General features: G+C 39.9%; 1 protein-coding gene and 1 pseudogene across 11 annotated transcripts; one reads left to right on the forward strand and one right to left on the reverse strand.

Moving 5' to 3' along the window:
* Positions 1-65,012: 65,012 nt before the first annotated feature.
* Positions 65,013-108,807, reverse strand: LOC129628082 (calcitonin receptor-stimulating peptide 1). 11 transcript variants are annotated; one of them, XM_055547504.1, is made up of 10 exons: positions 108,687-108,778; positions 93,795-93,830; positions 69,042-69,168; positions 68,601-68,660; positions 68,048-68,148; positions 67,571-67,693; positions 67,086-67,180; positions 66,195-66,332; positions 65,725-65,934; positions 65,013-65,163 (listed from the first exon to the last, which is right to left on the reverse strand). In XM_055547504.1, the coding sequence occupies exons 7-10, from the start codon at positions 67,169-67,171 to the stop codon at positions 65,148-65,150; spliced, it is 450 nt and encodes a 149-aa protein (XP_055403479.1). In that variant the 5' UTR covers positions 67,172-67,180; positions 67,571-67,693; positions 68,048-68,148; positions 68,601-68,660; positions 69,042-69,168; positions 93,795-93,830; positions 108,687-108,778; the 3' UTR covers positions 65,013-65,147. The 11 variants fall into 11 exon arrangements, with proteins under 11 accessions (XP_055403479.1, XP_055403482.1, XP_055403480.1 ...); XM_055547507.1 differs by lacking the exons at positions 69,042-69,168; positions 93,795-93,830 and having other exon boundaries at positions 108,687-108,733; XM_055547505.1 differs by lacking the exons at positions 93,795-93,830; positions 108,687-108,778 and having other exon boundaries at positions 67,571-67,627; positions 69,042-69,234.
* A 6,009-nt stretch (positions 108,808-114,816) lies between these two features.
* On the forward strand, positions 114,817-116,491 carry LOC129628083 (heterogeneous nuclear ribonucleoprotein A1-like; annotated as a pseudogene).
* Positions 116,492-130,143: the final 13,652 nt, after the last annotated feature.

Below are 130,143 nucleotides of genomic sequence, written 5' to 3' on the forward strand. Positions count from 1 at the left end.
GGCAACTTTAGAAGCTGAATATGTAACCATGTCACTTTGTGGACTCAGAACTCTACTCCTGACTGCATGTGTGCCTTGAGCCATTAAACTGTATATTCATTCCTCACTTTGAAACCTATTCAAGCTACAGAGGACTGGTGATGTGAGGTAGGAATCATCAGTGTCTGTACCCAGAGGGTTCTAACTTAGCCTCCAGCAATTTCAAACTTTATTTTAAAAGTCAGTATCTCCAGATATGGAGGGACTCAAATTAACTATCCCTCAAGTACTCTGATTTTCTAAAAAGTCCCTGATGCTAATCTGGGGCAAGTTTAGAAAAAACAAAAACAAAAAACTTTTCTTTGGCACTTAGCACCATGTCTTGCACACCAGGTGGCACTCACCAAGTGTTTGATGATTGAATGGAAATTAATTTCCTCTGACAGATTTACCAGCCAATCTCACCACTATTATATGGCTCTAATCCCAATCTGCAGAGAATTCTGACTTAGTTAGGTACAGCAGCATTTGCTTGCTCTTTATGAAGTCTAGGGTCTCCTAATATGAGATATAAAACCATTTTCCTCTGAGCCCATCTCTGATTTACAAAGTGAACAGAAATTTAGACCTTACTACATGCAGATGGCTTATATTACATCCACCCAACACTGAAGCACTAAACACGAGTGTGATGTAACCAAAGTCACCAAGGAAAGTACTAATTTTAAAATAGTTGCTTATTATTTGTCATTTGGTTGTACAATCTTATTTCATAACTTTTAAACCTGGGTATCAGCACAAGGTAAAAACAATCCAGCTCAGAAAAAAAATCTTTACAGTATTCTAATAAACTCTGCTATGACATTTCCATTCTCTTAAATTAGATTCCTGTGCTTTTTAATTTAAAATGTTTTAGAAAGATGATTTCTCAGGGTGTGCCAGCCACCTATATTTGTTTGAAAAGTGCCTAATCATAGCAATTTGTATTGAAAATTAGTAAAATGCAGTGCATACACCTTTACTTTCTTAGAAAGATTAAACTGAATACAAATTAAATTATTTCTTGAAGGACACTGACACTGTCATAAAATTATTACTTAATCAGCTGGCATGAGGGGTTTCCCTGGTGGCTCAGATGGTAAAAAACCTGCCTGCAATGTGGGAGACCCAGGTTCGATCCCTGGGTCAGGAAGATCCCCTGAAGAAGGAAATGGCTACCCACTCCAGTATTCTTGCCTGGAGAATTCTATGGACAGAGGAGCCTGGTGGGCTACAGTCCATGGGGTCACAAACATTTGGACATGACTGAGCGACTGATACCATCTGATATGGTGCTGGCATTAAGACAGTGCTGCTCTGAGGGTTATAAGATGTGTAGGGTCTCTAGGTAATATCTCTAGCCCTAAACTAGACAGTATCATGCAGTCAGTTCTTTTTGATGTCTAATATCCATATAATTTTGTGGTTATTCTCTTTCATTTCTTCTTTTTATCAGGTTGTCAACTGTCCCTTCTTGCTGGTAGCATTATAACTGTATTTCAGTTCAGTTCAGTTCAGTTGCTCAGTCGTGTCCGACTCTTTGCGACCCCATGGACTTCAGCACACCAGGACTCCCTGTCCATCACCAACTCCCGGAGTTCACTCAAACTCATGTCCATTGAGTCCATGCTGCCATCCAACCATCTCATCTTCTGTCATTCCCTTCTCCCACCTTCAATCTTTCCCAGCATCAGGATCTTTTCCAATAAGTCAGTTCTTTGCATCAGGTGGCCAAAGTATTGGAGCTTCAGCTTCAGTATCAGTCCTTTCAATGAATACTCAGGACTGATTTTCTTTGAGATTGACTGGTTGGATCTCCTTGCAGTCCAAGGGACTCTCAAGAGTCTTCTCCAACACCATAGTTCAAAAGCATCAATTCTTCGGCATTCAGTTTTGTTTATGGTCCAACTCTCACATCCATACATGACTGGAATACCATACTGGAAAAACCATAGCTTTGACTAGACAGACCTTTGTTAGCAAAGTATTGTCTCTGCTTTTTAATATGCTGTCTAGGTTGGTCATAACTTTTCTTCCAAGGAGCAAGCATGTTTGTTTTAATTTCATGGCTGCAGTCACCATCTGCAGGGATTTTGGAGCCCCAAAACATAAAGTCTGTCACTGTTTCCATTGTTTCCCCTTCTATTTGCCATGAAGTGATGGGACCAGATGCCATGATCTTAGTTTTCTGAATGTTGAGTTTTAAGCCAGCTTTTTCACCCTCCTCTTTCAATTTCATCAAGAGGCTCTTTAGTTCTTCTTCGCTTTCTGCCATAGGGTGGTGTCATCTGCATATCTGAGGTTATTGATATTTCTCCCGGCAATCTTGATTCCAGCTTGTGCTTCATCCAGCCCAGTGTTTCTCATGATGTATCCTGCATATAAGTTTAGCAACAGTCTGCTGCTGCTGCTGCTAAGTCGCTTCAGTCGTGTCTGACTCTGTGCGACCCCATAGACAGCAGCCCACCAGGCTCCCTCGTCCCTGGGATTCTCCAGGCAAGAATACTGGAGTGGGCTGCCATTTCCTTCTCCAGTGCACAAAAGTGAAAAGTGAAAGTGAATTTGCTCAGTCGTGTCCGACTCCCAGCGATCCCATGGACTGCAGGCCACCAGGCTCCTCCATCCATGGGATTTTCCAGGCAAGAGTACTGAAGTGGTCTGCCATTGCCTTCTCCAGCAACAGTCTACCCACTTGAATTTTCATGTGGTGTGCAATAAAACTAACAACAAAGCAAAACCAACAAAATCCAAACAGTCTAGGAACAGAGATCCTGTAGTTATTAAGTGAGAGCCTACAAACACTGGTCAAGCAATATTAGAAGGATCTCTGTGGTCATCTGCTCAGTTAACCTGTATATAGGAAAATATAAATAAAGTTTTGTGTAAACACATAGCAAACAGTTCCTGAGTCAGTATTTAGGAGTATTTTTCATCCTGTATAGCTCTTTTCATCTTGTGTAACTGTAACACTATACCCATTAAACTACAACTCCCCATTCCTGGCAACTACCATTCTACTTTCTGTCCCTATGACTTTGAGTACTTTAAGTACCTCAAATAAGTAGAATGATACACTACTTGTATTATTTTATTGATTTCTTTGACTTAACATGAGGTCCTCAAGGTTCATCCCTATTTGTAGCATATGTCAGGATTTTTTAAGGCTGAATAATATTCCAGAATCTTCTTTTAAGGATGAATAATATTCCAGTGTATGGATATATATTTTGCTTATCTATTCATTGATGGACTCTTGGGTAGCTTCCATGTTTTAGCTATTGTGAATACTACTACTATATACACGAGTGTACAAATATCTCTTTGATATCTTGTTTTCGGTCTTTTTGGCATATACCCAGAAGTAGAAATGTTGGGTCATATAGTAATTCTATTTTTAATTTCTCTAAGAAGCTATCCTACTGTTTTCCACAGTGGCTGTAACTTTTTACACAAAGGCTATACATGTATAGCTGCTGCACATTCATTTACATTTATGTTATGTACTAAAAGTGTACCAGGACTCTAATTTTTTCATTTTTGCCAACATTTGTTTTATTCTGAGTTTCTAAATAGCATCCACACTAATAGATGTTAGGTGGTATCTCCTTGTACTTTTGATTAGCATTTACCTCATGATTAGTGACGTTGTGCATTTTTTATGTGCTTACTTGCCATTTCCATATCTTATTTTGAAATGTCTATTCAAGTCCTTTGGCCATTTATTGATGTTTGACTTTTTGTGGTTGAGTTTTAGAAATTTTCCATATGCTCTGGATATTATTTTCCTTATCAGATATATGATTTACAAATATTTTCTTCCATTCCATGGATTGCTATTTCACTTTGTTGATAGATTCCATGAATAAAAAATTTTCCTAAATTTTCATGAAGTCAGAGTTGTTCATTTTTTCTTATATTATCTATGCCTTTTGTGTCATATCCAAGGAATAATTGTCAAATCCATTGTTGTAAATTTTTTCTCTTATGTTTACTTCTAAGAGATATGTTTCTTTAGGTCTTACATTTAGGCCTTTGATCCAATTTGAATTAATTTTTGTACATGGTGCTAATTAAAAGTATAACTTCATTCTTTTGTATGTGGACATCCAGTTTTCCTGGCACCATCTGTTGGGAAAACTGTCCTTTTCCCATTAAATGGTCTTTACCTTCTTGTCAACAGTCATTTGATTATACATTATTACAAGGGTTTATTTCTGGGGTCTATTATTCTAAATCATTAATGAATGTCCTTTTCCTAGTACCACACTGTTTCTGATTGCTGTAGCTGTGTAAGAGGGTTTTTTAATTGATATGTTAAAGCTTTTTTACGGATGTTTAATTGACAGGTAACATTAGTTTCTGATATATAAGATAATGATTTTGATATTTGCATATATTGGAAAAGGATAACTGCAAGTCTAGTTAAAATTCATCACACTATATTATTACAATTTTTTTTCTTGTGATGGGAACTATTAGGGTCTGCTCTCTTAGGTCTTTCACATATATAATGTGGTTATTAACTATAGTCACCATCTATGTTGCATCTTCATAACTTTTTAATTTCATATATGAAAGCTTGTACCATTGAACCCCTTTATCCACTTTGCCTATTCTCTAATCCCCACCTGTGGCAACCACCAGTATGTTCTCTGTGTCTGTGAGCTATCTGACTTATTTTTCACTCAGTACAGTGCCCTCAAGTTTCATCCATGTGGTCACAAATGGCAGGATTTCATTTCTTTTACGGCTGAGTAATATTTCATTTTCTATATATACATATATATATATATATATATATATATATATATATATATATAATGAACAACAGGTTGCACATATTTTTTCACATTAGTGTTTTGGTATTCTCTGGATAAGTACCCAGAATTAGAACTGCTGTATCATATGGTAGTTCTATATTCAATTTTTTGAGGAACCTCCAGACTGTTTTCCATACTGGTTGCACCAATTTAAATTCCCACCAATAGTGCACAAGGGTTCCCTTTCCTTCACATTCTTAGCAACACTTGTCATCTCTTGTCTTTCTGATAATAGGCATTCTAATAGGTGTGAGGTGATATCCTATTGTGGTTTTAATTTGTATTTCACTGATTACAGGTATTGAGTACCTATTTGTTGTCTCTTTGGAAAAATGTCTGTTAGGTTCTTATACCCATTTCTTTATCAAATTTAGTGTCTTGGTTTGGCTTGGTTTTTTGGAGGCTCTACACGGCTTGTGATATCTTAATTCCTCAACCAAGGATTGAAACCTGGCTTTGGCCGTGAAAGTGCAGAATCCTAGCCACTGGACTGGCAGAGAATTCCCCCACTCATCATTTTCTTGACTTTCTGCACACCACATCTTCCTCAGTGTTTGCTGGAGTTTGTATTTGGTTTCTTTCTTTCTTTTTTTTTTTTTTTTTTTTTTGGTCATTGTTGTTGTTAGTATAAGCTGAATCTGTGCTGAGGATCAATCTGAGGTGTAAACAAGATCTTCTCAGGTCTGTCTTCTGAATTTTTCCCTGTTCATGCATGGTCACTTTCTAATTTCCCTGTATATGTAGTTGTTTTTAATATCCTTGTCTTTAATTTGTTTTCCCATGGGAAAAACAGAATACTGAAGGATGCAGAAAAAGTGGTAGCCTTTTAAATCTCTTGGCAGTCATTCTGTCAGAGAAAAAGGGCTGGCAACAAGGGGAGGTGAAACAACAATGGCCCTCAGGCCCACTTCCTTAAATCAACAGAAACTCTCCTTGAAAAGACCTGATGGTAGGTATACAAAATATATGTATGTATGTATGTATGTATATATATATATATATGTGTGTATATATATATATATATGTGCTTTGTGTATGCTTTGTATATATATATATATATATAAAATGCTTGATTTTATATATATATATATTTAAAACAACTATCTTAGAAATGCACAGGACTTCCCTGACAGTCCAGTGGTTAAAATTTCACACTTCCAGTGCAGGGGACACAGGTTCAATAACTGTGATGAAACCAGTTATCCCTAATCAGAGCACAGATCCCTGATACTTATAGAACAGGGTCTTTTTGGTCCTCTCTGTTTGCAACCTACTCCAGGAACACTCACAGCTAACTGCCACATAGCTTGGGGATGGGAGATTGGTAGCTATGATCATGATAAAAAATGGTATTGGCTAACATAAACTTCAGTTTTCAGTCCCAGTCTTCCCTTTGAAGTTGCAAGCCTTCAACAGACTCCAGAGTTCCAAAGTAATTACATTAGACACGTTTACCAGTACAATTGTTGGCACTGTGGGGAGACAGAGACCTGGTACTTCCTACTCTGCCACCTTCCCAGAATCCTCCTCCAGGTCTTTTGCAACAACAGACAAGCAAGTTAGAGCTGGGTGTGAATGAAGAGCCTACAGACACTGAGTGAGAACTTAGTAATGGTTAGGATAGCAGTAATGAATTGTTGTGATGCCTGTTTCAATTTTCCAGAGGCTATTTTCTTGGTCTCTTCTTCTCAGTCTTACCTGGTTTAATGGAGGTCATCAGGCAGGGGACACCTGACAAGTGGGTGTTTTGTAGTTTCTCTCAGGAGCCACAGTCAAGGTAAAGATGAAGTATGTGGTATGAGAAGGGCTCGATGATCTGGGCTACAATCTTATAAGGATAATAGGGCCCTGAGGACATGAGTAGCAATTGTGTTCCTATTACTAGACAGATGTCCTTGTAGCTGGTATGATATCAGCTAACTTCCAGGTGTCAGATTTTGTATTGATTTATATAATTCAAAGTCACTTTTTGGCATCAAAAACCAAAAGGATCTTATAGGTCTTTTGGAAACCCCTCATCCCTGGGTCAGTTGTCCTCTGAACACCATAAGCAGTGAGCAGTAGTCACACACACTTAAGCAATCAATGCCTACCTTCTCTTCAGCACCAGTAAGTGCCATCCACAGCAAACCTCCAGTTAAAACAATAACGTGAAGAATGGACTCCTGGAGGATACCAAGGGCTAAGCAGAAATCACAGTTTTAGAGAAGGGTTGGTTTCTTCTTTTCTAATTTGTCTTATGGTCAGTCTGGGACAACTTTTTCCTTTTACCTCTCTCTCAGGAGTTCAAGAATTTTCATTGCCCAAAATACTACTAAGAAACCCTTTATGCTTTCTCTTTGGGAAGATAGAGAGGGGAGGTTGTTGAGAAAGTTTATTTCTACTTCTGTTTGATACAACTACAATCCAGGTTGCATAATTATCCATTTCTTTTACATCAGACTATAAGCACCATTAAAGCAGGAATGGTACTGCCTATTTCACCCCTGTATCTAGTGCATAGAGTATCAGTTCTGTTAAGTTCAGTCGCTCAGTCATGTCCGACTCTTTGCAACCCCATGAATTGCAGCACGCCAGGCCTCCCTGTCCATCACCAACTCCAGGAGTCTACTCAAACTCATGTCCATCAAGTCGGTGATGCCATCCAACCATCTCATCCTCTGTCGTCCCCTTCTCCTCCTGCCCCCAATCCCTCCCAGCATCAGGATCTTTTCCGAGTCAACTCTTTGCATGATGTGGCCAAAGTATTGGAGTTTCAGCTTCAGCATCAGTCCTCCCAATGAACAACCAGGACTGATCTCCTTTAGAATGGACTGATTGGATCTCCTTGAAGTCCAAGGGACTCTTAAGAGTCTTCTCCAACACCACGGTTCTAAAGCATCAGTTCTTTGGTGCTCAGCTTTCTTCACAATCCAACTCTCACATCCATACATGACCATTGGAAAAACCATAGCCTTGACTAGATGGACCTTTATTGGCAAAGTAATGTCTTTGCTTTTTAATATGCTATTTAGGTTGGTCATAACTTTCCTTCCAGGGAGTAAGCATCTTTTAATTTCATGGCTGCAATCACCATCTGCAGTGATTTTGGAGCCCCCAAAACTAAAGTCTGACACTGTTTCCACTGTTTCCCCATCTATTTCCCATGAAGTGATGGGACCAGATGCCATGATCTTGGTTTTCTGAATGTTGAGCTTTAAGCCAACTTTTTCACTCTCCTCTTTCACTTTCATCAAGAGGCTTTTGAGTTCCTCTTCACTTTCTGCCATGAGGGTGGTGACATCTGCATATCTGAGGTGATTGATATTTCTCCTGGAAATCTTGATTCCAGCTTACGCTTCTTCCAGCCCAGCATTTCTCATGATGTACTCTGCATATAAGTTAAATAAGCAGGGTGACAATATACAGCCTTGGCGTACTCCCTTTCCTATTTGGAACCAGTCTGTTGTTCCATGTCCAGTTCTAACTGTTTCTTCCTGACCTGCATATAGGTTTCTCAAGAGGCAGGTCAGGTGGTCTGGTATTCCCATCTCTTTCAGAATTTTCCACAGTTTATTGTGATCCACAGAGTCAAAGGCTTTGGCATAGTCAATAAAGCAGAAATAGATGTTTTTCTGGAACTCTCTTGCTTTTTCGATGATCCAGCAGATGTTGGCAAGTTGATCTCTGGTTCCTCTGCCTTTTCTAAAACCAGCTTGAACATCTGGAAGTTCACGGTTCACGTATTGCTGAAGCCTGGCTTGGAGAATTTTGAGCATTACTTTACTAGCGTGTGAGATGAGTGCAATTGTGCGGTCGTTTGAGCATAGAGTATACTATGCTCAAAAACACTTTTGAATGAATGAATGAATTTCTACTAGGGATAAAGAATATAAAAAGGCCAGTACGAAAATCCTCAACACAATTTTGGGGAGCTCTGCTTAGTGCACTATAGGAGTGAGGAAGAGATGGCTTAAAAGCCTTCTAGATATTTCTAGGAGGTTCTGAAAAATGCCAAAGAGTAAGGAATCTGTCTTAGGAGAAATCATCCTTCTGGTAAGTCATAATAGTATTTATCCAGTTGTCAAAGTTGTAGCAAACACTGAAAGAAAATTGATCTAAAATCTGTCATTTCTGTACTAAAAAGGAACGATCAACTAAATACTGCTAGTCCTGTTCATTGGCAATTCATGTTGACATTTAAAGGAAATACAAATATTAAAAATTTTAAAGTGCCTCCTAAGCATATACTCTAGGAGTTTTGTTCTGTTTTTGTAAGTTCTAATGAAAACATGGAAATGGAAAACTCCATCTGATTTAACTCAAAGGATATTACAATAACCTATCATGATCATTGCAAAAGAATGTATCAGACTCTTGGCTTCTACAAAAGAGCAGACATCACCTAGTATGTATCCCACCACACACAAAAAAAGAAAGCCAAGGGAAAAATCTGATGAGAAAAGGGACCTCAAAATGTTTTTCAAAAATTGAAAGTTAAAAGTTTAAGTTTAAAAAAAATCTTTACATTTTGCCCTAAAAATTTCCAAGCAGTCTAGAGAATGATTATATCAGCATCATCTGGGTATTGATAAAGACACGTATTCCTATTCAGAGGTCCCAATCTGTGTCACATGAATCTGAATCTCCAGGAGTCAGATGTGAGCAATGAATAGTTTCTACAGTTCCCAGGTGATTCTGATGCACAGCCAGTTTGGGGAACTAACTCTAAAATGTCCGAGTCTTCACAATATATCTTTTTTACCCTTCTTTCCACTGGTTGGGGTCATCTTCCCGCAGCTTCCTGTGATTTCGTTTACCTACTAGCAAAATTTCTGTTTCCTTTTATCTACTAATTCCTTACCTTAATATGACATTTAATCAGAGTGTGTTATCTTACAGAACCATGAAATTGAGTTGGGAGAAGCATGGAGAAGAAACAATAAGTGAAGTGAAGTCGCTCACTCGTGTCCAACTCTTTGGGACCCCATGGACTGTAGCCCACCAGGCTCCTCCATCCATGGAATTTTCTAGGCAAGAGTACTGGAGTGAGTTGCCATTTCCTTCTCCAGGGGATTTTCCCGACCCCAGGATCGAACCCAGTCTCCCGCATTGCGGGCAGACGCTTTACCGTCTGAGCCACAAGCAGAGGCGTATAAAAAGACTAGATATTGCAAAGTAATGAACCTTGTCCACTATAAACATAGATACTTTACAAAAATGCACATATAGACCTATGGTTATAACCTAAAACTATATTCCAGTTAATGGAAATATTACTAACAGCCCCTCCCCCTCCTTTCCTCTTACTTCTCCTCTAGCATTTCAGTGATTAAGTACCAGACTACCTCAGCTCCAAGAGGTGGACTAACATAGACACTCCCAAAAAACACAGCCCTTCCTAAAAACCAACAAAAGGGCATTAAAGGGGTTATTTTACTACCTCTGCTTTTAATATACTTTGGGCATTATGCTATGCTATACTGTGCTGTGCTATGCTTAGTCGTGTCGGATTCTTTGCAACCCCGTGGACTGTAACCCACCAGGCTTCTCTGCCCATGGGAGTCTCTAGGCAAGAATACGGAGTGGGTTGCCATGCCCTTTTCCAAGGGACCTTCCCAACCCAAGGATCGAACCCAGGTCTCCTACATAACAGGTGGTTTCTTTACCATCTGAGCCATCAGGGAAGCCCAAGAATACTGGAGTGAATAACCTATCCCTTTTCCAGGGGAACTTCTGGACCCAGGAATTGAACCAGAGTCTCCTACACTGCAGGTGGATTCTTTACCAGCTGGGCTACCAGGGAAGCCCACTTTGGGCATTAGGATTTGCTTATTCTTTAATACACAGCAGTATTAACTAAAATGCACAAACAGAACAATGGCTAGACAATCTGAACTTGTCTAAAGACTGATGGACAGGGAGCTCTTCTCTTTGTACTTCCTTCCCTGCCCCCTCCCCCAGTCCCCACCACCCAGTCAGCTTACTCTCCAAGACAATTCCATGCCCCAAATACAACCATTTCTATGAATTAACAGAAAAAAAAAATACTTAAAAGGTGTTTAACTCTCTACTTTCAAAATAAGTTGTATACTTTTACACATCTAGAAAAGCTAGATGTTTCAAATAAGGATTTAAGTTTGTCCACTATACACACATGTAGTAGCACTGAATACAATGCACACAGAGGCTATAGTCTCAAAGTGTCATCTAAATAGGACTACTCTAGCCAAGAACCCTTCCCATTTTTTCATCTCTATCAACCCAGTGGACAAGTCTAATAAGCTTCTGTAATGCTTAGGGATTTTAACAATTTCACTTCTACCAGTCATTTTCAGAAGTCTTTCCTATGAATTTTAACATCAAATGTACACAGTGTATTTATTGACTACCTGTGTCAGACACTGGCAGCCTCTCACATCTGTACATGACCACTGAAAAGAACATAGCTTTGACTGTACGAACCTTTGTTGGCAAAGTGATATCTCTGCTTTTTAATACACTGTCCAGGTTTGTCATATGTTAAAATGCATAACCTCACATAAAATGTTCAAGACTAGGCATCTGTAGACCGAAGTGTGAACCCTAAAAGGAATTGATCTGAAAGAAGACTGTGACATCATTAATTAACACACTAATGACAAAATCACACAGAGATGGCAGGCAACCAAGTCCAGAAAAGGGAGAGCCAAACTGAATTACTCAGAATGTTTGCAGCAAGCACCAGGGGGATGTAGGTGCAAGCTATGTCTCATAAACCAAGATAATAGGATCTTCTCTTTGGTAAAGATCAATGACTCAGACTGTTATGGCTCCTTTGCCCTGATTCTGTTCTCTCTAAACAAGTTATTAAAGCATGAAGAAAGAAAACTGATTACCTTTGTACCCTGCTAGATAATGCTTTTTAATTCCCTCAAAACAATATTAAGTAGACATTATTGTCCCCATCTTCCAAGTGGGAATCAGAGAACTTCAAGAGGTTAAGCAGCAGTAACAGAGCTGGGATTCAAACCCAAGTGTATCTGATGCTCTGACCCAGTCCCTTTCCAAGACCAGAGGGTGGGTATAGAGAAAATGACCCTCAGCCCACTGTCCTCTCTATTCAACCTACCTTATGGGGACTCCTGGCAACGACTGGATCACTACTCTCTGGGTTGTACTTTGGTGCATTAATTGTTTAAAGGCCAAAACCTCACTTATCTTTTGAAGACAACAATCTCTTTTGTGAAAGGACAAGAGAGTGACTCCCTGACATCCGTTTCCCTTTCTTTTGGTTACCTTGATTATTGTTGGGTATTTGTGCCAACTTTGCCCATCCCAACCACTTTGGCTGAAGTTGATTTTATTCTTGGCCCTTGGAAGACATCTGATTCAGACCAGTGAGACTACTCTCTGGCCACAGATTTTTGGTGACAAGGTGTGAATGCTGGCAAATTAGACAAGCATAGGATTCCTTTGCTGGGAGCCTCTGAGACATCTGCCTCTTTGCTATTGTTTGTTGGGGGACAGGTAGTTAAGATATCCTTTTTTCTTTTTTTTTTTTTTTTTTTTTTTGCCTGGGATTGGAATGAGAAATCATCTAGCACAGTCATATGTATGAGGAAGCAGGTTGGTGCTATATTCTTTGCCCCATTGAAGTGAAGTCAACTTTTGGAGAAAATGCCATGTGCATCAGACAGATCAAAGTAAACCAAGCTTTTGGTGTAAATCTTTCATTATTTAATCCAGTTTGAATTTGTTTTCACTTACTTACAACTGAAATCATCTTCACTGAAAACTTCCAAAGTAACTTTTTTGAAAGTCAGTGAGTACGGTGACCGTATAATTTATTGTTTAAATCAGGACCACTCACAGAATAAGGGAGAGCTGTTAATCATTACATGCTGGTTACAGGTGGCAAGAGCAACATACTGAACAAATGGGACTGTCTGGCCTTTCTGCCACTGAGGTATATGCAACTTGCAGTTCTGTCAGTCAGTAAGCTGTGAACCTTTGGACAGGTACTCTGCTCTATAGATATCAGCTTTTTATGTAAAAATAAAATATAATATGTGAATCTAGGTAGTTTCTCCATAGTCTATAATACTCAGAGCTCCTTCTTGCCTTGGAAGTCAGAAGATAGGAGGAGGTAAAGAAGGATTCCCCTTACAGGTTTCAGAGGGAGCAGGACACTGCTGACACATTGATGTCTGAGTTCAAGCCTCCAGATCTAGGGCGCAATAAACTCCTGTCGCTGTAAGTCACCTAGTTGGTGGTACTTGCATACAGCAATCCTAGGGAGTGAATATAGGAGTTAAGATGTTGGTCTCAGGATTCTTGGCTGCTCATGACTACTTTAAACGTTTTTCTTTCATTTTATGTTTCAGCTTAAGGTTTTGTTTGGAAAGCAGGATTTCATTGGTGAAATGAACATGAAACCACAGATATAGCACTTTGAGGGTATACTGAAATTTGGACACTTTCAGTTACAAATAACCCAATCTGAGGTCAGATGTCCTGAATAACCAAAGAATTTATGGCTCCTATAAATTAAGCCATATAAATTTAATATAGATATTTATTATATATACTATAAATTTAAGGTCTAGAGAAGATGTGAAGTTCCAGTGCCATTTGACAGAGATTTTCACCAAGCCTCTGACTCCATTTTTCTGCACCTCCTGGCAGGTTGTCATGCAAGGGTTCCATTCTCAAGCTGCTCCTGTTTATGGTGGCAAATGACTGCATAGTTCCAGCTTCACCTTATGACACAATATGCAGAGTTGTTGTTGTTGTTAAGTTGCTAAGTTGTGTTCAATTTTTTGTGACCCGATGAACTGCAGCACACCAGGCTCCTCTGTCCTCCACAATCTCCTGGATTGCTCAAATTCAGGTCCGTTGAGTTGGTGGTGCTATCTAACCATCTCATCCTCTGCCACTCCCTTCTCCTTTTGCTTTCAATCTTTTCCACACTTAGGGTCTTTTCCAATGAGTCAGTTCTTCACATCAGATGGCCAAAGTATTGGAGCTTCAGCTTCAACAACGGTCCTTCTAATGAATATTCAGGGTTGATTTCCTTTAGGAGTGACTGGTTTGATTTCCGTGGACTCAAAGGACTCTCAGGAGTCTTCTAGGAGAAACAATTTTGATCAGGAATCCTCAATCAAGGCCTTGAGGTTCTCACCAATTGGACCACACCTGAGCCTGCACTGATCACTTGTGTTCTGACAGGCCAGAAGGATTCACCCTGATTAGCTTAACCTACTCTTTCCATTAGTCTTTGCTACTACATAACAAAATACTCCAAAATTTAGTGTCTCCAAACCACCACAATTTCTTAGTTCATGAGCCTGTGGGTCAGGTATTTGGGCAGGACTCAGGTGGGATGGCTCACTCTCTTCCATGTGGTATTGGCCAGGCTCACTCAAGCATTTAGGGTCATTTGGCAAGCTGGCTCAGGGCCAGACAGTCCTGCAGGGTTTTGGCCCCATATCTGCCAGTTGTCTGGGCTGCCTCAGTTCTCTTCTGTGTGTCCTCTCTACCCAGCCAGCTTGGACAGGTTCTCATGCAAAGAGCACCTCCCGAAGATGAGAATAGCGGCTCAAGGACCCTTGACATCCAAACTTGAGACCTGTGCAATGTAACTTCTGTCATATTATATTGGTCAAAGCAAGTCCCCACCTCTTGATGGGTAAATCTGTAAGAATTTGTGATAATTTAAAATCATCACACCCATCCTTACAGTGGGGGAGGGGGAATCGTTTTCACCCAAACCACAGAGCTCCTAAAAAGAATGGAAATTAGGGAGAAAATTGGTCAGAGACTACAGAAAAGGCTAAAAGGTAGGTTGAAATTAATTGTGAGGGGCTCTGGATGCCTTGCTAAGTGGACTTTCTCTTTTAATTTGTGGTTCTCGCTCTGTTTCTGTGACAACATAATTAATGATTCTGATGCATTCTCATTAGGAAACATGACTTGAAAGTGAGTCACCATGGCTGTTTTTCTCAACCTGAAGACTGGACAGGAATAATGTTTCCTGCGGTGGGGGGGGGGGGGGGGGTGGGGGGGGGGCTTCATGCTCCTTCCTCTTGGGAAGTAGGGCTGCCTTGGTTATACCTCACAGTTCCAGGCCCTGGGGAGCTACTGATGTCTTGTTCCCAAGTGCAAGGGAGAGTTCTGCTCTGAAATTCAGTCTTAAGGTGCTCCTGTAACAGCTCTGAGTTATACTTGCCACTTTTCTTCATTTCTCCTACTATGCACCTATGCTACTAGTTTGGGATTTTCCCGCTTCCAACAGTACACAATTCCCAGAAGAAACATTTCTTCCTGTTGGCCAAGTCCTTGGGGCCCATTGTACTTTTTCCTGCTTTCTGGCCTCAACTGGCAGGGCCCCACTGAACATAATGTGTTTGGATATCAACCAGGAGGATGGACACCATCCAATTCTCTTTCCTCCCAGAAATCTCCTTCTTGCAATGACGTGGTCTTCAGTAACCAAGCAACATGAACCTGAGCACAGTGACAAGGGGATCTTGTCAGGGCGGTCTCTCTGAGCTGCAGCTCCAGTGAGTGTCCTGCCATCTGCATGTATTTATCTCTGCTGCTGGGCTGAAAACAATTTGTAGAAGAAACATGGGATTCACCTTGTTTGTGTTGAAAATAAATATTTATTGAATGAGGAATTATAATGTATCAATAAAAAAGATAATCCTAAGTAGCATCCCTCATGATGGAAAGATTATGGACATGAAACATGTTTCCTGATCTGTGACTCCTCAGAGTCCTGGTTCCCAGGAAGCAGACATCTTAATCACGGCTCCTCCCACACACTAGTGGAGGACACTGGAGCCCAGAGCAAGAGTTTGGAACAGAAATTGCCTCTTAAACTGAGGAGGAACAAGGCTCTAAGGAATCTTTTCAGACACTAGGGAAGAGCAAGGGTGAGTATGCGGAGGAGGAGTGGGAAAGGGGGGAGAGGAGAAGGATGTAGAAAATGAGCAGTGAGAGGAACTCCCATCACCTCCCCTGGGGCCCTAACAGGAAATGGATGGAGCCTGAAGCCAGGGTTCTGCGGGGCTCTTTGCTGCACATCCTCACCTGGAGTGTCTAGTTAACAAGAAGGACTTCACGCTTTCAGTGTTTCTCACTTAATACAGCAGCTGCTTTGACACCCACTCCATTTGGACTGCTCATTTCTATTCCTTTATCCCATTAGAGGCAGCCCTTGCTCATCTTCATTTGGCTAAGGAGCCTGGGCTCTTGCTAAAAAGGGAGGTATTGACAGAAAATCTTTCAGTTTTAGAACCAGGAACAAGGGCAGCTTTTGCCATTGTGTGACAGGCTAACCTCAGAACAGTTGAAAATGACTGGGATTGTTTAATCTGCAGGCTACATTAGGGCTATCAAAAAAACATGGACAGTAAATATTGCAGAAAGCAGTTAAGGAGTGTGGCCTGACCTTCGGCAGCAGCCCTAGGACAGGGAAGAGGCACTTGAGAACAGGTGATGGAAGATGGGGGTTGAGTGTAACTGGCAGAATAAGACAGATTGGGTGTTCTTCCTTCATGCATGTCCCTCATGGACTTCTAATATGTTGATTCTCAACTTTGGGTGCTCATTGAATGAATCTCATGGGACTTTTGCAAACTGCTGATACCGAAGTTCCACTGTTTTCTCCACATTTTGATTAAATTGATCTGGTTTGTGTCCTGGGCATCAGGTTTAGGAAGCTCCCCAGGTGAGAAGGCTGTGAAAGGAAATGGAGAGATCATAGCATTTCATCATGGAGTACCCAAAGGACCCAGAACAAGGTTTTTCAGGTGAAGCAGCAGGCCAAGAGGGAAAGGTCACCTACCTGCATTAGTGACGAAGAAAAAGCTTTTTCTCTCTTTTATCTGTTGAATTCCCAGGCCAGTTAATTTTTCCAGTTCCTTTTTATTTTTTTACTTACTTGTCACCTGGTCTTGGTGAAGTACCTGCTTTCTTACCCATCAAATGAGTACTGTCACCTACTCTACTCATTTTCTATTATTGCCACTAATATCAGGGTTCATGAAGATACTGTGCAAACAGTATAGAGGGGAGAAAAGAAACAGCAGAGATATTTCTACACTCCATGGCTTCCCATGGCATCTCATCTGCATTCAAAGGGCAAACTCTACTCAGATCCCATTCCCATCTCAGGACTCTTCCCATCTCCAGCTTCAACTCCTGTCATTCCCCACTGTGTTCACCATGCTCTAGAATCAATGGCTTGCTTTCTGGGCCAGGACACACTGAGTCCATACTTCCCTGTGCAGTTTCTATCTCCTCCACCTGATTGCATGAGCCCTACATTTTCCTGTGTAATCTATCTTTTCTTATGGTTTTGTCACAACTGTTAATGGCCATGGGCAAAGAAGTGACTAGTCATTATGGAATTAGAAACAAGAGGTATTGAGTTGTGAATAAAAAGGAAGGAGAGTTATAGAACAGATGGTAAGAAAGGAGTGTGGAGTCAAAACTTAATTTTTGTCATGGAAGAGAAATTTGAACACATGTATGTCTCTCAGGGAGGAGACTAAAAAGGGAAATATGTTATGTGGAGGAAAGTGGGATAGCTGAAGCAAATTCCCTAAGCCCCCTTTAAATATAAAGTTTTGAGATAAAATATTTCAATCCTAAGGATTCTGGTTCTCACTTAGTTTCCTTTTTTCATGACCACTTTGTGCCTCCTGTAGTGCAGTGCAAATATCTCTTTACCCACCCGAGTGTCAACTGTGAGCTCACTGGCAGAGAGGAGTGGTCTTAATTATGATTGTATACCAATGCTAAATACAAAAAAAAAGCCCCCATAATGAATGCATAAATTTATCTGTTGCCTTTTTTTCTAAGTGACATGGGTATCCTGAAACAGCATGGAATCCTTAGTAAATGGGTAAGGAGGAGCTGTGAAAAAGAGGTGGCAATGAAGTTAGAGGGATGTGTAGATGCTAAAAAGAAACTTTACCAACTTCACTTTTTGAAGAGAAGCAGAAAAAGCAAATGCAATCTATTTTTTCTCTTCTCTTATAGTCCATGACTATATTCTGCTGTATTCTACATAGCTAAAATCAAAGCATCGACATAATTGGATATTTTGTTTTATGAAACATTGTTTTGAAATACTCCTTGCTGTATCTCACATTCTTCATAATTATTATTGTGAGAGATGCAGAATATTCCAACATTTAAGTGTTCTCAATTTCTGCTATTTTTAAATGCTGTGATGAAGAGCTTCATACATAGGAATTTGCCCTTTTTAAAAAAGTTATCCCCTCAGTTTAAGTTACAATGAATCAAATCACTGAGTTAAAGAGTGTCAATATTTTTATGACTCCAATACATACTGCCACATTCCTGCTTTATATTCACTGTCAAAGATATTCATCAATTCACTATAAACAATGGTACTAATATTATTACCTCTTCCTTGCCATATTAACTGATACAAAAACATAGTCATTTAATTTGAATTTTATTGAAGCCTGAGCATTTTCCCATTTGCTTACTATCAGTATTTTGTTCTGTTTATGTCATTTGCCATTAACCAGGCACTTGTGACATTTATATACATTAGTGTAAGGTTTTTTGTTTTATACATAATAATTCATTTATCTACTGTTTGAGACAAATACTTTCCTGCTGCTTTCATTTTCACCATGATTAGTTGGTTTTTGTACAGAAGTTTTCTATTTATTGATCTTTTCCTTTTGAATTATTTCAAAAATTTAAAATTATAACTCTATCATTTAAATAAACACATGAAACTCTCAATTCTATTTCTGCAGTTTATGACAATTAAGTTGCTTAATAAATGTGTAATACTTAAATATACATTTTGTATATAACTTGATGTTTTCCTAAACTGGTAATCCAGTGACAGTTACATTCCATACGTGAGGGATTTAGGGAGCAATTCTCTTGAAGCTGCATTTCTATGACAAGCACAATTTCTTTTTTACTGATCCTGCATGTTATTTGGTAGCTTTATCATGGTGATGACCTTGATGGAGATTATGAACAGAAAAAGGCTAATGCTCTCCTAGCCAAGACTACATTGTGCTTTTCATGTACCCCAGGCACTTTCACTTTGGGGCTCCTTCTGTCATAAAAAAATTAAAACTTGGAGTTACAACTGCCTCTTATAAAGATAGATATACTCCATACTGAATTCATTACTGTATGTTCATTATTATTTACAATTTATTCTTATTTAAATTTTTTTTCTCATTTTAAAATTAAAATATTTTCATGGTCCAAAAATTAAAAGACACTTTTTCCTTGGAAGAAAATCTATGACCAACCTAAACAGCATATTAAAAAGCAGAGATATTACTTTGCCAACAAAGGTCCATCTAGTCAAAGCTATGGTTTTTCCAGTAGTCATGTATGGATGTGAGAGTTGAACCGTAAAGAAAGCTAAGCACCAAAGAATTGACTCTTTTGAACTGTGGTTTTGGAGAAGACTCTTGAGAGTCCTTTGGACTGCAAGAGATCAAACCAGTCAATCCTAAAGGAAATCAGTCCTGAATATTCATTGGAAGGACTGCTGCTGAAGCTGAAACTCCAATACTTTGGCCACCTGATGAGAAGAACTGACTCATTGGAAAAGAGTGCCGAGTCAGATGCTGGGCAAGATTAAAGGCAGGAGAAGGGGACAACAGAGGATAAGATGGTCGGATGGCATCACCAACTCAATGGATATGAGTTTGAGCAAGCTCTGAGAGTTGGTGATGGACAGGGAAGCCTGGCGTGCTGCAGCCCATGGGGTTACAAAGAGTCAGACATGACTGAGTGACTGAACTGACTGAACTGACTGACTGAATAGGTGCCTGTTGTGTTGAATGTACATCAAGCTTGTTCCAAAGCAACCTCTTGGTGCTAATTAACTCTACTTGTCACCTATCTATGTATCTATCTGTCTATATATCTATTTTTCTGTCTATCTATCTAAACAATTGTGTCTACTTCTTGCTTTTTCACTCAGTTCTTCAGATATACAATTTTACTCCAGTTGTGTCCGACTCACTGCGACCCTATAGACTATAGCCCACCAAGCTCCTCTGTCCAAGGGATTCTCCAGACAAGGATACCCACGGTGTTTAAGCAATTATTGACTTTTAATATGATCAGTTGCTAGAGGTGACCTATATCCCAGAGTTCTTTTCAGTTCTCTACCACTTCTAAGTGAACTTTAGATTCTCTCTGTGTGTATAATTAAAAAATCCTCTTGAAGTTGCATTGTTTTATAAGTTATCTCAAAAAGACATGGCGTCTTTGTAAAGATACAACAGTTTGATATCCCATTCTAGCACTGGGATACAATGACCATGCTGCAGAAAGAGTTCAAGAGGAGTGGACACAGAGGCAGGAAACAGGGTCCAGAAAGACCTAGTATTCTGCTAGGGTGACCTGGCAACTAGGGGTGCTCAGTGAAGCTAGAACACAAGCTGCCATGAGTCAACACAGTCCCAGAAGTGGGTCATAATCCAACACCGTAGGATACCTGCTAGTTTATTCTTCACTTTAGGGAAAGGGAATGCCTTTGGGAAGAAATTTGGAGATCATGTTTTAGCCAAACCTACCTTCTTCTAGGCCTTCCCTGATAGCTCTATGGTAAAGAATCCCCCTGCCAATGCAGGAGACACAAGTTCAATCCCTGGATCAGAAAGATCCCCTAGAGAAAGGAATGACAACCCACCCCGGTATTTATGCCTAGGAAATCCCATGGACAGAGGAGACTAGCAGGCTCCAGTCCATGGGGTCACAAAACAGTCAGACACAACTTAACAACTAAACAACAACAACCTTCTTCTAATCTGCTGTTCTAAAGTGGCTACAGTTTGGTAGCTCTCAGTATCAGGATTATGAATAAGTTTAAGCAAGAAATTTTCTTTCTTTCCTCAATTTTTTATTATGGCAAAATACATCAATATATGATCTTAACCATTTTTTAAATCTTAACCATTTTAAGTGCACAGTTCAATGGTATTAAATACATCCGTATTGTACAGCCATCACTACCATCCACCTCCAGAACTCTCTTCATCTTGCAAAACTAAGTCTGTACCAACGAAATAATGACTCCCCATGACTCCTCCAGCCAGCTCCTGGCACCACCATACTACTTTCTTTGTTTTTTGTTTGTTTGTTTGTTTTAAATATTAGCTTTCCCTTACACTCATGTCCCATTCTCCCAAAACCGTTCTCTCTCTGTTACTACCATTCCATTCCAGCCTTTTTTAAGTTTCCTCATATAGGTGAAATCAGGTAATATTTGTTGTTCTGTCTTGCTTATTTAACTCAGGTTTATAGTGTCCTCAAGATTCACTCATGTTTTTGAAGTGACAAAATTTCCTTATGTTTTAAGACTAAACAATATTCCATTGTGTAAGTGTGTGCATCCTATTTTCTTTATTCGTTCATCCACTTGACAGATGTTTAGGTTGTTTCCATATCTTGACTATTATGAATAATTCTGCAGTGAACATAGCCATGCAGATATTTCTCTAAGATAACAATTTTATTTCCTTTGAATATATTCCCAGAAGTGACATTGCTGATGAATATGGTAGTTCTACTTTTAATTTTTTGAGGAATCTCTATAATGTTTTCCATATTGGCTGTATCAATTTACATTTCCATCAATACTGTACAAGAGTTCTTTTTGCACCTCATCCTTATCAACATTCATTATCTTTTTTTGATATTAGTTGTCCTAACAGGTGTAAAGTATATCTCATTATGGTCTTCATTTGCATTTTCCTAATAATTAGTGACATTGTGTATCTTTTCATGTACCTGTTGGCCATTTGTATACCTTCTTTGGCAAAATGTTTATTCAGGTCCCTCGCCCATGTTTTTAAATTGGGTTATTTGTTTTTTTGCTATTGAGGTGTAGGTGTCCTGCACATGCTTTGGATATTAACTGCTTATTAGAGGTATGGTTTACAAACATTTTTTCCCATTCTATAGATAGCAATTTCATTTTGTTGATAGTTCCTTTTATTGTGCAAAAACTTTTTAGTTTGATTTCTTGTGAAATTGTTAGTTGCTCAGTCATGTCCAACTCTTTGTTACCCCATGGACTGTAGCCTACCAGGCTCCTTTAGTCCAGGAATTATCTAGGCAAAAATATTGGAGTGATTTGCCATTTCCTTCTCCAGGGGATCTTCCTGACCCAGATATCAAACTCAGGTTTCCCGCATTTCCGGCGAATTCTTTACTAATCTGTACCACCAGAAGCCTAGTTTGATGTAGTCCCACTTGTTTATTTTTGCTCTTGTTGATCATGCTCTTGGTATCTTATCCATGAAATCATTGCCAAGACCAATGTCAAGGAACTTTCCCCCCATATATTCTTGTAGGGGTTTTATGGTTTCAGGTTCTGAGTTTAAGTTTTTAATCTATTTTGAGTTGATTTTCATATATTGTGTATGATAAAGGCCCAATTTCATACTTTCACAAGTGTGTATCCAGTTTTTGCACCATTATTATTGAAGAGACTCTTCTTTCCCTATTGTGTATTCTTGGCACTTTTGTCAAAAATTAGTTGATTGTGTACACATAGGTTTATTTCTGGATTCTCTACTCAGCTCCATTGATTATATGTCTCTTTTTATACCAGTATCATACTATTTTGATTACTCCAGCTTTGTAATATAGTTCAAATTCAGGAAGTGTGTTGCCTCCAGCTTTGCACTTCTTGCTAAAGATTGCTTTAGCTATTTGGGGTGTTTTTTTGTGTCCATATAGTTTCAGGATTGTTTTTCTATTTCTGTGAAAGGTAACATTAGAATTTTGATAGGGATTGCATTGAATTGGTAGTTCACTTTGGGTATATGAACATTTTAACAATATTAATTCTTCCAATCCATGAACATAAGGTATCTGTCCACTTATTTGCTTCTTCTTCAATTTCATTCAACAATGTTTTATAGTTTTATTGTACATATCTTTCACTGACTTGGCTAAGTTTATTCCTATGTACTTTAATCTTTTTGATGCAATTGTAAATGGGACTGTTTTCTTAACTTTTGGCATAGTCCATTTTTAATATATAGAAACACAACTGATTTTTTTGGCATTTCCTTTTTTAATTTTTTATTTTATATAATTTTTAAAGGTTTCTTTCCATTTGCAGTTATTATTAGAAACACAACTGATATTGATTTTATGTTCTTCAAGTTTACTAAATTTGTTGTTCAGTTCTGACAGGTTTTTTTTGTGTTTGTTTGTTTTTTTTGTAGAATCTAGGGTTTTCTACATACAGGATCATGTATTCTACAAACAGAGACAGTTTTACTTCTTCCTTTCTGATTTGTATGCTTTTTATTATTTTCCTTTAATTGCTCTAGCTAAAACTTCTGGTTCTGTGTTGACTAGAAGTGGTAAGAAAGGGCACCCTGCCTTGCTCCTAATCTTAGAGAAACAACTCTCAGCACTTCATCATTGAGTATAATTTTAGTTAGAGGGCTGTCATATATAATCTTTATTATATTGAGATCTATTCTTTATATACCTAATTTGTTGAAAATTTTTATCCTGAAAGGGTGTTGAGTTTTGTCAGATGATTTTTATGCAGCTTTTGGGATGATCATATGATTTTATCTTTTACTTTGTCAATGTGGTATATCACATTTATTGATTTGTATATGTTGAACTATCCTTACATCCCAGGGATAAATTCCATTTGATTATATGACCTTTTTTATGTGTTATTGAGGTCTTTTTTGCTAAACTTCTATTGAGGATTTTTACAACTATGTTTATCAGTGTTATTGGCCTGTAATTTTCTTTTATTGTCATATCCTTGTATGCCTTGGTATACAAGGTCTTAAATCTGGTCTTATAAAATAAATTTGGAAGTATTCCCTTCTCTTCAGTTTTTGGAAGAGCTTGTAAAGGATTGGTATCACTATTTCTTGAAATGTTTGGAAGGATGACCATTGAAGCCATCTACTTCTAGACATTTCTTTAATACGAGATTTGTGGTTACTAATTTACTATTTTACTTATTGTTCTTTTAAGATTTCTGTTTCTTTCTGATACAGTTTTTGTAGGTTGTATATTTCTAGGAATTTATCCACTTCTCTTAGGTGTTGATAATGTAATTATTGGTGCGTAACTCTTCATAGTAATTTCTTATGATCCTTTGTATTTCTGTGGTATGTCATAATGTTTCTTCTTCTATGTATGATTTTATTTATTTGGATCTTCTCTCTTTTTTCCTTAGTTATTCAAGCTAAAGGTTTGTCAATTTTGTTTTTCTTTTCAAGAAACCAACTCTTACTTTCATTGATCTTTTCTATTATCTTTCTAGTCTCTATTTTATTTCTGCCCTGATCTTTATTATCACCTTCCTTCCAATAACTGTGGACTAGTTTGTTCTTCTAACATAATAAACAACCTAACCCAAGAAACTAGGGAAAGAAATTTTGTTTCTTATGCAGGTATTCTTGAGACCAGGGAATAGTGGCAAGCATAGTTAAGAGATCAGTTGGTGGAGGCTGATCAGTATGGTACCATGTTGGATCATTACTTATGACCACTTCACTCTCTTCCTTTTTTTCTTTCAATTGAAACATTTGATATATTTTTATAACTTTCTAACTTTGTAATTTTCTAATATGAGGGACAGCTTTTCAGCATAGACTGGTTGAATTCAGAGGCCTTCCTCCCTAAGTCCAAGTCTTTAATGGTGAAAAATTAGCAAACATTATACTTTAAGCTGAGACACACGAAACACACTTTAAGCTAATGTCTTACAGCTGTTGTCTAAAGTACATAGACATGACTCTAATACAAGTGCCATTAGAGTAAATTGAATTTAAATATTGGGAGGACTTGGATTTATATTATGTTTTATAAATCACACACAGAGTTTATACTTGGCAAGCTATTTCCCTTTGTGAATCATGAATAGGATCAAACTGAGAAAATTTCTGTGCCTCCAAGTAAAAGATGAAAGATGTATGGCCTGAAACTTTAAACTTTCAAAATTTCAAGAACAATCTTTTACTTCAATTATAATGTTATAGGGTATTTGGGGCCAGTTAACAGTGTGATAGTTTCAGGTAGACAGCAAAGGGACTCAGCCATACATATACATGTATGTATGTAAACTATACATATACATGTACTCATGTATATGGACACATACATATATCCATGTATATGTATCCATCAGAGCCCAATCTCCCCTTTCTTTTTTTTTTTTACAAACTTAAAAGTTTACATCACAAAATACACATGAAAGAAGTCATTAAAAATAAGAAGCTGACATGTGAGACCCAGAAAGAATGCAGAAACAGAAATTCTGGGTTTCAAAACAATTTTGTCCAATATTTTTCAATAAATAAAAAATGATTTTACAAATTGTATTAGTGAGCTCCAGGGCTACCATAACAGAGTACTACAGAGTGGGTAACTTGAGGAGCAGAAATGTATTTTCTTACAGATATTGATATTTTCTTGGAGGCTGTGAAATCCAAGATCAAAGTATCAACCAGACTAGTTCCTGATGAGATCTCTCTCTTTGAACTGCAGATATCCACCTTCTTGCTGAATCTTAACAAGGCCTTTCCTTGGTGCTTGTGCTTATACAGAGAGGTCTCTCTCTTTCCCTTATAATTCCATCATGAAGCTCCACCCTCATGACCTAATCTAACCCTAATTACCTCCCAAAGGCCCCATCACAAAATATCATGAGATTTGGGGTTAGGGCTTCAGCATGTGAATTTGAGGCAACATGATCATTTGGTCCGTAACACTGTTCAATGAAAAGACACACCAATGCATAATTTAAAACAAGATGTAGTAACTTATCTTACAAGAATTCAAAAAAATACTTCATCTGGCTATGTATAATCTTTGACAAGTAATGTGTCTTTTTCTCTTTTTTATTTTTTAAATTATGAAAGTATGATAGCACATTTACAGGAGACTTGGAAAATACAGAACAAAGTTGCATATAGTTCCACTATACATTAGTTATTTTTTAAGTAAATTAAGATTTTTAGTTGGGTTACAATATCAACCTCTAAAAAATTAATAGAATGAATATACAGAAAAGTAGAAGGATGCAGTAGACCTGAAAAACACCATGAACCAATTCAACATAATTAAGATTTATACAATTTTCACAAAACAGTAAGACAAAAATTCTATTCAAGTTCCCATAGACTGTAAACTAGAAGACATTGGAACATATCCAGGAATGTAAAACAACGTGGAAAAATTTCATGGTCTGAAGGTACTGAAATCATAGAGAGTCTGTTCTCTTATCACTACGGAATTATGTTAGAAATCAATATCAGAAGATATTTGAAACTAATGTATATTTTCAAGTGCAATGTGACATTTACCAAGAGAGATCTTTGACTTAACCATTGAAAGTCTCAATAAAGTTAGAAGACTAAAAAACACAGAGGATGATTACAGAGAAGAAAGCATTTAAATGAGAAATTAATATCCAAATAAGAAATTAATAGCAAAGATACTTTTAAAATCCTATGTATTTGGAAATTAAATGTCTACTTTTAAATGATTGATGTATCTAAGAAGCCATAACAAGGAAAATTAGAAAATATTTGTAACAGAATAAAAATGAAAAGAGAATTTACCAGAATTTGTTGCATGCAGCTGAAGCTGCTCAGTGCAACTAAATACAATTTGGAATCTTGAATAGGTATGAAAATGAATAATGGACACTAGCATAAAATTTTGTGAAATTTGAACAAAATTCACTTAAGTTAATAATACTATATCACATGTTAATTCCCTGTTGTTTTATTTTACAATGTAGTATTTCTTCATATTTTCAAAATTAGATTAGAAGTTTCAGGCCTCATTATTTTTTTAATCTCTAATAAGCTTTCTAGGCTTTTAGCAGTAATAGAAAGAAAGAAAGAAAGAAAAGTGGAGTCACTCAGTTGTGTATGACTCTTTGCGACCCCATGGACTGTAGCCTACCAGGCTCCTCTGTCCATGGGATTTTCCAGGCAATAGTACTGCAATGGGTAAAATACATGGAAATATATCAAAGTTTTGAATGAATATAAGTTAGAAATCTAGCATTCTATCCATACTAAGTCACATAAGTGGAACCAAAATATCAAAATTTTTATCTAGGCAAAAACTCATACGTTTTCTAAAATACATATTTTATATTATATTATACATACTATTTTTATATATGTATACAAAAGCTTTTCTACTACTCTTGATAAAGGCTATAGAAAGAACAACAACAACAACAAGAGATGGAGAAATTAGAAAACATAAACTAAATGAGTTGGGAGCACTGAATATGAAATAGAAGAAGTGAAACAAACTAGATAAAAGTAAAAGATCATCTTATAGTCCAGTTGCTTTTAAACATGGCTGCTCATTAGGAACATATCTGGAGCTTTGGAGGAAAAAAAAGCAATACATGGGCATTTGTGCATCTGGATTTTAAAAAGTGATTATAAGTTTTTCTATTAAATGGTAGTTTTAGTCATATAGAATACTATTCTTTTCTGTTGACTAATCACGATACCATGCTATTAAGTGAATAATAGTTACATAATCACAATAGTAAAAGATTTTTACAATAGTACAAGTTTATCAGTTTTCACAATCAACAGCCAAAAAGTAAGATAATTATAATTGCAAGCCATAATGGAAACATGATTGATCTAATAATATAAAATAATTACATACAACTTGGGAGGTTAAGTAGAGTTATGTGGTATGTGGAAGTGCATGCATGAATGTATTTTCATCCACTCAGCCAGTCTATATCTTTTGGTTGGTGCATTTAATCCATTTACATTTAAGGTAATTATCGATATCCATTTTCTTAATTGTTTTGGATTTATTTTGCGTAGGTCTTTTCCTTCTCTTGTGTTTCCTGCCTAGAGAAGTTCTTTTAGCATTTGTTGTAAAGCTGGTTTGGTGGTGCTGAATTCTCTTAACGTCTCTTTGTCTGGAAAGGTTTTGATTTCTCCATCAAATCTGAAGGAGAGTTTTGCTGGGTAGAGTATTCTTGGTTGTAGGTTCTTCCCTGTCATCACTGTAAATATATCATGCCATTCTCTTCTGGCTTGTAGAGTTTCTGTTGAGAAGTCAGTTGATAACCTTATGGGAATTCCCTTGTATGTTATTTGTTGTTTTTCCCTTGCTGCTTTTAGTATTTTATCTTTGTCTTTAATTTTCATCAGTTTGATTACTATATGTCTTGGTGTCTCCCTCCTTGGGTTTATCCTGCCTGGGACTCTATATGCTTCCTGGATGATTATTTCCTTTCCTATGTTAAGAAAGTTTTCAGCTATTATCTCTTCAAATATTTTCTCAGGCCCATTCTCTCTCTCTTCTCCTTCTGGGACCCCTATAATGCGAATATTGGTGCATTTAACGTTGTCCCACAGGTCTCTTAGGCTGTCTTCATTCTTTTTCATTCTTTTTTCTATATTCTGTTTTGCAGCAGTGATTTCCACCATTCTGTATTCCAGGTCACTTATCCGTTCTTTTGCCTCAGTTATTCTGCTATTGATTCCTTCAAGTGTATTGTTCATCTCTGTTTGTTTGTACTTTAGTTCTTCTAGGTCTTTGGTAAACATTTCTTGCATCTTCTCCATTCTTTTTCCGAGATCCTGGATCATCTTCACTATCATTATTCTGAATTCCTTTTCTGGAAGGTTGCCTATCTCCACTTCATTTAGTTGTTTTTCTGGGGTTTTATCTTCTCCCTTCATCTGGAACGTAACCCTATGCTTTTTCATTCTGATTAACTTCCTGTGATGTGGTTTTTGTTCTAACTCTTGTGGGATTGTAGTTCTTCTTGCTTCTTCTGTGGCCCTCTGGTAGATGAGGCTAAGAGGCTTATGTAAGTTTTCTGATGGTAGAGACTGGCTATTGGAAAAACTGGGAACTTTTTCTTGTGAGCAGGTGCTCAGTAAAACTTTAATCCAGTTATCTGCTGATGGGTAGGATTGTGCTCCCTCCTCTTAGTTATTTGGCTTGAGGTGATCCAGTCCTGCCTGAGGTCTACTGGGGCTCTATGGTAGAAATAATGGTGACCTCTGAGAGAGCTTATGCCAAGGGCACTTTACCGGACTTTGCTGCTCCCAGGGCCTCCGTCCCTGTAGTGAGCCCCTCTACAGGAAATACCTGCCCCAACACTAGCAGGTAGGTCTAGTTCAATCTCTTATGTGGTCTCTGCTCCTTTCCCCTGGGTCTTAGTGCATGAAAAGCTTTGTTTGTGCCCTCCAAGAATAGAGTCTCTGCTTCCCCCAGTCCTGTGAAAGTCTGTAATCAAATCCCACTGGCCTTCAAAGTCAGACTCCTTGGGGATTCCCAGTCCCTTTCCCAGCCTGGGAAGGTTGATGTGGGGCTCAGAACCTTCACAATAGTGGGAGAATTTCTTTGGTATTATTGTTCTCCAATTTTTGGGTTGCTCACCTGGTGGGTATGGGATTTTTATTTGTGACTTCTTCTTTGTCACAAGATGGAGATATCTTTATCTTTCTTTGGTGGGTTCCAGCATCCTCCTGTAAATGGTTGCTCAACAGCTAGTTGCAATTTTAGTGTTCTCACCAGAGGAGCTGAATGCACATTCTTCTACTCCACGATCTTGAATCAATCTCCAACAAGTAATGTGTCTTATCTGGATTTCCAATTTTCCAAGAGTTCCAAGGGTGCTTCTCCAGTGCAATGCTGACAAATATTCAAATACCGGCTCTCTGAAAAATAAATTATGTCTATAAGTTTAAGTTGTATTAATACAAGGGATGTATAGCACAAAACTTACAAATAATAAATATTCTGTAATCTTTCTTGAATTCCATACCCAATTTATCTTCAAGGATGCTTTTATTGATTATTGTTGAACTCTTGTATTGATAGTCAAAATATGCTTTAAACTGATGAAGGGGTATAGCATAATTTTGACATGAGTGTGTGGTATTTCTTTATATAATAAGATAAAAGTGAAACAGAAAAGACACATCTTAGAAATCACTCATTTATCAATGACATGAGTAACTTCTTTGCAGAATTAGATAACATATTGTTAAAATATTGTTAAATATTGAAAGACTGTTGTTAAATTGTTAAAATATTGAAAGACTATTACCTCAACTTTTCATGCTATTTACAATGTACCAGCTACCAATCTGACACACTTTTAAGTTTAATCATCATTTTTTAATATAAATTTATTTATTTTAATTGGAGGCTAATTACTTTACAATATTGTATTTGTTTTGCCATACATCAACAATGAGTCCACCACAGGTGTACACGTGATCTCCATCCTGAACCCCCCTCCCACCTCCCTCCCCATACCATCCCTCTGGGTCATCCCAGTGCACCAGCCCCAAGCATCCTGTATCATGCATCAAACCTGGACTGGTGATTCATTTCACATATGATAATATACATGTTTCAATGCCATTCTACCAAATCATCTCACCCTTGCCCTCTCCCACAAAGTCCAAAAGACTGTTCTATACGTCTGTGTCTCTTTTGCTGTCTTGCATACAGGGTTATCATTACCATCTTTCTAAATTCCATATATATGCATTAGTATACTATATTAGTGTTTTTCTTTCTGGCTTATTTCAGTCTGTATAATAGGCTCCAGTTTCATCCACCTCATTAGAACTGATTCAAATGTATTCTTTTTAATAGCTGAGTAATACTCCATTGTGTATATGTACCACAGCTTTCTTATCCATTTGTCTGCTGATAGACATCTAGGTTGATTCCATGTCCTGACTATTATAAACAGTGCTGTGATGAACATTGGGGTACACGTGTCTCTTTCAATTCTGGTTTCCTCAGTGTGTATGCCCAGCAGTGGGATTGCTGGGTTGTGTGGCAGTTCTATTTCTAGTTTTTCAAGGAATCTCCACACTGTTCTCCATAGTGGCTGTACTAGTTTGCATTCCCACCAACAGTGTAAGAGGGTTCCCTTTTCTCCACACCATCTCCAGCATTTATTGCTTGTAGACTTTTGGATAACAGCCAAACATAAACTTTTAAGTTTAATCATCATTTTTAACATTTTCTCCATTCTTTCTTAAGTCTAGGTAATCAATAAAACAATAAACAAGGTCCTGACTAGTAATTTATCTGTTAATATCTGTGATGTAAATTCTCTTACCATGGTCATGTCTGTGCTACCATTGTAACATCAATGAATGAACATTGAGAAAAGATGTTAACCACACACTATTACAGAAACAATGGACATAAACAATCTTAAACCATAAATAATAGCAAAGTGTAGTAAAGTACTTAGGAATCAATGAGTTTTGAGTATTTATTACCTTTTTAAAAATATAACTTAATTTTTAGTTTATATAAGTTAATTTTAATATTAGCTCAATGATGTTTAATAAATGGCTCAACATTTCTGGAAAGAACTTTCAATACTGTCAGGAGCCATATGACTCCATTTCAGAACACCACTACCTACTGGTTTAATATAATAGTCTATCAGTCCAAAAATCTCAGAACCTTCTGGAAGAACATTACATAGCCAGATAATATCACTACCTGCACCCAAATTCTTCTCTTTGTCTTTCCCTGCCCTGGGGACAACAATTTATAAATGACAATCTGTAGAACTAGAACTAGATTTAGTTTGTTACTTAACCCTAAATCCCACACACTTGAATCCTGCTCTCTAGTTTACCATTTAGCATTACTATAAATTTGTGGGGAAGTCTTGAAGGAAAACAAAATTAAAACATCAACTTAGAAAGTGATAGTTCCTCCCTTTATGTATTTACATTTATACAGAAACACCAATATTTCTTTTATATCTCATGATGTTCACCTATGGTCCAAATTAATAATCAGCCCATAGTTGAATCCACACCTTCTTTTTTAAGACAGTGAGGCAAGAGAGCAAAAAAACATGCAGAGGAAGTCTCCTAATAGACCCATACCGATGAACCAAAGACAACTAAAAGACCTCAGATTTTATGTTCCATGCTCTATATTACTTTGCATGCATGCATACACACACACACATGCATAGCCACACACATTTATGTTCAGTCCCACATAGTCACAACTAGCATCTAGGCCAAAGCTACATCAGCTTGATTCCTGTCTGCCCTCAGGCTTCCAGAAGCTTCATTTCTCCACCCAGGTTGAGCTGTGGGTCTGACCAACAGCACTGAGTATGAGGTCTCCTGCAGTTTCAAGTGTGGCTCCACGAGTGCCTGCAAGGCTTGTGAGTGGGGGATCCTGCCTCAGACTAAAGCCTCAGTCATAAAAAAAAAAAACTTAAATAAAGCCTCAGTCATAAATCTCCCCAACTTGAGGCCCCGATACTTCCATTACTGAGATTCTTGCTCTCCCCTCACTTCTGGTTCCCTTGGGGAGGGTCCTAGTGACAGGGAGAAGAGTATGCAGGAAATCTGGGTAGACTTCCACCTTACCCAGAAAATGAGGGACTAACTCAAGACCAAACCCTGAAAAATCAGATAAAGTCAAAAGTTATCCCCATGCATAATTAAATTTCCAATATAATTCCAAGTTTCAAATGGCTTTCTCCTGAAAACTCTCTAAAGAAAGAAACTTTGTAATTCCTTTAAGCAGCCTATCTTTTCATTATCTAACCTCTTTCCTTTCCAGCTTGTGAGAAAGTTCTGCTGTCTCTTGGAGGGCCTTTTGGAAGGCCCTGTGATGGCTCCCTCTGCTTTGGTACCTCTCCAAGTTTAGGACAGCATCATCTTTTCTGTCAGCATCTATACACAGAAAGTTATGAAGATGAGAGACCAGCACAAAAAGTACTGATAACCAGGCAGGCTGCATCCTATGATGGAGATAACATATCAGCATGATAGTGACTGATGTGTCCAAAGATATAAGAGATGTAAAAGATCCAAAAACTACCAGTTTTATTATTCCATATCCTGTGGCCATCCCCACATAATATAAGCTAGAAGGAATCTAAAAGATCATGTGGTTCCCATTTTTGTATTGAATAGAAGGTAAATCTAAGACAGTGAATAGTGTCTTGGCAAAGACCACACAGGAGGCCAAAACAGAACTATAATAAAAGGTCAGGATCCTAGACCTACCCCTCCACACCACAGGTCATTTCTGCTCTCCATATATGAAACTGCACGTATTCTGTGGTGTCATCTGCTAGAGAATGAATGGCTTCTTGGCTTATAGACAAAAGGCCATCAGTGCTTAGGCATGAGCTATGGCTGATCATGCCTGCATGTTCAGCCTTCTTAGGTCCACTCTCCTGGGGACTTCAGAAATCTAAGAAAATCTGACTGTGCTGAGCAAAGATGGAGACCTCAGCAGACACGCAAGAATAGACAGTGTGTCTCTGTTCTTCGTGCCTTATAAGTAAGTCACTTAGCAACTAGTGCCAGGCTCTTTGCTTGGCTAGGGATTGGGGACCTAGTGATGCCCAAATTCTAGCTAAAGGGATCCTCAAGAATTTGCTCTGACAGGTAAGACAAGTATCTCCTCAAAGGAACTTGCTCATTCTGGCTCCAAAAGTGACAGAGAATTCAGGAACCTCATATCCCCTCATTTAGTTGTCAAAGATGATTCTTGAATTTATGGCAAAATAAGGAGCACTAGGAATCTGTCTATCTAGCCAAAAACTCTACTGGTGGAGTCTATCTGATGTAACCATTTTGGAACTCTGAAGGCTACCAAAGCCTTGCAAATTCCTGGGGGAATTTTAGATGGTAAATTGTAGTTAATTTCGGTCAATTCAGATCTTGGTAAGGGATAGTAGCTACTCATCCCCTATACTCATCCTCATAGCAGACAACTTTACACATGTTCCTAGAGCAGTTTGCATGGGTTTGTGGGTGTCACAGTGGATGCCATCAGCAATCAGATTGCTGCTTCTGACAAGGTTACACACTAAAAGGCCAATAGCCATTGTTGTAGCACATTGTTGTAAGTTTCTCTCGCTCTGGCGAAATGACTTTCATGAAATTTAAACAACGAGAGCCCTTTTTATCTCTCCCTCTCTCCTGTTTTCCCCCTTTTGGAAGCCAGATATTAAAATCTAGGACATTTAAAAATAGATACATATATGGAAAAATTAGAAAGTCACTGTATGCCCAGAAAGAGACACAGGTTCATAAAAGATCTGAAAGATGTTAAGTTTACATCTCAGCTGATCTTTGCCACAGAGAAAGCCTATTACACCAAGATAAATAAATAAACAGGAGCAAAAAAAAAAAAAAAAAACCACATTATTTTTCCTGGAGAAAGGAAAGAATTTTATTTCCAGAATTATCACATTATTATATATAAATATCCAGTGTTCAACAAAAAGTCACATGGCATGCAAAGAGATTGTAAAGATGGTCCATTCAAAGGAAAAAAGTGAATCATCAGAAACTGTCCATGAAAAAGAACTAATGACAGATATACTTGACAGAAGTTTTGAAACAATCTTAAAGATACTCAAAGACCTTGAAGAAGATGCAGAGAAAGTCAATAAAAGGACATATGAACATAATGGAAATATCAATAAAGAGATAGAAAAACTTAAAAGGAAAGGGAAAAGAAATTCTGGAGTTAAAAGGTAAAATAATTGATATGAAAAATTCATTAGAGGAATTTAAAAGTAGATTTGAGCAAACAGAAGAATCAGTGAGCATACCCACCTAATGACAGATCATCAACAATATTAAGTAAAAACTGACAGAATTAAAGAGTGAAATAGATACTTCTACATTAATTGAATACCATGCTCTCAATACAGATAGGACAACCAAACAGAAGTTAAATAAGGAAATTGAGGACTTAAATAACACAATAAACCAGCTAGATCTAACAGACAACTACAGAACACTCAACCAAAAAACAATAGCATTTGCATGTGGGATGTTTTTCAGTACAAACTACATGTTAGGCCGCCAATTCAATCTCAGTAAACTTTAAAAGATAGATATCATACAAAGTATCTCCTCCAATCACAACAAAATCAAATGAGAAATCAAAATTAAACAACATAATTTTAATCAAGCAATGGATCAAAATAGAAATCACAAGGGAAATTAAAAGATAATTATAGATCAATGAAAATGAAACACACTAAACCAAAACTTATTGGATACAGTGAAAGCAGTGCTAGCAGAGAAATGTATAGCTGCAAATGCATACATTAAAAAATAATAGGCTGTACACCTGAAAATAACATGATGTTGTAAATCAACTATACTTCAATTTTTAAAAAAAGAACAGAAAAAAGATACAGAATGATATTAGCATTAGGGCAGCATGAGACATTCCTCTTTTCTCTCCCCATTTTAAAACAACCTATTAGACATCCATCCACCAATGAAAGTGCTTCCACAGGAGGTATGGGACACAGCACCAGATGCTAACTTGCCCACAGGTGCATTAGAAACTAGGCATTGGATCTCAGAAGGTAAAGATTTCAAACTCGGTAAAGTTGCCCCACCCTCTCTTGCTGTGGCCAGGGTAAAAACCTGGAAAGTACTAACCTGGGCAGATAATCACAACAAAGAAAGAACCTGTGGAAGTCTAGCCTGCCTGCGAGGAAATTCCAGAACACCATTGGAGTGGGACATCTTTTTTTTGGGGGGGGGGGGGTAGTTAGTTCTAAAAGGTCTTGTAGGTCTTCATAGAACCGTTCAATTTCAGCTTCTTCAGTGTTACTGGTTGGGGCATAGACTTGGATTACTGTGATATTGAATGGTTTGCCTTGGAAATGAACAGAGATCATTCTGTCATTTTTGAGATTGTATCCAAGTACTGCATTCAGACTCTTTTGTTGACCATGATGGCCATTCCATGTCTTCTGAGGGATTCCTGCCCACAGTAGTAGATATAATGGTCATCTGAGTTAAATTCACCCATTCCAGTCTATTTCAGTTTGCTGATTCCTAGAATATAGACATTCACTCTTGCCATATCTTGTCTGACCACTTCCAATTTGCCTTGATTCATGGACCTGACATTCCAGGTTCCTATGCAATATTGCTCTTTACAGCATCGGACCTTGCTTCTATCACCAGTCACATCCACAGCTGGGTATTGTTTTTGCTTTGGCTCCATCCCTTCATTCTTTCTGGAGTTATTCCAAATTCTGAAATATGATGCTGTGAAAGTGCTGCACTCAATATGCCAGCAAATTTGGAAAACTCAGCAGTGGCCACAGGACTGGAAAAGGTCAGTTTTCATTCCAATCCCAAAGAAAGGCAATGCCAAAGAAGGTTCAAACTACCACACAATTGCACTCATCTCACACACTAGTAAAGTAATGCTCAAAATTCTCCAAGCCATGCTTCAGCAATATGTGAACCGTGAACTTCCTGATATTCAAGCTGGTTTTAGAAAAGGCAGAGGAACCAGAGATCAACTTGCCAACATCCGCTGGATCATAGAGAAAGCAAGAGAGTTCCAGAAAAGCATCTATTTCTGCTTTATTGACTATGCCAAAGCCTTTGACTCTGTGGATCACAATAAACTGTGGAAAATTCTGAAAGAGATGGGAATACCAGACCACCTGACCTGCCTCTTAAGAAACCTATATGCAGGTCAGGAAGCAACAGTTAGAACTGGACATGGAACAACAGACTGGTTCCAAATAGGAAAAGGAGTTCGTCAAGGCTGTATATTGTCACCCTGTTTATTTAACTTATATGCAGAGTACATCATGAGAAACGCTGGACTGGAAGAAACACAAGCTGGAATCAAAATTGCCGGGAGAAATATCAATAACCTCAGATATGCAGATGACACCACCCTCATGGCAGAAAGTGAAGAGGAACTAAAAAGCCTCTTGATGAAAGTGAAAGTGGAGAGTGAAAAAGTTGGCTTAAAGCTCAACATTCAGAAAACAAAGATCATGGCATCCGGTCCCAACACTTCATGGGAAATAGATGGGGAAACAGTGGAAACAGTGTCAGACTTTATTTTTCTGGGCTCCAAAATCACTACAGATGGTGACTGCAGCCATGAAATTAAAAGACGCTTACTCCTTGGAAGGAAAGTTATGACCAACCTAGATAGCATATTCAAAAGCAGAGACATTACTTTGCCAACAAAGGTTCATCTAGTCAAGGCTATGGTTTTTCCTGTGGTCATGTATGGATGTGAGAGTTGGACTGTGAAGAAGGCTGAGTGCCGAAGAATTGATGCTTTTGAACTGTGGTGTTGGAGAAGACTCTTGAGAGTCCCTTGGACTGCAAGGAGATCCAACCAGTCCATTCTGAAGGAGATCAGCCCTGGGATTTCTTTGGAAGGAATGATGCTAAAGCTGAAACTCCAGTACTTTGGCCACCTCATGCAAAGAGTTGACTCATTGGAAAAGACTCTGATGCTGGGAGGGATTGGGGGCAGGAGGAGAAGGGGACGACAGAGGATGAGATGGCTGGATGGCATCACTGACTCAATGGACGTGAGTCTGAGTGAACTCCGGAAGTTGGTGATGGACAGGGAGGCCTGGCGTGCTGCGATTCATGGGGTCGCAAAGAGTCGGACACAACTGAGAGACTGATCTGATCTGATCTGATTGGAGTGGGAAGGATACCAGTTTGGTTGCACTGGAAATGGAAAAAGCCCGCTAGACCCCCACCCCCCACAACCCAGGGTGACACTGCACAAGGCTATGCTATCCACAGGCAGCAACTTCTCCCGCGGAGGAAGTGGAAGTTGGTATATTCCTGGCTACCTCAGTTGTGTGGGTCACTGCTGGAGAAATCCATTTATTTCCAGCAGCATCCAGACTTTTGAGGTGAGACCTCCATGACTGAAGGGAAGGAGGACAAAGATTAAGAAGTAGGTAAGAACATCAAAGAGACACAGGTCCTGCTGACTGCTTCAAGACTTCAGTAGGAAGTGTTCTCACAAGCTTCTGGGAATACTGTCACCCAAAGGTATCTCCACTTGGGAAAATCAAGGAAATATATCATCCTCCAAAGATATCAATAATTCTCCAACAACTGAGCTCAAAAGTGTGGAATAGCATGATCTAGCTAATAAGGAATTCAAAATAGCTGTTTTGAAGTAATTCAACAAGCTAGAATAAAACTCAGTAAGATAATTCAATGAAATCTTGAAAAATATATATATGATCAAGTTGATTTTTTTCAAAGAGATAGAAATCCATAAAAAAAAGAAGCAAATAGAAATTCTGGAGCTGAATAATTCAAGAATTGAGATGAAGAATGCAATAGAGAGCATCTGTAGTAAAATAGAGCAGATGGAAGACAGAAAAATTAGCTTACAGTTTGAAATAACACAGAAGAAAACAAAGGTAAAAAGAAAGACTACAAAATCAATGAAAATCCATCCAAAGGACAAATATAAAAATAATCAGGGTCCCGGAAGAAAAAAGACAAAGGGAAGAAAGTTTATTTAAAGAAGTAATAGCTGAGAAATTCCCAAACCTGGAGAAAGACTTGGACATACAAGTTCATGAAGCTAATAGACCACCCTATATTGTCAGTGCCAAAAGATACATTATAATGAAACTGAAAAATCAAAGATAAAGAAAGAACCCTCAATGTAGCTGGGGGAAAAAAGAATGTAACGTACAAAGGAACCCTTATTAGGTATCAGCAGATTTCTTGGCAGAAACTCTATAGGCCGAGAGAGAGTGGAATGACATATTCAAAGAGCTTAAAGATAAAAATTGCCAACCAAAATACTCTGTTCCCAAAGTTATCCTTCAGGTATGAAGACTTTCCCAGACAAACAAAAGCTAAGGAAGTTCATCATCTCTAGACTTGCCTTGCAAGAAATGCTAAAAGGAGTTCTCAAAGCTGAAATGAAAAGACAAAAATCAGTGACATGAAAATATGAAAGTATACAGCACACTGGTATAAATGAAAAAAATATGCAGTCAGATTTAGAAAATATGAATTCTATAACAGGATAGTGTGTTAACCACTTAATATAGCATGAAGGATAAAGATTATTAAAATAACTGTAGCAACTATAATTTGTTAATGAATGTACAATGTAAAGGAGGTAAATCGTAACATCAAAAATCTAAAAGGGCGAAGTAAAATGGTAGAGTCTTTGAAGGAAAATGAAGATAAGTTGCTATCAGCATACAATGGACCGTTTTATCTGTGAGATGTTTCATGTTAGCCTCATGGTAACAACAAGCAAAAAACCTAGAGTGGATTCACGAAAGAAAAAAGAGGGGAAACAGAGCACCCCAAAATGAAAAATCACCAATTTACAAAGGCAGGCAGAAACAGAGGGAAAAAAGAACAGTGCAAATATAAAACAACCAGAAAGCAATCAATAATATGGCATTACTAAGTCCCTTCATAGCAATAATTGCCTAAATATAAAATGACTGAATTCTGCAATCAAAAGGTAAAGAGTGGCTAAAGGGGTAAAAAAGAAGATCCAACAATATGCCATCTACAAGAGATCACTTAAGCACTAAAGACACAGCCTCAACGTAAAGAGATGGAAAAAGATCCTCCGTGAGAGTGAAAACCAAAAGAACCAGGCTTATATCAGACAAAACAGACTAAGTGAAAATGCAGCAAGAGACAAAGAAGGTCATTATATAACAATAAGAGCATCAATTCATCAGGAAGATAAAACAACTGTAAATATATACAAACCCAATATCAGAGCATTTAAATATATTAAGCAAATACTAACAGGTCTGATGTGCTTGACATGATTAGTCGCTCAGCCATGTCCAACAATTTGCAACCCCGTGGACTATAGCCCACAAGGTTCCTGTGTCTGTGAGATTCTGCAGGCAAGAATACTGGAGTGGGTAGCCCTTTCCTTCTCTAGGGTACCTTCCCAACCCAGGGATTGAACCCAGGTCTCCTGCATTGCAGGCAGTTCTTTACCATCTGAGCCACCAGGGAAGCCCAACAAATCTGAAGCCAGAAATAAACAATACAAAAATAGTAAGGGACTTCAATAGCCCACTTTCAGCAATAGATAGACAATCTAGACAAAAATCAACAAGGTAACTATGGATTTTTTTTAATTGAAGGATAATTTCTTTATAGCGTTGCCATACATCAATGAGAATTAGTCATATATATATATACATATCTGTGTGTGTGTATATATATATATATATATATATCTCCCCTCCCTCTTGAGCCCCCCACTTCCCTCCATTCCACCCCTCTAGGTTGTCACAGAGTGCCAGGCTGGGCTCCCTGTGTTATACAGCAGCTTCCTGCAAGTTATCTATCTTACACTTGATAGTGTATATATGTCAATGCTACTTCCTTGATTTGTCCTACCCTCTCCCTCCCCTGCTGTGTCCACCAGATCTGCATCTCTATTTCTTCTCTGTAAATAGGTTCACCAGGACTATTTTTCTAGATTCCATATATATGTATTAATATAAGGTATTTGTTTTTCTCTTTCTGACTTACTTCACGCATATAACAGGCTCTAGTTTCATCCATCTCACTACCACTGACTCAAATTCATGTAACATTTCACTGTATATCCATACCACAACCTTTTTATCCATTCATCTGTCGATGGACATCTAGGTTGCTCCCATGTCCTGGTTATTGTTAATAGTCCTGCAGTGAACCCTGGAATGCAAGTGTCTTTTTGAATTGTGGTGTTCTTGGGGTATATGCCCAGCAGTGAGATTGATGGGTCATCCATACATCAGACCAAATGTACCTAACATATATCTATAGAACATTCCATTCAACAACAGCAGAATATACATTTTTTTCAAATGCACACAGAACTTTCTCCAGGATATATCATATTATAGGACAGAAAACAAGTCTCAGCAAATTTAAGAACATGACAATCATACTAAGAATCTTTTCTAACCACCATAGTAAAAAATTAGGAATCAACAACGGGTAGCTGGAAAATTTACAAATGTGTAGTTACAAAAGAATACTCTCCTAAACAAACAGTGAGTCAAAGAAGACACCAAAAGCGAAATAAAAAATATCTCGAGGGACTTCCCTGGCAGTCCAGTGGTTAAGACTCCACACTCCCACTGCAGGGTTTGACCCCTGGTCCAGGAACTAAGATCCCATATGCCACGTGGCACAGCCAAAAAAAATCTTGAAACAAATGAAAATGGAAACACGATATACCAAAACCTATGAGATGCAGTAAAAGAAGTTCTGAAAGGGAGGTTTATAATAATAAATACATATATTAAAAAATTAGATCTCTATTAACAACCTAACTTTACATCTCAAGGCACTAGAAAAAGAACATGTCAAGCCCAAAGCTATAGCACAGATCAGAGTGGAAATAAATGAAATAGACACCAGAAAAACAATTTAAAAAAATGAAAGAAACTAAGAGTTAATTTTTCCAAAAGATAAAACTGACGTACTTTTAGTGAGCCAAAGAAAAAAGAAAGAAGACTCAAAATCAGAAATGAAGAGGAGACATTACAACTAATACTACAGAAATATATAGGATCACAGAAGACTGTGACAAATAATTATATATCCCAAAGTTATATAACCTAGAAGAAATGAATAAATTCCTAGAAACATATGGCCTACCAAGAATTAATCATGAAGAAATAGAAAATTTGAACAAATGAGTAGAGATTGAATCAAGTAATCAAAAACCTTCCCAACACAGAAAACACCAGAACATCTAGGAACACTGGCAAATTCTACCAAACATTTGAAGAATTAATGCCAGTCCTTTTCAAACTCTTCCAGTAAATTTGAAGAGGAAGAAACACTCCCAAAACATTCTACAAAACCAGCACTACCCTAATATCATAGCCAGATAAGGACACTGCAAGAGAAAAAACTATAGATCAATATCCCTGATGAATATAGAGGCAAAAATTCTCAACAAAATATTAGCAACCCAAATTGAAGTACACATTAAAAGGATTACACACCAAGTGGGATTTATCACTGGGCTGCAAGGATGTCTTAACATATACAAATCAATAAATGTGATATAATGCAGTAACAGAATAAAAGATAAAAATTACAAAATTATCTCAAAAGATACAGAAAATCATTTAACAAAATACAGCACCCTTTCATGATAAAAATTTACAACAGTTGGGCATAGAAGGAAAAAGCCTCAACAAAATAAGGGCCATATATGACAAATCCACAGTTAATATTATACTCAGTGGTAAAAAAAACTGTAAAGTTTTCCTCTAAGCCAAGAATAAGACAAGGGTGCCTACTTTTATCATTCAAATTCAATGTAGTACTGGAATTCCTAGCCAGCACAATTAGGCAATACAAAGAAATACAAAGAAAAAAAAATTAGGCAATACAAAGAAACAAAAAATAAAAATGCTTTTTATTTTCCATTCAGAAAAAAGGATTATCTTATCTGCAAACAATATGAGCGCATGAATAGAAAATTCCAAAGACTCAACCAATAAACCTTTGTCACTAATCAATGAATTCGGTAAAGTTGCAGGATATAAAAAAAAATCAACATACAGAAATCATTTGCAATGACACATCTGAAATGTTACAAAACATGTCCCATTCATAGGGATTCCCTGGTGGCTCAGACAGTAAAGAGTCTGCCAGCAATGTGGGAGACCCAAGTTCGTTTCCTAGGTCAGGAAGTTACCCTGGAGAAGGAAATACAATGCACTCCAGTATTCTTGCCTGGACAATCCCATGGATGGAGAAGCCTGGGGGACTACAGTTCATGGAGTCACAAGAGTAGGACATGACTGAGCAACTTCACTTTTCACTTTTTTCATCCCATTCATAATAGCATCAAAAACAATAAAATACCTAGGAATAAATTTAACCAAGGAGGGGAAAGATCTATATAACAAAAACTACAAGACTTTGTTGAATGAAATCAAAGGCAACACAATAGAAAGACATCCTATGCTCATGGATCAGAAGAATTAATATTATTAAAATGTCCATACTACCCAAAACCACCTATAGATTCAATACAATCCTTATCAAAGTTCCAATGGCATTTTTCACAGAAATGTTTTTTTTTTAAACTTAAAATTTTTATGGCATCACAAGACTCCAAATAGCCAAAGCAGTCATGAGAAAGAACAAAGCCAGAGACATCATACTTCCTGATATCAAACTACATTACAAAGCTCTAGTAATACTGGCATTAAAAATAGACACATACATGAGTGGAATGGAATAGAGACCAGAATGCAGTCTTCACATAAACAGAGAACCAATATTTGACAAGAGTGCCAAGGACATCCAATGTGAAAATTCTCTTTAACAAATGGCATTGGGAAAACTGAGTAACCACAGGCAGAAAAATGAAACAGGACCCCTACCTTACACCAATCACAAAAATTAACTTGAAAAGGGTAAAAGACTTAGGCTGGGCCTTGAAGGCAAGGACATTATGTTAAGTGAGATGTCATTAAAAGAAACACAAATACTATTGATATCACTTATATGCAGAAATCTGAAAAAGCCATACCCTTAAAAACAGAGTAAAATGTTGATTACCAGGGGCTGGATTATGGAGGAACATAAGATGTTTCAGTGTACAAAATTGCAACTAGGAGCTAAAATGCTCGAGAGCTAATGTACAGTGTAGTGATTATAGACAACAATACTGTACTATAGACATCAGCCTAGCTTAAAAAAGAAATGACAATTATGTGGTAGAGGTGTTAGCTAACACTACAATGGCAGTCATATTGCAGTATATAAATGTATCAAATCAACATGTAGTATGCCTCAAACTTACACAATGGTGCATATCAGGAATATCTAAATTTAAAAAAGAGAAATTTCTCAAATAATAAACTAACTCTACAACTCAAATAACTAAAAATAAGAACAAACTAGGGAGTTCCCTGGTAGCCCAGTGGTTGGGATTCTGGGCTTTCATTGCTGTGACCTGGAAACAGTCCCTGGTTGGGGAACTGAGATATCCCACAAGCCGCACAGCACAGCCAAAAAAAAACCCCAAACAAACTAAATGCAAAGCTAGCATAGAAGAAATAAGATTAAAGAAGAGAAAGCTGAAATTACACAAAATGATAGAGAATAGAGCAAACTAATAAAACCAAAAGATGATTCTTTGAAAAGAGCAACATAATTGACCAACCCCTGGCCAAACAAGCTAAGAAAAAAAAGAGAGAGAGAAGACTCAAATTACTAAATCAGACATGAAAGTGAAGACCCTACTACCAATTTTACAGAAGTGAAAAAGATTGTAACAGGGTATTATGAATAATTGTATGCCAACAGATTGGATAACAGATGAAATGAACAAATTCCTGGAAACATAAAATCTATAAAGACTAAACCGCAAAGAAATAGGAAATCTTAATATTCCTATAACTACTAAGGTGACTGAATGTTTTTTTAAATTTCAAAGTGATATTTGTACACCCATGTTTGCAGCAGTATTACTCACAATACTGTGAGTAAATAACTCAAGTATCCTTTGATAGATGGATGGATAAACAAAATACACTCAACACATGCAATGAAATATTATTCAATCTTAAAAAAGAAGGAAGTTCTAATATATGCTACCATGGATGAATCTTGAGAACATTATGCTAAGTGTATAAGCCAGTCACAAAAAGATGAATACTATATTGTATGATTCCACATATATGAGGTAATTAGAATAGTCAAATTCATAAAGACAAAGAACAGAATGATGTATTATCAGGGGCTAGGCATAAGGAGAAAGGGGGAATTTAGTGTTTAATGGGTACAGAATTTGAGCTTTGCAAGATGTAAACAGTTATGGAGATGGATGGAGGTTAGGGTAGCACAAAATTATGAATGCATATAATACTACTGAATGGTATAACTAAATACAGTTGATAGTAAATTTTATGTGTATTTTACCACAATTTTTTTAAATGCTTTTTAAAATGGAAGAGTCACCAGTGTTAGGTATTAAAGATAAGTTTAGCACTGATCTGAGACTTCTTTCTTAGAAAAAGAATCAAAATCTTTAGAAGGCAAAACAAACACACACAAAGAGGTAATTCTTGATCCCAGCTCTTTTCTGGATCTTCATCTAAGAGATTGGCTTAAGGCCCCCTTAAAAGCTTCTCTCTGCTCAATCTCAGTGTACAGTTTCCCTGATTCTTCTCACTGTGAAATTCAAACAGGCACACTTACCTCTAACAGCTTGTATAAGGGATCTGTGCACCATTCTCTACCTTTTTTTTTTTTTGTAAAATACAAAATCCTCTAAGTACTGAGGGGGCCTGGGTTCGATCCCCGGTCAGAGAACTAAATCCCACATGCCACAACTAAGAGTTCCACTGCTGCAACTAAAGATGTCAGATGCCACAACAAAAATCAAAGATCCTGCGTGCCACAACTAAGACCCAGCACAGCCAAAACTAAGACCCAGCACAGCCAAATAAATAAATAAAATTTTTTAATTAAAAAAAAAAGCTTTCCGCATTGATGTCATTGATAAGAGTGACATCACCAGAATGGCGACATAAATCATTTCTGACTTTGTTACCCCCTCACAAGAATAACAACTAGCAACTATTCATAAACAACGATAGCACTGAGAGAATCCTGGCACTTGAGGTGAGGCTGATACACCCTCACTGTGCCACAGAGGCAAGGACAGATAGCATCAGAAGGGTAAGAGGAATGGCTGCATGCCAACTGCCTTGCCCCTCCCCCAGGCTGAGAGGTCTCCCCTGAGCCTACAGTTCCGCCAGTGGCAAAAGAGAGCCCACAATGGCCATCCAGATCTCCTGGCATTAAGAGACCCCTCCCGGGAGCCTCTACTCTGGTCTTGCCCACAGGGATTGGGGGGAATCTGTGGGGCTTGACCACCGGGAATCTGATTGGGATGAAGAAGGGGGAAGTCCAACTATGGGACTTCATAATAAAATATGATTTCTTTAAAACCACAATGACTAATACCTAGTCTTGGATGAAGACATGTTTCACTCAGCCAGTTCTCCCTGGAGAATCAACACAAGTATGGATCTCTTGATTTCTGTCTCTTCACCAAGTGAATCAGAAGAGAATATGAATTCTACTCACACTTGGAAAAATTTTCTAAGAGTCAAAGTGATGCAAAGATAGAATGAGCTACCTCAGGAGATGGTGACATCCAATTTTTGAAACTAAGTTAGATCAGCTGGGGATGTGACAGAGTAATTCAAGCATGAGGGCTGGTCTACATGATCTTAATGATTTTTTTCCCACCATGAGAAACAGGCAGAAAGAATGATGTGCGAGTAGCTGTGGGATGGAGAGCACTAACTCGGAGAAAGAGGTTGCTGGTAAAATGCACTCAATATATATCAACTCCAATGTCCCAGTTCATCACACCATCACTACTATGTATAAAACAGATAACTAATGAGAACCTACTGCATAGCACAGGGAACTCTACTCGGTGCTCTGTGGTGACCTAAATGGGAAGGAAGTCCAAAAAAGAGGGGCTATATGTATACATAGAGCTGTTTCACTTTGCTGTACAGCAGAAAATAATACAACTTTGTAAAGCCACTGAACTCCAATAAAAACGTTTTTTAAAAAGAGCATTCAATAATGAGGAAGAACAGAAGGAGCTGCTTATGCCATTGCACCTAATATGATCTGCCCTTGGGAACCAGGGGAAAGAAATCTGACAATGTGTCCTTTCTGGGAGCTGTGACTTCCAGCTTGAACTCAGGTCTGCCCATCTAGTGAACTACCCTTCAAAGTGCTTTTCAAGTAGCATAGACATGTATACAGAGAAGGCAATGGCACCCCACTCCAGTACTCTCGCCTGGAAAATCCCATGGACAGAGGAGCCTGGTAGGCTGCAGTCCATGGGGTCGCTAAGAGTTGGACACAACTGAACAACTTCACTTTCACTTTTCTTTTCATGCATTGGAGAAGGAAATGGCAACCCACTCCAGCATTCTTGCCTGGAGAATCCCAGGGACGGGGGAGCCTGGTGGGCTGCCGTCTATGTGGTCGCACAGAGTCGGACACGACTGAAGCGACTTAGCAACAGCAGCAGCAGACATATATACACTATAATGTGTGAAATAGTTAGCGGGAAGCTGCTGTGTAACATAGGGAGCCCCACCTGTGATGACTTAGAGGAGTGGGATGGGGGAAGGGAGGGAGGCCCTAGAGAGAGGGGATATATGTATAGTTAGGACTGATTCTTGTTGTACAGCAGAAACCAACACACAATTGTAAAGCAATTCTCCATCAATTAAAAATAAATAAAAAAAATTTTAAAGTACTTTCCAGATTTTGCAAATGAACTAAAATTATCATGTTTTGGATGGATATTGGTTATTTATTGTTGTATAGCAAACCACCTAAAAACTTAGCATCTCAGAAGAACAAATACCTATTATGTCACAGTTTCTGAGGATAGCTTATCTGGAAGAAGCTCAGCTGGATGTTTCTGACTCACAGTCTCTCTTGAGGTTGCTGTCCAGCTCTTAGCTAGGTCTGTGGTCATCTCTAGGCTCAAATGGAGCTAGAGAATTCACTTAATTTATTTTTTAGTTTTTATTTTATATTGGAGTATAGTTTATTTACAGTGTTGTGTTAGTTTCAGGGGTACAACAAAGCGATTCAGTAATACATATACATATATCTATTATTTTTCTAATTATTTTCCCATATAGGCTATTATAGACTCTTGAGTCTATAATACTGTACTATACTGTACTATAAATACTGTACTATACTGTACTGTACTATACTATAAATACTGTACTGTACTATAAAACTGTACTATACAGTAGGTCTTTGTTGATTATCTATTTTATATATAGCATTGTATATATATTAATCCCAAACTCCTAATTTATCCCTCACTCTAACTTTTCCCCTCTGGTAACCATAAGTTTGCTTTCTATGTCTGTGGATCTATTCTGTTAGTATGGTCCTTTGTAACCTTTTTTTTAAGATTCCACATGTAAGCAATATCACATGGTATTTGTCTTTATCTGAATTCACTTAGTATTAATATGATAATCTCTAGATCCATCCATGTTTCTGCTAATGTAGAATTTCATTCTCTTTATGACTGTAATATTCTGTTGTATATACCATCTAGAATATGAAAGATTTCCTACAACTCAAGAATAAGAAAAAAAAGCTGCCCAATAAAATATGGACAAAGTATTTGAACAAAAATTATACCAAAGAAGATAAACAAATAACCAATAAGCACATGAGAAGATATTTAATTTTCACTAGTCATTAGGGACACAAAAATTAAAATCTACAGTGAGATACTATTTCAGAGTCATAAGAATGGCTAAAATTAAAAGACTAAAAATACCAAGCATTGTCAAGGATGTGCAGAGCAAGCTGGATGATCATACATCATGATCATGGAATCTATACCTCATGTAACTTGAATTTTAAAATAAGAAAAAAGTTCAAAATATGTAAACTTAACAGTTTCTAGAATTGCAAGGGATATTTCACAGAGATTGAATAATACTTGGAAACTCTATTGCCCTGTACTCAGACAAAAAGAATATGTATGAGTAACATAATCACTTGAATTACATGTAAACAAAGATATATATGCAGATAGATATAGCTACCAAATTTTATAACTGAGGGAAAATACTTCATTTTCAGATATTTTTAGTCATTTATGGGTAAGGATCATACAATAAACCTCATAGAAAAATCTCAGTTTCACAAGTCAAAAATTAATGGATACTGCTTTCTCATTTCTCAGTCTTTTAACTAAGATCAACTGTAGTATGGGGACTTCCAGATGGCACAATGAGAAGAATCTGCCTGCCAATGCAAGAGACTCAAAAGACTTAGATTCAATCCCTGGGTTGGGAAGATACCCTGGAGTAGGAAATGGCAACTCCCTCCAGTATTCTTGCCTGAAAAGTTCCATGGACAGAGGAACCTGTTGGGCTACAGTTCATGGGGTCACAAAGAGTCAACATGACTAAGCACAGCACACACACTTTCTCAAATCTCAGTGCAAAACCTAGAGCTGAATAAGTGAAGTATAGTTTTAAAAGCTAATTTAAATTTTAAAATACACTTCTATACAACTTATTTAAAATATTTGCCTTTATTTTTTTATTTGGCTGTGCCAGGTTTTAATTGCAGCATGCAAAATCTTTGATCTTTGTTGTAGCATGCGGGATATTTAGTTGTGGTAGGGGGATCTTTTAGTGATCTTTCAGTTTTGACACCTGTACCTCACTCACTCTCACATACAACCTGTTGCCCCGGACGCCTGGAGGACAGACTGAGAGTACCTGTCACCACAGCTTTTCCCCTTGGGTAACCCAGAGCTGTTCTCCTAGTGCTGGACTTTCCTTCATACCTGATTGGGAAAAGGGGTTAGAGAGGACTTAACACTACAGTTGGAATCCCTGAGAAACTAAAGAACTAAATTCTACTGGTCAGCTGATGCACACTTTGGCAAAGAGAACTCTGTAAGAAGCAAGCTGGGAGAGTCCTGAATTGAGAACCAGGACTTAAACTGGGAAAAACACTTCCCGATCTCAAAACAGGGGCTTGCATTCAATGGCTGCCTGCCCCTCAGGCACTGCACCTGTTTTTCACCTGCCTGTACTGTCCTGGGTTCCAAACCCATTTCCCCCAGTCAATTAGGAGTGACATGTGACCAACAACACTGGTTACACAAAGCTATTCCTGCATCCAGATCAGCCTGCAGTGCCTGGGGAGCTCCAGCATACCAGATTAACTAAGCATTAGAGCCACAAGAAAGAGACTGGAGCCCACCTGGGCATGGGGAGAGTGAAGAAGGGAGTTTACAAACTGGGACCATCCAATGTTACCTGTGGAAGGAGCCCTGCAGAGTAATGCAGCTTGTGTGAAGAGACCTGGACGGGAGTGGACAGAGACATTGAGACAGGAAGAGATCCACTAAGAAAAAGTACTGGAGAAAGAGGGGGGGAAGCAAGGGGAGAAAGAGAAACAGAATCCTAGCTAAGCAGGAATCTCCTGACTTACCTGACAGCGGGCAGCAGGAGACTGGTAGCAGAGGAAACAGCAGCAGCAGCAGTAGCTTTGGCGGCAGACGATGGCACTCTGGCAGAACTGGCAGAGACACTTGAGAGCCTCCGAATCCTTCCAGCACCAGCAGCTGCTTTTATTCCCGCTGCTTTGGGTCTAGGGGAGTTCCAGGAGCTCTGGGCAACCAATGAAGGGAAGGATGTGAGCCCCAGAAAGACTGTGTCATCACTTGCGTCCAGAACATGGAGCATCCAGAAGTACCACCCCACTTGTATTTGCATTGAGGTCATTGATGGCGGGGGTGGGAGGGGGGCACAGAGGGGGGTTGATGAGGACAAATGAAAAACACAGGAAAAGTGAGTCGAAATTTGAGGACAGTCATGGTTAACTTTACCTGTTCGGTTTCAAGGGTTTTGAACAGGCACGCGTCCCACTCCAAGCCCAGCCATGCTATTTTATAGAGAAGAATTCAGCATTACAGGGAACCCTGACTCCCCTTGACCATAGACCCCCGTCCAAGAGCACTTCAGGGTTAATGCGCAGCAGAGTTGATGATTCTGTGCCCAAGCGGGGAGTCGGATTCAAACGGCAGGAAGCCCGCACAGGAGACAGGGCGTGTGGAGATAAAGGGATAGAAGTCCAGGAACTTTGTCAGATTTCAACTCTGTTCCAGCTATAAGTTAGCCAGGTGGTAGGACTGTGGGCTAGAAACTAGTAAAGTCTCAACATACTTATCTCTGAAATGGGAATCATATTCCAGTCTTGAAGGAATGCTATCATTACTAACCATGTACCTGTTCTCCACCCAGTTAGGGATCTAGAAGAGCTTACCAGGGAAGTTCATAGGAGATTCCGTGGGATCACGATACACTTTCCCAATCAACACCCTCCGCAGCTACCTGGAGCCATGCTGGGTGGTCCTTCATTGGGTAAGGAGGGGCTGGATGCCCCGCTGGGCCTGAGCAGCGAAGTGCAAGGCTTAGATGCCTCCCAGCTTCCAAGCGGACCTCTAGCCCCACGCCTCCTCCCCCACCATTCATCACCTAATGCTCACCTTCCTTCCCCAACCATTTGCCCAGCTGCCCCTTGCTTCCGGCTGCTGTTTGCCAAGATGTTCCAGTGACCCTGCACCCTCATCTACTGCAATTCAGTCCTCTGCTAGAAAGCCCGCCAAGCTTGATGGTGCTGAAGAGTCCTGCGGATGTGTGATCCCGTGCTGGCTTCTGTCTACTCTTACACACTCACAAACTCAGTACTGACTCCAAACAGGTGCGCTCCCTAACCACAGGCACTCACAAAATGACACTGGTGCACCGGGGCATCCAGGTGATGCTCACAGTCCGGCAGCAAGCGTGCAGCACACAGGAGCAGGATTACGTCCTGCGTCCATGGCTCTCTGGAATAAACATGCTCTGTAAAACCCGATTGCCCAGCACCTCGACCCTCCTACACCCTGCTCAACAGGTTTCTGGATCTCTCTGTTGGAGTGACTGCTCTAAGCCTTCCAGGAAGGTCTGAGGTCCTGAGTTGTAATCAGCAGGTAAAACGCAGAGAAAGACGCTTCTCACTGTACACAGGATCGCTGGGTCTGAGCGCACAGCACATGATCCACGCAGCCTGTAGAGACCCTCCAGTACCGCAAGCACTGCAGCGTCATATTGGTGGGTAGGGGCGGAGGGTGAGGGTTTTGAAAGAAAACATGGATCCCTGGTAACGCGTTTCACAGGGAGAACCGATGCTAGTTGAGCTATGACTGACCAAGCCACAGGTTCAGACCCAGACCTCAGAGTCAAGAAGCCTCAGTGTTCCATTCGACACGCCTGCCTCGCGGCACATCTCTTCCCCTTGCAGGTTCGTGGTCTCGGGGTGCAGGATATCTAACTTCAGAGATGCCCTTATTCTAATTTTCTGCTTCTTAATGCCAGGGGTGTCATGAGTATAAAATCTTGGGGCAGGGGACCTGGGTATCTGAAATTGGCTCTCCTCTGGCAGGGCGGCAGCGGGAGTGGGGACGAGATTAACCCGTCGGAAGCGCGCGAGTGCGATTGGGCACAGAGCCGGGAAAGGGAAGATGTGCAAGGGAAGGATTCACGATGGCCGACCGCGGGCTCCTTCTATCCTGGTGTCTAGAAGCAGAAATCGTGGGCTGAGACCCAGACAGGGGTTTGGGGGCTCGGCCGCAAGACCAAATTGGCAACTGCGGCAATGCAGATATTTTGCGGCATTTAAGTGGGCTCGCCACTTAAGACTGTTGTAGGAAAGGCTTTAAAACTCAGGTGGACAGTTTTGCCAAAATGACTTCCAAGACCCGAGGTTTCTGATCTGAAGTCATTTCTAAGTATGGGTGTCTTTGGATTGCCTTTTCCTATGGAGAGAACCATTGTCTTCACCAATGCAATGGTGATGCAAAATGGTTAAAAAAGGAGGACTTCAAAAGTCAAATTTTTAACGCTGTGACTATGTGGGCTCAGAACTCTACTCCTGTCTTCCACGTGTACTGTCAGTCTTCCAAGCTCACATTCATTCTCCACTCTTGAAATCTTCAGGGTCTGCTCCCAGAGGGTGCTACACAGCCTCCAGCAATTCCAGCTTTTCTTGAAAAGTCAGTCTGTCCAGATAGAGAGGGATTAAGATAACTCATCCATCAAGTACTCTGAATTTCTAAGGTGTGCTGATGCTGAGCTGGGGCAAGGTTCAAAAACAAACGGAGAAACAAAACCCCCAAGTCCTTTCTTTGAAACATAGCAGAGTGTGTTGCACACCAGGTGGCACTCACCCAATGTTTGTTAAATAATGGAAATTAATTTACTGTGGCAGATTTATCAGCCAGTCTCCATGCTATTATAGGACTCTAGTCCCAGTCAGCAGAGAAACCAGACCTACTTAGGTAGCACAGCTTTCAACCGATTTCAAAATTGTGAGCTCACACATTTGAGGAACATCCTCTCATTTTATTTGACATGCAGAATTGGTTTCCCCATCAAAATTTTCAGGAATGAGAAAAGGAAAGGAAGGTTAACCCTAGAGGTTTTTTTTGAAAGTCTGTAGTCTCCTACTGAGACACAAAACCATCTTCCAGCTTTACTGAGTGAACTAAAAGTTTAGAGCTTACCATGCAAATTGCTTAGACTGCATCTCCTTGAGACTTCTTTTTAACTGAAGCTCTGAATAGAACATGATCAAGAGAGTTGTCAAGGAAAATACTGATTTAAAAGTAGTTACTTGGGACCTCACTGGTGGCTCAGCGGTGGAGAATCCACCTGCCAGTGCAGTAGACACAAGGTCAATCTCTGGGTTGGGAAAATCCCCTGGAGAAGGGAATGGCAATCCATTCCAGTGTCCTTGCCTGGGAAATCCCATGAACAGAGGAGCCTGGTGGCTACAGTCCATGGGGTCGCAAAAGAGTCAGACATGACTTAGTGACTAAACGACAACAACAAACTGAGTCTGATGAGGAAGGGAAATTCCCAGTTAACTTCAGTTCTAGACTTCCAAGTGGGAGAAGCGCAACACTTAGCTTCATGACCCTCTCATCACCTCACTCATCTAAGGGGGAAGGAAAAAAACTGAGAAACACCTCTGAAGTTCACTCTCTGGAGGAATAGGCTCCCTATAATACCAAGATCTAATTACAGAGCTATGGAAAATTTCCTCTGCACCCCCACCACCTCACCACAACTATGTTGTTGTTTAGTCGCTTAGTCGTGTCTGACTCTTTGTGACCCCATGGACTGCAGCAAGCCAGGCTTCCCTGTCCTTCACCATGTCCTAGAGTTTACTCAAACTCATGTCCATTGAGTAGGTGTTGCCACCCGACCACCCCATCCTCTCTCATCCCCTTCTCCTCCTGCCTTCCATCTTTCCCAGCATTGGGGTCTTTTCCAGTGAGTCAGCGCTTCACATCAGGTGTCAAAGTATTGGAGCTTCAACCTCAGCATCAGTCCTTCCAGTGAATATTCAGGGTTGACTTCATTTAGGATTGACGGATATGATCTCCTTGCTATCTAAGGGACTCTCATGAGTCTTTCCAGTCCCACAGTTCAAAAGCATCAATTCTTGGTGCTCAGTCTTTTTCATTGTCCAACTCTCACATCCATACATCACCAATGAAAAAACCATAGCTTTGACTAGATGAACCTTTGTCAGCAAAGTAATGTCTCTGCTTTTTAATATGCTGTCTATGTATTTGTCATAGCTTTTCTTCCAAGGAGCAATCATCTTTTAATTTCATGGCTGCAGTCACCATCTGCAGTGATTTTGGAGCCCCCAAAAATAAAGTCTTTCACTGTTTCCATTGTCTCCCATTTGCCATGAAGTGATGGGACCCAATGCCATGATCTTCATTTTTTGAATGTTGAGTTTTAAAAAGCCACTTTTTTCAGCTTCCTTTTTCACCTTCATCAAGAGGCCCTTTAATTCCTTTTCTCTTTCTGACATAAATGAAGTGAAGTGAAAGTCACTCACTCATGTCCAACTCTTTGCGACCCCATGGACTATACAGTCCATGGAATTCTCCAGGTCAGAATACTGGAGTGGGTAGCCATTCCCTTCTCCAGGGGATCTTCCCAACTCAGGGATTGAACCCAGGTCTCCCACATTGCAGGCAGATTCTTTTCCAGCTGAGCCACCAGCGAAGGCATTCTGCCATAAGGGTAGTGTCATCTGCATATCTGAGGTTATTGAAATTTCTCCCCGCAATCTTGATTCCAGCTTATACTTCATTCAGCCAGCATTTCTCGTGATGTATTCTGCATACTAGTTAAGTAAGCAGGATGACAATATACAGGCTTGATGTACTCCTTTCCCAATTTGGAACCACTCTGTTGTTCCATGTCCGGTTCTAACAGTTGCCTTTTTGACCATATCACAGCAATCCAAGCGTATGCCCCAACCATTAATACTGAAGAATCTGAAGTTGAACCGTTCTATGAAGACCTACAAAACCGTCTTGAACTAATACCGAAAAAGGATGTCCTTTTCACCATAGGAGACTGGAATGTAAAAGTAGAAAGTCAAGAGACATCTGGAATAACAAGCAAGTTTGGCCTTGTAGTACAAAAATGAATCAGGGCAAAGGCTAACAGAGTTTTGCCAAGAGAATGCACTGGTCATAGCAAATACATTCTTCCAACAACACAAAAGACAGCTCTTCACATGGACATCACCAGATAGTCAATACTGAAATCAGATTGACTGTATTTTTATAGCCAAGGATGGAGAAACTCTATACCGTCAGCAAAAACAAAACCGGGAGCTGACTGTGACTCAGATCATGAACTCCTTATTGCAAAATTCAGATTTAAAGAAAGTAGGGAAAGCCCCTAGGCCATGCATGTATAACCTAAATCAAGCGCATTACGATTGTATAGTGGAAGTGACAAATAGATTCAAGGGATTAGGTCTGATAGACAGAGTGCCTGAAGAACTATGGACAGAGGTTTGTAACATTGTACAGGAGGCAATGATCAAAATCATCCCCAAGAAAAAGAAACGCAAAAAGCCAAAATGGTTGTCTGAGGAGGCCTTATAAATAGCTGAGAAAAGAAGAGAAGCAAAAGGCAAAGAAGAAAAGGAAAGATATATCCATCTGAATGCAGAGTTCCAAAGAATAGCAAGGAGAGATAAGAAAGCCTTTTTAAGTGAACAGTGCAAAGAAATAGAGGAAAACAATAGAATGAGAAAGACCAGAGATCTCTTCAAGAAAATTAGAGATACCAAGGAAACATTTCATGCAAAGATAGGCACTTTAAAGGACAGAAATGGTATAGACCTAATACAAGCAGAAGATATTAAGAAGAGGCAGCAAGAATACACAGAAAAACTATACAAAAAAGATCTTAATGGCCCAGATAACCACAATGGTATGCTCACTCACCTAGAGCCAGACATCCTGGAATGCAAAGTCAAGTGGGCCTTAGGAAGCATCACTATGAACAAAGCTAGTGGAAGTGATAGAATTCCAGCAAACTATTGAAAATCCTAAAAGATGATGCTGTGAAAGTACTGCATTCAATATACCAGCAAATTTGGAAGACTCAGCAGTGGCCACGGGACTGGAAAAGGTCAGTTTCATTCCAATCCCAAAGAAAGGCAATGCCAAAGAATGCTCAAACTACCACACAATTGCGATCATTTCACATGCTAGCAAAGTAACACTCAAAATCCGTCAAGCTAGACTTCAACAGTATGTAAATATAGAACTTCCAAATGTACAAGCTGGATCTAGAAAAGGCAGAAGAACCAGAAATCAAATTGCCTACATCCATTGGATCATAGAAAAAGCTAGAGAATTCCAGAAAAACATCTACTTCTGTTTCATTGACTAAGCTAAAGCCTTTGACTATGTAGATCACCATCACCATACCAGAGGCCTATTTCCAGCAGTTCCTTTGACCTGGCATATCCTCTTCAGCTATCCAAAAATTGTAAATTATACTAAAAGGCAAAAAACACAGCATGAATACACAGTAAGCATTAGATTGGTTTCTTTTTCTCATACTTATTGTTGTTTAGTCACTAATTTGTCTGACTTTTGCGACCTTATGGACTGTATAGTCCTCCAGGCTCCTCTGTCCATGGGGTTTCCCAGCCAAGAATACTGGAGTGGCTTGCCATTTTCTTCTCTAGGGGATCTTCCCAATGCAGAGACTGAACCCGCATCTCCTCCATTGGCAGGCAGATTCCTTACTGCTGAGCCACCAGAGGAGCCCTTTCTTATACTTAGCTGATCTAACAGAAAACAATTTGTTCAAAATAGTTATAACTATGATGTATTAAATAATATGCATATTAATATACATAATTACATCTATTTTTATGCTTCAGTATGATATACATCAATAGAATGAATGACAGCAATGATATAAGGATCAGCAGGAAGGAGTTATGATTATTTTCCTATTACAAGGTTTTCACACTACCCACAAAATGGTATAGTGTTATTTCAGAGTCAGTTTGGATTAGTTGTAAACGTTAATTGCAAACTCTAGGGAGACCAACCAAAAATATTTTAAAGGAATATAGCCAATATGCTAAGAAAGGAGAAAAATGGAATCTTATACTGATAAAATGATTAATTAAAACCTCAAAAGGCAGAAAAGGAGTGGAAGATAAAAGTAGCAAACAAGAACAATACAACAAATAAGAAACAGTAACAAATACAGTGGATATTGATCCAACTGTGTCAATAAACTCTTTGAATGCCAGTAGTCTCTGAATGTACCAATTAGCAGGCAGAAACTGTCAGAGTGTATCAAAAATCAGGACCTACTACATGTTGTCTGCAAGAAACTGACTTTTAAATATAGACACTGATTGAAAGTAAATAGGTAGAGAAAAATATACCATGCTGTGAAAGTAACTATGTAGCTATGTTATTTTCAGATAGAGTAGACCTCAAGAAAAGGTACAGGGATAAAGAAGGGCATTGCATAATAATAAGGGGTACAATCTCCAGGAAGACATAATACTCCTTAACATGTATGCATGCTAAGTCACTTCAGTTTTATCCAATTCTTCAACCCTATGGACTGTAGCCCACCAGGCTCCTCTGTCTGTGGGATTCTCCAGACAAGAATACTAGAGTGGGTTGCCATGCCCTCCTCCAGGGGATCTTCTGGACCCAGAGATCAAACCTGTATCTCTTTCATCTCCCGCATTGGCAGGTGGGTTCTTTACCACTAATGCCACCTGGGAAGCCCACACTCCTTAACATGTTTGTGCCTAAAAGCAAAGAGACAAAATATATGAGGTAAAAACTAATAGAACTGTCCAGAGAAAATGATGAACCTACTGCATAACTGGAGACTTCAACACTCCCTATCTGAAATGGACAGATCCAGCAGGCAGAAAAATCAGTAAGGATACAGTTGAACTAGGCAACAACATCAATCAACTGTTTATAATCAACATCTGTAGAGTACTTTCACAATAGCAGAACACACAGTTTTCTCTAGCTCACATGGAACGTTTATCAAGTTAGACCACATTCTGGGCCACACAGCAAACTTTGACACATTTAAAAGAAAAGAAATCATGCAATCTCTGCTCTCAGATCATTGTGGAATTAAGCTAAAAATCATTAACAGAAAACTACTGGTACCAAATGTATCACTCTGCTGCGGGATGTGGATAATGGGAGAGATAGATGATGCATGTGTAGGGGCAGGAGTATGTGGGAAATCTCTTTACCTTCCTCCCAATTTTGCTGTGAATCTAAGACCATGCTAAAAACCTAAAGTGATTTTTTAAAATTATGTGTACTGTGTAAAGACGGGGAGAATCCCAAGCTTTCCATCAGTGATTAGTACAAGTGAATCTCTGCAACAATGGAGGAGAGGAACATCCTGGAAAATGTTGCAGGTACTGTGAGTCTGAAAGATTTTGTAAAAATCATATTGAGATAGAACAAAGCAAAAAAATATTAAAATTAAAACTATGAACAATTGAGTTCCAGCTCTACGTCAAGCACTGTGCATACGTTCTCTCTTAAACTCTCAACATTTTAATAAGATAGGTCTCATTATCTTTGTTTTATAGATGAAGAAATAGTAAGAGAAGTCAGCTTGAATTGATTGTATTTTCAAGGTGTCACTGAGGCTCTGAGATGCTGGAACCTGGCTAATCTGCTACAATATCAGGTAAGAGGTCTGGTCCTCTAGACATGATGCTGAGTCAGAGGAGGACATAGGCATGTCATCCTGTTTCAGGGCTAATGTGATTTGTAGTCAGAAGCTCAATGACCAGGCATGAATTATTTACAATCCTGTACCAATATCTGGGAGATTGACAATTTTGCAGCAGGAAAATGTCAGTGCTGCCACTTAAGTAAACTGCTGAAAAAAAAAGAAAAAAAGAAAACAAATCAGACCCATAACAACATTCACAAAATAACTATTTTAAATGCTTCAAAGTTCAAAGAAACAAAAATCCAATAACTTAAGTTCTTAGGTTGGTATTATGCACTGTTTCACCTCATCTGAACTGTTTCTGTTGTGTTTTATTTTGCCAGTGGATGCAGTAGAGACATCTGGAGAAGGAAATGGCAACCCACTCCAGTATTCTTGCCTGGAGAATCCCATGGACAGAGGAGCCTGGTGGGCTGTTGTCTATGGGGTCGCACAAAGTTGGACACAACTGAAGCGACTTAGCAGTAGTAGCAGCAGCAGCAGCAGCAGTAGAGACAAGGGAAAGAGTGCTGGGATCCAGGAAATAAGGTTCTAATTCCTACCCCTAATTCTAAATGACATGACTTTGAGAAAATCATTTGGACTTCTACTTCCACATTTGTCAAACAGATCTCTTGAGTTGGGAGATTTTGGACCGTCTTTCTAAATCTGACATTCTACAGATACACTGTAAGTGTCATGCCGTCTTTACAGTATCTTTATTTGGCAGCAAGATACTCACTATTTGACCTCTTCACTTGCCCTGAAGGCGCCATTCTCTTCTGAAAGAACTGCTGAAGGGTCAACATGAAGGAGTAAGGAAAATCACTCCAAGTGATTTCTGCAATCAGAAAAGGCTGCTCCTACCACCAGCTACTCAATATGAGGAGGGAAGCATTTTCAAAATAGATAGGAGGAAGGGAGGACAGATACCTTGCCCTTATATCCCTGACAGTAAAGTATGTAACAGTGACAGCGGAGAGAGAGCTTGCCACCTGGACTGGCAGCACCAGATCTTTCTCTACTTATTAAAAATAGGTCTCCAGCTGACTCCAGGTCCTTGCCTAAAAGCCACGCTTTCTGCAGGTTGTCAGCAGAAGCTTTGTAATATGGCTGCTTGGTGAGTTCACCTAGAACCTAAAGCATATATCTAATTGAGAATTAAAAAGAAGGGAGAGATGAATAAAGACCAATCTCCTAAGAATGATTCTGGTTTCCTAGGAAGGTAAGACTCACACAAATGAAATAATTTACCAACAGGGACCTACTGTATAACACAAAAAGTTATACTAAATATTTTGCAATTACCTATAAGAGAAAAGGCTTCCCAAAAAAATAGATTCAGTTCAGTTCAGTTCAATCGCTCAGTCGTGTCCGACTCTTTGCGACACCATGAATCGCAGCACGCCAGGCTTCCCTGTCCATCACCAACTCCTGGAGTTTACTCAAACTCATGTCCATCAAGTCAGTGATGCCATCCAGCCATCTCATCCTCTGTCGTCCCCTTCTCCTCCTGCCCCAAATCCCTCCCAGCATCAGAGTCTTTTCCAATGAGTCAACTCTTCGCATGAGGTGGCCAAAGTATTGGAGTTTCATCTTTAGCATCAGTCCTTCCAATGAACACCCAGGACTGATCTCCTTTAGTATAGACTGGTGGGATCTCCTTGCAGTCCAAGGGACTCTCAAGAGTCTTCTCCAACACCACAGTTCAAAAGCATCAATTCTTCGGCGCTCAGCTTTCTTTACAGTCCAATTCTCACATCCATACATGACCACTGGAAAAACCATAGCCTTGACTAGACGGACCTTTGTTGGCAAAGTAATGTCTCTGCTTTTTAATATGCTATCTAGGTTGGTCATAAGTTTCCTTCCAAGCAGTAAGCGTCTTTTAATTTCATGGCTGCAATCACCATCTACAGTGATTTTGGAGCCCCCAAAAATAAAGTCTGACACTGTTTCCACTGTTTCCCCATCTATTTGCCATGAAGTGATGGGACCAGATGCCATAGATACATACAAAATAGATACATATGTATAATTGAATCACTTTGCTGTATACCTGAAAGTAACACAGCATTGTAAATCACCTATACTTCAATTTAAAAATAAATAAAAATCAAGAACAATAAAAGAGAATAAGCGCTATTTTCCTATTACTGTCATGGCAAATTATTACTACTTTAATGACATTAAACAATACAAGTTTATTAACTTACACTTCTGTGGCTATAAGTCCCATGTCCAACAGGGCTCTCAGTGTACTAAAATCTTGGCAGGCTTGGGTCCTTTCTGGAAGTTCTAGAGGAGAATCCATTTCCTTTCTATTTCCTGTTTCTAGTGGCCAGCACATTCCTTGGCTCAAGGGCCCCTTCCTCCATTTTCAGTATTGGCAAGTTGAGTCCTCCTTTCGCCTCACCCCAGCCTCCTCTTCTGCCTCCCTCTTCTACTTGGAAGAAGCCTTGTGATTTTATTGGATTCACCTGTATAAATCCAGGATACTCTCCCCATCTCAAAGTCTTCAGCTTAATCACATCTTCAAAGTCTCTTTTGCCATGCAAAGTAACATATTTGCATTTCCAAGGATTAGGGTGTGGACTTCTGGGGGTGGAGGAGTTCTTACTCTACCTACCACAATAAGTAAATGCTCGGCTGATTGGCAGGGACAGTAAGTGCTGGGGCTTTGAGAGAGAGCCTGTTGTGGGCTGGAGCACTGAGGAAGTCTCCCAGGGCAGGTGGGCCAGAGCCAGCAAGTGGCTAGAGGGGAAGTAACAGAGTGTCTTAAAAGACAGTGCACCTGATCGGTGTGGGGCAGGGGGTTGAGGAGATCACTCTTTATATCAGGGGCCATACTCTGTGCCTCTTCTGCTGGGAATGGCACCCACCCTGAATTTACTGCCTGTATGGCTGACTGTGTTCACTCCCCTGACAGTTGTGTCTGGGAATCATGAAATCTCAAATATGAGATGTTCCTCCTCTAGCAACTTCCAGTTTGTGTTCTTCAATGTTCCTGTTCATATGAGCTCCAGAGAAAGGGAAGTTATTGAGCGAACTGGTGAAACTCCAGGAGAGATGGGAAACGGACTGCTTTCCATCACATAACTCCAGGCCTTGACAGGTTATTGTTGTTGTTCTTTAGTCACTAAATCGTGCCCAACTCTTGGTGACGCTATGGACTGTAGCCCTCCAGGTTCTTCTGGGCATGAGATTTCCCAGCAAGAATACTGGAATGGGTTGCCACTTCCTTTTGCAGGACATCTTCCCAACCCAGGGATCATCTCCTGCATTGGCAGGCAGATTCTTTACCACTGAGCCTCCTGGGAAGCCCCTGATGGGTTATTAAGATGCAGTTAAATCCTGAAGTTGGTGCTTGAATGTTGCGTGCATGCCTTAGATTCCTTGGCCAAAAACTAAGGCAGGCTTTTAATTAAGTGAAGATTGGATTAAAACCCACCTGAAAAAAGCCCCTTCATTTTTTTAAACCTTAGCAGCAGTATTTAATGATGCATGCAAGTTGGTCAGGCAAAAGGGAATTGTTAACACATGGAAGGTGCACCCGAGCCCAGGGACTTTTTACCACCTGGGCTTGGAGAAACTTTCTAATGTTGTCTCTGCTCCCAAGACATTTTGACCGTTATTTAGGCATCAGACTTATGGAGCTTTAATATAGGGTTCCCTGGTGCCATTAGAGCCTAGAACCAAGGATACAACCTTAGTGGATTTTAGGCTAGAGAAGAAATGAGAAAGGTATTGTATCCATGGGGTTTTCTTGGCTTCTTGGAAAATGAGAAAGCCTCACTTACTTTCCTGTAGCATGGAGGTGACTTGCCCTCAGGGGCTCCTTTTAATCCTTTTTAATCTCTTAATCATTTATGGGAAAGGATCAAATAACAAACCTAATTGAAAATTTTAGTAAATTTCAGAAGTCAAAAATTAATAAATTCTATCAATACTTTCTCAAACCTCAGTGTAAAACCTGGAACTAAATAAGTGAAGTATAGTTTTGAATGCTAATTTAAAATTTAAAGTACTCTTCTATGTTACTTTTCAAAGTGAAAATCAAAACAAAAATTATAGACCATTTTAAATATGAGATCTTTACATCTCATAAACAGGACAATAGTTAAAAATGAACTCAGAAAACAAATCAGAGCATTATAATTCACTTAAAAGCTCAACAAATATTAGGGCTTCCCTGATGGCTCAGTTAGTAAAGAATCTGCTTGCAATGCAGGAGACCCCGGTCCAATTTCTGGGTCGGGAAGATCTACTGGAGAAAGGGATAGGCTACCTACTCCAGTATTCTCAGGCTTCCCTCATGGCTCAGCTGGTGAAGAATCCACCTGCAACCTAGGAGACCTGGGTTCAATGCCTGGGATTGGGAAGATCCCATGGAGAAGGGAAAGACGACCACTCCAGTACCCTGGCCTGGAGAATTCCACGGACTGTATAGTCCATGGGGTCGCAAGGAATTGGACACGACTGAGAGATTTTCACTTCACTTTCAACAAATATTTATTGAGGGCTTATAATGTTCTATAGAATTTTCTAAGCTCCAAGGATACATGTAACTTTCCTCAGAGTGTTACATGCTGTGGGATGACATAAACAAAAACAGAAAAATAATAAATATATCGTAGCTACTGGTAAGTTCTATGAATTAAAAAAATTAAGTTGAATAATCAGGTGACAGAATAATCTGAGGAAGGAGTGTAATTTTGTGTATGGTGGCTTCTCTGAGATAATAATAATAAAGTCTTCTCTGAGATAATTCATCAGAGTTCTAAAGGAAGAGAGGGAATCAAGCATGCAGACTTTTGGGGAACAATATTTGAAGCAAAAAATCAAAATAAGTAAGTGCAAAAACCCTGAGATAGTTGGGAGTAAAACAAGCAATAGGTTAGTTTACAAGGGCAGAGGCATGATAAGGGTCAGATCCTGAGCGCCTCAGACTGAAAGGGAACAAGAGAGCTGACAACAAGCGCAAAAGACAAGAGGATTTGACTTTTCATTTAACAAATATTTACTGAATGCTGCCTCGTGCCAGGCATTTCAGCAATTAATGAAATAGCCATATTCCTATATAGGTGGAACTTAAATTGTTTACAAAGGATGGAATATACATAATAAGTTAGCTAAATAAAATACATGTTATGATAGTAGGTAATAAGTAGTAAAGAAGTAAAAATAAAGAGGCAAAGAGGGTTAGGGTGGGCTGGCAGGTGAGGGACAATATCAGAAGAGATAGCCAGGATAGGTGATATTTGAATAAATATCCAGAGGAGTTAGGGCCACAGGTTAAGAGCATTCTGCAGAGAGGTACCAGCAGGTGCAAATACTTGAGGGGATTGTTGTTGATGGATATAAAATGAGGAATCATAAGAAGGCTAGTGCGAGGGAGAAGTAGGATGTGAGACCAGGTGGTAGTGAGACTATTGGTAAGGGGAGAGGAAGGGCAGATGAACTCGAGCCTTGTAAGCCATTGCGATGTCCCAGGTCTCTTCTCTGTGAGATGGGGACTCAATGGAGTATTCTGTACCAAAGGGAGACGTGGTCTGATCTACCTTTGCAGCTAATGCTGGGCTACTGTGCTGGGTACAGACTGAATGGGAGCAGGAGTCATAATTCTGTGTGCTTCTGAAGAAATAATAGTCAATTGGGTAAGAGAGGATAATTTTTCCAACCAAAGAATCCCACTTAACCGACTGCCCACCGGTAGAATTGGCTTCCCTGGTAACCTTGAATGTTATAGTCAACAGCTTGTCACCAGCATTTCCAACCGATACTAGGGATATTGATGCTGAAAATTTCTATATAGAATAAGCCTTTACCTCCTATGACATCCCATATTCCTTCCAATACTAAGTATCTCCGATTCTAAAGCATGTATCACCTAAATCTCCCCCTGCCCCCCATTAGAATATGAGCTCTGTGAATGCAAGGGTCTTCTCTGTATCTCCGAGTAAAAAGTTGGATTAGATGGTATCTGATGGTCTTTCCAGGTCTGCCAGTCTGTGATCCCCTTGTAAACTGTGAGCCCTTATTCTTAAGGGCTTTGCAGGCTATGAAGTGAATGAAGGGGTGCTATTGGGAGGGAAGACAGGGATGAGTAAGGACAAACCTGAGTCAAGGAGAAGAGAACAGGTAACTCCTGGGGCAGGGGACTAGGGCACTCTGAAAATAAATGTGAATATCTTCTTGAGATGCAGAGTATTCTAATTCTAATAAGGGTGTGTCACTAGACACTGAGCGTGCCCCGAGCATGGAATCATTGCTTCATTTGAGCCAGCCTGGTCACAAACTGTTCACAGGTCTCTGAGGTTCTCATGGGAAAAACAGCATCACTCCTTTTAAGTGTATTGAAAATATATTTTTTATCTTGATGAAGTGTACAAATGAGAACATTTCTTTAAACAAAGAGATCCACTGAGGCTCAGCATTACTATGTACCCCCAGACACTCAGAAGGCAGTGACCTCATGTGCCCCTGAGGTTTAGCAGAACAGCTGACAGGTTGGCTGACAGGGCCCAGATTTGCTACCAGATAAGCCAATGAGATATGTGTCATACTTATTGAATACAGAATCAAATATATTGATATAAAAAAAAAAGATGCACACTAGATAACTTTAATTATTTTATTCTGCATTTAGTTTATTTCAGGGGAAAGAAGAATGTTTTCAATATTGAGAAGCATGCATACATGGGGATCTTCCATGCTATTTTCTTTTTTTGTAAGGTGCCTTCATTGCAAACTAAAAGTAGAGTTCAGCTTCCTGGTGACCTAGGAGGGGGAAAAAATGTAACAAATATTACTTATTAGTTAAGAGGCTCCTGTCATGTATTATCACAATTATTTTTTTATATTGATGATACTGTTGTTGCATTCAAGTTAGATGAAAGCTGAGGCTCAGAGTGGGTCAGGACCATAATCATATGGTTAGTAGGGGACGGACAGACAGACTTGAACCCAAGTCTATACTCTGAATTCAGATGTACGTGACATAGTAGGGCATACTCTAAAAGGAAAGAATAATTGCCTTTCAAACTCAAATGCTAGAATAGTCACAGTTATAATCCAGAGAACCATGTTTTAAATAAACACAATCGATATTTCCTGGCAGAGGATCTCAGTGTCACAAGAAGAGACTGAAAAAATAGAGAAAATTGAACCCAAGTTTTAGGGTTTCCAGCTATTGGGACTCTATGTTCTTTCTCCAGACACTGGTGTGGGCTCCTTCCCCTGTGGATTTTTCACCCATGGGAACCCATGAAGGGTTAGAGTGTGGACTGTACCCTGAAGTACCCAGTTATCCTCCCATCTAATAGTACAAAGAGCAGTCACCTTATCCCAAGAGTCATTTCACTGTTTAAAACCAGGAGTTCCTGCGGGGCCCATTGAAGATCTTGAAACCCATCTTGGTCGGCAGCAAGTTGCTCCTCACCATACTCCCAGATCTGCTCAGCCAGCCTGCCAGGCGATGCGTCATGCAGGTGGCAGTGTTGCAGGCTCTCTTCTGGATGCTGATTTGCAGCATAGAGGAAAAGAAAAGGGCTATTAATGAAAGTGGGTGCTGCCCCTCAGAATCATCATGGAAAATTACTGCTCTGAGAGGCACCAATAAACCTTAAGTATTTCTGCTAGAAATGGTCATGACAGCAGAATATCACAGGCCATTAGAGAAAGGGCCACAATCACTTCTCATAGACATTTTTAGGGGTGTCAGAAAACCCAAAGGTGGCTCCAGGATATGCCTTTCTGGGCAGAACAGGAGGGAGAGGATGCCCTGTGCTGGGTGGGGCAGGGCGTCTCACCGGGAGCCCTCGGTCTTCTGAACCTTCTCCGACTCCCGGGCCCTCATCTGCTCGTAGTCATTCACCATCGCAGCCAGTAGGAGGCGCGATTCCTCCTCATCCAGGGTAGCAGGATCAAAACGCCCATCAAAGACAGACCTAGGGAGGGGGAGCAAGCTCAACACCAGCTCTGAGCCTCGCCGCCCGATACCCCCACATCCAGGATAAGCAGCTAGGTTTCCTGGTTTCTGCGACTTCCCCTGAGGATGTGACTGCCCCATGTCTCAATGGAGAGGGCAAGAGGCCAGTAATCCATCCAAAACTGTGGCTTCTCCAGAATTTAGGCTCTGGTGTGACCTCAAAGAAGTGGTTTGCTCCAAACCTCTAGTAGATTATCTAGGCTTGGGAAAATTGATGGTTAGATTTTCAGGAATTTTATGAACTTAGTGTTAAATACAGCCATTATTAAACATTAAATGATAATGATAGTTTAAATCTGAAAATGGTTTCAGTTTAGTGTATTCTAAATGAAGGTGAGAAATTAGATGTATAGGTCCCATACATCTAAAAAACAAAGTTGTTGGCAAAATAATTAGCAGATTAGGATGCGATCCATTTCTCAAATTATGGTTAAATTAATAAATAGACTTCCTAAAGATACAAATATTTCATAAAAAGAAATAAGTTATATGAAGTTTACAATAACAGTGTAACGTATATGTCTTATGTCTATTTGTAACTGCGTGCTACATATCTTTGCCTCATAAAAATGATAAATTTATATATAGTTTACATTCATACATTACCAACCCCTCCATGAAAGCCAGATACAGCATGGTACAACTGGGAACACAGAATTTTATGAACCAGGGGCCAGGGTGGGGTGAGAGAATCCTAGCAGGGCTGTCTTACCTGAATGGTGCTGCATGAAACATGCCTGCCTGGTACAAGACCAGGATGCTGAGGACCAAGAATGGGGGGAACTTCCAGAAGCCCATGACACCTCTCTGTAAAGGAAGAATAATGTCACCACCTGTGGCAGGTCCAAATTCCCTGAGCCCACAGATCTGGGCTCTGCTCCTGCCTGTGCCTCTAATTCCCTTGCATCCTGGCTTCAGGCAGGTCATTTCACTCCCCTTCACCTCCTTGGCGAAGTGGACTTCTGGATGATCCAGTAAGCCTGTAGGATGCGTGGTTTAGAAAAAGAAACCTTCCAGGAGAACTGGGTGAGGAAATCTCTGACCATAGCCCCCTCCCCAGCACCCCACACACTCTCACATACAACCTGTTGGCCAGGACTCCTGGAAGACAGACTGGGTCTGTCTGTACCTGTCACCACACCTTTTCCCCTTGTACAACTCAAAGCTGTCATCCCAGCGCTGGGTTTTCCCTCATACCTGATTGGGGGAGGGGGTTAGAGACGATTTATCACTGAAGTTGGAATCCTTGAGAAACTAAAGAACCAAATTCTACCGGTCAGTCACTCCACACTTTGCAAAGAGGATCCTGTAAGAAGCAAGCTGGGAGAGCCTCAAATTGGGACCCAGGACAAAAACTGGGGGAAAAGTTCCCAGAACCCACAACAGGGGGTTTCATTTAATGACTCTCTGCCCTTCAGTCATTGTGCCTATTTCCCACCTGCCTGCACTGTCCCGGGTTCCAAACACATTTCCCCCGGTCCGCTAGGCATGAGATGTGACCCATGACAGCACTGGCCGCACAAAGCTATTCCTGCATCAGGATCAGCCTGCAGTACCCAGAAGCTCCAGCATCCCAAACTGACCTAAGCACATGAGCCGCGGGAAAGAGACTGGAGCCCGCCTGGGCACAAGAAGAGTGAAGAGAGTTTGCAAACTGAGACCATCCAGTGTTACCTGTGGAAGGAGCCTTGCAGAGTAACTCAGCTTGTGTGAAGACACCAGGACAGGAGTGGACAGAGCCGTTCAGACGGGAAGAGATCCGCTAAGAAAAAGTACTGGAGAGACAGAGGGAAAGGAGGGAGAGAAACAGAATCTCAGCTAAGCAGGAATCTCCGGGCTTACCTGACAGCCGGCACCAGGTGGCTGGAAGCAGAGGAAGGAGCAGCAGCAGTAGCTTTGGCAGCAGGCGATGGCACTCTGGCAGAAGTGGCAGAGACACTTGAATGCCTCTGAATCCTCCCAGCATGAGCAGCTGCTTTTATTTCCGCTGCTCTGGGTCCAGGGGGGTTCCAGGAGCTCCGGGCAACCAATGAGGGGAAGGATGTGAGCCCCAGAAGGATTGTGTCACCACTTGCGTCCAGAACATGGAGCATCCAGAAGTACCACCCCACTTGTATTTGCATTGAGGTCATTGATGGCGGGGGTGGGAGGGGGGGCACAGAGGGGGGTTGATGAGGACAAATGAAAAACACAGGAAAAGTAAGTTGGAATTTGAGGACAATTTTACCTGTTTGCTTTCAAGGGTTTTGAACAGGCACGCGTCCCACTCATTCCCAGCCGTGCTATCCTGTAGAATAGAATCCAGCATTACACAGAACCCTGACTCCCCTAGATTTGACCATAGACCCCCGTCCAAGAGCACTTCAGGGTTAATGCGCAGCAGAGTTGATGATTCTGTGCCCAAGCGGGGAGTCGGATTCAGACGGCAGGAAGCCCGCACAGGAGACAGGGCGTGTGGAGATAAAAGGATAGAAGTCCAGGAACTTTGTCAGATTTCAACTCTGTTCCAGCTATAAGTTAGCCAGGTGGTAGGACTGTGGGCTAGAAACTAGTAAAGTCTCAACATACTTATCTCTGAAATGGGAATCATATTCCAGTCTTGAAGGAATGCTATCATTACTAACCATGTACCTGTTTTCCTCCCAGTTAGGGATCTAGAAGAGCTTACCAGGGAAGTTCATAGGAGATTCCGTGGGATCACGATACACTTTCCCAATCAACACCCTCCGCAGCTACCTGGAGCCATGCTGGGTGGTCCTTCATTGGGTAAGGAGGGGCTGGATGCCCCGCTGAGCCTGAGCAGGGAAGTGCAAGGCTTAGATGCCTCCCAGCTTCCAAGCGGACCTCTAGCCCCACGCCTCCTCCCCCACCATTCATCACCTAATGCTCACCTTCCTTCCCCGACCATTTGCCCAGCTGCCCCTTGCTTCCGGCTGCTGTTTGCCAAGATGTTCCAGTGACCCTGCACCCTCATCCACTGCAATTCAGTCCTCTGCTAGAAAGCCCGCCAAGCTTGATGGTGCTGAAGAGTCCTGCGGATGTGTAATCCCGTGCTGGCTTCTGTCTACTCTTACACACTCACAAACTCAGTACTGACTCCAAACAGGTGCGCTCCCTAACCACAGGCACTCACAAAATGACACTGGTGCACCGGGGCATCCAGGTGATGCTCACAGTCCGGCAGCAAGCGCACAGCACACAGGAGCAGGATTACGTCCTGCGTCCATGGCTCTCTGGAATAAACGTGCTCTGTAAAACCCGATTGCCCAGCACCTCGACCCTCCTATACCCTGCTCAACAGGTTTCTGGATCTCTCTGTAGGAGCGACTGCTCTAAGCCTTCCAGGAAGGTCTGAGGTCCTGGCTTGCTGTCCTCAGCAGGTAGAACGCAGAGAAAGACGCTTCTCCCCGTACACAGGATCGCTGGGTCTGAGCGCACAGCACATGATCCAAGCAGCCTGTAGAGACCCTCCAGCGCCGCAAGCACTGCAGCGGCATTGCGGAGCGGGAGGGGTAACACAGATCCCAGGTAGCTTCTTTTCTCGGGGAGAACTGATACTAGCTGAAATGAGACATGGGTGACCGAGCCACAGGTTCACACCCAGACCTCAGTGTCAAGCCTCAGTGTTCCATTCGACACGCCTGCCTCGCGGCACATCTCTTCCCCTTCAGGTTGGTGCTCTCAGGGTTCAGGACATCCAACTTCCAAGATGCTCTTATTCCAATTTTCTGCTTCTTAAACCCAGGGGTGGCACTGATGCAAGGGAATAAAATCTTGGGGCAGGGGAACTGGGTGTCTGAAACTAGCTCTCCTCTGGCAGGATTGCAGCGGTAGGGGCTTAACCAGTCGGAAGCGCGCGAGTGCGATTGGGCACAGAGCCGGGAAAGGGAAGATGTGCAAGGGAAGGATTCAGGATGGCGGACCGCGGGCTTCTTCTATTCTGGTGTCTAGAAGCAGAAATAGTGGGCTGAGACCCAGACAGGGATTTGGGTGCTCGGCCCCAAGACCAAATTGACGACCGCGGCAATGCAGATATTTTGCAGCATTTAAGTGGGCTCTGCCACTTAAGACTGTTGTAGGCAAGGCTTTAAAACTCAGGTGGAAAACAGTTTTGCCAAAATGAATCCCAAAACCCGAGGTTTCTGATCTGAAGTCGTTTCTAAGTATGGGTGTCCTTGGATTGCCTTTTCCTATGGAGAGAACCATTGTCTTCACCAGTGCAATGTGATGCAAAATGGTTAAGAAAGGAGGACTTCAAAAGCCAAATTTATAACGCTATGACTATGTGGGCTCAGAACTCTACTCCTGTCTTCCACGTGTACTGTCAGTCTTCCAAGCTCACATTCATTCTCCACTCTTGAAATCTTCAAGGTCCGCTCCCAAAGAGTGCTAACACAGCCTCCAGAAAGTCCAGCTTTTCTTGAAAAGTCAGTCTGTCCAGATAGAGAGGGATTAAGATAACTCATCCATCAAGTACTCTGAATTTCTAAGGTGTGCTGATGCTGAGCTAGGGCAAGGTCAAAAACAAATTGACAAACAAAACCCCGAAGTCCTTTCTTTGAAACATAGCAGAGTGTGTTGCACACCAGGTGGCACTCACCCAATGTTTGTTAAATAATGGAAATTAATTTACTGTGGCAGATTTACCAGCCAGTCTCCATGCTATTATAGGACTCTAGTCCCAGTCAGCAGAGAAACCAGACCTACTTAGCTAGTAGCGCAGCTTTCAACCGATTTCAAAATTGTGAGCTCACACATTTCAGAGTCATTTTATTTAACATGCAGAATTGGTTTCCCCATCAAAGTTTCCAGGAATGAGACAAGGAAAGGAAGGTTAACCCTAGGGTTTTTTGTTTTTCTTTTTAAAGTCTAGAGTCTCTTACTATGAGACATAAAACCATTCTCCTCTGAGCCCATCCCTGTTTTACCAAGTGAACTCTTGTTGCAGAGCATGTGCTCTCAAGGTACGGGCTTCTGCAGTACATGGGCTCAGTAGTTTGGCCTGGGGACTTAGTTGTTACCACAGTGTGGGATCTTCCCAGACCAGAAAATGAACCGGTGTCCCTTGCATTACAAGCTGATTCTTAACCACCGGACCATCAGACCAGGAAGCCCTCTTGGCATCTTCTAATAGGCATTCTAACCGGTGTGATGTGATATTCACTGTGGTTTTGATTTGCATTTCTCTGATTAGAATTTCTGAGCACCTTTTCGTGTACTTATCAGGCATGTATATTTCTTCTTTGGAAAAATATCTATTTAGATCTTCTCCCCCCCCCACCTCTTTTATTTGCTATTGAGTTTGTGAGGCTTTATAGATTTTGGATATTAATCCCTATTCAATATATAATTTACAAATATTCTCTTTCTTTTAGTAGGTTGTCTCTTCATTTTATTCATGATTTCTCTTGCTGTGCAGAAGCTTTTTAGTTTAATGTAGTCCCATTTGTTTAATTTTGCTATTGTATCCCTTGCCTGGGAATATCTAGAAAGATATTACTAAGATCAATATCGAGTTTACTGAGTATGTTTTCTTCTAGGAGTTTTATGGTTTCTGGTGGGAATCTTATTCCAGATCTTGGAGGGAAAGCTTTGAGTTTTTCATAATTGAGTATAGTTAGTATAGTAACACTATACTCAATGTTACCGTTGGGTTTTTCATATATAGTTTTAATTACGTAGAGGCACTTTCCTTCTGTTCCTAGTTGAAAGTTTTTTTATCATGAAAGGGTGTTCAAGTTTTCCAGATACATTTTCTGTATCATTGAACATAAGCATGTGCATTTTATTCCAATCATTCTTTTCCTGTGGAGTAACTAATTCATCAATTTTCATATTTCAAATAATTCTTGCATTCCAGAAATTAATCTCATTTGGTTATGTTATAGAGTCTTTTTAATGTGATGCTGAATTCAATTTCTGGTATTTTGTTGAGGATTTCTATATCCATGATCATAAGGGATATTGGTCGGTAGGGTTTTTGTTCTGTGTTGTTTTTTTCATTGCAGAATCTGACTTTGGTATCCGGATAATGTTGGCCTTGTAGGATAGGTTAGGATGTGGTGCTTTTTCTTTCAGTTTTTGGAAATTTTTGAGTAGCATTGGTATTTGTTTTCTTCAAGTGTTTGTAGTATTCACCAGTGAAGCCATCAGATCCAGAGTTTCTCTTTACTAGAAGATTTTTGTTTACTGATTCAATCTCCTTGCTAGTTATATGTGTATTTGGATTATCTATTTCTTCAAGATTTAGTCTTGGTACATTTTGTGTTTCTAAGAATTTGTCCAGTTCATCTAGGTTAGCCAACTTGTTGGTATACAGTGTTTTCACAGTACTCACATTATTTTTTTATTACTATAAAATTGGTGGTAATTAATGTCTGCAGTATTGTTTCTGATTTAGTAATTTAGTCTTCTTTTTTTTTGCCCTTAGTCTCTCTAGCTAAAACATTGTTAATTTTGTCAGTGTTTTTGAAGAACCAGTTTTGGATTCACTGGTTTTCTCCACTGTTTATCTTCACTGTTTATCTCCATTTCTTTATCTCTGCTGTAATGTAATATTTCATCCCTTCTGATAGTTTTGAGTTCAGTTGTTCTTTGTTTCTAGTTTCTTAAGTTGCAAAGGTAGGTTGTTGATTTCAAATCTTTCTTGATTTTTAACATAAGGATTTGAGGCTGTAATTTTCCCCCTTAGCACTGCCTTCACAGCTTCGCATAAGTTTTGGTGTATTGAATTTTCATTTTCATTCATCTGTAAGCATTTTCTGACTTTGCTTATTTCTTTGATCTATTGCTTGTTTCAAAGTGTGGCTTCATTTCTACAAGTTCTGATATTTTTCTGTTATTGATTTCTAACTTTATCCTGTTGTGACTGGTGAAAGTACTTTTTATGATATCTATCTTTTTAGTCAATTGTGACTTAATTGGTGACCTAACAAATGGTCTATCCTAGAAAATGTCCAGGTGGGAAGAATGAGAAGAATATATATGCTATTATTCTTTGGCAGAGTGTTCTATAGATGTCTGTTAGATCTAGTTGGTTTATAGTGTTAAGTAACCTATTTTTTTATCTTCTGTTGGGTTGTTTATCCATTATTGGGAGTAGGGTATTGAAGTCTTCAGCTACTATTGAAGAACTATCTATTTCTACCATCAGTTCTGTCAGCTTTTGCTTCATATAGCTTGCATCTGTTAGTACATGTGAAAATTTTTATAGTTAATATATTTTCTTGCTGTATTGACCCTTTTATTACTATAGAATGTCTTTCTTTTTCTCTTGTAACTTTTTTTGATTTAAGGTCTATTTTATCTGAAAATTCAAAGTCGATTCATGAAAAAAACTCTTACCAATGTGGATATGGAGTGAACATATCACAACATAGTAAAAGCTATTTATGACAAACCCACAGCCAATATAATACTTAATGGTGAAAAGCTGAAAGCCTTCCCACTAAAATCTGGAATAAGACAAGGGTTCCCACTCTCACCTTTTCTATTAACATAGTATTGGAAGTCCTAGCCACAATAATCAGACAAGAAAAAGAAATAAATAGTATTCAAATTGGAAGGGAAGAGGCAAAATTGTAATTTATGCAGATGACATGCTAGTATATATATAGAAAGTCCTAAATAATCTACACAAAAACTATTAGAACTGATAAACTAATTCAGCAAAGTAGCAGGGTATAAGATTAACATACAGAAATTGATTGCATTTCTTTAATAATAAAATATCAAAAAGGGAATGTAAAAAAAAATACCTTTTAGAATCCTCTTGCACTGTTGGTGGAAATATAAATTGATACATCCACTATGGAAGACGGTATGGAGATTTCTTTTAAAAACTAGGAATAAAACTACCATACAACCCAGCAATGCCACTTTAAGGCATATACCCTGAGGAAACCAAAATTGAAAAAGACACATGTACTCCAATGTTCATTGCAGCCCTATTTACAATAGCTAGGAAATGGAAGCAAACTAGATGTCCATCGACAGATGAATGGATAAAGAAGCTGTGGTACATATATAAAATGGAATACTACTCAGCCATAAAAAGAAACACATTTGAGTCAGTTCTAATGAAGTGGATGAGCCTACAACCTATTATACAGAGTGAAGTAAGTCAGAAATAGAAAAACACATATCATATATTAACACATATATATGGAATCTAGAAAGATGGTACTGATGAACCTATTTGCAGGACAGCAATGGAGATGCAGATATAGAGAATAGATTTATGGACACAGGTACAGGGAAAGAAGGAGAGGGCGATATGAATGGAGAGAGTAGCATGGAAGCATATACACTACAATATGTAAAATAGATAACCAATGGATATTTGCTGTATGACTCAGCAAACTCAAACTAAGGCTCTGTAACAACCTAGAGGGGTGGGAAAAGGTGGGGGGTAGGACGGAGGTTCAAGAGGGAGGGGACATATGTATGTGCATGCATGCATGCTAAGTTGCTTCAGTCATGTCTGACTCTTTGTGACCCTATGGGACCTACCAGGCTCCTCTGTCCATGGGATTCTCCAAGCAAGAATATTGGAGTGGGTTGTCATACCCTCCTCCTGACTCAGGGATCAAACCCACTTCTCTTATGTCTCCTGCACTGGCAAGTAGGTTCTTTACCACTAGCACCACCTGGGAAGTCCAGACATATATATGTGCTGTGCTGTGCTGTGCTGTGCTTAGTCACTCAGTCGTGTCTGACTCTTTGCAACCCCATGGATTGTAGCCCACCAGGCTCCTCTGAACATGGGGATTCTCCAGGCAGGCAAGAATACTGGAGTATGTTGCCAAGCCCTCCTCCAGGGGATCTTCCCAACCCAGAAATTGAACCCAGGTCTCCAGCATTGCAGGCAGATTCTTTACCATCTGAGCTACCAGGAAAGCCTGAGCATATGTATACCTATGGCTAATTCATGTTGATGTGTGGCAGAAACCAAAGCAATATTGTAAAGCAATTATCCTTCAATTAAAAATAAATAAATACAGTGCACTGGAATGACCCTGAGGGATGGGATTGGGAGGGCAGTGGAAGGGGGATTCAGGATGGAGGACACATGTACACCCATGGCTGATTCATGTCAATGTATGGCAAAACCACTACAGTATTGTAAAGTAACTAGCCTCCAATTAAAATAAATAAATAAAAGAAATTTAACAAGTAATAGAATAAATGATGTTACACTTTTAATTGAATTAAACATTTGTTAATTTCCAAAAACCAATACCTTTTAAAATTGCTCTCCCCAAAATAAAATAATTAGGAATAAAAGTTTCCAAGGAGGTGAAAGATTTATATGCTGAGAAATATAAGATATTAATAAAAGAAATTGAAGATGATTCAAAGAAATGGAAAGATGTCCATGCTCTTGGGTTGGAAGAAGTAAGATGGTTAAAATGGACATACTACCCAAAGCAACCTACAGATTTAATGTGATCCCCATCAAATTACCCATGGCATTTTTCACAGAACTAGAACAAATAATCCAAAATTTACATGGAACCAAATCAGGATTGCCAAAGCAATCCTGAAGAAAAAGAACAAAACAGGAGGCATAACCCTCCCGGACTTCAAACAATACTACAAAGCTACAGTAATTAAAACAGTGTGACAGGGACTTCCCTGGTGGTTCAGTAGTTAAGACTTTGAGTTCCAATCCAGGGGTGCAGGTTTGATCCCTGATTGAGGAGCTAAGACCCTATATGCCAGGCAGTCAAAATATATATATATATATATATATATATATATATATATAAAACAGGAGGAATATTGTAACAAGTTAGATAAAGACTTTAAAAATTATCTACATCCAAAAAAAAAAAATCTGAAAGGAAGAAAAAACAGTGTGATCTTGGCATAAAAACAGACATTATGGATGAATGGAATAGAACAGAGTCCAGAAATAAGCCCACACACCTACAGTAAATTATCTTTGACAAAAGAAGCAAGAATATACAATTGGAAAAAGAAAGTCTCTTCAACAAGTGGTGCTGGGAAAGTTGGACAGATACCTGCATGTAAACCAATGGAGTTAACACCCTCTCACCGTACACAAAATAAACTCAAAATGGTTTAAAGACTTAAACATAAGACAGGACACCATAAAACTAAAAGAGATCATAGGCAAAACATTATCTGACATAATATGTGCTAATGTTTCCTTAGGTCAATTTCCCAAGGCAATAGAGAAAAAAAGAAAGAAAAACAAAAATAAACAAATCAGACCTAATCAAATTTGCAAGCTTTTGCACAGCAAAGGAAACCATAAACAAAACAAAAAGACAACTTATGGAATGGGAGAAAATATTTGCAATCAACCTGCCTGACAAGGGTTTAATTTCCAAACTATACAAACAGCTCATAAAACTCAACAACAACAACAAAAAAAGACCCAACCAAAAAATGGGTAGAATACCTAACTAGACATTTCTCCAAAGAAGAAATACAGAGGCCAATAGGCACGTGAAAAGATGTTCAACGTCATTATTAGAGAAATGCAAATCAAAACTGCAATGAGGTACCACTTCACATCAGTCAAAATGGCCATCATTAAAAACTACAAGGAATTCCTTGGTGGGCCAATGATTAAGATTCCACACTCTCACTGCCAGGGTCCTGAGTTCAATCCCTGGTCAGGGAACTAAGATCCCACAGGTTGTGCAGCACAGCCAAATAAATAAAAACAAAAACTCCACAGATAACAAATGCTGGCGAGGATATGGGAAAAAGGGAACCCTTCTACACTGTTGGTGGGAATGTAAGTTGGTACAGCCACTGTGGCAAACAGTATGGAGGTTCCTCAGAAAACTGAAAACAGAATCACCATGTCATCCAGCAATCTTACTCCTCCGCACACAAAACTGTAAGTCAAAAAAATGCATGCACCCAGATGTTCATAGCAGCACTATTCAGAAAACATGGAAATACCTAAATGTCCATCAATAGATGAATGGATGAAGATGTGGTACATATATACAATGGTCTACTACTCAATCATAAAAAAGAATAAAATAGGGGCTTCCCTTGTGGTTCAGTGGTAAACAATATGCCTGCCAATGCAGGAGGCCCTTGTTCAATCCCTGATCTAGGAAGAAGCCATATACCACAGGGCAATTAAGCCTGAGATCTGGAGCCTGAGAGCTGCAGCTACTGAAGCCTGCATACCCTAGAGCCCATGCTCCACAAGAGAAGCCACCCTGATGAGAAGCCCATGCACAGCTATAGAAAAGCCTTCCCAGCAATATAGACCCAGCCAAAAATAGTTTTTTTTAATCCTGCAGCTCAATTCCAGAAAAATAAAGCGACCCAATCAAAAAATGGGCCAAAGAATTAAACAGACATTTCTCCAAAGAAGACATACAAATGGCTAACACATGAAAAGGTGCTCAACATCGGTCATTATTAGAGAAATGCAAATCAAAACCACAATGAGGTACCATCTCACACCAGTCAGAATGGCTGCTATCAAAAAGTCTACAAACAAGAAATGCTGGAGAGGGTGCAGAGAAAAAGGAACCCTCTTACACTGTTGGTGGGAATGCAAACTAGTATAGCCACTATGGAGAACAGTGTGGAGATTCCTTAAAAAGCTGGAAATAGAACTCCCATATGACCCAGCAATCCCACTGCTGGGCATACACACCGAGGAAACCAGAATTGAAAGAGACATGTGTACTCCAATGGTCATCACAGCACTGTTTACAATAGCTAGGACATGGAAACAACCTAGATGTCCATCAGCAGATGAATAGATAAGAAAGCTGTGGTACATATGCACAATGGAATATTACTCAGCTATTAAAAAGAATGCATTTGAATCAGTTCTAATGAGGTGGATGAAACTGGAGCCTATTATACAGAGTGAAGTAAGTCAGAAAGAAAAATACCAATACAGCATATTAACGCATATATATGGAATTTAGAAAGATGGTAATGATGACCCTATATGCAAGACACCAAAAGAGACACAGATGTAAAGAACAGACTGTTGGACTCTGTGGGAGAAGGCGAGGGTGGGATGATTTGAGAGAATAGCATTGAGACATGTATATTGTCATATGTGAAACAGGTTGCCAGTCCAGGTTCGATGCATGAGACAGGGTGCTCAGGGATGGTGCACTGGGATGACCCTGAGGGATGGGATAGGGAGGGAGGTGGGAGGGAGGGTCAGGATGGGGAACACATGTACACCCATGGCTGATTCATGTGAATGTATGGCAAAAACCACCACAATATTGTAAAGTAATTAGCCTCCAATTAAAATAAAAAATATATATGTATTTTAAAAATTAATAGCTTTTTAAAAATAAAAAAGAATAAAATAATGCCATTTGCATCATGGGTGTGACTAGAGATTATCACAGTAAGTGAGGTAAGTCAGAAAGAAAGATAAATACTATATGATATCACTTATATGTAGAATCTAAAATATGACACAGATGAACCTATATACAAACAAAAACGGACTCATGGACATAGAGAATGCACTTATGGTTGCCAAGCAAGGAGGGTTTGGGAGGGATGCAGTGGGAGGTTCAGGTTAGCAGAAGTAAGCTTCCGTATATAGAATGGATTGACAACAAGGTCTTGCTGTATAGCACAGAGAACTATATTCAATATCCTATGATGAACCATAATGGAGAAGAATATTTTTTAAAAGAATATGTGGGTATGTGTATGTGTGTGTATAACAATCACTTTGCCATACAGCAGAAATTAACATAAAAAAGGGAAAAAAATCATCGAAGAAAAGCATACTAAAATAACAGGCAACTTGAAATCATATATTGAAAGAATGTACTGAGCACCCTGGAAAAGGTACCCAGAATGACTGACTCCAAGGCATATTCTAATAAAATAATGAGAACTTAAAGAAAAAATGAATTAAAAATTTAAGCTCAATAATAAAAGTTTTAAGAGTCTCTTTCATCTAGAAATTTAAAAATTATGCTGGCAGACTCATCCGAGGGGCAGGGGTTGGGGGTGCCATCAAGTGAGTGTCTCATGGGCTCCTGCCAGTTCTTGGCTTGAGTCCTACACACTCAATCCACAGTGCTCTCCCTGTGCAGAGTAAGGCAACTGGCACAAAATCCCTCCTTGGTATATTCCGTCATGTGTACTCATGTGTGTTTTTCCTAACAATGGAGGAGAGTGAGGGCCTGTAACAGAACAACCCAATTCTTTTTTTTTAATTGGAGGCTAATTACTTTACAATATTGTGGTGGTTTTTGCCATACACTGATGTGAATCAGCCATGGGTGTACGTGTGTACTCCCATAACACCCTGAATGTGCCTCATCTTGTCTGATCTCGGAAGCTAAGCAGGGTCAGGCCTGGTTAGTACTTGGATGGGAGGACAACCCAATTCTTGATCTCAATGATAAAATTATATATGAGAATACACTGCATTCTTAGGTGGTAAGAAATGGAACATTAGGTGAGGACTCTGTTTTCTGTTGGATAATCATAACCACAGGCAGCAGTAAGCCAGAGGTAAAGCTGTTAGAAATCATTTATGCATTAAGATCTGATGTGCCCTTCCAGCACTGAGAGAAAGAAGAGTTTCTCTCACTAATGGATGAAATTCTGTTATTAGACATTCATTCCTTTGGCTTAAGCTTTATCCTTAGCACTTTGGAAATATTTAAAGCACTTGGCTGTTTTGATGGAAATTCTCAGGATCCTTTCAAGCTACCTACTGCAGGAAAACTAAAGCATAATTGTCCCCATACTTCCTTAAAGCTACTGTCTTAGGGTCATTATTTTTTTCCAATTACATTTCTCATGTGAGAAATGAAAGACAGAGTTGGATAGATCTGTATTTCTTCCCTTCTGTTTTCTGCTGGTGAGCAGTCAAGAAACCAGGTGTTCGACAGCAGCATTCCAGGGCCCAACATTTCATGGCTGTTGAAAGGTGAGTGAAAGTTGCTCAGTCATATCCGACTCTTTGCGACCCCATGGACTATACAGTCCATGGAATTCTCCAGGCCAGAGCACTGGAGCGGGTGGCCTTTCCCTTCTCCAAGGTAGCTGTGGCAACACCAGGGGCAGGGTCCCGATCCCTGGATCTCAGGCTTCATGGGATTTTCTTCCTGTCTAAGTTCAAGTGTGCAGACTTCTGAGTCTCCATCTTTTGGTTATGATAACGGTAGCATCTTCCAGAACTACACACATTATTTTTTAACATCTAGTTCCCTGTATGAAATTCCTTTCTGTTAAAATACCTAAAGTAGCTTCTATTTCGAAAACTGAATTGGGACTGTCACATGTGAATAAGCAGCTTAGTGGAAAATGGATAAAAGATTGTGGGGCAATAAACCTCCTAGTAAGGGGATGACCTTCAAAACTTGAGAAAACAGAGCTCACGGAAAACCAGTCCCATTGAAAACTGGACTGAAGGATGCCTTCCCTGAAAATGGCTTCTCTTAGAAGAACTCACCGGTAAGTGAGGCTGGGTTCTCCATAAAAAATAAAATAAATAGTTATAATCCGTGTCTCTCAACTAACCTCCAAGTAAATCTCATTGCCACCACAGTGTCCCTCATTTGTTCTTTGTTCTTCTATGTCCATCTCCTTCACTTCCCTTTTCATTTTAGTAAAATTAAAGAATAAGACTGAAGTGTTCCTCACAACTATTTTCACTAGATGCTACTATTTTCTAGACTTAGGAAAAAGTCGTCAGTAGAATGACTTACAGAATATGATCCATATATGATCTGGTATCTACATATAATCAAAATTTACCCTGTACCTCTTAAGACAATAGAAAAGTCAAATTAATGGAAGAGGGCTTGTTGAAACATTTAATGCTGAAGTACACCATAGAGGTAAGAATAACTTTTCTAACAACCTCCACCTCATCCTGCTGTCACCACAGGACCTGAAATCTATCTTTCTATAGAGAGAGCAGAAAGGATTTCACAGCCTAATTTTGGCCCAGTGAAAACTCCTCAACTTCTGAGGCAAAAGAAACAAGTTGTCCCAGATTGACCACAAGACAAATCAGGAAAAGAAAAAAACAATTCTCTAACCTGTGATCTCTGAGCCTTTGGGATCCTCTATGAACCCATTCTTCACATTCGTATTTTAACTTATTTTCTTATTTCTTATTTTAATGAACAGGAGGTTTGCTGTGGATGACACTGATTGGTGCTGGAGAGAAGCTAGGCATTGATTTCTTAAGTGTGTGTGACTACTGCTTACTGCTTAAAGTATGCTGAGGACAACTGACCCAGGGCTGTAGGGTTTCCAAAGGACATATAAAACCCTTTTGGTCTTTGATGCCAAAAAGTGACTTTGAATTACAGAAATCAATACAAGACTGACATCTGAAAGTTAGCTGATATCACACCAGCTACAAGGATATTTGCCTGGAAAGAGAGACACAGTTTCTACTCATGTCCTCAGAGCGCTATTATCCAGGGACACTGATAGACTTTGTCTTCACATCACAGAATTTGTCTTCACTACGACTGTGGCTCCTGAGAGAAACTACAAAACACCCACTTGTCAGGTGTCCGCTGCCTGATGACCTCCATTAAACCAGGTAAGACTAAGAAGAAGAGACCATGAAAATAGCCTCTGGAAGACTGAAACAGGCATCACAACAATTCATTATTGCCATCCTGATCACTACTAAGTTCAGTTTCTGTAGGCTCTTCACTCACACCCAGCTCTAACTTGCTTGTCTGTTGTTGCAAAAGACCAGGAGGAGGATTCTGGGAAGGTGGCAGAGTAGGAAGTACCAGATCTCTGTCTCCCCACAGTGCCAACAATTGTGCTGGTAAACCTGTCTAATGTAATTACTTTGGAACTCTGGAGTCTGTTGAAGGCTTGCAACTTCAAAGGGAGGACTTGGACTAAAAACTGTAGTTTATGTTAGCCAATTACCTCATCAGCAAGTCACAGCCCACCAATCTACCATCCCCAATCTATGTGGCAGTCAGCTGTGCATGTGTTCCTGAAGTAGGCTGCAAACAGCTTATGGGAGCCAGGGTGGACCAAAAGGACCCTGTTCTGCAAATATCAGGGAACTGTGCTCTGACTGCTGATCACTGTCTTTTATCACAGAGGTTGAGACAAGGAGGAGGATCTGAGGGGCATTGTTGCACCTCCTCTCATCCTTGCAAGCCTTTCTCCTCTGCCTGTTATGACGTCCAAGGGACTTAACGGGCCAGCACGCATTTTCTCTCCTGTTCAGTGTTCTCTTTTTCCTATAAGAAAACAGATTAAAAACTAAGCTATTCAAAACGACTGCATATACAAGGGAAATTAGAAAGTGACCACACAGACACAGGGGGAAAATTCAGAAGAGATCTGAGGAGACTTTAAGTTTACACATTGGGTTGATTCTCAGCAAAAAAACCCAACGTCTTGGGGCACAAAAATGTATCAAGACGTGATTTTTTACATCGACCAACTGAAAAGGATGGGGATAGAGATGTAATGTAATGGAGCTAAAGGGGTTTTTTTGTTTATATATTTTTTAAAAATTTTTGGCCATGCTGCACAGCATACAGGATCTTAGTTCACTGACCACAAATGGAACCTGTGCTCCCTGCAGTAGAGGTGTGGAGTCTCAACCACTGGACCACCAGGGAAGTCCTTGGAGCTGAGTTTTTTGTATGTTATTGAAGTTTAGCAGGTATAGATTGAAATTAGAGTGTATAACTTTAGGGCATTAAATGTGATCCCTATGCCAGTGACAAGGAAAGTAGCTATAGAATTACAAAAAGGAAATGAGAAATGTATTTAAACATATATTACAAAAAATCAACTGAACACAAAAGAAGGCAGTAATGCAGGATGTGAGGGACAGAAAAGCTTTTAGGCATTTAGAAAACAAATAGCAGAATGGAGGTCTAATTAAACATAAGTGGATCAAGCTCTCTGGTTAAAAGACAAAGATCAGCAAAATGGATAAAAACACATGGTTAACCTACATGTTCCAAAGAATCCCTTTTGATCCAAAGACACAAATGTATTAAAAGTAAAAGGATTAGAAAAAAGATACTCTATGCAAATAGTGACCAAAAGAGAGTAAAACTGGCTATACTAATATCAGAAAAAATACTTTATTTTTATTGAAATATAGTTGATTTACAATGTGTTAATTTCTGCTGCACAGCAAAGTGATTCTTTATATATATATATATATATATATATTCTTTTTTTAATATTCTTTTCCATTATGGTTTATCATAGTATATTGAATATAGTTCTCTGTGCTATACAGTGGGACCTTGTTGTTTATCTATTCTGTATATAAAAGCATACATCTGCTAACCCCAATTGCCTCCTCCATCCCTCCCTCCATTCCCTCTGAATTTCTGTTTCATGGATAGTTTCATTTGTGTCGTATTTAGATTCCACATACAAATGATATCAAATGGTATTCATCTTTCTCTTTCTGACCCGCTTAGTATGATAATCTCTAGTTGCATCCACGTTGCTTGCTGAAAATGGCATTATTTCATTCTTTTTATGGGTGGGTGAAAACTCCACTGTATTTATACATAACACATCTTCTTTATTAATTCACCAGTTGATGGACATTTAGTTTGTTTCCATGTCTTGACTATTTTGAATAGTGCTGCTATGAATATAGGGGTGCATGTATCTTTCTAAATTGTAGTTTTGTCTAGGTATATGCCCAGGAGTAGAACTGCTGGATCATATGGTAATTCTACTTTCAATTTTCTGAAGAACCCCTATACTGTTTTCACAGTGGCTATACAAACATACATTCCCACCAACAGTGTAGGAGGGTTCCCTTTTCTTCATATCCTCTTCAGCATTTATGATCTGTAGACTTTTTAATGATGGCCATTCTGACCAGTGTGAAGTGGTACCTCTTTGTGGTTTGATTTGTATTCCTTTAATAATTAGTGATGGTGAGCAACTTTTCATGTGCCTATTGGCCATCTTTGTTTCTCTTGAGAAATGTCTATTTAGGTCATCTGCTCATTTTTCAATTGGATTGTTTGATTATTTTATATTAATAGTATTTGTTCTGTTCTCTTCAGTTGCTTCTTCAAGAATTTACACACACACACACATAGACACACACTTTGCAGATATTTAATGTCACTTTCTCTTAAATCCTTTTTAATTTCTTTCATATTTTTAAGTTAAAATTTTCCTCCCTTTCATTGTATGTTTCTCTTTATGTTACTACCAATGCTATTTATTAACTAAGGTATTACTTTTACTTCATTTCTAAAGTGTTATTTCTTTTTTTCCTACCTTTCCTGTTTTATAAGCTGCATTATCAAATATTCCTGTTTGCTTTTTTCCAATAATATTATGTCTGACTTGTTTTTTATTATAATTTAAGTTGTTTTTGAACTGTGGTGTTGGAGAAGACTCTTGAGAGTTCCTTGGACTGCGAGGAGCCCCAACCAGTCCATCCTAAAGGAGATCAGTCCTGGGTGTTCATTGGAAGGACTGATGCCGAAGCTGAAACTCCAATACTTTGGCCACCTCATGCGAAGAGTTGACTCATTGGAAAAGACCCTGATGCTGGGAGGGATTGGGGGCAGGAGGAGAAGGGGACAACAGAGGACGAGATGGCTGGATGGCATCACTGAGTCAATGGACATGAGTTTGAGTGAACTCCAAGAGTTGGTGATGGACAGGGAGGCCTGGCATGCTGCGATTCATGGGGTCGCAAAGAGTTGGACACGACTGAGCAACTGAAATGAACTGAAGTTGTTTTTTTATATATTTTCTCATTTTCTTAATTTCATTCATCTTGTTAATTTGAAATAGTAGATATAGTTTTCCTTTATTTGTGGACATGTCATTCTGGTTTGTTTTCATTGCTTAAAAAATGTTACTCTGCTACTAATTCTCCTATTTTTCTGATAACAGTTTTGAGTAGGTTTGACTACTTTTCTCTCCTGTTACTTATATATTAATGAGATGAGTTTTCCTCCCTAGAAGGGAGGATGGTCAGTGTAGGTTTCCTAGCGTCAGGATTCTGGAGCTCCCTCTTCTGTCATTTATTTGAATTGTTTTTTTAAAAATTACCCACTGTGCTTTGTGAAGTGGGCTGTCTCCTTTCCCCTTTCCTTTCTTGTGCCCCTATTGTTCATGCTCAGTATGAGGGCTCTGTCCTAGAAGTGAGACTTGAGTCTAGCACTGAGGTCACCCAAGCACTCTCTGATTTAATGAGGTCCCCTTGCACTCACCTGCAACTGTAGTCTACAAAGTGCCTCCCACTTTGGACTTATGTTCTCTGGGAAATATATGTGCAATGCATATGAAGACAAAGGATTTCTAGTAATATCCAAATCATACGTATCAATATGGAAAAGAAAACTACCCATATGTGCCAAGGTTAAAAACAGGCATTCTATAGAGGAAAAAACATGAATGTCAAATAAACATGAAAGGGTGCTTCATCTCACTAGCAATTGAAAGTGCTAATTAAAACATGAAAATAGAGTTTCATCTGATTCAGTGTTGAAGGCATGACAATAAGCTAATATAATAATGACCCCCCCCCAAAATTCAAATCTCAGATTCTGTTAAAGAACAACCATCACCTTGTGGGTATTCTGAAAAAAGAAAGTCAGGAAAAAATATCTGATAAGAAGAGAAAATTACATCTCTGTTGCTCTCTCTCTGGTCTCTGGACCTTTGCTTATACTTCTCACATCCTAGAATATTCTCTCTCCACCTCTTTATCTAGTTAATTCCTACTCATCTCTTAGGTCTTACATTAATTGTCATCAGTTTTAAGAAAACATCTGACTCCCCGTAGACTAAGATAGATGCCCCTGCTATGTCAGTTTCTGGCATTTTATACTTTCTCCACCATAGAATTTTTCAAACATTATTGTGACAGTCAGTTATGTGTCACCTTGGCTAGGTTATAGTGCTGTTATTCAATCAAACGCTAATTGAGGTGTTGCTGTGCAGACAGTTTATAGATTTGGTTCACATCTATAATTAGTTGACTTTATGTAAAAGAGATTATCTTCCATAATTATGGTACACCTGTTCCAAGTAGTTGAAAGGCTTTAAGAACAGAACCCAGGGTATCCTGAGGAATAAAATTCTGCCTGTGAACTAGTGTCACCTTGAGAATGTCCAGCCTTCCTTTCTTTTTTTTTTTTTAATTTATTTTTTAATTGAAGGATAATTGCTTTACAGAATTTTGTTGGTTTTTGCCAAACATTAACATGAATCAGCCATAGGTATACTTATGCCCCCTCCCTCTTGAAACTCCCTCCCATCTCCCTCGCCATCCCACCCCTCTAGGTTGTTACAGAGCCCCTGTTTGAGTTCCCTGAGACATACAGCAAATTCCCATTGGCTATCTATTTTACATACGGTAATGTAAGTTTCCTTGTTACTCCCTCCACACATCTCACCGTCTCCTTCCTCCCTCTTCCCTGTGTCCATAAGTCTGTTCTCTGTGTCTGTGTCTCCACTGCTTCCCTGCTAATAATTTCATCAGTATCATCTATCTAGATACCATATATATGTGTTAGTATATGATATTCATCTTTCCCTTTCTGACTTACTTCACTCTGTATACCAGGCTCTAGGTTCATCTACCTCATTAGAATTGATTCAAATGCCAGGCTTCCTTTCTTGACTACCAATTCACCCTTGGAATCTTGGACTTGACTAGCTAACCCTCCCAATTGTACAAGGCAATTCCTTGACATGAATCTTTCAACCTACCCTATCTCTATTTATATATATTATTTATGTATATACACAGACTATATAGCTTATGCACATTCAAAAGCAGAGACGTTACTTTGCCAAAAAAGGTCCATCTAGTCAAGGCTATGGTTTTTCCTGTGGTCATGTATGGATGTGAGAGTTGGACTGTGAAGAAGGCTGAGCAACGAAGAATTGATGCTTTTGAACTGTGGTGTTGGAGAAGACTCTTGAGAGTCCCTTGGACCTCAAGAAGATCCAACCAGTCCATTCTGAAGGAGATCAGCCCTGGATGTTCTTTGGAGGGAATGATGCTGAAGCTGAAACTCCAGTACTTTGGCCACCTCATGCAAAGAGTTGACTCATTGGAAAAGACTCTGATGCTGGGAGGGATTGGGAGCAGGAGGAGAAGGGGATGACAGAGGATGAGATGGCTGGATGGCATCACTGACTCAATGGACGTGAGTCTGAGTGAACTCTGGGAGTTGGTGATGGACAGGGAGGCTTGGCATGCTGCAATTCATGGGATCGCAAAGAGTCGGGCACGACTGAGCGACTGATCTGATCTGATACACATATATTCATACATTTATACACACATACATTATACACACATACACACACACACACACACATATATTAATATATATGTATCTCCTGCTAGTTCTGTTTCTCTTGTGAAACACTACCTAGTACAATTACTATATCAAATTAAATAATTATCTTTCTTTCCCATCAGACTATAAGCACCATTGAAACAGAAATGGTGTCTGTCTTATTTACTTTTATGTTTCTAGTGCCTAGAAAGTAGTATATGCTCAAAATATTACTGAATGATTAAATAAGGCCCAATAAAAAAATTTTCAAAACAGCACAGGGAACCCTCCTTAATACACTATAAAATTGAAGAAGGAAGGGGCTAAAAGATATCTATGTGTTTGTGAAAAGTCCTAACAAATCCCAAATAGTAACAGTTAAGTCTTTGGGAAAAACAGTCTTCTGGTAAGTCACTAGAGTATTTTTCCAGTCTTCAAAGTTGTAGCAAACACTGAAATAAAACTGATTCTAGGATGCAGTCATTTCTGTACTAAAAATGAAGGTTGACCCAAACACTACTGGTGTGGTTCAGGGGTAATAAACTTTAATATTTAAAGGAAATGTAAATATATCTATAGCCTATAAGCATGTACTCTAAGAGTCTTATTCCATTTTTAAATCCAGTGAAATAAGAAAATAGAGTTTCAAGTGATTCAGCTCAAGAGATATTACAAAAGCCCAATATGACAACAGCAGAAGAGTATGTCAGAATGTCGGCTTCTATTAAAGAACAGATATTACCTTGTAGATTTTTTTTAAGCCAGAACAAAATCTGATGACAAGGAAGAATGACATCAAAACTTTTACAAAGTGCTAAAGATCAAAGTTTTAAAAAAGAAAAACTCCTCAACAGTGCTATAAACCTATATTTAAAAACAAAAACAAAAACAAAAAAATACTGAAGGCTCATTACATCAGTATCATCAGAGTATTGATAAAGACACTATTCCCAGGCCTCAGTCTATGCCAACTGAATCTGAATCTGCAGGTGTCAGTTCTGAGCATTGAATAGTTACTAAGCTCCCCAAGTGATTCTGATACACAGCCAGTTTGGGGAACAAACTCTAAATTGTCAGTCTTCATAATATCTCACTAGACAAATTCAGCTTTCTATAGGAAGCTTTCAATGATTTATTTCACCTACTAGTAAAATGTCTATGCTTCCTTTTACTAATTTTTTAATTAATTTATTTATTTTAATTGGAAGCTAACTACTTTACAATATTGTGGTGGTTTTTGCCATACTTTCACATGAATCAGTCCTGGGTGTACATGTGTTCCCCATCCTGAACCCCCCTCCCACCTCCCTCCCCATCCCATCCCTCAGAGTCATCCCAGTGCACCAGCCCTGAGCACCCTGTCTCATGCATCAAACCTGGACTGGTGATCTATTTCACATATGATGATATACATGTCTCAATGCTATTCTCTCAAATCATCCCACCCTTGCCTTCTCCCACAGAGTCCAAAAGTCTGTTCTTTACATCTGTGTCTCTTTTGCTGTCTTGCATATAGGGTCATTGTTACAATCTTGCTAAATTCTATATATATGCGTTAATATACTGTATTGGTGTTTTTCTTTCTGACTTACTTCACTCTGTATAATAGGCTCCAGTTTCATGAAGTCTCTCAGTCATGGCCGACTCTTTGCAACCCCATGGACTGTATTCCCCCAGGCTCCTCCATCCATGGGATTTTTCAGGCAAGAATACTGGAGTGGGTTGCCATTTCCTTCTTCAGAGGATCTTCCCAACCCAGGGATCAAACTCAGGTCTCCCACATTGCAGGCAAACTCTTTACCATCTGAGCCACCAGAGAATCCCTAATATGGCATCTAATCAGTGTGTTACTTGTATTGCAGAACCATCAAATTGAGTTCAGAGAAGAATGGAGAGGAAGCAACACTTTAGTTCTCTCCACATTGGATCTTTAGATTCTGCTTAGTTATATTAGTTCAATTATTCTCCCAAAACAATACATATATTAATATTCAAATGCAAATCTTATGTAACCCCTAACCCTGGCTTGAAAGGTATAATTTTCAGGGAGGGAATCACAGCTCACTTAGATTGGTTGACTAAATATTTTCTTACTTGTAAGCCTGACATGTAATTCTTGACCCAAAGCTTTAAACAGTTTAATTAACAGTGAGAACCAGGACTTCCCTGGTAGTCCAGTGGTTAAGAACACACATTCCAATGCAGGGGACACAGGTTCAATCCCTGATCAGGAAACTAAGATCCCACGTGCCATGGGGCAACTAAGCCCCACGTGCCACAACTAGAGAAGCCTGGGTACCACAGGGAAGACCCAGAAGAGCCAGTAAATAAATAATTAGGTAAAATAAATTATGATGCATCTATGTGTGTAATCCTATACAGGCACAAAAAGAAAATAAATACCTAAATGTACTGACCTCATTTAATGTGAAAGATGAAAAATGCACAACTGTGTATAGGATGATCCTATTTGTGTTAAAATATATAACAGATACTTCATTTATATAGTTGTATAAAAAGAAACATTTCTGGAAGGAGAAATTAAGAAGAAGTTGCTAACAATGACAACTTTTAGGGTATAGGATTATGAAATTGAATTGGGAACAGTTTCCTTTTCCACATTCTCTGTACTTTTAAATCTTAACTTGAGTTTTATAATAAAAATACTTGCAATGACTAAGAACAATACAGTTTTGCTAACAGTATCAGAATTACTTTTTGAGTTTTCTTAAAACGATTTCTTCCCTGAGGGGCGGGTGTAGGTGTTTGAAATACATTTGTCCTCCCTCGGTGATCATACAAGTGCATGACAGCCGTCACTCATGGAGCCACTGACTCAGGCTCCAATGCGTTTAAGGACAGGCAGGCATGACTTTCATCTGAAATAGTAAGACTCTTAAAAGTAAGCTTTTCATCAAGTTCTGTTTCACCACATGAATCTGAAGAACCATAAATACAAGAATAAAGTTGCCTCTACTTTTAAATTTGCCACAATACTGCTAAGTGTTCTCAGAGCCAACATGATTACTTACTTCATTTTTCAACTTGCCTAAGAAATAAAATATATTAGCATAGAAACTGGAAGAATTACACATGTTAATAGAGGGAGCAGTTATGACCCCATGGTCATTTACTTCACTGACATTACATGATTCTCAAACTAGTCCACTGGTGTATTGCTTGGGCTAAGAATAAAATAACTTTGATTATCTAAACACACATCACCTGGGAGTTAGGTTAGTTGGTGAGGGTGCTGGTAGGTAGTGGGGAAGCTGACAACAGAGAATGAAATTAGCCTCATATTTTCTGTGACTCAGATGGAAATACCATAGATAATTTGGAGTTTAATATTATCAGATCAAGCATCTCAGTATAGATTTGGTGTTTTCATGTTATTATAGTGTGATTCATGGTAGAAAAGTTTTGATTTAGAAATGTGATTAAATAATCACTGAAATTTTTTTCATGGTAAGTTTTAAAAAATCTCAAACAGTACTAACAAAATATAAGTCACAGCCCTCACTGAGACTACATTAATTTCCAAGATATTGAACTTATAGTCCAAGCTTCTTGGCTTTGTCCTCTGAACTCTCAGAGCACATTATTTGGTCAAGAAGTCTGTGCTGAAATCCTCAGTGCCATATATTTTGCCTGACAGAGAGGTGAAGGATGTCATTCTTGCCCTCTGAGCTTATGTTTACATCATTAGTATAGTTCGTATCATATCATGTTATGGGTCATGGTAACTATGTATCAAGGAAAGGCCCAGGTCTTATTAATATTTTTTTCATCGTGTCTAGCACAATAATCAGTTTTAATTTCATCAATAAATTTTAAAAGTAATTTTCTACCCAAAATATGGTCAAAAGAATAATGAGAAAGATGAGACTGGATAAAAAAGAATCAGGATTGTTGGATGAACAAGGCACCAACATTTCTTGATTGCCCATCATGTTCCAAATATCATTCTGGGGAACTTGTATGTGATCCATTGTTTAATCTTCACCCAAATCCTGTAAGGCAGGAAGGAAACTAAGCCTTACAGAGGCTAATGACTTAATCCTTCTCAACCTGTCCTTCCCACTAAAGACCAATAACATTACTAATTGCTTTAAAAGGCTTCCATGGCTCTCCACTGTCCTTGAAATAATGGCCAAGACCCTTAACTAACCTTTCAAGATCTATGAGACCTGGTGCATTTCAAAGTTTCCAGGTTCATTTCTTGTGTCTCTTTCTCCTGCTCTCTTCTCTCTTGGTATAACGCACTTCCTTCAGTTCCTTGAGCACATAGCACACCCTTTTTCTTATCCTGGCCTTCCCACAAGCTGTTCATTCTACCTGGATTGCTTTTCCTTCCTCTATTCTCAAAAAATGTTGAATGAATGAAAGGATATTAGAGAAAGTAGGATCCTACACAAAGGAAAGATGAGGATAGTAAAGGAATTAGGGAATTAATCACAAAACTATGATATTAAATGAGCTGAGGTTTAAGTTGATCATAGGTTGCAGCACACCTAGCACCCAGATATTGGTTTCATCTCTTCACTAGTTCCTTTTCTTCCTTCAAGCCTCAGCGTTAGTGGCAGTTCCTCTAGAATGCTTTCGTGACCACCAAGATGTTTAAATTCCTCATGATATGCCCTATCATGAGGACTTCCCTGGTGGCTCAGAAGGTAAAGCCTCTGTCTACAATGCAAGAGACCTGGGTTCGATCCCTGGGTTGGGAAGATTCCCTGGAGAAGGAAATGGCAACCCACTCCAGTACTCTCACCTTGAAAACCCCATGGATGGAGGAGCTTGGTTCAGGCTACTGTCCATGGGGTTGCAAAGAGTCGGGCACGACTGAGCAACTTCACTTTCTTTCTATGCCCTATAGCTCCATGCACTTCCCTTCTATAGAACTCATCACATCAGACTGAAGCTGTCTGAAGGAAGGACCGTGACTTCCTTATTTACTTTTCTATACCTAGCACACAACTTTGTAAACACCACTATTGATTACTCTCCATATATTTCTATGTAACATTTTCCAATAAAATGAAGCAGCGATCCTTGGAGCAATAGGTGATTCTGGGACTGGGGCAGGGAAAATACAAGATGAATCTGGAACATCTTGTAGTGCTAGACAGTAAGGAGATGTTCAAGTCTCTGAAATGTGGGGTGTTCTTAGTGATTCTCATCTATCAGATAGACTATGAAAAGAGAAAATAGTAACTTTGTAACAGAAGAAACTTGGAAGATACCGCTTTAACTGTGATCAAGTTAGCATCACCATTAGTAAGTAGGACTCCCTGATCAAGGACTCCTATTATGATGCAATGAAAAAGGCACCTCTTGGTGTGGAAAAAAGGAACCCTCCTACACTATTGCTGAGAAAGTTAATTAGTGCAGCCACTATAGAGAACAGTATGTAGGTTCCTTAAAAAACTAAAAATAGAGTTACCATATGATCCAGCAATCCCACTGCTGGGCGTATATCCAGACAAAACTGTAATTCGAAAAGATATGTACCCCAGTGTTTATTGCAGCACTATTTACAACAGCCAAAACATGGAAGCAACATAAATGTCCCTCAACAGATGAATGGATAAAGAAGAAAGAAGATGTGGTATGTGTGTGTGTGTGTTTGTGTGTGTATATATATATGAATATATATGGGAATATTAACCACCCATAAGAAAGAATGAAATAATGCTATTTGCAGCAACATGAGTCGACATAGAAACTATTATACTAGGTGAAGCAAGTCAGACAGAGACAAATAATCATGTGATATTGCTAATATGTGGAATCTTAAAAGTGATACAAATGAATTTATTTACAAAACAGAAATAGACTCACAGTTATAGAAAGCAAACTTATGGTTACCAAAGGGAAAGAGGGGAATGGGAGGGATAAATTAGGAGTTTGGGATTAACATCTACACACTACTATATATAAAATAAATAACAACAAGAAGCTACTGTATAGCATAGGGAACTATACTCAATATCATGCACTAATCTATAAGGGGAAAGAGTCTGAAAAGGAATATGCATATATATGTAACTGAATCACTTTGCTGTACACCTGAAACTAACACAACACTGTAAGTCAACTATACTTCAATTTTAAAAAGAAAAAGAAAAAGTCACCTCTATTCTGGGATATTCCTCTTCAAGATCCATAACCTGAATGTAATCATAACAAAATCACAGAAAATCTATATTGGGGGGTAGTATAAGAAATATCCGACTAGTATTTTTGAGACATGACAATTAAAAGCACCAGGGGAGCAATGTCAGCAGCATAGCAGCAGCAGATGTTCCTTCTCTCTAATCAACAAATTAGTCATCCCTACAATGGCACCCCACTCCAGTACTCTTGCCTGGAAAATCCCATGGATAGAGGAGCCTGGAAGGCTGCAGTCCATGGGGTCGCTGAGGGTTGGACGTGACTGGACGACCTCACTTTCACTTTTCACTTTCATGCATTGGAGAAAGAAATGGCAACCCACTCCAGTGTTCTTGCCTGGAGAATCCTAGGGACGGGGGAGCCTGGTGGGCTGCCGTCTATGGGGTCGCACAGAGTCGGACACGACTGAAGCGACTTAGCAGCAGCACACAAACTAAGGGCTTCCCTGGTAGCTCAGACAGTAAAGAATCCACCCACAATACGGGAGACCTGGGTTTGATCCCTGGGTTGGGAAGATCCCTTGGAGGAGGGCATGGCAACCCACTCCAGTATTCTTGCCTGGAGAATCCCCATGAGCAGAGGAGCCTGGCAGGCTACAGTCAATGGGGTCACAAAGAGTCGGACATGACTGAATGACTAAGCACAGCACTAAATTACCTTGGTCAGTCTTTAGGCTCCTAGAACCTTACTCCAAGGGACCCAGGAGGAGCCTCATGCACCACTGCAGCTAGTAAGAAACTAACCTCCATACGGGCTGCAGAACAAGTGAGGCTAGTGAAACTGCCCAGATCCTTCTAGTTGCTATCAGGCAAAGATCAAGATAGTACTGACCAAGTAGGCATTCATATACGAGAGAGAATTTGGAGAAGTCCACGACTGAAGCGACTTAGCAGCAGCAGCAGCAGCCATCCTAAAGGGAAACTCAAGCACACCATTGGAAGAAATATAGAAAAATACAAATTTGGTTGCCACTGAGGCAGTAAGAGAAACTTTCCTGTTGCTGCCTCCTTGTCACTTATTACAGTGAGTATTGGAACTTCAAATCATTAAAAGTATTCAAAAGGGAAAAGATCAATCAATAGAAAACTTCTGTACAAGAACCAACTAATCACAACTGATTAACTAATTAACTAACTGATCAGTCAAACTAACTGATTAGTTAGTTAGTGAAAATAAAAACAGCAGGGAAAGTATTTGTCTCAAATGTTTGAGAAATGAATCATTACATGTAAGATATAAAAAGTTTATTCTAATGTATATAAATATCCTTGATGCCCAGTTAATGGCAAATGGCATAAACAGAACAAAATGTAAACAAATGAGGGAAAATGTTCAGATGGCATAAAATTCAAATTAAACATCAAAGTATGTTTTTATACCAATTAACTTGGCAAAGAAAATGCAATAATATTAGTGCCAGGGTTTGTAGTGAAATTGATAAATACCTTTGTCAGTGGATATAAAGTAGGAACATAGAAGGATGTACTGAGAATCATAAAAATATTTACATCATTTGACCCAGTAATTTGATTCATTGTAATTTAAATTGAGGGGATAATTTTAAAGAATAGTAAACCCCTGTGTGTGACACTTCATTGTAGCATGCTCTAAAATAGCAGAAATGGAGAACGACCTACATGTTCAACAATAGGAACAGGGAGAACAGTGAAGTATATGACAATACATTAACTGGATGGAATATTCTACCTCTTTCACAATAATAATTATGAAGAATGTGAGATACAGCAAAGTGAAAGTGGTTCAGGATGTCCGACTCTTTGCAACCCCATTGTAGCCCACCCGCCAGGCTTCTCTGTCCATGGGGATTCTCCAGGCAAGAATACTGGAGTGGGTAGCCATTCCCTTCTCCAGGGGATCTCCCCAACCAAGGGATCGAACCCAGGTCTCCTGCATTGCAGGCAGATTCTTTACTAGCTGAGTTACCAGGGAAAACCCTGGATACAGCAAGAAGTTTTTCAAAACACTGTTTCATAAAACAAAATATCCAATTATGTAGATGTTTTGATTATAACTCCCTGGGTTGGGAAGATCCTTTCCAAGTGGGAAAAGGCAACCCACTAGGGTATTCTTGCCTGGGAAATCCCATGGACAGAGGAACCTGCCGGGCTATACAGTCCATGGGGTCACGAAAGAGTCGGACTTGACTTAGAGACTAAACAACAATTGACTATATGTAAAATATGGGCTTCCCAGGTGGTGCTAGTGGTAAAAACCTGCCTGCCAATGCATGAGATGTAAGAGACTCAAGTTTGATCCCCGGCTTGGGAAGATCCCCTGGAGGAGGGGCAACCTACTCCAGTAATTTTTCCTGGAGAATCCCATGGACAGAGGAGTCTGGTGGGCTATAGTCCATAAGGGTGCACAGAGGTGGACACAACTGAAGTGACTCACAGGCATGCATGCACACATGTAAAATATACCAGAATGTAGACAAGGACTATAAGGGAAGGGAAAAAATAGGTTGTATTTGTTCCTGCTCCTTCTCTTCAAATCTGAAGTTGCTAAAGTTTTTTCTTGGCATTTACACATCCCTCTAACTTCTTGCCACCTCTTTTTCATAGCTCCTCCTTTCCCATTTACTGAGGATCCATGCTGCTTCAGGACACCCATGTCACTTAGAAAAAAAGGCAACAGATAAATGTATTCATTAATTATAGAGGGACTTTTTGTATTCAACATTGGGATACAGTCGTAATTAAGACCTCTCCCCTCTGCCAGTGAGCTCACAGTTGACACTCGGGTGGATAAGGAGATATTTGCACTGCGCTACAGGAGGCACAAAGTGGTCCGGAAAAAAAGAAACTAAGTGCAAACCAGAATCCTAAGGAATCAATATTTTATCTCTTTAAAGGGATTTTACACTTAAGAGGGGCTTAGGGAATTTATTTTAGTTATCCCACTTTCCTCCACATCTTAGATTTCCATTTTTGTCTCCTCCCAGAGAGACATACATGTGTTCGATCTCTCCTCCATGGCAAAAATTGTTTTGGCCACACACCCCCCTCTTATCATCTGTTCTATAACTCTCCTTCCATTTTACTCACAACTCCATACTTCTTGTTTCCCTACTGACCAGTCACTGTTTTGCCTACGGCCATTTGAGTTATTTGTGACAATTAAAACCACAAGAAAAGATAGACTACACAGGAAAATATATGGCTCATGCAATCAGGTGGAGGAGACAGAAACTGCACAGGGGATGATGGCCTCAGGGTGTCCCAGACCAGAGAGCAAGCCAGTGTGGCAAACACAGTGGAGAAGAGCAGGAGCCCCACCATGGACATGGGGTCTATAGACCTGAGGAGACTTTGCCCTTTAAGTGCCAATGAGATGGCATGAGAAGCCACAGAGTGGAGAAACATCTCTGCTGTTCCTTTTCTTCCCTCTATACTGCTTGTACAGCATCTTCATGAACCCTGATCCTCGTGGCAATAATAGGAAATGAGTGGATTACATGATAATACCCATTTGATAGGTTAGGAAACTAAGATTTTCACAAGACCATATGACTAGGAAATGAAAGAAGAGTGTGAATAAAAAAATCAACCGACCTGGGAACTTGAGACATAAAAGAGATTAAAAAGCCCTTTCTTGTCACTAATGCAGGTAGGTGATCTTTCCCTCTTGGCCTGTTGCTGCACTTGAGAACCTTGCTCTGGAAGGGTCTTTCCAGTTTTCCACTATGAAATGATAAGATCTTTCCATTTCCTTTCACAGCCTCCTCACCCGGGACGCTTCCTAAACCTGATGTCCAGGACACAAACCAGACCAATTTAATCAAAATGTGGAGAAGAGGGTGGAACTTGTGAATCGGCATTTTGTGAGAGTCCAGTGAGCACCCGAAGTTGAGAAACAACATATTAGAAGTTCCTGGAGAGCAGGCATGAAGGAGGGCCACCAAGATCTGCATTACTCTGCCCTCCCACCCCCTCACCTCCACTTACCCCACCCACCTCCACCTCCCAACCCCCACCACGAGTCACCCCACCACCACCACCATCACCCCACCACCACCGCCGCTGCCACCATACCCTGCATCACCTATTCCTCCTCCCTGTCCTAGGGCCGCTCCAGTCAGACCACACCTGTTAACTGCTTTCCACAATATTTATTGTCCCTTCTCTGTTGACAGCCATTATGGATTCTGCAGATTAAACAATCCCAGCCATATTGAGCTGTCCTGGGATTGGCCTGTCACACAAAGGCGGCAGCTGCCTTTGCTCCTGGTTTTAATTGAATAATATACTCTAAATACCCTCCCTCCCCAGCAGGTGCCCAGGCTCCTTAGCCAAATGGAGGTGAGCAAGGGCTGCCTCTAATGGGATGTTGTGAAGTTGTGAAGTCGCTCAGTTGTGTCCGACTCTTTGTGACCCCATGGACTGTAGCCCACCAGGCTCCTCCATCCATGGGATTTTCTAGGCAAGAGTACTGGAGTGGGTTGCCATTTCTAATGGGATGAAGGACCAAAAATGAGCTGTCCAAATGGAGTGGGTGTCCAAACAGCTGCTGTATTAAGTGAGAAACACTGAAAACTTCAAGTCCTTCTTGTTAACTAGACACTCCAGGTGAGGATATGCAGCAAAGAGCCCCACAGAAACCCAGGCTTCAGGTTCCAGGGTGGGATTTCTTACTAGGATGGGCCCCAGGGGAGGTGATGGGAGTTCCTCTCCCTGCTCACTTTCTACATCCTTTTCCTCTCCCCTCTTTCCCATTCCTCCTACACACTCACCCTTGCTCTTCCCTAGTGTCTGAAAAGATTGCTTAGAGCTTTATTCCTCCTCAGTTTAAGAGGCAAATTTCTGTTCCTTGCTCTGGGCTCCAGTGTCCTCCAGTAGTGTGTGGGAGGAGCTGCGATTAAGATGTCTGATACCCCCTGGAACTGCTTCCTCCCTGGAAGCCAGGGCTCTGAGGAGTCACAGATCAGGAAACATGTTCCATGTCCATAACCTTTTTCCAGAGGGATGCTGCTCAGGGTTATCTTTTTTATTAGAGTGCTCAGCTCAGTCACTTCAGTCATGTCCAACTCTTTGCGACCCTATGGACTATAGCCCACCAGGTTCCTCTGTCCATGAGATTCTCCAGGCAAGAATACTGGAGTGGGTTGCCATATCCTCCTCCAGGGGGTCTTCCCCACCAAGAGACTGAACCCAGGTCTCTTACATCTCTTGCATTGGCAGGTGGGTTCTTTACTACTAGCACCACCTGGAAAGCCCTATCTTTTTAATTTATCCATTATTAATTCCTCATTCAATAAAAAATTAGGTTCAACACAAACAAGGTGAATCCCATGTTTCTTCTACAAGTTGTGTACAGCCCAGCAGCAGAGATAAATACGTGCAGATGGCAGGACACTCACTGGAGCTGCAGCTCAGAGAGACCGCCCTGACAAGATCCCCTTGTCACTGTGCTCAGGTTCATGTTGCTTGGTCACTGAAGACCATGTCAGTTGCAAGAAGGAGATTTCTGGGAGGAAAGACAATTGAATGGTGGCCATTCCCCTGGTTGATGTCCAAACACATTGTGTTCAGTGGGGCTGTCCCAGTTGAGGCCAGAAAGCAGAAGAAAGTACACTGGACCCCAAGGACTTGGCCAACAGGAAGAAATGTTGCTTCTGGGAGTGGTGTGCTGCTGTAAACAGGAAAATCCCAAGTTAGCAGCATATGTGCACAGTGGGAGAAATGAACCCAAAGGTGATGCGTATAACTCAGAGCTGTTACAGGAGCATCTTAAGACTAAATCTCAGAATAGAAATCTCTCTTGAGCCTGGGTGGGAGGGCATTTGGGGGGAGAATGGATATATGTATTTGTTTGGCTGATTCCTTTTGCTGTTCACATAAAACAATATTGTTAATCGGCTCTGTGCGTGCATGCGTGTGTGTATGTGTATATGTTGGTCACTTGGTTGTGTCCAACTCTTTGTGACCCCATGGATTGTAGCCCACCAAGCTCCTCTGTCCATGGAATTCTCCAGGCAAGCGTATTGGAGTGGATTGCCATTCCCTTCTCCATGGGATCTTCCTGACCCAGGGATTGAACCTGGGGCTCCTGCATTGCAGGCCACCAGGGAAGCCCAAATTGGCTATATCCTAATACAAAATAAAAAATGTATAAAGAAAATCTCTTGCACATGGGAACAAAACATCAGTTGCTCCCCAGTGCCTGGAACTGTGAGTTATAATCAACACAGCCCCACTTCCCAAAAGACAGAGCATGCAGTCCCTCTAGGAAACATTATTCCTGTCCAGTCTTCAGGTTGAGAAAAACAGCCATGGTGACTCACTTTTAAGTCAGGTTTCCTAATGAGAATGCATCAGAAACATTAATTATGTTGTCACAGAAACAGAGTGAGAACCACAAATTAAAAGAGAAAGTCCACTTAGCAAGGTATCCAGAGCCCCTCACAATTAGTTTCAATTTACCTTTTAGCCTCGTCTGCAGCCTCTGGCCAGTTTTCTCCCTAATGTCCTTTCTGTACAAGAGCTCTGTGGTTTGGGTGAAAGTGATTTCCCCCTCCCCCGCTGTAAGAGTAGGTGTGATGATTTTAAATTATTAAAAATTCTTATAGATCTTCCCATCAAGAGGTGGGGACTTGCTTTGACTAATATAATGTGACAGAAATTATGTCGCACAGGTCTCATGTTTGGATGTCAAGGGTCCTTGAGCCTCTGTTCTCACACTCAGGAGGTGCTCTGTGCATGAGAACATACCTCAGATGCCTGGGTGGAGAGAACACGCAGAAGAGAACCGAGGCAGCCCAGACAACAAGCAGGCATAGGACTGACACCTTCCAGGACTGTCTGGCCCCGAGCTGACTTGGCAAGTCACCCTAAATGCATGAGTGAGCCTGGCCAACACCACATGGAAGAGAGTGCACCATCCCACCTGAGGCCTGCCCAAATCCTGATCCACAGGCTCATGAACTACTAAACTATTGTGGGTTTTGGAGACACTAAATTTTGGAGTATTTTGTTATGTAACAAAGACCAATGGAAAGAGTAGACTAAGCCAATCAGGGCCTGACAGAACACAAGTGATCACAGGTGAGCCTAACCTCAAGGCTTTGGCTGGGGATACTGGTCAGAGTTGTTCCTCTCTTCTCTGCAGAGTATGTTGTGAGGTGAAGCTGGAACTGTGTGGCCATTTGACCACCATAATAGGAGCAGCCCAAGGATGAAACTCTTACATGACAACTCCCCAGCAAACTGCAGAGGAATGGAGTCAGAGGCTTGATCAAAATCTCTGTCAAACTGCACTGGAACCTCACATCTTCTCTAGACTTATTTATAATTATAAGAGCCATAAATTCTTTGGCTATTTAGGACATCTGACCTCAGCTTTGTTTATTTACAACTGAAAGTTGGGGAAGGACTTCCCGTTTAGACTAGTGTGACCCTATTCCCCAAGGGCCAGTAGTGGCGCCAGCTTCCATCACAGCACTGGTCAAGGTTGGAACAAAATGCCCAAGAGAAAGGGAAAAGGATGTCGGGGCATCACCCTCTTGTCCACTCGCTATAGAGATTGTCTTCAAAAGGCAAGTGAGGTTTCTGCCTTTAAACAATGAGTACACCAAAACACAACCCAGAGAGCACTGATCCGGTTGTCGCCAGGAGACCCCATCAGGCAAGATGAATAGGGGCTTCCCAGGTGGTGCTAGTGGTCAAGAACCCACCTGCCAATGCAGGAGACATGAGACATTCAATCCCTGGGTCAGGAAGATCCCCTGGAGGAGGGCATGGCAACCCACTCTAGTATTATTGCCTGGAGAAGCCCATGGACAGAGGAGCCTGGTGGGCTACCGTCCACAGGGTCACACAGAGTTGGACATGACTAAAGCGACTTAGCATGCTCACAGGATGAATAGAGAGGACAGTGGGGCTGAGGGTCATTTTCTCTGTAATTACCCTCTGGTCTTGGAAAGGCACTTGGGCCAGGGCATCTGATACACCTGGGTTTGAATCCCAGCTCTGCTGCTTACATTATAACCAAGTGTGTAGCTTAATCTCTCTATAAGTCTCTGATTCTCACTTGTAATGTGGGGACAATAATGTCTACTTAACAGTATTTTGAGAGAATTAAAAAACATTAAGCATTTGAATTATCTAGCAGAGTACATAGGTAATCAATTTTCTTTCTTCATGCTTTAGTAACTTGTTTAGAGATAACAGAATCAGGGCAAAGGAGCCATAACAGCCTGAGTCATTGATCTTTACCAAAGAGAAGATCCTATTATCTTGGTTTATGAGTCACAGCTCACACCTACATCTCCCCCAGTCTTTGCTGCAAACATACTGACTAATTCGGTTTGGCTATCCTTTTTCTGGACTTGGTTGCCTGCCATCTCTGTGTGATTCTGTCCTTAGGGTGTTAATTAATGATGTCACAGTCTTCTTTCAGATCAGTTCCTTTCAGGGTCCACATTTTGCTCCCTACAGATGCCTAATCTCAAACATTATATATGAGATTACACATTTTAGTGAAAGGTCCAGGGAGAAGCTCACTCTAGTTTCCATGAACCTAAACATCTTCCATCATCCTTTCTCTCTTTGGAAAGGATCAAATGTGTTTAAGGGTGTGAAATTCTCCCAAAAAATTAAAATCACTATGCGGGTAAGACTAGTATTGCATGCACTGTTCTCTCTCTCTCTCTCTCTCTCTAGTTGCTAAGTCGTGTCCAACTCTTGCGACCACATGGACTTTAGCCTGCCAGGCTCCTCTGTCCATGGGATTCTCCAGGCAAGAATACTGAAGGGGAGTGCCATTTCCTTCCCAGGGGATCTTCCCAACCCAGGGATTGAACCCAAGTCTCCTGCACTGCAGGCAGATTCTTTACCGACTGAGCTACAAGGAGGGCCAATATTTCATGAATCTCAATTCAGCAAGCCTCCCTGCACCCTTCACTCTGTGTGTGTGTGTGTATGTGTGTGTGTGTGTGTGTGTGTACGTGTTTGTGTGCATGCTCAGTTGTGTCTGACTCTTTGCCACCCCATGGACTATAGCCCACCAAGCTCCTCTGACCATGGAATTTTCCAGGCAAGAATACTAGAGCTGGTTAGCATTTCCTACTCCAGGGGATCTTCCTGACCCAGGGATCAAACTGTGTTTCTTGTACCTCCTGCATTGGCAGGAAGATTCTTTACCACTTGAGCCACCTGGGAAGCCTGCATCTACTCACTGCAGTCCCCTAAATGGTCAAACCTTGTGTGACCTCTTGTTTTGAAATTTTATGTTTAAGAATTTAGATTTTTTTAGATGAGATTCAAAGATAGTACAGAATTCCCATGTACTATTCACCCAGCTTCACATGGTGTTAAGATCTTATAACCATGGCCCACTTATCAAAACAAAAAATTAATATTGGTTCAGTGAAATTTCTAAACTAGAGAATTTATTCAGATTTCACCAGCTTTTCTATTATCCTTCTTTTGTTGCAGGATACCAAGTTGCATTTAATTGTCATTCTCCTTAGTCCCCTTTCCTTCTTCAATAGCCTCTCAGTCACTCCTTGTTTTTCATGACCTTGACACTTTTGATTAGCTCGTCAGATATTTCTTACACCTTTCATCAATTGAGGTTATCTGATATTTTCTTGTGGTTCATGTTCTTTGGGAGAATATCCCAGAAGAGAGGTGTGTTTCTCATTGCATCGTATCTACGGCATCCATGATATCAACATGTGTTACTGGTGATGATAACCTTGATTGCTTGGTTAGAGTAGCATCTGCCAGGTTTCTCTTCGTGTTAAAGTTACTCTGGTTCCTTTTCCTTATTTTTTTCTATTAGATAAAAGTAAGTTCAGCCCACATTTAATGGCCCCTTGAACATGTCTTTATTTTCTAGCCCTACATGTTACTCCAAACTCATCTTAAATTTTACCTGCTCCAGCCTTAGAAAAATCAGCCATTTCTCTAAGGTTTTCTCTCCATTTTATTAGAGAATGGTATTTAGCGACCAAGATCTAGGTGCTAAGTAATGCTGCACCTTTTGAAAAGTTTAAATGTCACAGAACACAACATCACTTTGTGATTGATTTCCTCATCTCTCTACTCCTGATCTTTCCCTGAACAACATCCTACCCTGAATTTCCCCAACACACCTTCATTTACTCATTCACTCACTCTTTTATTCAACAGCATTTATTGAGCTCCTACCATTTGTCAACTGCCCTTTTACTTGACACTAGGAATATGATTGTCATTTAGATAGCCAAGGTACACACTGTCTAAAGTGATATACCACTGCTGACATGTAGAAGATGGATAGGAATTAGCCATTAAAGAGAGAGAGATGAGAAGTAAGGTAAAAGAAAGGAAAACAAAGACATGTGCTCCACAGAGCATGTGCCCAGAGGGATATTTCTGAGAATCAGAATAGTTGTTATTTTAATTTTCTTATTTAATTAGATAATATCATTTTTTACTTGAAAGTATCTCTAATCCCTGACAGTTGTACTCACCCTAGAAGAGAAGGTAGGGAATTTATAAAATCTCCAACCACTCCTTATGCTATGTGAAAGAAACAAGTGTTTCTCAATTAAAGAGGGTAAGTTGTTACTAGTTTCATTAGTGATTCTACTTTGAAACATATACTTCCCACTGCTCTCATTTCAGATTTCTGCATCCTGTTTAATTAAGCGATTTCTTAAAATTGCAAGTCAAATTCTTTTTTCTTTTTATGTTTTTTTTAACTGTTATCATTTGCAGCTACTCATTTGGTTCAATAAAGAATATTTTGACACTCTGCAATCAAAAAAAAAAAGAAAAGAAAAGAAAGAAAGAAGGAAAGAAAGAAACGGGCAAACAAAACACCAAACCAATGAGAAAAACAATTCAGCTGTATGTCCTGGAGTAACTGTATGTAATTTAAAGCAATAAATACAGAAAGAGTAACTGCCAGTGGTGTTTACAATGTGTCCCCAGCTATGTGCTGGGGATAGAGAAGCAAACAAGAAAGACATAAAAGTGTGTGTCATCAGTGTGATGAGCATTACAGAAGTGAAGTGCATATATCTAGTTCTATGCCATATAGCAGAAGTTTTCACTAACTTGAGAGTAGAAAAGATTCCTAGAGAATGTGGTGCCAATATTAAAGACAAATGGCAACTAGTAAAGGGAAGAACTCAAATGTTGGTTTTATATGTGCTACATCTTGTGATCAACAAGAACTTATCTACTATCAGAAATTTGTGGTTAATTCCCTAATCCCCATACTACTACTAATCCCTCTCCTGAACAGGCTCCTATCCTCTCTGTAATATCCCTTATTCAATCATTCATTCACTCCTTCATTCAACAGTTAATGAAAAGCATTACAAATTTAAGAAAAGGGTATGGCGGACTTCCCTGGTGGTCCAGTGGTAAAGAATCTGCCTGCCAATGCAGGGGACACAGGTTTGATCCCTGGTCCAGGAAGATCCCTCATGCCACAGGGCAATTAAGCCTGTGTGTCACAACTACTGAAGCCCGTACGCCCTAGAGCCCATGCTTCACAAGGGAAGCCACCGCAATGAGAAGCCCACACACCACAACTAGAGAATACCCCCCACTCCCAGCAACTAGAGAAAGCCTGTGCACAGCAACGAAGACCCAGCACAGTCCAAAAAATAAATAAATCTGTGTGTGTGTGTGTTAGTCGCTCAGTCATGTCCAACTCTTTGTGACCCTGTGGACTGTAGCTCACCAGGCTCCTCTATCCATGGAATTTCCCAGACAAGAATAATGGAGTGGGTTGCCATTTGAATTATTAAAAAGAAAGTGAGAGAGAGAGAAAAAGAGAGAGAGGGCATGGTGAATGCTGAAGGAACTGAAGGAAAAGCATTATTTCAAAAGAGAAGGGAGTAGGATAAAGAGAGGCAAGAAATGAGGCTGAGACTTGAGGACATACCAGCTTCATAGCTTGTTGGTCAGTTGAGGGCTTTAGACACTATTCCCAAGGCAGTGGAGAGTCATGGAAGACTGCTAAGCCAATGAGTGACCAGCCCAGGTCACCGGGCTGAGTAGGGGGATGGGTCAGAAGGGTATAACACCTTTATTTCTATAAAGCTCAGTGAGGTTAATTTCCTTCCTGCCTTATAGGGCTGGGGTAAGGATTACAACAAATTCCTGGAATAATATTCTGTGCATAGAGGTCAATCAAGAAATACTGGCGCCTTGTTTAGGCAATAATTTGGATTCTTTTTCACCTAACCTCATTTTCTCTTTATCCTTCTGACCATATTTTGAAGGAAAAAAATTACATTTAAACTTTCTACTACAATTAAAATTGACTGCTGTTCTTGACAGAGTGAACAAATGTGAATAAGATCTAGACCCTTCCTTAACACAACCTGATTGATGTGAACTATACTGATGACATAAGCCAAGGCTCAAAGGTCAAAGACAGCATCCTTTACCTCTCCATCCTTAGCATCAGGCAAAATGCATGGCACTGTGGACATGAACACAAGGGACATGACCAAATGATTGCATGCTCTGGAGTTCAGGGGACAAAGCGGGAAGACTATAGGAACTGAAAACTTGATCTCTGAGAATTTCCTACAAGCTCATTGGGGCTGTGGCTTTCTTTCTTTACATTTTGTTGATTGATATTTGGGATTATTATTAATGAGATTTCTTTTTTGTTTTTATGAAAATTTCTTCATTATGATTGTTTAGCACATTTTCAAATTAAAACTTTCTTATCATGAAACATGGTATGATAACATGAAAACATCAAATCTGCATGGTGATGCATAGTTTGACAATGCTAATTATCTATGGTATTTCCATCTGAGTCATAGGAAATGTGAGGTTAATTTCATTCCCTATGCTGACTTTTCACACCACCTACCTTCAACCTGGCCACCTAATGCTTAATGGGAATATGACAAGGTTAGAAAAAACAAAAAAAAAAATGTGGGGTGGGAAATATTTCAGCCAATATTGGAAAATACAATCTGCCACACTCAAAAGACACCTTCTTCAACTACAGATAGATAGTTCATAATAAAATGGTACTTCTGACTTTTGAAACAGGGATATCTATTTTGTTGTTTTTCCTTTGATCATATTCTGAAAAAAAAAATTTACTATCACCATCAGTTTTTATCCTTTCTAGTGATGTAATATTCTATCTACTCCCCATTATGGATAGAAGCTGTGGCATTTGTATGATCACTAATACTTATTTTAGAGATGAAAAAATTGTTTTCCTATTCACCTATTACTTAAAATAGCACTACTGATTATCAGCTGTTTCTATTATTATTCTTTAGGAATAATATACATCACTTAATGATGAAATTTAGATGTGGAAAGGTAAAACAAGTTTTCTAAGTCACAATTAAATTTAAACAAAAATGTAACATTTTTTTCCCCTAAAATTACATCAGTGTTGACCCTGGGATTTAAACCTAGCTCTGTGTTCTAAGCCTAGATTCTTACTCTTAATTAAAATCTATCTAAAGCTTTGGGTCAAGAACTTCAGGCAAGCTTACACTCATGCTAAGTCGCTTCAGTTCTGTTTGAGTCTTTGTGACCCCATGGACTATAGGCTTCTCTGTCCATGGGATTCTCCAGGCAAGAGTACTGGAGTGGGTTACCATGCCTTCCTCCAGGGGATCTTCCTGACACAGGGATCAAACTCAAGCCTCTCACATCTGGCTTGCCAGGGAAGCATTCAGGCAAGCTTATCAGTAGGAAATCCTTAGTTAAGGCTCAATCTAAGTGAGCTGTGATATCCTTGCAGAAAACTCTATCCTAAGATCATTCAAGCCAGGAATATGGTTTACAGATTTGCATTCGAATATTACTAAATCTGTTTTTTGTCGGAGAGAATATTTGAACTAACATAACAAAGCAAGATCTATAGATCCAATGTGGAGAGAACAAAAATATTGTATTGTTTCTTCTCCAGGCTTCTCCCAACTCAATTTCATTGTTCTATAAGAGAATCCACTCTGGTGTGATTGTCAATGGGGCCCCTGCCCAGCCCCACCCTCAAGCCTGCTGCGTCCACATGGAGGAGGTGCTAGTCCTGGTGCCCCCCTCCCACCACGTGCCCCACACAACTATCCCCCAGAAACAAGCAGTGGCTGTCCATCCACCTCACCTCCATCCACCCCCCTCACTCCCCATGGTGATTACTGTACAATTTTTTTTATTCACAAATTCCTGCTCCTCTCTCCTCCAGCCCTCACCTTGAGGTCAGTAACTTATTTGTCTGGCTTATTGGAGGCACCTCTGAGTGTTTGTCCTCAGGTGGTCTTATGGGTGTCTTTCAAAAATGGTTATTTTGTATGATTTGTCATGGAATTTGTTCTAATAAATCATTCTTCTATCGTGTGGCAACAACATAAAAAAAAAGGAGGGGGGAGAGAATACACTCTGATCCAATTACATATCATACTAAGACAAGGAATTAGTAGTTAAAGAGCAAGAGAAATTTTGCTCATTCAGAAAAGAAATCACAGGGGGCAGTCCTAAGATGGCAGAGGAATGGGACGGGGAGACCACTTTCTCCCCCACAAATTCATCAAAAGAACATTTAAACACTGAGTAAATTCCACAAAACAACTTCTGAATGCCGGCAGAGGACATCAGGCACCCAGCAAAGCAGCCCAGTGTCTTCGAAAGGAGATGTTTTATCAACAGTGCTGTATAGATGGAGAAGTCTTGAGACTACTGTAAAAATAAGACTGAAAACCAGAAGCAGGAGGCTTAAGTCCAAATCCTGAGAACACCAGAGAACTCCTGACTCTAGGGAACATTAATCGACAGGAGCTCATCAAACACTTCCATACCTACACTGAAACCAAGCACCACCCAAGGGCCAATAAGTTCCAGAGCAAGACATACCATGCAAATTCTCCAGCAACACAGGAACACAGCCCTGAGCTTCAATATACAGGCTGTCCAAAGTTACTCCAAACCCATTGACATCTCATAACTCATTACTGGACACGTCATTGCACTCTAGAGAGAAGAAATCCAGCTCCACCCACCAGAACACCGACACAAGTTTCCCTAACCAGGAAACCTTGACAAGCCACCCGTACAACCCCACCCACAGCGAGAAAACTCCATAATAAAGAGAACTCCACAAACTGCCAGAATACAGAAAGGCCACCCAAACACAGCAATATAAACAAGATGAAGAGACAGAGGAATACCCAGCAGGTAAAGGACCAGGATAAATCCCCACCAAACCAAACAAAAGAGGAAGAGATAGGAAATGTACCTGATAAAGAATTCCGAATAATGATAGTGAAAATGATCCAAAATCTTGAAATAAAAATGCAATCACAGATAAATAGCCTGGAGACAAGGACTGAGAAGATGCAAGAAAGGTTTAACAAGGACCTAGAAGAAATAAAAAAGAGTCAATATATAATGAATAATGCAGTAAATGAGATCAAAAACACTCTGGAGGCAACAAATAGTAGAATAACAGAGGCAGAAAATAGGATTAGTGGAATAGAAGATAGAATGGTAGAAATGAATGACTCAGAGAGGAAAAAAGAAAAACGAATTAAAAGAAATGAGGACAATCTCAGAGACCTCCAGGACAATGTTAAACACCCCAACATTCGAATCATAGGAGTCCCAGAAGAAGAAGACAAAAAGAAAGACCATGAGAAAATACTTGAGGAGATAATAATTGAAAACTTCCCTAAAATGGGGAAGGAAATAATCACCCAAGTCCAAGAAACCCAGAGAGTCCCAAACAGGATAAACCCAAGGTGAAACACCCCAAGACACATATTAATCAAATTAACAAAGATCAAACACAAAGAACAAATATTAAAAGCAGCAAGGGAAAAACAACAAATAACACACAAGGGGATTCCCATAAGGATAACAGCTGATCTTTCAACAGAAACTCTTCAGGCCAGGAGGGAATGGCAGGGCATACTTAAAGTGATGAAAGAAAATAACCTACAGCCCAGATTACTGTAGCCAGCAAGGATCTCATTCAATTATGAAGGAGAAATCAAAAGCTTTACAGACAAGCAAAAGCTGAGAGAATTCAGCACCACCAAACCAGCTCTCCAACAAATGCTAAAGGATCTTCTCTAGACAGGAAACACAAAAAGGGTGTATAAACTCAAACCCAAAACAATAAAGTAAATGGCAACGGGATCATACTTATCAATAATTACCTTAAACATAAATGGGTTGAATGCCCCAACCAAAAGACAAAGACTGGCTGAATGGATACAAAAACAAGACCCCTATATATATTGTCTACAAGAGACCCACCTCAAAACAAGGGACACATACAGACTGAAAGTGAAGGGCTGGAAAAAGATATTCCACGCAAATAGAGACCAAAAGAAAGCAGGAGTAGCAATACTCATATCAGATAAAATAGACTTTAAAACAAAGGCTGTGGAAAGAGACAAAGAAGGACACCGCATAATGATCAAAGGATCAATCCAAAAAGAAGATATAACAATTATAAATATATATGCACCCGACATAGGAGCACCACAATAGGTAAGACAAATGCTAACAAGTATGAAAGGGGAAATTAACAATAAAACAATAATAGTGGGAGACTTTAATACCCCACTCATAACTATGGATAGATCAACTAAACAGAAAATTAACAAGGAAACACAAACTTTAAATGATACAATAGACCAGTTAGACCTAATTGATATCTATAGGACATTTCACCCCAAAACAATTAATTTCACCTTTTTCTCAAGTGCACATGGAACCTTCTCCAGGATAGATCACATCCTGGGCCATAAATCTAGCCTTGGTAAATTCAAAAAAAATTGAAATCATTCCAAGCATCTTTTCTGACCACAATGCAGTAAGATTAGATCTAAATTACAGGAGAAAAATTATTAAAAATTGCAACATATGGAGGCTGAACAACACGCTGCTGAATAACCAACAAATCACAGAAGAAATCAAAAAAGAAATCAAAATATGCATAGAAATGAATGAAAATGAAAACACAACAACCCAAAACCTGTGGAACACTGTAAAAGCAGTGCTAAGGGGAAAGTTCATAGCAATACAGGCATATCTCAAGAAACCAGAAAAAGTCAAATACACAACCAAACTCAGGCGGCTGCGACTGGCGCACTAAGTGCGGCCAAAAGGAGGTACCCCACGTCCAAGGTCAGGGGCGGAAGCCAGGAGGACCCCATGCCCAAAGGGCGGTGGCCAAGAGGAGTTATCACACGACTGAGGTCAGGGGCAGCGGCCGAGAGTGCCAGGCTGCGATGGCGCAGGAAGGGCCGAGAGGAGCTACCCCACGTTCAAGGTCAGGAGGGGGGCGGCCGAGAGGAGATACCCCGCGACCAATGTCAGGGGCGGCAGCTGGGAGGAGCTACCCCACACCCCCAAGCCCAAGGCCAGGGGCGGCAGCCAGGAGAACCAACCCCACACCCAAGGAGCCATGGCTGCGCGAGCACAGGAGGGCCTAGAGGAGATATCCCACCTTGAAGGTCAGGAAGGGCAGCGGTGAGGAGATACCCCTCGTCCAAGGTAAGGAGCAGCGGCTGCGCTTTGCTGGAGCAGCCATGAAGAGATACTCCACGCCCAAGGTAAGAGAAACCCAAGTAAGATGGTAGGTGTTGCAAGAGGGCATTAGAGGGCAGATACACTGAAACCATACTCACAGAAAACTAGTCAATCTAATCCACACTAGGACCACAGCCTTGTCTAATTCAATGAAACTAAGCCATGCCGGTGAGGCCACCGAAGACTGGCGGGTCATGGTGGAGAGGTCCGACAGAATGTGGTCCACTGGAGAAGGGAATGACAAACCACTTCAGTATTCTTGCCTTGAGAACCCCATGAACAGTATGAAAGGCAAAATGTTAGGATACTGAAAGAGGAACTCCCCAGGTCAGTAGGTGCCCAATATGCTACTTGAGATCAGTGGAGAAATAACTCCAGAAAGAATGAAGGGATGGAGCCAAAGCAAAAAGAATACCCAGCTGTGGATGTGACTGGTGATAGAAGCAAGGTCTGATGCTGTAAAGAGCAATATTGCATAGGAACCTGGAATGTCAGGTCCATTAATCAAGGCAAATTGGAAGTGGTCAAACAAGAGATGGCAAGAGTGAATGTCGACATTCTAGGAATCAGCGAACTAAAATGGACTGGAATGGGTGAATTTAACTCAGATGACCATTATATCTACTACTGCAGGCAGGAATCCCTCAGAAGAAATGGGGTAGCCATCATGGTCAACAAGAGTTCGATGTGCAGTACTTGGATGCAATCTCAGAAACAATCCAATGATCTCTGTTTGTTTCCAAGGCAAACCATTCAATATCACAGTAATCCAAGTCTAAACCCCAACCAGTAATGTTGAAGAAGCTGAAGTTGAACGGTTCTATGAAGACCTACAAGACCTTTTAGAACCAACACCCAAAAAAGATGTCCTTTTCATTATAGGGGACTGGAATGCAAAAGTAGGAAGCCAAGAAACACCTGGAGTAACAGGCAAATTTGGCCTTGGAATACGGAATGAAGCAGGGCAAAGACTAATAGAGTTTTGCCAAGAAAATGCACTGGTCATAGCAAACACCCTCTTCCAACAACACAAGAAAAGACTCTACACATGGACATCACCAGGTCCACCATGACCAGGTTTGGTCAACACCAAAATCAGATTGATTATATTCTAGGCAGCCAAAGGTGGAGAAGCTCTATACAGTCAACAAAACAAGACCAGGAGCTGACTGTGGCTCAGACCATGAACTCCTTATTGCCAAATTCAGACTTAAATTGAAGAAAGTAGGGAAAACCACTAGACCATTCAGGTATGACCTAAATCAAATCCCTTATGATTATACAGTGGAAGTGAGAAATAGATTTAAAGGCCTAGATCTGATAGATAGAGTGCCTGATGAACTATGGACTGAGGTTCGTGACATTGTACAGGAGACAGGGATCAAGACCATCCCCATGGAAAAGAAATGCAAAAAAGCAAAATGGCTGTCTGGGGAGGCCTTACAAATAGCTGTGAAAAGAAGAGAAGCAAAAAGCAAAGGAGAAAAGGAAAGATATAAGCATCTGAATGCAGAGTTCCAAAGAATAGCAAGAAGAGAAAAGAAAGCCTTCCTCAGCAATCAATGCAAAGAAATAGAGGAAGACAACAGAATGGGAAAGACTAGAGATCTCTTCAAGAAAATCAGATATACCAAAGGAACATTTCATGCAAAGATGGGCTTGATAAAGGACAGAAATGGTATGGACCTAACGGAAGCAGAAGATATTAAGAAGAGGTGGCAAGAATACACAAAAGAACTGTACAAAAAAGATCTTCACAACCCAGATAATCACGATGGTGTGATCACTCACCTAGAGCCAGACATCCTGGAATGTGAAGTCAAGTGGGCCTTAGAAAGCATCACTACGAACAAAGCTAGTGGAGGTGATAGAATTCCAGTTGAGCTATTCCAAATCCTGAAAGATGATGCTGTGAAAGTGCTGCACTCAATATGCCAGCAAATTTGGAAAACTCAGCAGTGGCCACAGGACTGGAAAAGGTCAGCTTTCATCCCAATCCCAAAGAAAGGCAATGCCAAAGAATGCTCAAACTACCACACAATTGTACTCATCTCACACGCTAGTAAAGTAATGCTCAAAATTCTCAAGCCAGGCTTCAGCAATATGTGAACCTTGAATTTCCTGATGTTCAAGCTGGTTTTAGAAAAGGCAGAGGAACCAGAGATCAAATTGCCAACATCCACTGGATCATGGAAAAAGCAAGAGAGTTCCAGAAAAACATCTATTTCTGCTTTATTGACTATGCCAAAGCCTTTGACTGTGTGGATCACAATAAACTGTGGAAAATTCTGAAGGAGATGGGAATACCAGACCACCTGATCTGGTCTTGAGAAATTTGTATGCAGGTCAGAAAGCAACAGTTAGAACTGGACATGGAACAACAGACTGGTTCCAAATAGGAAAAGGAGTACGTCAAGGCTGTATATTGTCACCCTGCTTATTTAACTTACATGCAGAGTACATCATGAGAAACGCTGGACTGGAAGAAGCACAAACTGGAATCAAGATTGCCGGGAGAAATATCAATAATCTCAGATATGCAGATGACACCACCCTTATGGCAGAAAGTGAAGAGGAACTAAAAAGCCTCTAGATGAAAGTGAAAATGGAGAGTAAAAAAGTTGGCTTAAAGCTCAACATTCAGAAAATGAAGATCATGGCATCCAGTCCCATCACTTCATGGGAAATAGATGGGGAAACAGTGGAAACAGTGTCAGACTATTTTTTTTGGCTCCAAAATCACTGCAGATGGTGACTGCAGCCACTTACTTCTTGGAAGGAAAGTTATGACCAACCTAGACAGCATATTCAAAAGCAGAGACATTACTTTGCCAACAAAGGTCCGTCTAGTCAAGGCTACGGTTTTTCCTGTGGTCATGTATGGATGTGAGAGCTGGACTGTGAAGAAGGCTGAGCACCGAAGAATTGATGCTTTTGAACTGTGGTATTGGAGAAGACTGTTGAGAGTCCCTTGGACTGCAAGGAGATCCAACCAGTCCATTCTGAAGGAGATCAGCCCTGGGATTTCTTTGGAAGGAATGATGCTAAAGCTGAAACTCCAGTACTTTGGCCACCTCCTGCGAAGAGTTGACTTACTGGAAAAGACTCTGATGCTGGGAGGGTTTGGGGGCAGGAGGAGAAGGGGACGACAGAGGATGAGATGGCTAGATGGCATCACTGACTTGATGGACGTGAGTCTGGGTGAACTCCAGGAGTTGGTGATGGACAGGGAGGCCTGGCGTGCTGCAATTCATGGGGTTGCAAAGAGTCGGACACGACTGAGCGACTGAACTGAACTGAACACCTAAAGCAACTGGAAAAGGAAGAAATGAAAAACCCCAGGGTTAGTAGAAAAAAAGAAATGTTAAAAATTAGAGATACGTTCGTGAGGTTACTCCTTTCTGCCCATGGATGCCGCCGAGAAAGCATCGTTGAAGTCTTCCCCGCCTCCACTGCCATCATGTCTAAATCAGAGTCTCCCGAAGAGCCCAAACAGCTGCAGAAGCTCTTCATCGGAGGATTGAGCTTTGAAACAACCGATGAGAGTCTGAGGAGCCATTTTGAGCAATGGGGAAGGCTCAGACTGTGTGGTAATGAGGGATCCAAACACCAAGCGCTCCAGAGGCTTCGGGTTTGTCACATACGCCACGGTGGAGGAGGTGGATGCGGCCATGTATGCAAGGCCACACAAGGTGGACGGAAGAGTTGTGGAACCAAAGAGGGCCGTTTCAAGAGAAGATTCTCAAAGACCTGGTGCCCACTTAACTGTGAAAAAGATTTTTGTTGGTGGCATTAAAGAAGACACTGAAGAACATCACCTGAGAGATTATTTCGAACAGTACGGGAAAATTGAAGTAATTGAAATCATGACTGACCGAGGCAGTGGCAAAAAGAGAGGGTTTGCTTTTGTAACCTTTGATGACCATGACTCTGTAGACAAGATTGTCATTCAGAAATACCACACTGTGAATGGCCACAATTGTGAAGTGAGAAAAGCCCTGTCTAAGCAAGAGATGGCCAGTGCTTCATCCAGCCAGAGAGGTCGAAGTGGTTCTGGAAACTTTGGTGGCGGTCGTGGAGGTGGTTTTGGTGGGAATGACAACTTTGGTCGTGGAGGAAACTTCAGTGGTCGAGGTGGCTTTGGTGGCAGCCGTGGTGGTGGCGGATATGGTGGCAGTGGGGATGGATATAATGGATTTGGTAATGACGGAAGCAATTTTGGAGGTGGCGGAAGCTACAATGATTTTGGCAATTACAACAATCAATCTTCAAATTTTGGACCCATGAAAGGAGGAAACTTTGGAGGCAGAAGTTCTGGCCCCTATGGTGGTGGAGGCCAATACTTTGCCAAACCACAAAACCAAGGTGGCTATGGTGGCTCCAGCAGCAGCAGGAGCTATGGCAGTGGCAGGAGGTTTTAATTACTGCCAGGAAACAAAGCTTAGCAGGAGAGGAGAGCCAGAGAAGTGACAGGGAAGCTACAGGTTACAACAGATTTGTGAACTCAGCCAAGCACAGTGGTGGCAGGGCCTAGCTGCTACATAGAAGACATGTTTTAGACAATACTCATGTGTATGGGCAAAAAACTCGAGGACTGTACTTGTGACTAATTGTATAACAGGCTATTTTAGTTTCTGTTCTGTGGAAAGTGTAAAGCATTCCAACAAAGGGTTTTAATGTAGATTTCTTTTTTTTTTTTTTTTTTTTTTTGCACCCATGCTGTTGATTGCTAAATGTAATAGTCTGATCATGACGCTGAATAAATGTCTTTTTTTTTTTTTTAATGTGCTGTGTAAAGTTAGTCTACTCTGAAGCCATTTTGGTAAACTACCCCAACAGTGTGAAGTTAGAATTCCTTCAGGGTGGTGCCAGGTTCCATTTGAAATTTATTTACAACCTGCTTGGTGGAGAAGCTGTTGTCTTCAGAACCTTGGTGTAGTTGAACTGACAGTTACTGTGTTGTGACCTGGAGTTCACCATTAAAAGGGTCACGCATGCAAAGTCATGGAGTTTTTTTATTTTGGGGGGTTATTAATGACTGTTGGCACATCCTATGCAATATATCTAAATTGAATTATGGTACCAGATAAAGTTATAGATGGGAATTAAGCTTGTGTATCATCCATTATCATGTGTAATCAATAAAAGATTTAATACCCTCTTGAAAAAAAAAAAGAAATCTTAAAAATTAGGGCAGAAATAAATGTAAAAGAAACAAAAGAGACCATAGCAAAAAGCAACAAAGCCAAAAGCTGGTTCTTTGAAAGGATAAATAAAATTGACAAACCATTAGCCAGACTCATCAAGAAACAAAGGGAGAAAATCAAATCAATAAAATTAGAAATGAAAATGGAGAGCTCACAACAGACAACACAGAAATACAAAGAATCATAAGAGACTACTATCAGCAATTATATGCCAATAAAATGGACAATGGGGAAGAAATGGACAAATTCTAAAAAAAATACAACTTTCCAAAACTGAACCAGGAAGAAATAGAAAATCTTAACAGACCCATCACAAGCACGGAAATTGAAACTGTAATCAGAAATCTTCCAGCAAACAGAAGCCCAGGTCCAGACGGCTTCACAGATGAATTCTACCAAAAATTTAGAGAAGAGCTAACACCTATCCTACTCAAACTCTTTCAGAAAATTGCAGAGGAAGGTAAACTTCCAAACTCATTCTATGAGGCCACCATCACCCTAATACCAAAACCTGACAAAGATCCCACAAAAAAATAAAACTATAGGCCAATATCACTGATGAACATAGATGCAAAAATCCTTAACAAAATTCTAGCAATAAGAATCCAACAACACATTAAAAAGATCATACACCATGACCAAGTGGGCTTTATCCCAGGGATGCAAGGATTCTTCAATATCCGCAAATCAATCAATGTAATACACCACATTAGCAAATTGAAAAATAAAAGCCATATGATTATCTCAATAGATGCAGAGAAAGCCTTTGACAAAATTCAACATCCATTTATGATAAAAAAAAAAACTCTCCAGAAAGCAGGAATAGAAGGAACATACCTCAACATAATAAAAGCTATATATGGCAAACATTATCCTCAATGATGAAAAATTGAAAGCATTTCCCCTAAAGTCAGGAACAAGACAAGAGTGCCCACTTTCACCACTACTATTCAACATAGTTTTGGAAGTTTTGGCCACAGCAATCAGAGCGAAAAAGAAATAAAAGAAATCCAAATCGAAAAAATAAGAAGTAAAACTCTCACTGTTTGCAGATGACATGATCCTCTACATAGAAAACCCTAAAGACTCCACCAGAAAATTACTAGAGCTAATCAATGAATATAGTAAAGTTGCAGGATATAAAATCAACACACAGAAATCCTTTGCATTCCTATACACTAATAATGAGAAAATAGAAAGAGAAATTAAGGAAACAATTCCATTCACCATTACAATGAAAAGAATAAAATACTTAGGAATATATCTACCTAAAGAAACTAAAGACATATATATAGAAAACTATGAAACACTGGTGAAAGAAATCAAAGAGGACACTAATAGATGGAGAAATAAATGGATGGAATAGATGGAAATAATAAATGGAGAAATGTTCATGAATCAGAAGAATCAATATAGTGAAAATGAGTATACTACCCAAAGCAATCTTTAGATTCAATGCAATCCCTATCAAGCTACCAACAGTATTTTTCACAGAGCTAGAACAAATAATTTCACAATTTGTATGGAAATACCAAAAACCTCGAATAGCCAAAGCAATCTTGAGAAAGAAGAATGGAACTGGAGGAATCAACCTGCCTGACTTCAGGCTCTACTACAAAGCCACAGTCATCAAGACAGTATGGTATTGGCATAAAGACAGAAATATAGATCAATGGAACAAAATAGGAAGCCCAGAGATAAATCCATGCACATATGGACACCTTATCTTTGACAAAGGAGGCAAGAATATACAATGGACAAAAGACAATCTCTTTAACAAGTGGTGCTGGGAAAACTGGTCAACCACTTGTAAAAGAATGAAACTAGAACACTTTCTAACACCATACACAAAAATAAACTCAAAATGGATTAAAGATCTAAACATAAGACCAGAAACTATAAAACTCTTAGAGGAAAACATAGGCAAAACACTCTCCGACATAAATCACAGCAGGATCCTCTGTGACCCACCTCCTAGAATATTGGAAATAAAAGGAAAAATAAACAAATGGGACCTAATTAAAATTAAAAGCTTCTGCACAACAAAGAAAACTATAAACAGGGTGAAAAGACAGCCTTCAGAATGGGAGGAAATAATAGCAAATGAAGCAACCGGCAAAGACTAATCTCAAAAATATACAAGCAACTACTGCAGCTCAATTCCAGAAAAATAAAGAACCCAATCAAAAAATGGGCCAACGAACTCAATGGACATTTTTCCAAAGAAGACATACAGATGGCTAACAAACACATGAAAAGATGCTCACCGTCACTCATTATCAGAGAAATTAAAATTAAAACCACAGTGAGGTACCATTTCATGCCAGTCAGAATGGCTGCTATCCAAAAGTTTACAAGCAATAAATGCTGGAGAGGATGTGGAGAAAAAGGAACCCTCTTACGCTGTTTCTGTTAGGTTCATACCATTTCTGTCCTTTATTGAGCCCATCTTTGCATGAAATGTTCCCTTGGTATCTCTAATTTTCTTGAAGAGATGTCTAGTCTTTCCCATTCTGTTGTCTTCCTCTATTTCTTTGCATTGATTGCTGAGGAAGGCTTTTTTTTCTCTTCTTGCTATTCTTTGGAACTCTGCATTCAGATGCTTATATCTTTCCTTTTCTCCTTTGCTTTTTGCTTCTCTTCTTTTCACAGCTATTTGTAAGGCCTCCCCAGACAGCCATTTTGCTTTTTTGCATTTCTTTTCCATGGGGATGGTCTTGATCCCTGTCTCCTGTACAATGTCACGAACCTCAGTCCATAGTTCATCAGGCACTCTATCTATCAGATCTAGGCCCTTAAATCTATTTCTCACTTCCACTGTATAATCATAAGGGATTTGATTTAGGTCATACCTGAATGGTCTAGTGGTTTTCCCTACTTTCTTCAATTTAAGTCTGAATTTGGCAATAAGGAGTTCATGATCTGAGCCACAGTCAGCTCCTGGTCTTGTTTTTGTTGACTGTATAGAGCTTGTCCATCTTTGGCTGCCTAGAATATAATCAATCTGATTTTGGTGTTGACCAAACCTGGTCATGGTGGACCTGGTGATGTCCATGTGTAGAGTCTTTTCTTGTGTTGTTGGAAGAGGGTGTTTGCTATGACCAGTGCATTTTCTTGGCAAAACTCTATTAGTCTTTGCCCTGCTTCATTCCATATTCCAAGGCCAAATTTGCCTGTTACTCCAGGTGTTTCTTGACTTCCTACTTTTGCATTCCAGTCCCCTATAATGAAAAGGACATCTTTTTTGGGTGTTGGTTCTAAAAGATCTTGTAGGTCTTCATAGAACCATTCAACTTCAGCTTCTTCAGCGTTACCGGTTGGGGCATGGACTTGGATTACTGTGATATTGAATGGTTTGCCTTGGAAACAGAGATCATTGGATTGTTTCTGAGATTGCATCCAAGTACTGCACATCGAACTCTTGTTGACCATGATGGCTACCCCATTTCTTCTGAGGGATTCCTGCCTGCAGTAGTAGATATAATGGTCATCTGAGTTAAATTCACCCATTCCAGTCCATTTTAGTTCGCGGATTCCTAGAATGTAGACATTCACTCTTGCCATCTCTTGTTTGACCACTTCCAATTTGCCTTGATTAATGGACCTGACATTCCAGGTTCCTATGCAATATTGCTCTTTACAGCATCAGACCTTGCTTCTATCACCAGTCACATCCACAGCTGGGTATTCTTTTTGCTTTGGCTCCATCCCTTCATTCTTTCTGGAGTTATTTCTCCACTGATCTCAAGTAGCATATTGGGCACCTACTGACCTGGGGAGTTCCTCTTTCAGTATCCTAACATTTTGCCTTTCATACTGTTCATGGGGTTCTCAAGGCAAGAATACTGAAGTGGTTTGTCATTCCCTTCTCCAGTGGACCACATTCTGTCGGACCTCTCCACCATGACCCGCCAGTCTTCGGTGGCCTCACCGGCATGGCTTAGTTTCACTGAATTAGACAAGGCTGTGGTCCTAGTGTGGATTAGATTGACTAGTTTTCTGTGAGTATGGTTTCAGTGTATCTGCCCTCTAATGCCCTCTTGCAACACCTACCGTCTTACTTGGGTTTCTCTGACCTTGGATGTGGGGTATCTCTTCACGGCTGCTCCAGCAAAGCGCAGCCGCTGCTCCTTACCTTGGACGAGGGGTATCTCCTCACCGCCGCCCTTTATGACCTTGAACGTGGAATAGCTGAGGTGGAAAGAAGAGGTAGCAAGAATACACAGAAGAACTGTGCAAAAAAGATCTTCACGACCCAGATAATCACGATGGTGTGATCACTCACCTAGAGCCAGACATCCTGGAATGTGAAGTCAAGTGGGCCTTAGAAAGCATCACTATGAACAAAGCTAGTGGAGGTGATGGAATTCCAGTTGAGCTATTTCAAATCCTGAAACATGATACTGTGAAAGTGCTGCACTCAATATGCCAGCAAATTTGGAAAACTCAGCAGTGGCCACAGGACTGTAAAAGATCAGTCTTCATTCTAATCCCAAAGAAAGGCAATGCCAAAGAATGCTCAAACTACCACACAATTGCACTCATCTCACATGCTAGTAAAGTAATGCTCAAAATTCTCTAAGCCAGGCTTCAGCAATACGTGAACCCTGAACTTCCAGATGTTCAAGCTGGTTTTAGAAAAGGCAGAGGAACCAGAGACCAAATTGCCAACATCTGCTGGATCATCAAAAAAGCAAGAGAGTTCCAGAAAAACATCTATTTCTGCTTTATTGACTATGCCAAAGCCTTTGACTGTGTGGATCACAACAGACTGTGGAAAATTCTGAAAGAGATGGGAATACCAGACCACCTGACCTGCCTCTTGAGAAATTTGTATGCAGGTCAGAAAGCAACAGTTAGAACTGGACATGGAACAACAGACTGGTTCCAAATAGGAAAAGGAGTACGTCAAGGCTGTATATTGTCACCCTGCTTATTTAACTTCTATGCAGAGTACATCATGAGAAAACGCTGGACTGGAAGAAGCACAAGCTGGAATCAAGATTGCCGGGAGAAATATCAATAACCTCAGATATGCAGATGACACCATCCTTATGGGAGAAAGTGAAGAGGAACTCAAAAGCCTCTTGATGAAAATCTAAGAGAAGAGTAAAAAAGTTGGCTTAAAGCTCAACATTCAGAAAATGAAGGTCATGGCATCCAGTCCCATCACTTCATGGCAAATAGATGGGGAAACAGTGGAAACAGTGTCAGACTTTAGTTTTGGGGGCTCCAAAATCACTGCAGATGGTGACCGCAGGCATGAAATTAAAAGACACTTACTCCTTGGAAGGAAAGTTATGACCAACATAGACAGCATATTGAAAAGCAGAGACATTACTTTGCCAACAAAGGTCCGTCTAGTCAAGGCTATGGTTTTTCCAGTGGTCATGTATGGATGTGAGAGTTGGACTTTGAAGAAAGCTGAACACCAAAGACTTGATGCTTTTGAAGTGTGGTGTTGGAGAAGCCTCTTGAGAGTCCCTTGGACTGCAAGGAGATCCAACCAGTCCATTCTGAAGGAGATCAGCCCTGGGATTTCTTTGGAAGGAATGATGCTAAAGCTGAAACTCCAGTACTTTGGCCACCTCATGCGAAGAGTTAACTCATTGGAAAAGACTCTGATGCTGGGAGGGATTGGGGGCAGGAGGAGAAGGGTTCGACAGAGGATGAGATGGCTGGATGGCATCACTGACTCGATGGACGTGAGGTCTGAGTGAACTGAGGGAGATGGTGATGAACAGGGAGGCCTAGCATGCTGCGATTCTTGGGGTCGCAAAGAGTCGGACACGACTGAGTGACTGAACTGAACTGACTTATGCTGTTGGTGGAAATGCAAACTAACACACCCACTATGGAGAACAGTGTGGAGATTCCTTTAAAAACTGGAAATAGAACTGCCTTATGACCCAGCAATCCCACTGCTGGGCATACACACCTAGGAAACCAGAATTGAAAGAGACACATGTACCCCAATGTTCATCGCAGCACTGTTTATAATAGCCAGGATATGGAAGCAACCTAGATGTCCATCAGCAGATGAATGGATAAGAAAGCTGTGGTACATATACACAATGGAGTATTAGCCATTAAAAAGAATACATTTGAATCAGTTCTAATGAGGTGGATGAAACTGGAGCCTATTATACAGAGTGAAGTAAGCCAGAAAGAAAAACACCAATACAGTATACTAACGCATATATATGAAATTTAGAAAGATGGTAAAGATAACCCTGTATGCGAGACAGCAGAAGAGACACACGTATAGAACAGTCTTTTGGACTCTGTGGGAAAGGGAGAGGATGGGACGATTTGGGGGAATGGCACTGAAACATGTACAATATCATATACGAAATGAATTACCAGTCCAGGTTTGATACAGGATGCTTGGGGCTGGTGCACTGGGATGACCCGGAGGGATGGAATAGGGAAGGAGGTGGGAGGGGGGTTCAGGATGGGGAACACGTGCACGCCCGTGGTGGATTCATGTTGATGTGTGGCAGAACCAATACAATATTGTAAAGTAATTAGCCTCCAATTAAAATAAATAAATTTAAATTAAAAAAAAAAAGAAATCGCAGAAGCTTCCTGCAGGAAGCTGACCTTGACCAATAGATGAAGGAAAAGAAAGATATCTTGTGAAGATGCTGACATTTCAAAGTTAGTTTCCAAACTGGCTATGCATCAGAATCACCTGGGAAGTGTAGAGACTATTTAGATTCCTGGAGATTCAGATTCATTAGACAGAGTGGGACTTCTGAATAGAAATATATGTCTTTAACAATACCCAGATGACACTAATATAATAAATCTTTAGACCTCTTGGAAATTTTAGCAATTTTAGGGCAAAATTTAGGACATTTTTTTAAAACTCAAATGTTTAGCATTTGAAAAATGTTTTGATGTCCCTTTTCCCATCAGATTTTTTCCCTTGGCTTTCTTTTTTTGTGGGTGGAATACCTACTAGGTGATGTCTGTTCTTTAGTAGAAGCCAAGATTCTGATACATTCTTTTGCAATTATCATAACAAGTTATTGTAATAACCTTTTAGCTGAATCAGATGAAGTTCTATTTCCATGTTTTCATTAGAATTAAAAAATGGAATAAGACTCCTAGAGCATATGCTTATGAGGTACTTGATATTTTAATATTTGGATTTCTTTTAAATGTCAACATGAATTACCACTGAACAGGGCAAGAGATATTTGGTTGATATTTCCTTTTTAGTGCAGAAAGCACTGCCTCCTAGATCAGCTTTCTTTCTTTCAATGTGTGCTAAAACTTTGAAAACTGGATGGATATTACAATGACTTACCAAAAGGATGATTTCTCCCAAAACAGATCTGTTACTATGGCATTTTTCAGAACCTCCTAGAAATATCTACAAGGCTTTTAGCTCATGTCTTCCCCAAATCTATAGTGCACTAAGCAGGGTTCCCAAAAACTGTGTTGAGAATTTTCATATTGGTCTTCTTATATTCTTCAAATTTACTAGAAATTCATTTATTCAAGACAGTTTGGAACATATACTATACTCTAAGAACTAGATACACGAGTGGACAAGGCAGATATCATTCTTGCTTTAATGGAGCTTACAGTCTGATATGAAACAGATAATTATATGGGTTATAATCATATCAAGCAAAAGGAAGAATTCACTTTTTCAACAACGTCCCACTTATTCTACCTCATTACCATAGGAACTGGTTCTCCATCTTCCTGGAGAGAGAGCAGAAAAGATTTCTTAGTAGTATTTTGGTCAGTGAAAATTCCTGAGACAACAATAAAAGGAACAACTCATCACAGATTGACCATAAGGCAAACTGGGAAAAGGAGAAACCAACCCTTCTCTATCTTGTGCTCTTTGCTCTGCCCTTGGGCTCCTCAGGGAGCTCATTCTTCACATTTTCATTTTAAATGGAAGTTTGCTGTGATGGCATTTATTGGTGCTAAAGAGAAGTTGGGCATTGATTGCTTAAGCCTGTTTAACTACTGGTTGAAGACAACTGGCCCTGGGCTGATGGGTTCCCAATGGGCCTTTAAGATCCTCCAGGCATTTTATGCCAATGGGTGACTTTGATCTGGACATTTGAAAGTTGATCAAAAACATCAGCTGAAAAAACTAATTACTTATTTGCCAAAAATGAAACACGATTTCTACTCATGTCCTCAGAACCCTATTATCCAGGGACACATTCCTCCCAAGGTTGCAGCCCGGATCACCAAGCCCTTGCCACATCACAGACTTTGTCTTTCTTCACTATGACTACACTCTTGAAAGAAACTACAAAATGCCCACTCATCAGGTATCCTTAGACTGAAGAGTTTCCTTAAACCAGACAAAGCTAAGAAGAAGAAACCAAGAAAATAGCCTCAGGATAACCTGAAATAGGCATCATAACATTTCATTACTGCCATCCTGACCATTACTGAATTCTTATTCAATGTCTGTAGGCTCTGCATTCACACCCAGATCTAATTTGTGTGGCTAATCTCTGTTTTTCCCCTGAGCACGTTAGTTAAAGCTGTTGTTGGAAAAGACCATGAAATGGCTGATCATTACTCATAAATGTTCACTTGGTATCTATTTACTCTGTACTTACGCACAAATCAGACAAGGGTTGTTTCTGTTCACCAGTACAGATTAATGCAGTAAATGTCCAAAAAGAGGCTTTTCATAATTCTTGATAAATATATAAGAAATATATAACATGTATAAATATATAAAATGTACATTTTATAAAGTAAATATATACAATAAATTTACAGGTTTGCACTCAGTGTTTGTAGATAGGCCTGTTGATCCCATAGCATTCTACTAAGCATGGTTTTTGCTGTTTTGTTTTCTTTTGTTGTGTATTTTACCACGCATCAAATGAAAATGAGAGTGGGCAGACTGTTGCAAAAGACAGTTACAGTGAAACCAGCAAGATGTGATAGTCGACAACCTGATGAACAGAAATGAAATAAAATACCTCTCAGTTCAGTTCAGTTCACTCACTCAGTCATATCTGACTCTTTGTGACCCCATGAACCACAGCATGCCAGGCCTCCCTGTCCATCACCAACTCCTGGAGTTTACCCAAACTCAGTGATGCCATCCAACCATCTCATCCTCTATTGTCCCCTTCTCCTCCTGCCTTCAATCTTTCCTAACATCAGGTCTTTTCAAATGAGTCAACTCTTTACATCAGGTGACAAAAATATTGGAGTTTCAGCTTCAACATCAGTCCTTCCAATGAACACCCAGGACTGATTTCCTTTAGGATGGACTGGCTGGATCTCCTTGCAGTCCAAGGGACTTTTAAGAGTCTTTTCCAACACCACAGTTCAAAAGCATCAATTCTTTGGCACTCAGCCTTCTTCACAGTCCAACTCTCACATCCATACATGACCACTGGAAAAACCATAGCCTTGACTAGATGGACCTTTTTGGCAAAGTAATATCTCTGCTTTTTAACATGCTGTCTAAATTGGTCATAGGTTTTGTTCCAAGGAACAAGCGCCTTTTGATTTCATGGCTGCAGTCACCATCTGCAGTGATTTTGGAGCCCCAAAAAACAAAGTCAGCCACTATTTCCACTGTTTCCCCATCTATTTGCCATGAAGTGATGGGACCGGATGCCATGATCTTAGTCTTCTGAATGTGGAGCTTTAAGCCAATTTTTTCACTCTCCTCTTTGACTTTCATCAAGAGGCTCTTTAGTTCTTCTTCACTTTCTGCCATAAGGGTGGTAACATCTGCATATCTGAGGTTATTGATATTTCTCCCAGCAATCTTGATTTCAGCTTGTGCTTCCTCCAGCCCAGCGTTTCTCATGATGTACTCTGCATATAAGTTAAATAAGCAGGGTGACAATATACAGCCTTGACGAACTCCTTTTCCTATTTGGAACTAGTAGTATTATATTAATTTTAAACTGTAAAAAGAAAGATAATGTGATATCAACTAGTACAAGGCTGTTGGCCTTATATGTCTTCTTCTTTGTTTTTTTTTAAAAATATTTATTTATTTAGCTGCCCTGGGTCTTAGTTGCGACATGCGGGATCTTTTGTTGAGGAGTGTCACATCTATTCCCTGACCAGGGATGAAACTCAGGCCCCCTGCATTGAGAGCACAGGATCTTAGCCACTGGACCATCAGGGAAGTTCTGGTTCTGCATGTCTTATAGATGCTGAGAGAGGACAGTATTAGTGTCCAGCATGTTAAGTTATGTTCTTATAGTGTCAATGAAATCAAGAAAGTATTAAAAACTATATTCATTATATTCTTTTAAGAATGAAGAGGAGCACTGTTTGCAGATGACATGATTCTCTACATAGAAAACCCTAAAGACACAACCAGAAAATTACTAGAGCTAACCAATGAATATAGTAAAGTTGCAGGATATAAAATTAACACACAGAAATCCCTTGCATTCCTATACACTAACAATGAGAAAACAGAAAGAGAAGCTAAGGAAACAATTCCATTCACCACTGTGACAAAAAGAATAAAATACTTAGGAATAAATCTACCTAAAGAAACAAAAAATTTATATATAGAAAAACTATAAAACACTGATGAAAGAAATCAAAGATGACACAAATAGATGGAAAAATATATCATGTTCATGGATCGGAAGAATCAATATAATGCAAATGAGTATACTACCCAAAGCAGTCTTTAGATTCAATGCAATCCCTATCAAGCTACCAATGGTATTTGTCAGAGAACTAGAACAAATAATTTCACAATTGGTATGGAAATACCAAAAACCTCGAATAGCCAAAGTAATCTTGAGAAAGAAGAATGGAACTGGCGGAATCAACCTACCTGACTTCAGACTATACAACAATGCTACAGTCATCAAGACAGTATGGTACTGGCACAAAGACAGAAATATAGATCAATGGAACAAAATAGAAAGCCCAGAGATAAATCCATGCACCTATGGACACCTTATCTTTGACAAAGGAGGCAAGAATATACAATGGACACAAGACAATTTCTTTAACAAGTGGTGCTAGGAAAAGAATGAAACTAGAAACACTTTCTAACACCATACGCAAAAATAAATTCAAAATGGATTAAAGATCTAAATGTAAGACCAGAAACTATAAAACTCATAGAGGAAAACATAGGCAAAACACTCTCTGACATAAATCACAACAGGATCCTCTATGACCCACCTCCCAGAGTAAGGGAAATAAAAGCAAAAATAAACAAATGGGACCTAATTAAACTCAAAAGCTTTTGAACAATGAAGGAAACTATAAGTAAAGTAAAAAGACAGCCTTCAGAATGGGAGAAAGTAATAGCAAACAAAGCAACTGACGAAGAATTAATCTCAAAAATATACAAGCAGCTCCTGCAGCTCAATTCCAGAAAAATAAACAACCCAATCAAAAAATGGGCCAAAGTACTAAACAGACATTTCTCCAAAGAAGACATACAGATGGCTAACAAACACATGAAAAGATGCTCAACATCAATCATTATCAGAGAGATGCAAATTAAAACCACAATGAGGTACCATCTCACACCAGTCAGAATGGCTGCTATCACAAAGTCTACAAACAAGAAATGCTGGAGAGGGTGCAGAGAAAAGGGAAGCCTCTTACACTGTTGGTGGGAATGCAAACTAGTACAGCCACTATGGAGAACAATGTAGAGATTGCTTAAAAAACTGGAAATAGAACTCCCACACGAGTCAGCAATCCCACTGCTGGGCATACACATCAAGGAAACCAGAACTGAAAGAGACACGTGTACCCCAATGGTCATCACAGCACTGTTTAAAATAGCTGGAACATGGAAGCAACCTAGATGTCCATCGGCAGATGAATGGATAAGAAAGCTGTGGTACATGTACAGAATGGAATATTACTCAGTTATTAAAAAGAATGCATTTGAATCAGTTCTAATGAGGTGGATGAAACTGGAGCCTATTATACAGAGTGAAGTAAGTCAGAAAGAAAAACAGCAATACAGTATATTAATGCATATGTATGGAATTTAGAAAGATGGTAACAATGGCCCTATATGCGAGACAGAAAAAGAGACACAGATGTAAATAACAGTCTTTTGGACTTGATGGGAGAAGGTGAGGGTGGGATGATTTGAGAGAATAGTATTGAAATATGTACATTATCATATGTGAAACAGATCCCCAGTCCAGGTTCGATGCAGGAGACAGGGCGCTCAGGGCCAGTGCACTGGGATGACCCTGAGGGATAAGATGGGAAGGGAGGTGGGAGCGGGGTTCAGGATGGGGGACACATGTACACCCATGGCTGATTCCTGTCAATGTATGGCAAAAACCACTACAATATTATAAAGTAATTAGGCTCCAATTAAAATAAATTAATTATTTTTTAAAAATAAAATAAAAAAGAATGAAGAGGAGAATGCAATATATGTTTTCTAATTTCCCATACAAATTGATGTAATTTGAAACTTGATGGCATGCATGCTTTTGTGCTAAGTCTCTTCAGTCAGGTCCAATTCTGTGCAACCTTATAGTCCAGACTATAGCCCAGCAGGCTCCTCTGTCCATGGGATTCTCTAAGGAAGAATACTGGAGTGGGTTCCCATGCCCTCTTCTAGGGGATCTTTCTGCCCCAGGGATTGAACCCATGTCTCTTATAAGTCTCCTGCATTGGCAGGTAGGTTCTTTTCTCTAGCAACACCTGGGAAGCCCACTTGATGGGGTAGAGATAAGCTTTTGTTTCAATAACAATAATAGACCCGACTCAAGTGCATACTCCATGCCAGGCAGTGTGCCAGGTGTTTAATATAAATTATCATTAACCTGCTGGGCAATGACACTGCAACCTGACTAGGCAGGTATCTGAGAGGATAGGAAAGGCAGATTTATTCTTTTGGGCCTTGACTATTAGTTTTATTTTGAGAACTAAAAACCCAGATTGCCTCTTCCTTAAGAAAGCAGAGGAGTATGTAATGATTTCATTTAATTTACTCTATTAACCTGATACAATTTGGCACTTGAAGGGATAAGCCTTGTTTATAATAATAATAATGGCCACTACTCTTAAGTATCTGCTTCTTGCCAAGTAGGGGCTTCCCAGGTGGCTCAGATGGTAAAGCATCTGCCCGCATTGTGGGAGACCTGGATTCGATCCCTGAGTCAGGAAGATCCCTTGGAGAAGGAAATGGCAACCCACTCCAGTACACTTGCCTGGAAAATTCCATGGATGTAGGAGACTGGTAGGCTACAATCCATGGGGTTGCAAAGAGTCAGACATGACTGAACAACTTCACTCTCTTTCTTTACTACTTGCCAAGTAATACGTCTGGTCTTCAACATAAATACCTTTACTACTCCTAGACAGTTATTATTATTCCCATTTTACATGCTAAGAAACTGACAGAGGGAGATAACTGTGTGCTGGAGGACAAAAAGTGAGTGGTGGAGACAACTTAAATCCAGCTGGCTAAGACACCAACTTATTATCTTCATGACTCAGATAACCACGATGGCGTGATCACTCACCTAGAGCCAGACATCCTGGAATGCAAAGTCAAGTGGGCCTTAGGAAGCATCACTATGAACAAAGCTAGT

The sequence above is a fragment of the Bubalus kerabau genome, chromosome 15, assembly GCF_029407905.1.
Source record: "Bubalus kerabau isolate K-KA32 ecotype Philippines breed swamp buffalo chromosome 15, PCC_UOA_SB_1v2, whole genome shotgun sequence".
In the NCBI taxonomy this organism is placed as follows: Eukaryota; Metazoa; Chordata; class Mammalia; order Artiodactyla; family Bovidae; genus Bubalus; species Bubalus kerabau.

Bases quoted from the DNA above. Each gene is read 5' to 3' on its own strand.
- LOC129628082 (XM_055547500.1), bottom strand. The intron at 67,181-68,215 runs GTAAGCCCGGAG...CTTCCTTTACAG, and splicing joins CACCTGGTGCCGGCTGTCAG to AGAGGTGTCATGGGCTTCTG. The intron at 66,333-67,085 runs GTAAGACAGCCC...CCCCCTCCCTAG, and splicing joins TTTCATGCAGCACCATTCAG to GTCTGTCTTTGATGGGCGTT.